Raw genomic sequence first — 113,557 nt, 5'->3', positions numbered from 1 at the left:
AATACCAGCACCCCCGAAAACAGATGCACCTGATTCATGGAACCTGATTTATGTTAGACGTATGCTGATGTAATATCTCAAACTGTCTTTGTGAAATGGTGTTTTTATTCTGGCTGCATCAACATCCAGAGGCCGTATATTATGCATTGCTGGCCTGCTGTTGCTGCTGACACTATATCCATACCGCTGTGTGCAAATGCAAGCATGTTTTCTGTAAACTCAAACTTTAACAGCGGTCCGCACAGTGAAGAAGGATCCCAGCTCGTAATCGGTCTTTTTCTTAGTCAAGCCTACTCAAAAGGTACAGACACAAGGCTCACGGGTGCGTGCGTGTGCACAGTGCACCGACACTCGAGAAGTGAAACTGATGGCTGTGTATCTCTGAAAAATGGGGTCCCCATTTTAAGCTGGGTGCACAACCATTGTAGTATATGTGTGGCTAAACCTCAGGCTAAACTGAAGTAGTGATTGGGACTGGGTGATGTTTCTCAAACTGCACAAAGACTTGAGCCAATTCCTTCCTATTTTGCCTCCAAGCAGCCAGACTTTCTTGTAGCCTTTTAAAAATGATCTTGAGCACTACTTCTTTAGGTTCTCTGAAGGTCATTTTCAGCCCACTCCTTGTACCTCGCCATTTTCAGTGGGATGTGTTTTATTTTACCATAAACTATTTAACACCAGACTTTTGCATCATTCAAGCATAAAAAAAGACACCTAACCGGTTTTGTGTACACACACACAACAGACAACATTGTGTGTTTCTGCACTTAATCACAAACAGCCTGTCACAAAGACGATTTGTTCCCATTTATTCGGCTGCATCTTTGAAAAATATCGGAGAAAACACAGTTTGACAGAGAGAAAATTGTATTTTCGCACCCACAAGGTGATTCCAAAAAGAGCTATTAGCTGAAATGCTTCTCATATCTCAGCATGGATTGCAGTGTGTCCTTAATAGTTGAGGAAACTGGAGAACAAAAGAAGAAGCATCAGGCCTAAAGAAAGAGGAAAAAATCCAGCAAAGCCCTGACACAGGAGCTGAGAGATGCATCTGGACCTTCAGCTGATCCATCTGCTGTTGGCCCAAGCCTCATCAGAAATGGGCTCCATGGAAGAGTGGCTGTCAGGAAGCCGTTCTTAAGGAAGGGAAACAGGGAGAAAAGGCTGAGCTATGCCGAATGACACAAGAAGTGGGCTGAAAATCAGTGGCAACAGGTCTGATGGAGGGATGAATCCTCCCCAGAGCCCGGAGCTCAACATTACTGAAGCAGGGTGGGATCATGTTGGGAGAGAACGGAACAAAAGGCAGCCACAGAAGAGCTTTGAAATGTCCTTTAAGAAGCCTGGAGAACTATTCCTGAAGAATTGAATTCCAATTGGCTTGAATTGGACTTTATTATCTAAGTGCCTTGAGATGACATTTTGTTGTATTTGGCGCTATATAAATAAAATGAATTGAATTGAATTGAAGACTCCTTACAGAAATGACAAGAAAACCTGACATAACTAAACGCTGTTCTTTCTTATTTACTGTATTTACGTTTGTATTTCTGTTTCCACGTGTATCAATAAACAAATTTCCCATTTTTTCTTCAAATATATAAGAAATCGGGGGTGACTCCAGACTTTTGCGCACTACTTTTTATAGTGAAATATCGCAAGATGACCAAATCTTGGGATCTACATAGTACTCAAAAAGACATTGAACATTCAAGGTGCGTCTTTCTTGAGGAAATTATTTTTGCATGAGTCTTAAGTTCACTTTTGCAATCCTGCTACAAGGCTGATGACAGCGTGCACCCCCATGCGATGTGTCCATGTGCATCACCGTCTATAACAGTTGGTCTGGTTTGTGTGACCTCAGCAGGCCACGCTCACAATACCCCCGCAGATCCTTCTGGCTCTTTGGCGCTCAGAGGGGGGAGGAGGTGCACCGGGCAGCTGTTGGGGACGGCCATCCTGCCGGATTCCATTTGGGCGTCACGTCTGCCACAAATAGATATTCTAGTCCTTTCCAAAACATTTTGGGGGTGTGATCTGGTGGGGCTTGAATCAGAGGGGAGGGGTGTGTTGACAGGGGTGGTGACAGAGTGTATAAAAGCGCTCTGCTGAGCGGCGTTCAGCACTTTGAAAGAAGAGTTTTAGAGAGCCCAGGTCTTCCACCGCCTAAACACAGGTTCCATGGCTGAGAGGCGTATTCCGTTCACCATGCTCCGCAGCCCGAGCTGGGACCCATTCCGTGAATGGCACCAGGCCAGCCGCATCTTTGACCAGGGCTTCGGCATGCCTCCCCTGCCTGAAGACTTTCCCACATTCCCAAGCAGCCACTGGCCGGGCTACATGAGGCCATCCGTCCTGGGCCCGGACATGGCAGCCATAATGCCCCACTCCCCCATCATGTACCCCAGCCACGCGATGGCCCACCAAGCTCGGGCCCTGTCCCGCCAGATGAGCAGCGGGGTGTCAGAGATCAAGCAGACGCAGGACAACTGGAAGGTGTCTCTGGATGTCAGCCATTTCTCACCCGAGGAGCTGGTGGTCAAGACCAAGGACGGCGTGTTGGAAATCACAGGTGAGCACTGTTCCATACAGCACTGTAGCCTCCTGCGTGCTGGTTTAAAAGTTAGTTTTATCAGTCTCACAGACCTGGGATGTGAGGCCAATCTTTAATGGCCAATCTAACGATAATACACCAAATGTGGCTTGATACGATAGAGATACGCGCACAGAAAGTCCTTAAAATGTCTCATGTACGGTTCTCAAGTGCCTCTTGTTTCTTTGGCAAAACAAAACCTGCAACAAAAGGGACAAAATGGAGTTCAAAGATGGGAAACTAGGTGGAGTGCAAGGAGGATGCATGCCTGCAGAGTTACTTCACGCTTTGAGATAATGATCTGATTCCAGGACATGGGAGGGGAAGGTTGGCCGAAAGCCTGCTAGATGCAAAACAAACGCACAGCTCCACCTACACGGAGCAGCTTTCACAGCAGCTCATGAGCAGTTTGATTTATTGCTATGAAACGTTTTCACTGGAAATATGGAGTACTGAAGCTGCCATAATCAAAATGAATTGTTTATTATTTTAAAAAGTATCTAAAAGGCTCATTAAACAAGTTAAAATGTCAATAAGTGCTACTTAAACCAAGTTAAAGCTGTATTTCTTTAATTTACAGTAAATTCCCTTATTTATTAACTTTTTAAGTCCAATTTTCAATGTAAATTATGGATTTTAGTCATTTATCGACATAGTTATACTATAAATTGCCGTATTTACTTCCCCATTGTTTGTTTCTTTGCACTTTTTTCCTCTATATTTCCCTAAAAGTATTTATTTATGTATCTTGTTGTCCCAATACGATGTTTTTTTTTTTTTTTTAATAAATCAAACACGCCAAACTAAATGCACTTGGTGAAATGAATAGGGGGAGAAACTGCAAAGAGGAAAGAATAAAGCAATCCACTTTTGGACATGATTGATTGAATAAATGATCATTTATTTTATGCTTGCAGCACATTTTTGACATTTCAAAAATTCATTGCCTCTTTTATATGCATTTATTTTTGCTTATAGCAGTTTGAAGCCTCCACAGAAAAGGGCCAAGGCAATTTTACATAAAAGCGTCTGGTCCTTTAATAGCTTTGCTCTCTGATTCTCAGTGCTCCCTTTCTCAATATCTCTGTCACTCAAAAAGAATCACTCTCTTATAGCAGGGACTCAGTTTGCTTTTACTCAGTCACTGTACGTGCTACTTTAAAAGGACTGCTGGATATTGTCCAGCTTCAGTCCTGACTATGGCATGTATCCCTCTGCTGAGTAACTGGACCTGGTGAGGAGTACAGAGATAAACAAAGCATGTGATTCAGCCCAAGGGGAATTTGCCACCTCATTTTTAAAGATGACATCCCCGGCTTAATTAGGAATTTCGTATACAGACCAAAGTACAATGTGCCCAGTTGTTTTAAAGCTCGCTCAGGACTAATGGCCCTCCATGCAGAAGCTGGAAGAACGCCTGCGTGGCACAGCCGGACACACTTAGTAGTTCCTGTGAAAAGATGGCAACATTTATCGGCCCGTTGTCACAGCAAACACATCTGTGTATCTGCAGTTTGAGTGAAGGGCCGTGTTTCAACGTCACGTCATCTGAGAGATGAGAGGATGACTGATAAAGCCCAGTGAGGATATCATGTTGATCCAATGGCCTCGTGAATAAGAGCCGATTAAGTTATAAATACCACCACAAAAGCCTGCACAAACAACATGTATATGGCCATTGCACTGTGCACAGTGTTGAGGATTACTGTTACACTTACAGAGTCGTTATATTTTGGGGAAATACTCTGCTTTAATGGCGAAATGTCTCCACGTTTAAGCAACCTTTAGCTAATGGCTCATCTAAATTAGCATAAGAACTGATGAAGGTTAGGCTAAATACACCTATCAACTCTGAGAATCATTAAATATTAATCTATAAATAAAAAATGAAGTATTTTTGAGCTAGACTGACTGAATGTTCTTTAAAAAGACTGGTTATTGTAGTGTTGTGTGGTAGAGTTGTAGTGTAATTGGACTCTCACTAAGAAAGCAGATGAATAAATTTACCAGAATGTTATTATATGTTCAGGGTTTTAACTCTACTGTTTGTCTAAGAGGAAATTTCGAGAAACTACAGTCACCAGGAGCTTGTTTAGCCTAGCAATAACAGGGAAAACAGCTAAACCAGCTCTGATGATGGCAAAGAGCAGCAACAATAACTTCCACTTGTTGTTTTTATACTTGAATTTTTGGACAAATTAGGGAGAAATGACATGTTAAGTAACTTTAAGAGCTTCTATTGGGTTTTGTCGTATTCTGCAGTTTCTGTGATGAGCTAAATCAGCGGTAGCTTAGACTCCCATCTGGAGAAGTTCATCTGTACCTCTGTTAATTCTGTTAACAGTCGCTTTAATCTCTTTCATGTCTTTGGGAGCAGGCATGTTCACTATGCCTATGCAGCTATTGATTATGTTTATGAGTGATGCATTGGCTTTTTTCCTGCAGCAGCTTGAGCGCTAAATTAACTGAGCAATTATTAATTATACGCCCATGTTTTCAAGTACCATTGAGCATCAAATGTTATGAATCCCCCAAATTCCATTGGATGATTTAGTTTCTTAATTTCAAGTTGAGCTTGATTCTAAATTGTTTGTTAATATTTTCACACAACTTTCACAGTTTTAGTCCATCAGACACAATAAGACTGATTTATAGGTGGAGCATCGTACGTATGTTGTATCTGAAACTGAAAGAATGAATTTTGTTTGTTTCCATAGGAAAACATGAAGAGAGGAAGGATGAGCATGGTTTTGTGTCCAGATGCTTCACCAGGAAATACACGTAAGTAGTTAACAATCAAAGAATAAGACTGTTCTTCATCCCTTTTTATTACTTTGTGGTTTAGTTAGTGAAAGAATTATACTGATTGTGCAATAGGTCAACAACTGACTTCAAAACTTTCCTGATTTACCAAAAATGGGCTTTTATAGTGGAAATGCATTGTTTAGTTTGGTCATTAGTTTATTCCCATCATGGCTCTGCTGCTGTGCAGCTTATTAGCTTTAGGCTGGCCCAGTTTGTAAAGGACTGACTGCTGCAAATGGATCAAGCTCTGAGAAGGAACAGCAGCAGCCTCCTAGTGGTCATTCCTTTTATATTTGGATGTTTTGTTCTGAAGAGCTTTGCTGCCATCCAGGGGCCATAGAAAAAAATACTGAACGAGCACAGTGAGCGTCTCCTGGATCTGATTTTATTCTCTCAAGTGCGCTTAAATCTTTGGCTATTCAGTCAGTAGTTGCAATGTTACCTTTTCAACATGCATGTTTGATTGTGTGTTATTGCTCCCCTCCAGGCTGCCTTCTTCTGCTACCATCGATAAGGTGAGCTCATCCCTGTCTCCTGAGGGGATCCTGACTGTCGAGGCTCCTGTGGTCAGACCGGCCATCCAGTCCGCAGAGACCACTATTCCTGTGAATGTGGAGTGCGCCGTGGCGAAGAAGTAGTCGTGTACACAAACTATGCATCCACTGAAACGACAAATAAAGAATACAGAACCCACTGCGTCTTCTCTTTTGTTACAAATATGGCTTCTTCTTCTTCTTTTTTTTTATTTTTTATTTTTTTATTAGCGTAATGATACTGTGTTAGCTGTGTCCCACCTCATGGAGGTGGCTTGATGAAGCAAACAGAGCTTTGTTGTGTTTATTATCCGTCTGAAAACGAGGATAATCATTTAACAGAGAAGTCAAGCTTCTTGATGTAGTTTCTTATGCTAAATTATTCATCTGTTGGTCATCCATGCAAATAAGAGCAGGTAAACTATGTCAGTCCATGTGAGTGATGCAAGTAGCTCATCCTTAACTATGTGCTTCATCTCTTTAACATTTAACAACAGTGCTCCCGTCAGACTGTCTCATCCCCAGATAGTTGTAAAGTTTGACCAGCTTACATTAAAATCAGGACAATACACTGACAAGAGGATTAAAATTGTAATACTGCTGACCCCGGAGTTCTTATATATTTAGTTCACCGCTGGTAGACTCATAGGGGGGTTGCTGGGTAGGTCAATAACTTATGAGATGGAGAAAAGCTGATAATGCAGTTGATAAGATATGACTGTCACTTGTTCTAAAAAACGGCTGCATTCAGTGCATTGACACTGAAAAGTTTCAAATGAATAATTAATAACAAGACAGATAAATAATTGAATAATCTTCTCTTAACTGAGCAGGGTGGTTAAAAACTATTGCAGCAGGTATGAATGCCACTTGGTCAATGAAAATAAACCGTCTGAAGAACTAACAGACACATTTTATATCAGATTTAGTATGGACACTTAAAATTTCTGGAGGACTTGGTTGACTGACTTTTTCATTTTGGTGACTTTGGCAGAGCACAGACCTTTGTGGTTGGCCCATATGTTTTTAAGTACCAGTATATTCCCTCCTCACAGGATGAAGCCGTTAGGCTCAATCAGCAATCTGCTGATTTCTTCATCTGGTGCCCCCAGCAGGTCAAAGTGTTTGTGTTTCTTGTGAAACATCCCAACTTCTATTGAACAGATTGGCAGAAATTACTAGAGACAATCAAGATCCCTGACTTGAGGTAAACTTGTGGTTTTGTTGCAAAATGTCTTCTCTCAGGACTAAATATATTATTTTTGGTGACCGCTTGAAGGCAGATCAAGCACAATATTCTTTTAAAAAAAGAGACTTGTGTAAAAGTAATCCCTCTCAAACCTCTTTTCTGACCCTCTAAAAGAGTGCAGTGGTGCATTTCTTTGCAGATCCAGTGCTCTTTGCCTACATTTCCCCCCAGTTTTCTTCTTATTTTGTTGTATAAGGGCCATTTTCATCTTGCAGTGTCATGACCTGTGCGTTTTGTGTTTTGAATTCCTGCTTTATTTTGTAGCTTCCTCCATGTTATTTCTGTGGAGTCTTAGTTCCTTTCCTGCGTCACACCTGCTTTTTTATCAATGATTGTCTCAGCTGCTCTTGGTTTGTAAATGACTCCCCCTGTATAGTTACCCCTGGCTACACTACATATGCTATTGGATTACTTTTGAATTGATACTTATAACTTAATTCAGTTTACAGCCATTGTCTAATATACTTGAATGGTGATATACAGATTTATGTGTATGTACATATATATAGGCTAACCAGGCCAGAGGAAGCCACCAATCCCTGTACAACAATCAATACGATGTACAGCTGCCCGTGTGAAACCAGTTGTGCATGACATTTTAAACATGGCCATCTCCTTTTAAATTAATTTTTTTTTAATTAAATCGGCTGCTGCACAGTTGATGACGTCCTAAGATGTTGGTCGTCTCCATCACTTCTTTTTCTTCCTCCCCGTCAACTTGCAGCCATCCGTGTTGCGTGCCAGCCCACTAATGCACATACTAACTCCATTCTTGACTCCAAAGCTGCAGGGGATATCTATTTATAGAGTGCTCTGCTATGCACTGAGCCTCCAGCATGTTGTATGGTGGGGTGGACGGCAGGTTTATTTCTATGGCTCTTGACCTGTGGTGACTAATTAGTTGCTTTTCAGCAATCACTAGGTGCATTTCAGTTTTTCGACAACATTCGACTGTATGAGCTAAAGAAGATGTCTATTTGTTGAGCATCATATTATATAATATATAATGTATACACTTAAGACAAGGCAGGAGTCTCTAAACCACTTAGTGTTTCAACTTTTCCTCTTCCATGAGTCACCATTTCCTTCCACTTTAATGTGGGCCTAAATTATTCATGCCAATCCCCATCAATCCAGGAGCTATCCAGGCCTTAAGCTTTGAGAGTGTTCCGTGTAAAGAGCAGTTGGCTACAAGGCACTTTGTGCAATTCGGCCAACAGTAAAGGCTCTTACATAGATGTTCTTGTGTGATCTTAAAGAATATCGAGAACAGACAATTTAGGAAATATTCAGTAAAAACGAATTGCTTGGAGCAGAGAGAATATTCAGTGTATTCCTTGGCAAAAACTGTTATCAGTGCAGTGTATGCATTTATTCCAGAGAGAAATGAAAAGGAAAGTTTCTGTTTGTGAAAATCTTTTATTGACTGAAACTGAAGAAGCTGGGGATCAAAGCACAAACTGTCTGTCTGACTAGCAGACAATCTGCTTCATCCCCTGTTACAGCCACCTAACTGTGGGCCATCCATTTATTCTCTATACCCACTATCCTGTTCTCAGTGTTTGGCAGAGCCTGAGCCTTTCTCAGCTGCCGTTGGTGGACTGAACAGCTTACACAAGGCTGACACACCCCCACAAACTAACTCAATTTAGAATCACAAGGCAACCTGCATGACTGGGAAGAGACCAGTACAGGAACAGGGAGAACATGCAAACTCCACACCCAACCATTGTATGAACCAGGAACCTTCTTGCCCTGACATGGGGGGTAGCTACCAATGTGCCAGCTGGGACACTGTGTGAAACATAAACAAAGTTGCTAATCACTGCAGTTAATTTGTAGTCGATGTTCAACTGAAAATGATACAAACAATTATTAAGTTTCTTTCTTTTCTTGGAAAAACATATTTTCTTGTTGAAGTTAATGTCTCTGTGCACACTTATTGTTAAAGTCAGCCTCATAGCAAAACGGAAGCATCCATTTTCTTTTGACTTTGGCTTCATGTATGGGGAGCTATCATGTTATCTATGCTTGCGTGCAGTTATTGATTAAGACCTGTAACTCACACCTGCCTTATTCTTAGCACTCTGGGTTCTCCAGCAGGTAGGGATAGTGATACGTGATCAACTCAGGTTAACGCTAAGACAAGTTAATTTGTTTTGAGATCCACCAATTAGCACTTTTATCTTATCTTTAGGAGGTCATTCCTACCTACAGCAGGGATGTTTTACAATGAATCTCTGTGCCAGGAGAAAGGACTCCTTAAGGATACAACTGATAATCTACCTTTTGGTCTGTTTTTTTTTTCATTCTGTAAATAACAGATTTTTTTTTTTACATAGATAGAGAGGTAACATGCTGAAAGGTAGCATTGTGTTTGATCTTTGATCCTTTACATCTTTATTGTGTTGATGCAGAACTCTTTGTTAAATGATAAGGCCTGAGTGCTGATATCATAGTGCTGTATGTTGCCCAAAGTCCAACAGTGATAAGGCTGAAACAGCAGACAAACGTATGAGCAGGTTGCAAAGCAGGGCTTGGTTGTAACTAATGAATCACACAAAGTTTGATATATTCACCAGGCGGTACTAACAGCAAGTATCATGATAGATTACTTATCAACCTTTCATGTTAAGATTTGTTCTTGACAGTGGTGTATTTGCCCTGTCACTGGTGGATAACTCAGGCTAAGCCTTCTTAAATTTCTAAAAAAGTAAGTGAGCCAAACTTCATCTGTTCATTTCAACAAACTAAAAGGAGTACATACTTTTGTATGCTGATGCAGTCTTACACCAGACTGAAGTTCGTGTCTATACATCATTTATTTAGGACAATAAGACAATGAGTCTTGCTCTGACCCTACAGTAATTAATTAAATTTAAAGCTCCACATCTAATAACCCTCTCTGCAGAAAACTATATGCCGACTCAGTGACTCATCAAACTAATCTTTCTCATCATAAAAGATAAACTGAATTTACCAAAGGAGTGGTATCTTCACTGGGTGTGAACACCTCTGCGGGGCTCTGATTAAAAACAGGTGGTGTTTTTTTTCTCTCCTTAGCAACAACTGTGGGTGTTGATTGCCCTGTGACCAATTAGGGCTCACCAGCTGTTTCCAGTATTTACCTCTCCCTCTGTGACTGAAGATATTAATCTGACAAATGACTGTTCCTGACTGATATCATGTTCAAGTGTCTCCAGTGCAGTCATTCTTGGTTTTATCAGATGTGTGTATTGTACTCTCAGAATATTTTTAGCTGACTTACCTGTGCTGACATTAAAGCAGCAATTAAAAGAAATCTTTCATTTAGGGTGCAACTGCTGATTTATACTCATTCCCAGATTGATGATAGTAGGGCTGCCCATGTCACATCAGTCATATATAAATGATGCAAACATCAGATGGACTGAGTCAGGAATATTATGCAAAACTATCATTAAATACGTATTCATTCATCTTGATATGACCAAAATTTAGAGGAGACTGGCAAAAAAAATGCACTCTGAAAACAGGTGTTGCTTATCCTTTAAATGATTTCTGCAGTCATTTCTATTAGAACAAAACAAAAAAAATGGCAGGATCAATTTACTGGTTTGTTTTGCCACTTATCTACTGTTTTCCAGACTAACTAAATTCAGCTATTAATGAGTGTGCCGACATGGCATGTAACAATTAATTTGATCGAATTGTAGGCCAAAACAAACAAAAATAAAACAAATACTTAGCATATTTTAACATCTAACAGTCCAAATGACATAAACACTTGTCAATATACTAAACTGCACCCCTTTCCAGTCTAAACATGCAGGCTTCTCATGAAATGTAAACTCAGATTAACAAAAACACAGACATTATACTGTGGAACAAAAACCAAGCCAAAATGTAGAAGCCGTGTGTGAAAAACTAAAACTCATACTATGTTGTATGTTGGGACTTAAGGGCTGCTCTCACATTACCTCAGTTCAAGTAGTTGTAGTAGTTCAAGTAAGTTGGTTAGATCTTGTTTTGTTTGGCTAAAAATGGTCAATTCTAGTGGAGAAGAGAAGATATGGAAGAAGAAACAAGAACAGAGAAGACTAACCATACTGAAAATAACTGAATCACACAACTGAAGGTGAGATCTGCTGATTTAGAGGCCATTATTTTGCCGACATCTGATCCCTTACGCAATCCGAATCGCTTCTTTTTTCAAGTAAACAAATTATATTACATTCAGTGATGGGATAATTCTATGGTATCTAGTGTGGTGGATTTTATGAGTCACTATATTGATAAAAAAATAAATAAATAGATGAGTCTTTATAAAACTCATCAAAAAAGTGCTTTTTTCTACTTGCACATAGGTTTAACATTTGGTTATGAGGATTAGAAATCGACAAAGATATTATTTTAGAGTCCGATACTACGGTTTGTGTGTAGAAAAACTATCCTGAAGTTAGAGTTTAGGGTCTGTGCATAAAAAAAGACAATTCAATATGGTGTCCAAACAGATCAAAGCCTTCTCACTTTCTACAATGCACAACTCACATGCAGCAGGCAACTAAATATTGTCCACACAGAGCAATATTGGTCAATATTGCTATGCTGATGATACTCAGCTATACGTATCCATGAGGCCAGATGAAAGCAATGTTTACACTACACGCATGTCTCAAAGTCATAATGACCTGAATGAGTGAATTCTCTGCTTCAATACTAAAATTGTGGTGTCGGGGCACACTTTTCTCCTATTGTTTAAGAAGAAAACTGTGGTGAGTCCAGAACTCATAAATGGTTATGGCGCTACGTTGACGTCTCGCTTCACCCACACAATAATCACTGCAGCAAGTATAATCACAGCTTCACCCCACCTTTCCAAGCATGTAGGAAAAAATACTTGTATTGGTTTGTTCCTTTTGGGCTACTGTAGTAATATTCCAAAGAGGTAAGATAAGGAACACACAGTGTCTTTGGATGTAAATGGCTCGTTATAAAGTTACCGTGTGGAACTTTTGTATGCTTCCTCTGGCAGTAAGAGCAGTAAGACCTGTGCTTATGATGTGACTAATCCAGCCTAAATACCAATTTATATACCACAGCTGTTTTGGGGGGTTATGAGTATTCTGAATATTCAAAGAGATGTAACAGTCCGTATTTGTCCCAAACTACTGGATGATGATATCCGGTTCAGTAACGTTACATTACACTGACCCTCGAGGGCCCACTGTTCACAAACAGTTACGAAAAAAATACCAAGTATGTCCGCAGTTAAACGAATAAATCATTGTGATGATATTGAAATATAGTTATTATGACTATTTTAGTTCTACCTACCTGTCGAAGAGCCGTAAAGCAAGAAGGTGTCCGTCCTTAGTCCCTTCTGTCAGAGCTCCCTAACAAGGAAAACCCTCAACAATGACAAATTGTGTTTGTTAGTTTTTAAAATGAAATCTTTTACATGAATGATCTCCATATCAAAAGTTCTTCACCTCGTCTGTCCTGGCTGACATAAATCGCATCACTTTGCACCAGCACGGGAACGTCCACTGGTGTAAAAATAAAGGATTCTGAAAAATATAGAAAGATTCACCTCCTGCTAAAAGACTTAATCAGCATTATGTGCATTTCCTTTGGAAAAAGGCTGGAATGTTAGCAGATGTTCATCAAAATGTAAAAGGAACAAACTATCTTTAAGGCGAATGAGTCTATATTATGGAAAACAGTTATGAACTGTAGACAATCCTAAAAGTTACAGTGGGATTCCTGTTTAGTGTATATATTAGGTGGAGAGTGGACGAATACTTTTGTAATGTATTCCATAATACCGCACTTGGTCCTGCTTACCATAATCCCTGATTTCGGTGATACTAATGAACCATGCCACCGAGCGGAGGTAGGAAAAATTCTCTTTCTGTGTGCAGAAATTTGACCCATCAAAGTTTCAGTGTGCATGTGTTATACCTAATTTTAGTCAGTATACCATCACTGAAGGACTAGTTTCGTTCAGTTGAGCTTAACTCTCCTGAGATTTGAGAACAGGTGCCAGTTCAAATTCCTACCAGACAACAAGATCTGATGAGCTAACTTCAGTGTAATATTGTGCCACAGTAGATTTCCAGTGACACGTCTACTAAGAGGATTACTGAGAATATAAACTGAAAGTATGTTTTAGCAGTTTGCCACGACTCCAAACAATGCCTCCATCACACTTGTCTTTGTGTGCTATATTTCTCTTTTAAGGAACTCTTGGATTCCCAGACAGTTTGCCCTCTTTAGTGCCGAGTCATTTGTGGCATTCATACACCAACAACATCTCGAAAATGTACTTAAGAATATTAATAAGTCTCCCGCTGTACCACATCAAAAAGTGTGGTGTCAGTGTAAACTATTTGTGTCCCATTGAGAATTTCTGAGTAAAATAACACTAAAAGAGCAACGGTAAGCTCCTAATATCTGCTGAAAATGATTTTACTTTAACATATACTTTTGTTTCAGGTGAATTCTAAATGGAGGACTTTGAGGTGTTATATTGTGCGTCTGGAGGATGAAATGTTCCAGCTCTGTTGGCTGAAAACTGACTGAAAAATGCCAGGTGGAAAAGGGTTTTACATATCAGAACATAGTAAAAAAAATCATCTGGTCTCCACCAGGTCTACAAATGTGCTAAATGCAAACTCAGACAGACAACAGCAGTTTACACATTACACTATGTCACCATTTAACAAGAGCTGAGCCAAATTGTGAAAGCAGTGGGTGAAAAACCAAGTACACACTTACTAATTTAAGGAATTAAGATTGATCATCACTAAGTGTGAGCATCTCTATGGGAGCAGAAGTTTAGTCGGTTTGCTGGTCTGGAGAATTCAGGTGTGTGTTAACACAATGCCAAGGAGGAAAGACATCAAAAATAATCTTAGAGAGGCAAGTGTTGCTGCCCATCAATCTGGGAAGGAATTTCCAAACTATTTGGAGTCCATCGTTCTACAGAGAAAAAGATTATTCACAAGTGGAAAACATTCAAGACAGCTGTCAATCTTCCAAATAAGTTCACACCAAGGTCAAACTGTACAATGCTCAGAGAAACTGCAAAAACCCCAAGAGCTACAACTCAGACTCTACAGGCCTCAGTTAGCAGGTTAAATGTTAAAGTTCACATCAGTACAATTAGAAAAAGACTGACCAAATGGCTTGTTTGGAAGGGTTGCTGGAGAAAGCCTCTTCTCTCTAAAGAGAACATGGCAGCACAGCTTAGGTTTGTAAAGTTAAAGCTGAACAAACCACAAGACATCTGCAACAATGTCCTTTGGACAGACCAGACCAAAGTGGAGATGTTTGCTCATAATCCACAGCAGCATGTTTGGAGAAAAGCAAACACAGCATATCAGCTCAAAGACCTCACACCAACTGTCAAGCACAGTGGTGGAGGGCTGATGATTTGGGCTTGTTCTGCAGTCACAGGACCTGGGCACCTTGCAGTCATTGAGTCCACCTTGAACTCCTCTGTATACCAAAGTATTCTAGAGTCAAATGTGAGGCCGTCTGTCTGACAGCTAAAGCTTGGCTGAAACTGGATCATCAACAGGACAATGATCCCAAACACAGCAGCAAATCTACAACAGAATGTCTGAAGAAGAAAAAAAATCAATGTGTTGCAATGGTCCAGTCAAAGTCCAGACCTCAGCCTGACTGAAATGCTGTGGTGGGACCTTCAGAGAGCTGTGCATAAACCAATGCTGCAAACCCCAATGAGCTGAAGCAATAATGTGAATGACTGATCAAGTCATACAGAAAACTATGACTTAAAGCTAAGGCTGTTGATTCATGGGGTGTACTTAGTTTCTGTTACACACGAACAATGACATGGTTGAATATGTCGTTATCCATCTGTGCTTGCATTGTCCTAATTTCAATACCGGAGAAGGACCAGGTGAACTTTGCCCTGATATGTAAAACCCCAGAATCTAATCAAGGCGAACCTTCTTTTTCACATGACTCCCGTCTGCCAGCCAATGACGTGCAGCCTAGTTGAAATGTTCCTTCGTGGCATTTGGGTAAGCAATGCAAACCAATCTTCACTTTCAGTCCCCCTTATCAAGAAATGCATGTCACCATACCAAAGTCCGTAACAGATCAATTTATTGTTAACAATCACTGTTTTGGTATAGTGTACTTCAGCAAATGGAGTAAAGAAAACACAGATTAAAATAAGGTCTAGCTAACAATTGCAATAAAAAGAAAATAAATAGAAAATAATCTGATTAAGGTCTAATAATTCCATGTTCATATGAATACATAACATCTACAGTATAAGTTAATAAATCGAAGCTACTGTATAAATACATCACCAGCATGCACAATATTGTATTATGGAGAATATTGGAGCAGTTATCATCTTACACTGAAGAGACAGTATAATAGGCAAGTGCATTTTCTTGACCAAGAATAAACTGAAGACAAAGTAAATCCACAAACCTCAAATCTGCTTGTACAGCTTCCACTTTAACAATGCATGTGCTCTGTTAACAAATTATTCGTAGCTTATTGTTTGGGTCTGTGGTTACAGGTGCCTCTGCAGAGAGCCCGCTGATTCGTTGTAAAGATAGCCGTTACCTTGGAGAATGGATTTAATCAATTGAATTTTGCCATCCTAATCAAATTGATCCCCCACAAACGTAAGGAGCCAATAGGGGTCGTTACAGTAATGACAATACTGACAATACGAATTAGGTGTCCAAAAACAGTTAATTTATTCAAGAAAGCACATCGGCACATGAGAGGGACAAGCTGCACTAAGTTTACTTTATGAGTTTGCATTTTAAGTTACAGTATGACTGACTGTGTGACTGAGCCGGACACACACCTGACACAAAGCAAACAAAAACTTCTTTTTTTTCCCCCCGTGTTATCTTCAACCGCGGAGACAACCTGCTTTTCACTCGACGATCATGTGTGCGGTGCAACTAAAGATGCCGGTACGTTTAAAGTTTACGCGATGGAAGTTCTACACCTCTCCGAGCCCGCCTTTCACCTCAGGAACCCGTCTGTTCTCACTCTCGTCCGTCTTTCTCACGAAGCAAAGGCCATGACATTCAAGCTTACGCTAATTTTCTTGCCGCTCAAGCATCGGCACTCAATTTTTGAATGCTGCTCCCCTCGCTGGATACACTAAAGACAGCTCAGCTTCATTTGCGCGATAAGACCAGTCTCTGCCAGTGTGAAGGTAACCGTTACCCCGATATTCCCGCTGCAACGAGCGGCGCGCTTCTTCCTACTAAAGTCGTATTTTGGCAAATGCTGCGGAGGCTGTCAAGGAGGGGGGTTCCAATGTTTTTTTTTGTTGTTGTTTTTTTTTTTTAATCATAGCTTATTTCTCAAACTAAACCTGCCTTCCCTCCTCCTACATTTTTTTTTTTTCACTTTTAATTTGTGGAAAAATAAAGAACAGCAGCCGCATCAGTAGCATCGGCTAAACTGGCCGCCGATGTTCCATCGCCCACTCCCCCGTCCCCGTTTTTTTTTTGTTTTTAATTAAGAACTTTTTAACCTATTGTTATTATTTTGTCGTCATTTGTGAGCGCGCGTGTTGTGTTGTTTTGGCAGAATGAGGTTTCGGGGCTCTTTAGTTGTTGCCCTCTCCTCCCTCGTCGTCCTGCTGGTCGCTCGTCCACAGCGTCAAGTTGTCTCGTAGCAGCTGCATGATGAGAGTGGAGTCTTTGTAGGAGTCCTCGTTGAGGGTGTCCAGCTCGGCGATGGCGTCGTCAAAGGCGGTCTTTGCCAGGTGGCACGCCTGCTCGGGGGCGTTCTGGATCTCGTAGTAGAAGACGGAGTAGTTGAGGGCCAGGCCAAGGCGGATGGGGTGGGTGGGCTGCATGTGCTCCTTGCTGATCTCGTGGGCCTCGCTGTACGACTTCTCGGAGGACTCCACCACCGCGGCTCTCTTCTCCCCCGTGGCCACCTCAGCCAGGTAGCGGTAGTAGTCGCCCTTCATCTTCAGATAGAACACCTTGCTCTCGTGCTGCGTCTCGTTGCAGTTCTTGATCAGGAAGTTATCGAGGAGGTTGAGAACGTCCTGGCAGACGGCCTCCAGCTCCTTCTCGATCTTTTCCCGGTAAGCCCGCACCATCTCGATCTTCTTCTCATTGCCGTCGGCCGACGTCTTCTGCTCAATACTGGAGATGACGCGCCAAGATGAGCGCCTCGCCCCGACCACGTTTTTGTAGGCCACCGAGAGAAGGTTCCTCTCCTCATTGGATAGCGCTTCGTTCAGCTCTGTGACCTAAACAAAAGGGGAGAAGAGAAGAATATGCTTATCGGTTCTATTTGAAAATATGTCTTTGTAATATTCAAAGGCGGACAGTTTTCATCCAGCAAAAGAAAAGAAGGGGTGCATTCATCCATTTGTCAAGGTAAAGCAATCACAGCTTAAATGCAGCCCCGAGACAACCACCAAGACAACAGTCCCTGCATCCAGAGAAGCGAGCTGCACTTCAGGACACTGACGTCATCCTGAGGTGGCTGCTGATTGGCCGTCCGCAGCTCTGAAAGCTGGTTTTGTTTGGACAGGCCTCTGTCTGTCTGAAGGATTTAATCCTTTTTACCCCACTGGGACTGTGCAGCAGGGGCATCTTTACAGATCTTTTCTGAGGATAAAGCCTGTTGTTACTTTCCATTTGAACACAGAACTCAGTTCCATGCACACAGCAGAGCAGGGGGGCCCCCACGCACCATCACGTGGAACAGCTCCATACAATGCGTCAACAATGCTGTACGCTGTCCACCATGAAAATATATAAAAACTGAAAAGATTGTGCTGCAATTATTTACATATAAAGATAAAGACTCAAGGAGTTTTTTTAGGGTTTAAATATCTATGATGCTGGACATTATAGGAACGTATTTTGGGTATTTGATTGTAAACTGAAGTATTGGACACAATGAGAACTCTTGGTCGTGTTCAGGGAAACCCTAAATGTGCGTGTGCAAAGTTTTACAACGAGCCACGTCATAGTGGTGGAAACGCTTCCGATTCAACCAAATGTCTGCAGTATGTTAAAGTTGTTACATTTAAGAGGATTAGTACTTACACATTATTACAATCACATGCTGCTCTGACTAAAATATCAATCAGGGGATCACTGAATTTAGACTGATTCATTCTTTGGGGACCATGAATATCTGCCCAAACGTTTAAGATATTTCATGCAACAGTGAGCGTGTTCGCTTGTCGACCCTGTGTTGGACAGGCGACCTGGTGCACCCCATCTGTCGACTGATGCCAGCTGGGATAGGCTCCAGGTCTCCTGCCACCCTGAAATGGATGAGGCGGGTATGAAAAATAGATGGATGGCTGCCAGAATAATTCACAAAAACTACAAAATCTCCCCTTTGCTATCAAAAATCTTATCGTCGATTCAATTATCGATCAAACTCCAGGGGTTTTATCCTCTGCCCGTTATGAATCTCTATGGAAGATTTTGGGCAAATAAGCACTTTTTTTTATCATTTTCATATTTCAGTCTTAACCAATGTGGTGGACTGACCCACCAACTGAAAATATCGTACCGCCTAAAAGTGCGCATGCAGCATCTGTAACACATGTGGGAACTTTGCTTGAGTGTCTTATTCAGTCAGTGACATGGTGTAAACGCAGTAAGTTTGCCTGATTCGACTCCAAAGGTGTACAGTAGCTGCTAATCCCCGTTTGGAAGTTATAAACCCAGTTGTTCCAGTCTGTATTAATGCAAAATATACCTTATTATGTCTAATTTCATTATGCTTCTGCACTCGTCTATCAGTACAACTCTGAGCTCTGTCATGTATTACGCAGAAGTCAGTTTTGATATATACTTTAACAGGAGAAGGGAGGGATGCAATCTCCAGTTTCCATGGCAACTGCAAAATCTGCTTTGTTTGTGAGAGCCTCTCTATCTCTGTTGGAGATGCAGGCCACAAGCTGCTCAAAGCGAGCACAAGGCTGACGACGTGGAGAGTGAGGATAGGATGAAGAAGAAAGCAGAAAAACCACAACCTCTTCCCCTCGATCGCTGCCCTGCAGTATCATGTAAGGGCCTCAAAGGCGGCGATTAGTCTTTCCGACCAGTTTGCATCACTGGCTGGCCACGGTTAGATCAAATAAATGGTTGTTTGATCACGTGACTCAGTCCCTCAATCAAGTCCGCTTTTCTCATATTTCTATCAGAAGGGCAGAGGCATTAGTTGTCCCCAAAAAATGGCCAACAGACTCTGTTTGGCCAAAATGGTAACATTTATCCCCCCAAAAAGAAATATTTTAGGAAAATGCAATTAAATTTGGGTGCAGAAAGTCGTTCTCCCAAAATAATTGTAATCATTTATTGGAATTGTAAAATTGAAATATTTTCACGATTTATTGCAAAATACCCAAAAGACGAATCGTATTCTTACCAACCAAATTCCAAATTAGCAAATGGTGGCATGCCAACGTTAGACAGTCAGGCTGTTGTTTTGCAAAAAAATCTTTGGCCTGCTCACAGAGATGCTCACATACTTTAGAACTCTTGGTCTTGTAGGTGGATACTCATGTTCACCAGATGATGGACCCCAGTTCTGCGTTTGACACAAGACAGTTCTGCTGTAAGAGCAGGGAGGAAGAAAACTGCTTGAGAACCACAGAAGAAGAGCAGGTATGAGACGGAGCCAGGAGGTTCTTGCATGGAGTGGTTAGGTCTATAATAAAAAAAAAGGAGAGGTTTCCCTTGAAAATAGCACAGGGTCGAGAAGTGACCATTCTTTGTACGTTCATAAAAACCAACAATCCAATCTTCATTCTCCCTGTACGGCATGGCCGATCAAGTCAGATAGCAGCGTTTCACTTTGGAGGCAAACAGTCCTATGTGCCACTATCGATGTATCCTGGGAGAGATTGTCTGAAAATGTGTGTTGTTGCCCCGTGACGAATGACTTTAACTTGCTCTCAGAGAGCATCACAAAGCCTTCCGTTGGACTCTCATGTCACGTGGAGGAAGCAAAAGCTTTTATTTGGGTATCTTACATCCTCTTCTGTTGGGCCACCCTGAGCTTAAACCTAAAATTGTAAAACAATCACTATGCCTCGCCCTCCTTCAGTTAGTCAGCAATGCAGGCTCGGGTTTTATTCTTGTTTATTACAGACTGTTTCTTCACAAGATCTTGTAAAAGATTCTCTGTCATAAATTAAATGACCTCTGTACTGGAGGTATGAAGACAAGCAAACAATAGGAAGGCATCCATTGCGTAACAATCCTGCATAAAAGGATGCAGGATTGCATCATGGGCCCTCCTCCCAAGCCAAGTTATCTCAGTCTATTAAATTACAATCAGAGTACACGACCTACAGGAGTTGTAACCAGCAAGAGGAGGTCAGGGCTGGAGCAGCAGAGGTCAGAAAAACAGGGCCTAAACAACTCCTCTGTACAAACATGGCTGCCTTTGTTTCTGAACTGCTGCAGGGCGGGCAGAAAGCCCCGGCGGAAGCTGCGGAGCGGGGATGACAATGGAGCTCTGTATACCCATAAAGCTCATCAATCGCGCCTGTGCTCTGTTGTGACTCATCCGTTCACAAGGCAGTCAAACTTCCAAACGACTGCGTGTTAATACAAACACAGGCCAGCCAGGACGATCAATAAGTCGCTCTATAACAACTTACACATACATAGCTATGTGTGGCTGTTCGAATACAGCGTTAATACGTTACAGTCCACATTATGAAGCGTGCCACAGTCCCACGGCTTTTCTCTGCATTCCACACTTTCCCTCTGTCTTTTCTTGCTCATTTGCTCACGCATCCCCTTCTCTCCTAACCTGATGTGACTAACCCCCCCCCCGCCAACCCTCTTTCAGGCAGAAGAGCACAAAGGCGCCCTGGATGACCTGACGTCAGTAGTGGCGTGAGCGGGGTTAGCTGAATGTGCCACAAAGAGCCCCAGTGGTGAGAGGAAAGAGAGGAAAGAGAAGCAAGGCAGCGTATGTGCTCCTCGTTGAAGATGCTGACAAGCAGGCTTCAAGCAGCCCTTGTTGCTACGTTTCCAAACATGACCGTAGTTTTTGCTGTGATTCCAACTAATGTCAGCTACTACAACCTCACATGAACCGGATTTTCTTTCAAATTCCTCACTTTCGCATCAGTTGTGAGTCATAGGAGACTCGTGATGTGTTGATGAATAGCATCACTGGTAATAATGATGCTGACTTGTGTAATTGCATTACTAGTAATCTGTCACAGACTGCCGGGAACAGAAGCTGACGCTGCACACTTCAAGGTCTGCAATAAACTCGTTAGCTTATTCAAGGGAATAAAATCCCCACCAAATAACCTCCTGCAAGGTGCCAAAGTAATACAGCAACAGCTTTTCTTCTACAGGCACAAAACACGGCGACAAACCCCTGGCCAAAAATCCCCTCGTGTGCCTCTGAGTTCTCACCGATCGTTGGAGTTTCACCAACAAAGCATTACCATGCTGTGGCAAACCTGTCACTGTCGCTCTGAGCGGCATTGAAAGGTGATTGCGGCCCCATATAGAAGGATTTTAATATTAATATACCATCTGTGAAGGGTGGATATGACCAGAAACTGCTGCCACATCTTGCCCTCTCGTTTTCTTATTAATGAATCTATGAATAGAAGCTCATCTGAGTGCTGAATTGGGAGATTGTCATCTTTGAAGTAAGAGAGCCTGCGAACCGCTAACTGCTTTCTAGTGTCAGACTGTGTTCAAACGCCACTCGGTCCACTGAGGGTAAAACATCCAAGAGCAGTAACGACCATAAAAGTGATGGGTTTTTTGGGCTTTTTAAGGGGCAGAGGGTTTAAAGTGAAAAACAAGAGGATGTGCTGTTGCTGAAAGAAGTAACGAGATGATGAGCGGTAGTAAGATTGGTGAGAGAAGTTAACAGACTAAAGAGTGTATAAAAAACACTGTTTTCTATGTTTGAAAAAAGTCAGGATTTTACTGTGTAGCATTAAAATATATCTAGAGCTTAAGCTTCTACTGATATTATCACTCACACATATCATATCGGAGTAATTATCCAAAATATAGATATTGTTCAATATGCAACAAAATCAAAGCTTTATTTTTAATTCAACTGAACTTATTTTGGATAAGATGCTCGAGGTCCAACAGAGTGACTCCTTTTCCATTGGTTACATTAGACAACGCAACTCTGAAGTCTTAACATGATGAATTTTGGGTAATTTGGGGTCAAAGTTTGCTAACTCGGCCCCAAGATTTTAGCAACTCTCTATTATGAAAAATGCAACGGATAAAAACCCAATCCAGCCAATAGCTCCATGCTGTTTATTTAGCACAGGGATTCATTTAGTATCGTTAAAGTCCTCTTTCTCCATCTGCTTCTTCTTCATCAGATTCGACTGTTTCGACCAACTTTTTAGCCAAAGACGACTAAAACTAACCAGGTAACATTTGTAGAAGGCACCAGTGATGGAGGGTGTTACCAACAAGATGACATCAGAGTGACATACCGTCACCTTTTCTGCGCTCTCTGCACTGAAAGCAGATGAAGCTGGGAAGTTTAACATTTTGGCTCTCTAATATAACCCAAACACACTGTAAGTGTTTATTGGGATTTGGGACATCAGATTAATACAAAAAAAAACATCCGTCAGGCTCAGGCATCCCACTCTTATTTACAAAAAACTGGTTGCAATTCTGGTAACAAGCCTTTCAAAGTGTTACCTCTATCAAAGCACTATCACAGTTAGAATGTATAGTTTCTCTGTCTTTGTCACTGTGTTCCTGCTGCTGGAGACGGCCTGCTCTGGTAAGAACTTTGTGATACCTTTACACTTCCCTAGGACATTCAAAATGTTTGATCGTTTGGTGAATAACACTAAATGCGCTACACTGCTCTAACTGAACAGTTTACAGAGTAACTCCACAGGGTAACTGAGCTGGATTTGGTCACAGTCCGTGCTCCAAAAACCTCCATGTAGGTAAGTGGAATGGCACCTAACTCGTACAAATGCAGCATTGTTTGGCATGAGAATGTACATTTTCTAAAATGCAGGCATCAGTCTGCCCGTTTACACTTATCTAAAGCTGCCCTTTCTTCACTACTCTACAGCTGAGGGTTTGGGTGGAGACGCCTCTTCGTACTGCCAGCGTTAATGTCCCCGCACTTGGTGGCAGCGAGTTGAAAGTTGACATTCAGATAATAAGCTGCTGGTGAGCTGCTGCAAATGTACGCAGGGCTGTTAGATGCTGTGAGATGAACCGGGTGGTGGTGCGTGTGGGTGGGGACGGTTGGCGTTTTTCGTAGAACTTTTGTGACTCACAACTGAGTCAAACTCATTTCAAGCCCTCCTGAAACTTTCTCAGATGACATTGGACTGAGGCTTATGTTCTCCCAAAGAAATAAAGACATCGGAGTCTGATGCGTCTTTGCTGTCATAGCCCCGGAATTATGGACTCAAATGCTGCTGGAGGTAGAGCCGGATTCAACCTTTTCTGTTGTTAAGCCTTGCCTTAAAACACTTTTTCACTCCTTGGCTTTTTATTCAGTCTGAGAGTTCAAGTTTCTCTTTTTTTTTGTATTAATGCTATAGTCTTTCATCTAAATATCTGTGCTGCCTTGTTTTCTTTTGGTTACATGTGCAGCACTTTGGTCGAGAGTAGGTGTTTTAAATGTGCTTTGTCCATAAACTTGAACTTGAAGCTCAGATAAGCGTAAGGGTTACAATAAGAAACCTAAATCTACTGTTGCTACCGTACCATGGGAAAATATAAAGTGATATATTAGATACATGAAAGTTTTAAACAACATTATTAACAACACGAACAATGCCTGAACTATCAAACCAAGATTAGTACTTCCCCCTGATGTCATCGAAAAAAACACCGGCTCCGGCGGTTCTCTGCGCACATGCCGGTAACGTGGGCTGTGTGTGCAAACGCAGGCTGGAAAGTGGTTCCAGTCAGGGCACCGGTGGAATTAAACCAGCAGGGTCCACAACACAAACATTCATTGGTTATCATCAGTTTGTGGTGGTGTACACTTTTTGCAGTTACAATAGAGAGACATTCGTAGTCTAACAACAACCGGTAATAGTTTCATATCTCATACTATAATTCTGCAATCATTCCACAGTGATTACTGCTGACCACTCAGGCCCACATATTTAGCATTCATAATATTTTTATAGAGTATAAAGGACCTGTTATGAAACTGTTATCTATGATTAGCTTATACGTGTGTAAGAAACTGTTTATGTGAATAAGTAAACATCTATTCTTACTGCTTTGCAGCCTAATTTAGTTGGATAGTTAACTGTTGTATTATGCAGGCATTGCTGCCTTTATGTGCATCATAATATCTTTATTGAAGAGCAGAAATTCGTACAGCCATAACATATCAAATGTTCCATATATAGCGGCGGCAGTAGCGGCGCAATAAATCTGCTAATGCATTCAGCAAACTTCCATGTAGGAATAATGCATTCGGCTCATTAAGTACGATGGAAGCCTTGGCTATCTGTGCCATGAACTCCCTTAGACCAAGATGTTAACTCCCCAACGGGGTGTGTGTGTGTGTGTGTGTGTGTGCGTGTGTGTGTGTGTGTGTGTGTGTGTGTGTGAGAGAGCACAAGAGTGTGTGAACGATAAATCAGACTAATGGAGTCAAATCAGCAGATCGTACAGTAGTGTCTACGGCAGCTTGGTTAAATGAGAGTGTGTGAATGTGCAAGAGCTCTTTAGATCCTAACAGTAGAAAATCCTAACCCTAGTTCTTTGTATAGATGTTTGCTTGAAAACTGAAATCTATACAAAAGGTAAAAGTGTCCCTTTATGAGTCAGGGTCAAACCTGATTTGGATGCAGCAAAACCCACCATGCTCTGGTTTGCTGCATTTGCTTTTGCTGCTCTACAACTTTGAAAGAATAAACAGGCTCCAGAGATCAGTATGCTTCAAAACGAACTGCGTCTTTTTCACAAAAGCTCCCCCAAAGTAAAAAAAAAAAAAAGATTACCACTAAAACATACATGAAACACACATCACGCAAAAAAAACCCAGCAACATTCCTCTGGAAGTATGAAAGCATTTTTCACATCGAGCTGCTCAGTCAGGCCTTTAAGAAGCAGTCATTACAACATCTAAGGGCTGCCGCTCTGCACCCACGTGGATAACGTTATGTAATACCTTCATTAGATATGCACACTGTAGTACTGATCTTCCAATATGAATATTCACCATTCGCTGTCAAAATGTACCCGGCGATGATGAACTTTAATGTTTGTACAGCGCTGGAGCAGACGTTCTGTCATATCTGCAATATTTTTTATAACAGCAGCACCGTGATTATCATGAGCCACAAACTAGTGGAGCCCATCTCGTGTTGATGAGTGGTCCTTTTAACATTTCGACCATCAACAGAGTCGAACAGTTGTGTGGCAGCTGCCTGATCATTCTGCTGCTATGTATTTTGAGAGTGGGGTGTTTGAAATGCTAAATGATGGAGAAGAGTCAAAACATACCAAAATGAAACATGGGTAGTTTTCTTGTGAATTCATTCTGCTTACTAGACCTGAATGCTGCTGTCATATCTGTGATGCCTTTCCGCTCTTTAAAGCGGATTTGGACAAAACGGAGGCATCAGATTATGAATTTCTCTCGGGATATGCTTGTTGGACAAGTAAACCTGCCTCACACACTTGCTTTTCGACCTCTAGCTCTCCTCCTCCTCCCTGTCATTGAAAAGATTGTCCCCAACTGACGAGAGTAACTTCTATCTATTCCAGTAAAGCTGACTCTTTTCTTCTTTATGCTGATCCCATCAAAACTGACAGTGGCCGGGCCTGATTCCTCAGTGTTAAGCTGGTAGGGCGGGTGCAGTGCTGCGGGCTGCCATCGTGGTCCATCGGATCCGTTGCCACCGGGGCGATTGCCATGTCTGCAGTGGCAAGGGATTCCCCTAAAATGATGGGCGAGGCAGCAGACACACCCCGCTGCCCGGCTCTGCAGAGCGGCCGGCTGGGTGAGGGGCAGCTCTGTCTCTCTGACTCGGCACAAATGGGAAGGGGTGGAGCCGGGCCCCTGCTGGCCATTGCCACTACAGGCAGGTCCTGGAGAGCAGTGTGCAACGTGGTCTTTAAACACGCTGACAGCTTACTTGTTGACTCTTGGAGCTGAGGCTGATACATACTGTGTGGCTTTCTCTACTACCAATAAAAGCAAACAGATTTGACTCTGCTATGTCTTTTAATCTGGAAAATTTGCACAAATGTAGAATAAAACTTAGCCAACACTACTTGTCATATCAAAGTAAAATAAAACGGATAGCTTCCATCAGCTTGACATTCTTACTTATAATAAAAACGTCACTACTTGTGAGAAGAGCCAGTATAGCAGAAGATACAGTCTTTTTAATAAGGGAGCATGCACACAGATTTGAATTACTTTAACTGGGAATCTATCCAGTCCCAAATCGCCCCACTGTCCACACACTCATGACAAAGTGAGATGGAGCCTTTGTGAAGCTGTGATAAAGCCCTGCATGTGAAATGGTGCACTACGGGTGGGCCTGTGCTGCAGCTTGGCAGATGCTGCGGCACGCCTCTGTGTGGGAACCTGCTGTAAGAGGTCGAGGACGCAGGGATGCGGTTGCTACACGGCATCGATTAACACAAGCGCTTCGTCATGCTCTGATTTAAAAAAAAAAAAAAGAAGTACAAGAAGAAGGGGGCCATTTGCTGCAATATGACATCTACGGCGATTCTTCTGGAAAGCTGTCCGTCCACAAACACACCCACGTCTGAGATGTTTGTGTTTTGTGCGCTCCTTCTGCGCAAATCGATTGCGATCAACCTTCAGCCAACATTGCCCCTCTCTTAATGCGCCAAATGTGCGGCAGCGAGAGGCAGCAACGCCTGGATGCTTCCCCCAGCATCCAGCCCCCACCAACCCCCCTCCAAAAAAAAATATATATATATATTTTTTTAAATTACCATTTTGACGCTAAATGGATGGCTCATTATGTCGGGTAAAACCGGAACACGGTCCGTGAGCGCAGCCTACGATGTCACCCGCATCACCATGGTACCACCTAGCTCGCCCTCTGCTCCAACAGTATGCGCATCTTTCGGCGGGGTCCCTGTGATACTCCTTCACCGTTAGGAAAAATCTGGCCAAGACGGACAAAGACTGCCACCTCCAATCGTTATTATGTGCTTATTCTTTCCCCTCGGTTCTGTTCAATTAAAGCAGCCTGGCCGTGTGTGAAGGAGTCCGGCGAAAGGCACCGCCCCAAGATCAAACAGTCCGCATTCAGACAACCGAAGCACACCGCCGATTAAAACCCCCCAGATTTACTGCAAATCAGAGATTTCCACAGAACCCCATTCAGATTTCACTGAAACCTCTTTTTCCCCCTTTTTTCTTTCGCATGGAAACTAGTGAAATGTGAGCATAGGCTGTGAGGGCCTTACAGCCCTGTTCAGATGATGTTGCCCAAATCTTATCATCGCAGTCCCTCACCACACTCACGGCTATGCCTTTCCCATGAAGGTGGTCTTTAATCATAAGTTTCATACACCAGTTTTGAATGGCTTATCCGCTTAAGTCAAAATGTGCCCTCACCCAGGGGCACCGTCCCTTGTCTGCTTATTGCTGCCCCGACGCTTGGCGAGCGAGTTTTTACGCATTCCTTACAGAGACACGCGCGGGTTGACGTGTTAATTGTCACAGAAAATGAGTAAGAAAAGAGAAAGGTCATTACAGATGAAGGCTACTTACCGATTTCATGGCAGCTGCCATATCATCATACCTCTCCGCCTGCTCGGCCAGCCTGGCTTTCTGCACCAGTTGCTCGCGGTCTACCATTTTAGTGGTGGTTTGTTTTCTTGCCTCGCGTGTTTCAGAGCTAAAAGTCGTAGTATGAATGTTTTAATGTGGAGTAACGGTGCCGGGTCCTGTCGCCGCAGCTGCTGCCTGCTGTCTGTGTGCCTGCCGACGGGATACCCCTCCCCCTCCAAGCGCTCTCCCTGGGTTGTGTCACCACCCTAAAAAGGCGTGTCCTCTCAGAGTGATGTAACGACACAGGCAGCCGGAGAAACTGACAGCACAGCCCTCACGAGCCACAGAAGTCAGACTCACATTTGCTTTTCCAAGGAGCAGATTTTAAAAGTCGCAAATGTTCCAGTGAATCCATCTGAAAAAAAACTCTCTAAGAGGAAGGTTGGTGTGGAAGTCATTTTTGCCCCCTACATGCAACATATTGGGGAACAACGTGGCTTTCACAACCCCAATTCCAAAACAGTTGGGACATTGTGTGGAAATCTAAAATATAAGCAGAATTACAATGATTTACAACTCTCATAAACTATTTGCAGCAGAGAATACAAAACATCAAATGTCGATAGTGAGACACTTTGCTATATCAAGATATATATCAGCTCATCTTGAATTTAATGGCAGAAACACACCTCAAAAAGTTGGGATGGGGGCAACAAAAGGATGGAAAAATAAGAATTAGGTTGTAACTGATTAGTTTCACTGGCAATTAACATAAATGGGTATGAAAAAGAGCACCTTAGAGCAACAGAGTCTCTCAGAAGTAGATGGGCAAAGGTTCAGGAGGCTCTTCGTTAAAAGCAGACCTGATTATGTCCTGGAAACCACTGCATGGACTCAGGAACACTTCCAGAAATCATCGTCTGTGAACACAGTTTTCTCTGCCATCCACAAATCCAGGTTAAAACTCTATCATGGAAAGAAGAAGCCATATGTGAACATGATCCAGAAACACTGCCTTCTTCTCTGGGCCAAAGCTCATTTAAAATGGACTGAGACAAAGTGGAATAGCTGCTCTGAGGTCAGACAAATCAAAATCTGAAATTCTCTTTGGAAAATGATGTATAGCTTGCCCTCAACATGATAAAGGAGAAGAACCATCCAGCTTCTTATCAGCTCTCAGTTCCAAAGACTGCCTCTCTGATGGTATGGGGGGTGCAATAGTGGATATGGAACTGGAAACATAAACATCTGGAAAGGCTCCATCAGTGCTGAAAGGTATATGGTTTTAGAGCAACATCTGCTCCCATCCAGATGAAGCCTTTTTCGGGGGAAGGTCTTCCATATTTCAGCAAGACAATGCTAAACCGCACACTGCATCTGTTCCAACAGCATGGTTTCATAGTAGAAGAGTCCAGGTGCTGGACTGACCTGCCAAAGAAGACCCAGGACTGTTGAGCAGCTGGAATCCTTCATCAGACAAGAATGGGACAACATTCCTCCTCCAAAGGTCCAACAACCGGTCTCCTCAGTTCCCAGATGTTTACAGACTCATGTAAGAAGAAGAGGGGGATGCCACACAGTGGTGAACACGGCTCTGTACCAGTTTCTTTTAAAACATGTGGCTGCCAACAATTTGAAGATATTTTCATGAAATAGTAAAAAAAATATATTTTTTATGCTCTGTCGTGAATGAAAATATCCATTTATGAGATTTGCAAATCATTTCAGTCCATTTTTAATTACATTCAACACAGCGTTTCAGCTTTTTCTGAACGGGGTTGCAATGAAGTAAAAGTAATCCAATACAAGATCAGAGTACAAACAATACGACTTACAATGAAGGTGTGCAACGTGACACAACTCATTCAAACAGTTTTAACACAAACATTTGTGTCCTCAGACTGCGAGAAAAAAAAACAACCAAGACATCCATAGAGAATAACCGTAATAGTTTGGTAATAACTTTGCTCTATTTTATGTCATTGCTGTTCTAGAATATGATACTTGTCCCCGACACAGTTATTATCACATTTAACTAATTCTGAGTCTTTCCAGTCTAACCCGCTGTAACTTCCTGGAGTCTTTTGGATTCTACTGTCAGCTAACCTGAGCTCGAATATAGACCTGGGAGTTCTTGACTAATGACTTTTGGGGCAAGGGCCCAAGTTTCAGGGCTTTTGTGACCTGGAATTCAGCTAACTGGTCAAGACTTATTGTTCAGTTCAGTTATTAATGAATACAGGTACATTTAATAGAGCAATTTCTTTTCTTCCTCTTTTTTTTACATAGTATTCCGGCCAACACTGATATTTACCCTGATGCATGCAAAGCCCACTTAGACATGATTGATTCATGTTATTTGGACCAAAAATAGAAACCTGCTCTGGATACCATAATAGTCATCACCGCCTACAGATTCTTCAATTAGTTTTTGATATCCTGTTGCCGACAACCACATGATAAATTTTCAGTTTTGTTAAAACTATGTTTAGATAAGAATAAAGTGCTGTGCAAAAGTCTTGAGCCAGCCATCCCTTTCTTCTTTATATGTTGACAGGTAAACAGGAATTAGATGCAGCAGTTTACTGAAACATGTGCAAACATAAACGAAAATACAGTTAATAAGACAAAAAGAGGAGGATTCATCCCTCCATCAGACATGTTGCCACTTTTTTTCAGTCCACTTCTTGTGTCATTTGGCACAGCTCAGCCTTTTCTCCCCTTTTCCCTTCCTTAAGAATGGCTTCTTGACAGCCACCCTTCCATGGAGACCATTTCTGATGAGGCTTGGGCCAACAGCAGATGGATCAGCTGAAGGTCCAGATGCAGGTCCTGTCAGGTCTTTCTCAAAGACATCACTTTCAGATATTGTTCATCTGCTGTAAATCACATTGCACACCATGCCAAGCTTTGTCAAGTTTTCAACTAATAGATCTTTGATAACCACCTCGTAGAAGTAAAAATTATATTACATATCTGTTATCTTTGATATTTTTTGTAGATGCAACTAAAGAAACTGTAACAAAATATGTGCCCTTGACAGACTGCAAGTAACAAAGTGGCTGAAGATACAATTTGAAATGGTTTATTTGCTAAGCTGTCTGTTATGAACAGACCCAACACTGTTTCAACCCTCGAGTTAGGTGCGTTTTATATACTTGAATGAATCGTAGATCAATGTTAAGTCACTTAAACAGAAAACACATTCCTCTTAAAATGGTCAGATACAAGGACTGGACCAAAATTCAGGTAAAAAGCAGCCGATATCCAAAGAAAAACTTTGAAAGACCTTCAGAAAGCCCGGAGAACTGTAGATCTTTGCCAGGTACTGTGCATGTTTCCTGAGCGTAGCTGGTTGTCTGACTGACTGACTGACTGTCTGGGTCACTATCTTAGCCTGTGTAACCATCAAAGCAGACTAAGAAACTACACACCTGTGACCACAGAGTGTTTCATATCATGTTTGACCCGACTATGGCATTGTAGTTGTGTATAATAGAAGCACAGCAACAAGCCTTTTATTACTTGCTTTTTCTTTCTAGTTTTATGATAAATAACATGATCAGAATACAATGTGTTTGATTCCATAGCCACCTTATGTAGACATTCTGTATCCCAATATATCTGCAGATTGTGGCAAGCTTTATGATGCAGGCTCAACGCAAATATGCTGAGTCATTTTATCACTACTCATCAAACATACCCTTTTACAGTGCCTACTGGACATTTTCTCAAATGGATCAATCAGCTCCTGCTCCAGGAAAATAATAGAACTTTGTTTTGCAAACTACATTTCTGTAGTTTGTGTATGAGTGGAAAAGGTATGCAAAATATTCTGTCCTCAGTGTGTCTGAGGCCAACCAAAATGTGTGTCCTCATTTCCTTCATCCTGATTTCTATGACCTCATCACCAAATCCTCCCAGACTTAATTTATGTCACAGCCGTAGTGTTTTGGTATACTTGCAATGGTCTAGTAGCCAGTTTCAGCAGCCGGAGCCCATCCCAGCTGTATGTGGGTGAGAGGCAGGGCACACCGAGGACAGATTGCCAGTCGGATGGATGGTATACGATGAGGGCTGGTGCTTCGTAGCACATGTTGCCCTGCACAAGGCCACACGTTTTGTAATATTTGATATTTGTCCTTCAGGACTTCATCTTTTGTGTAAATGAATCGCTCCCTCTTTGTGACATTTAGAGATTAAAACATTTTTACAAACAAAAAGTCACAAAAGCCATGAAAATAATAAATCCTGTGCAGAACAAAGAGCTTTTTTGGCAACTAATGAGTCGATATTGTGAGACGGTCCTGAGCCCTTCTTCACTTAGCTGGAACGTGATTCAGATTCAAGTCTGTTAAGTGGGGATTTTGGGATTTTGTCATTGTCCCTGAATGAGTCACTCAGGTCAGAGTCATCTCTGACGTCCCGGCTGTATCACTAAATAACATCAGACAATTTCGGTCCATACACACGTTTCCTAAATCTCCAGCTCCAACAAAATACAGATGTATATAAACTGTTTAATTAGTAACTAAAGATGTCAGATAAATGTATTAAAGGCTAGATATTCCCTATTGAGATGCGGTGGAAAACATTTCATAGAATAACAAGTCCTCAAATTAGTTTAGGACACTACTTAAATAAATGTTCTTAGATAAATTTCCAACTCTTATGCTTTAGATTAACAGATGATATGGCATCATGTATTGCCTGGGAAGCATCTGTTTCTCTTCAGATGTTTGGCTGATACAGAAGAATAAAAAATCTAACTGATCCATACGTGTCAACTGATCTTAACATGTCTGTTTTTACACCAAAAATGTATACCAAAAATAAGAACATTTATTTTGTCACATATATATGATTATTAGTTACATTTATTTATGTGGGGGTTTACAGAACACAAGGATCACATAATATATTTCATATATTCACAATACATAACACATTTTCATGGATCCTTCTCTTTCCTTGCCTCCTTAGAGTTTATTGCATACAGTATCATTTTTCTCATTTATGTTTCAGTTTGCTTTATCTTACCTATTTGTGAACTTTTAATTCTCTTTTAAGAAAACCTTTACTTTACCCATATACTTAAATGACGGACCTCCCTTTGGATCATTCTTAATCATCAAAGTATAGCATGTACAGTAAATATTCAAACAAACAAAGAAAGTTAGACAATTCAAAGCTTTGCTTTTCTCAGTTTATCAAATAAAAATGTGTACATTATTTTTTTATATAATATATTTATAAAGTGCTTAATAGATATAGATAGTTATAGTATGAATCATATATTGTCACATTAGTTATTTCGTATGTTGTTGACGGGGGAGTATTCCCTCAGCAATGTGAGAGCTGTTATTTACACGATGTATACAAGTCCTAGCTTGGTACACCCACTTCCTAACCCAAAGTGGCGATGGGAGTGGTGTCCCGCTGAAATCACGACAGTGAGCAGGTAACACCAGCATCTTCAGAGTGGTCACAGTTGTGCACATCCCAGGGTATATGGGAGCAGTCCCGCAGGGAGGCCTCAGCACCGTTGCACTTGAGATTGTCCAGCAGGATTGCTCCTGTGCCAGGTCCGAAGTATGCTTCTCCCCGAGCCGCTGTTGCCTCTCCGCAGCCCACTTGATGACACACAACCTGGGCGTCAGGAAGGTCCCAGGCATCATCACACACTGTGCCCCATCCGAAGTTTAAGTATATCTCTACTCGACCCTCACATTGGTGCTGGCCACCCACCAGTCTCAAAAGTCCTACAAGAAAACAAAAAAAAAAGTTGTAAATTCAGAGTCATAACTGCTCTTGAGACCCAGTCTGTTAGCAAAATGACAAGGGTTGATTGTGAGCTAGTTGAAGATATATGTGACCTACCTTCAGGGGGTTGTGTGGTAGTGGTGGTGGCTGCTGTTTTCTCCGTTACTCTGAAGTCACGTCCATTTGGGATGAAGAAAAATTGAGGGTCAAAAGCTATGAGAATCGGAAGAAAGCAGAGAAAACAGAGTGATACTCCTACGCTCTGGGCATACACAGGAAATATCAAGTCACAAAAGCATTAGCGAGGCGCGCTCCTCTAATTACTACACTGATCAATATAGGAAGCCTATTTGCCTCTTGGGTTCTTCAAAGGAAATACCAAAACACACTTGGGTGATGTAATTTCACTGTAAAGATGTGTTTTTATAATGATTTTGATGCATACGACACTTACTGTCATGTAAATAATACCTCATTTGTCTTCCTTAATGATTGACTGAAGGAAGAATTAATCAAGACATGTGATCATAATCTGTCAGCTTTTTAAAACATAGGTGTAATCAAATTTTTTCCATTGATTTGAAACCAAGAAACGGCTATATGTTAAAGGGGGGTGTGCGTGCTTTTGATGTAGCCTTAAAGAAGGGAAGTTTGGCCCGCAGGCATTCTGTGAGGCTGATTTGCCTTGACTCATCCACTTTATTTTTTATGCTCTATGGGTTGTCTCCTCCTCAGAGAACTACAGTCATGCATTGCAATAGGACAGCTCAACAGGGCGGGCACAGATGACTGGATGCATGGGAAGAATGAGCTTTCAATGGAAAGGATTACTTAAGCTAGGTGTTATAGGAAAACAGAGACAGAAACTCCCTAGTTTGACCACGGAATATCAGCATGTTATGAATATGGGGCTACTGTAGCCATGTTAAGCGTCAAATGACGCCAAGTGAAGCCTTACGTGCACAGATAACTCCGGCGTCCTCGTGATGGCCGCAGTTGTGCTGCCCCCAGCCCAGGTGGAAGCACTGGGACAGCTCCCCTTCGGATCCACTACACTCCACATTGTCCAGCAGGATGGGGCCAGAACCGTAGCCGAAGTAGGCTTGGGTCTTTGCCGCAATAGCTGGGCCACAGCCAAGCTGCCTGCACACCACGTTGGCATTGGGCATGTCCCAGTCGTCATCACACACCGTTCCCCACACATTTCTGTAGAGGACCTCTACGCGTCCCTGGCAGCTGCTGTTACCATTCATCACACGGAGAGCTGGGTTGCCTGCACATGAATAAAACAGACGGGTGCATCACATCTTTTCTTATATCATTCATATGGCTGAGATCTACATGATACTGTATTTGTGTTCATGAAGCTGAAAGCAGTTTGATATTGTTACCTTTAGTGCTTCTTGTCTGGGCAGTCGTGGTAACAGTAGTTGTACGTGTGGACTCTGTGACTGGAATTCTTTTTGTTGCTGCAATTTAAAAAAAAAAAAAACATCAATCAATAAACCAGCATAAAAACAAGGTGTTTTCTCTTTTTTGCTAAGAAAGGTTTCCAACTATGTCAAAATGCCCTGGAACCACAATGGAAGCTGGTCAAGTTTTCACAATGCAAAGGAATAAGTAAAGAAAATGGACGAAATTTAAATAGATTTTGCCCTCCCATAACATTCAAGTATTCTTCAGCAATTTTAGTCATTTTCAATTTTTTTAAGAAAGGGGTGAGTCTACAGAACCATTCTCAATGTGACAACAATACACTTTGCATTTCACTCTCTTATCTTTCATTGACTTCAAAACTGCTTTCCATAAAAAAGAAAAACAAGTTTTAGATAAAAGCTATGTGGTAATCGTCTCTGCTGATTCTTCTGCCACTCGCTCATGACCCAGTTAAAGAGTTCAACCCTTCTCTTCACCGTGTTACTGTGCCTGTGGTGCAGCAAAATCAAAGCCAAGGGGAGAAATGGCCCCCTCTGTCTGTCATTTGTGAAAAGTGCATGCTCGACTTCGACTGGGATTCATCTCGTGAGACCTGCTGTTGCAAAAGGGGTAAAAATCTGCTGGTGCTTGTTTGCTCGCAGATAAACTTAATCTGTAGTTTATAGTATGTTTTCACCTTTGGTGTCCATTGTTCCCCAGAATCCTCTCTGGATTTCTGTTGCAACAGGTGGCACAGTCGTGGATGCTGAAGAAGGGAGAAAATAGAAATCAAATTATATTATACACAAAAAATACATGTTCTATTACAAGTTTAGTGGAACAAAAATGTTATTCAAGGATTTTATCTCACCTAACTAGGTCATTAACACTCAAACTACATATTTTCGCCACTGCTATCAATAAACAGCAGCATTACTGAGGTGGAACCAAAACTGATTTTGACATCTATTTCTGTATAAATGTACATGATCTAAATGAGAGGAGTATACCAGTGCAGGTGACCCCAGCGTCCTCGTGGTGGCCGCAGTTGTGTTTGCTCCAGCCCAGACTTTTGCATTTACTCAGCTCCTGTTCAGTGCCGTGGCAGTTGACGTTGTCCAGCAGGATCAGGCCGGTTCCGTAGCCAAAGTAGGAGTTGGTGTGCGCAGAGACGGCGCTACCACAGCCTATCTGTTGGCACACTACCATGGCGTTGTTGAGGAACCAGTCATCGTCGCACACTGTCCCCCAGTTTCCCTGGTAGTAAATCTCAACTCGGCCCTGGCAGGAGTCTTTCCCATTCACCAAGCGGATGGTGCCATCTCCTAAACCAAGAGGGATTTAGAAGGACTGATTCTCTCTACTGAACATATTTTTAAACAGTCTCTATTAATCTTAGTCAGAAGGGGATCAAAAGAGACACTAACTTTGAAGACGGAGGAAATGATGAGACACTGATATAGAGAAAGAAGAAAGAAGGGACACAACACACAGTAACAGCCAGGGCGAAAAAAAAAGGAAAGCTCAAGTGTTTGCTGAACATCTCCTATTGCACCGAGCACAGAAATCGTCACCTTATGCTCTTTCCCAGACAAAAACACAGAGACAATAGACAATCTCATGTGTCCACCAGGTAGGAGAGTCATGAATCTGGTTGACCTTCCTACATCTGGTTTCATGACAGTCACTGGAGAATCAGCTTAACACGTCACTGATTAACCGAGTGAAGATTCATCTTTGGTCTTTCATGATCCTCTCAGGAAATAAAAAAAAAATCAACAGGATGACCACAACAAAGCAAACAAAAAGAAACTGTCTGGGATTCTAGAGGTCTCTGGGGTGTGTTCAACAGCTTTCACAAAGATTTCCAAAGGGTATTGTCCACTAAACCAACAACACTTTGGTGTTGTCTAAACATCACTAAACTGAAATGGTAATATATCACTCAAGCTTGTGTTTTGAAAGAAAATCTTGAAAAGAAATCTGATGATTTTCATGAGGATTTCTTCATTTTGCAACCCACACAATGACAAAATAAGCCGTCGTTCAGTATCTAATGAAACCTGCCTTTGCATTATCAGATAACATCTGGCATGCCATCTGATTTGTTTATTTTCCATTAATATCCCAGAGCATAAAAACCCACCAATCAGACAAACGGAGAAGCTGTCCGGGACTTTAATCCCAGTCAACGTATCACATAATTTCTGGGATATTTTGAAATAAATAATTTGAAATTGTACTGGAATAAGTAGACCACTTATTTAGAAGATAAATGGTGCAACATCTGCCTTTAATGCGTCACATAAATATGAATGATAAAGGCTGACAAATTTCCTCAGATGTGTTCACTGAGGATTATTATTACCAAACACAAATGTGGTTTGTATCTCAAAGTCAGGGGCTGAGACCTGCAATAACAAATGTGTTTGGCCATATATGAGCTCTAGAAACAGGCTAAGATAATAAGACACATCCAACATAAATGTCCCAGCTTCTGTAGTTAAGTGTGCCTCTGGCCACCTGATGAACGACGTCCTGTATTTGTTGGGTAAATGATCAGATACTATATTTTAGAGACTGAGAGAGAGAAATAGTCTCAATTTGACAAAAGCAGAGGACACTTACGTAAACCAGAGTTGACTCGGGATGGCGTTGTGCGCTCCTCAAAGCCTCTTGACCCCACCAGGGTGGGTTCTAGTACCAGATGAAAATTTCAGTCATATTCTTTATTCATCAGTGTTTAATCAGGATTGTAAATAAAAAAGTGTATTAAGGCTTTACCTCTGCAGGTCACACCCACATCCTCATAGTGGTAACAGTTGTGGACACCCCATCCCAGACTATGGCACTGGCTGAGGTCTGTTTCACTTCCCCTGCAGTCCACGTTATCCAGCATGATGAGCCCTGACCCTTGTCCAAACTGAGAGCTGCTTCCCACGGCCACAGCCACTCCACATCTCAGCTGCCGACACACCACGTTGGCATCCACCATGTCCCAGTCGTCGTCGCACACTGTGCCCCACGAGTCGTTGTAGCGCACCTCCACTCTACCCTCACACCTGTTTCGGCCACTCACCAGTTGAACTTTGGGGAGATGAGCAGAGCATACCTGTCAAGGTTTGTCCTTTTCAGATTTATTTCCCTGGCACTGTGAAATCACCATTGTCTGTCTCCGACTGATGTGAGGACAGGTCGTTAGGTTACAGTTTTTGCCATCAAAGTGAAAAATCAGACTTAAACATGTTCGGTTCACGAGAACATTTTCAGCGCACGTTTATGTTTAAAATGAAAAGGGGACAGAATGGCATGGCTTTGGCGTGATAAGAGCTAATAAGAAAAATAAGCTCTTTCTAGAATCAGTTTAATCTTACCCACTTAAGAAACACAATAAGCCACATGACTCCTTGAGGTGGATGCAAGAGGGTGGAAGGTTACATAGGAAATAAGTAGGGATTAGGGAAATGGAGAGCTGAGAAAGATATCTGGTTTAAAAAGCCCCTGGTACTGCTCTGATTCCTGTTCTCTCTTTCACTGACACAGCCAGACACAGATAGATTTTCATGGCATGACTTGGAAATCAAATGTTTTTTAAGCGAACATGAATATTTAGGCAGGTGAGGCGGATGGTAATCTTACCTTGGTACTGCGTCCTCTCTGAGCTTTGCATGTTATTGACTGAAACAGCTGAGAGGAGGGAAGAGAAAAGAAAGAGAGTACGGACAAATTATTTGTTGACAGGCGGTTCTTGGCCTTCCATAGTTACTGTACTCTATATCTACTATATCTATTTTCCTGTAACACTAGACGCAGACTGAAACCACAACAAGAGGCCTGTTCAGAATGGACCAGCTGCAACAGAAATATGCTAACCTAATTATTTAACTGATTTTTAGCCATGTTAGCTACATGGGACATGGGGGAAAATCAGTAATCGTTAAGATAAATATTTGGCCAAGACGTTTTTTTCTAATGTTACCGTGAAGCTGACATTTGTGGTTAAATCTGCACATCTGGCCTTTGAATCTGAAAAGTTAAACCAAAGTTGGGGTGCCTTACACATGAAGTCTTTGGATTGGGCAGCAGTGGGAGAGTGCGAAAAAGAGATTGATAAAAAAAAAGGTGTGAAAGAAAAGGATCCTGTCACTAACTGGTCTGAACTGCTGCCCAATGTGAGTCACACAACTGATTTAGTGTTATACTAAGTGCCCCCGGGAGGATTAATTCAATGTGCAACATGTGCAAGTTCCATTGGGAAATTATTCAAATCAAGAACAACCCCAATTCCAAAAAAAGTTGGGACAAAATGTCAACTGTAGATAAAAACATAATCAAATGATTTCGCTGCTCAACAGCCCTGGGTCTCCTTTGTTGAGTTTTGTGTTTAATGAAGCTCCAAATGTTTTAGCTGGTGAAAGGTCTGAACTGCAGGCAGTTAACTCTAACCCACAGACTCTTCTACAACAAAGTCATGCTGTTGTATTAGGTGCAGTGTGTGGTTTAACATTATCTAACTGAAATATGTAAGAACTTCCTTGAAAAATAAGCAATCTGGATGGGAGCATATGTTGCTCTAAGACCTGTATACACCCTACAGCACTGATGTCCAGGACAGCTTTTCCCTGTTTGATTAGATGGGTTTTATGCTCGGGGATAAAAAAGGAAAACACTAATCTAGCAGACAGGTGGCATACCAGATGTTACCTCAAAACTGGCAAGTAGCCAGTGCCACAGGCACTAACGCACCCCAATACCATCAGAGATGCAGACGTTTGAACTGAGCGCAGACAACAAGCCGAATGGTCCTTGTCTTTAGTCTGGAGGACGCAGATTTCCAAACGGAATTTCCAAATTTGATTAAACTAACCACAGCACCGTTTTCCACTTTGTCTCAGTCTATTTTATGTTGACTTTGGCCCAGGAAAGGCAGCAGTATCTCTGAATAATGTTCACATATGTCTTCTTTTTTGCATGACAGAGCTTTAACCTGCATTTATGGGTGGTACAGTGAGCTGTGTTCACAGACAATGATTTCTGGAAGTGTTCCTGAGCCCATGCAGTGATTTCCAGTCCAGAATCATGTCTGTTTATTTTTTTTAATGCTGTGGTGCTTGAGGGCCTGAAAATCACTGGCATCCATTATTGATTGATAATGTACTACAGAAGATGGAGTATTTGTAATCTTTACAATTTTGTGTTATTTTGAAATTGCTCAACAATTTAGTGTTGAACCTCTGCTCATCTTAACTTCTGAGAGGCTCAGCATCTCAATTGTGGTCTTTTTATACCCATTTATGTCACTGACCTGTTGCCCATTTAAACCTAATTAGTTATAACATAATGTTCCAGCTGTTTCTTTTTTAGCACAACCTACTATTCTAGCCGTTTGTTGCTCCATTCCTAACTTTTTTCTGGTTTTTAGATGTGTTGCTGCCAACAAATTCAAGATGGGCTGATATTACTTTTCATTAAACAATATAATAAATATATATAATAATAATATATAATAATATACGATATTTTCATTTTTTTCATTGCATTTTCATTTATTTCTATTGTACACAATGTCCTAACTTTTTTTGGGAATTGGGGATGGAGACCCTATTTCTAACAGTGATCACCTCGGCAGATATTTTCCAGATACATATATCGTCTAACTCGTCTCAAGTCTTTTCTTAATGCATCATGTATTATGTGGTAAATTATGGTCAAATTAAGGGTATGCTTGAGGGTGGTTTTCACACCTCTAAATCAGATCATTCTCTTGCTTGTCGCCCCCTTTAAAAAAAAAAAAAGAAATTTAGAAGATGAAGAAGATGCCGACAACCAGAATGCATCAATCAAGGATCAAAAACAGAAAAACACAAACTGATGGTTTATGGCTAATTTTACAGTCTATGGTTCACAATTTTACATCCTTCAAACTCTCTCAAAAGGAATTGCAACTTTGGATTTGTCCCGTGTATTTTTGACAAAATACCAGCTAAATAAGCTATTTTTTCAATAGCCTCAGCTGCACATTGTTTTGTATTGTGAACTGATTATCACAATAGCATGCTGTTATATCAAACTGAAAAGCCAAAGATTACAATGGAAATGAAAATCTGAGCTTTATTACTATCAGCATTTCCTCTTATTTCTGCCCGTGTGCTCCTTCGCAGAGCTGCTACCATGGTTTCTGACTCTTAATTGTATTAATTTGAGGGAAGGACAGACGCATTGAACTTGCATGCATGAAATTGTAGTACCCTTAACTTTGATGTGAGCCAGTTTAAACACTTGAGAGATGTTTTCATGCAGAACACAGTTGGTCCATGAGCATTTCTGAAATATGAATGTTTTGATGCAACATGTTCTCGAGTTCACGCTGTAGGATGGAGGACATTCTAATGCTTAAATACTATTAGATCATCTATCTAACAGAAGACTATCAGATTTCAACAACTTACAAAAACACCAAAGTGACCATTTTTTTTAACCATTCCATCCAATCTAGGTCAATTCACAGGCTTCTTACATTTGTCTGTGGTGCTGAAACATGAACAGCATATGTATATACCCAAAATGCCATAGGGGCTTTAAATACATTGTTTTTGGTGACACTTTGTCTTTTTGGAGAGGTAATTATTTATAGTCAAAGGATGATCAAGAGAAGTAAATCGCAATGAACTTGAATGATACTTACTGGATACAGCTCGTTTGTTTATCTTCATGTCTCCTGTAATAAGAAACCAAAAAAGAAAAAAGACTCATTTTGACATCTGTTTGCTCTTCCAAGCGAAAAAAACAATAAGCTGCTGTCAGCACACTTAGATAAATTGCTCCCTGTGCATGTGTTGATCCAGAAAGTGGAATTGATCCTGGGTCCCTATAAACAACTGCAGGGCAGTCAGCCAGCTTCAAAAGAGAAACACAGGACAGAGAGTAAACATGCACACAATAGCGCCCATCTACAGGGAGTTCACTTGCAGGTACACCTGGTCCTAAAGCATTATTAGCACCTCAGCTATGTGTTTCAGCACAGACACACAAGAAATCATCTCATGTGTCGCATTCTGCTTCAGTTTCTGGCCTTTATTCTTTGATTATGCAGAATCTCAAAGTGATTATTGTCTATCTGACAGACTGTTAAAAGCCTTTTATTCTAAAAGACACTGATCAAAAGAGCCTTTATATTTAAGAGTTGAAGGGTATGTTTTACATTGCTGTATTGTATAAAACAGCTATATAAAGCATGGGAATCAGTTCAGGTTTTATACAGCTTGATTAATGTTTCATAAATGTCCCTGTATGACATTCTATTCTTTGACATGCTGATTTATTTATAGGTAGTTACCAATATCCAAAAATGAGAGTAACAGGCTTTAAGGCCTATTACTTTTCCACATATGTTTCATGTTGTTTTCTTTTATGCAATTATCAGTTAGTGACTGTCAATTTGATATCTAAAAATATGGAATGAGAATTTAATTCAACAGTTTTAAACAGCATTTCAGACTTAGGTTTCTCTGGTTACTCTTAGAGTGTCTTAACCGAAGTGCCGCATGTCAGAATTCTGTCAAAAAACTGATACCTAATCCTCACATGCAACATTATGCATGCATTTATTCAAGTAGCTTGAGGGCAGTGACCTTGAGTTGTTTTTCCTCTCAAGATTATCCCAGCGTGTATCTCATCCCCCACCCCCACGCACTCACCAAGCCGCAACAGCACGCTCACGGCCACCAAGACGAGGGACCCCAGCAGGGACACCAAGAGCCAGACAGCCGGGTTCCAGCACCTGCACTCGCTTTCCACCACACGCTGGCCTCGCATGGCTGCCTGACTGACCATCAGCCTGCAACACACACACACGATCACACTCTCTCAGTCCCTCTTATAAGGCTTCCCAAAGTCCTTAGCCGTACGTCTCACTCAATGTAACAGGCAACAGCGTAGTAGACAGTTTTTACTACTAAAAAAAAAAAATCACTATTTTTTGTCCTAGTTCAGAGAAGCCTAATTATAGTATTGGATTGTTTTCTCTGACAGAGCCTGCAGCTGTTGTTACAGGCCTGTAGTAGGATATTGATGGTAGTCTGAGGTCAGAAGGCACTGGCTTTGCAGCCCAAAGAGAAATCGTTTCCAAAGTTCACATGATGCACATCGCTCCCCGTGAATTTAATAGAGCTCTTATGAAGTTCTTGAGTGCCACAAAATTTGTGATTTTTGTGAGCACAAAATGGCTGCTGTGCACAGCCTTGGCAGCAGGGTGAGGTCTTCTGTGCTGATGGATGAAGAGGGAAAGTTAGGTTTTTGAGCAACATCAGCAGGAGAAGGTTTGGGTTACAGTACAGGCAGAGGACGGCACCTGTGTCACTGTTTTCAAGGGGATTTTCCTTCAGACGGAGAATATTGGGATTAACCGACGATCACTCAGTAATCAGAAGTAGATAGTAAAAAGGCCAGACACCAAATACTCCACATTCTTCTGAACTTCAAGAAGATGCTACAAGATAGGTTTCAGTCCGTGGATGCAAGTGAAAAACATGGCATACGCTGCCTAAAGACATGCATTACAGTGTAAAAATTCCATGCACTATAAAGGACAACTCAGTTTAACATCCTTTAAATTTGGTAATTCATTCAACACAGGCTCTCTGAGTATCCATTTCAGCATCTACATCCATTATGTGAAAAGCCTGTTATTGTTAACACTTTAGTTTGTGGAGTTTATTCTTAAATAACAGGAAAAACTTCAAATTTCCGAATTTTTCGTATTCTGTCAAAATCAAATGTCCAGAAAACTTTTCAGGACTGCTTTCAGATTCATGTTTTCATTTTAGAAACTGCCGTGTGGCTCAGACCTGGGTTATTTGTCTTCTTGCTCATTCAGAATTTCCCCCTGACCTTACACAGGAATGTGTATTAGGGGATGATGAGGGGTGAATTTGATATTGGCCCCTCGAGATAGTGGACATTCCGGGCCCAGGGGGCACAAAAAGACATTTCTGCTTTCTGTGGTCCCCTTCGTCAGGCATAAACGCTGCTTCCTGCAATCTGTCACTAAAACCCTCCAAAACGCTTAGGCACCTGATGACACTGCAGGGGCGCCTCTCATCTCCTTGGAGAACAAGAGGCAAAGACAGAAAGGAAGGGGCATGTTAAGATGTTAAGCCACGGTACTGTATACATGCAGTCATCATCAGCTTGTGCGGGCAAAGTGAACGCACAATCTATATGGGCCCAGTAGTAACAAGAAAAGACTTAACAGGAGCCACAGAAACAGCAATGCCCAGTTACATTTTCATCTAGGTCCGTTCCATTTGTATAATCTCAAAACATGAGGAGCATTAGGCCAGAGGCCCACAGATAAGTGGTTGTATATCCATTTGGGAGGTGGGGATTTTAACACCAGCACAGCACTCAAGAACCATGGTCGGCTCATTTGCAGACTGCACCAACAAACCACTTGAAACTCTGGGACAAATAGCTCAGTTATAAGGGATGAAAAATAATCTAGTCCCCAATGTTATGTTTTTCAATACTCCATTCATGGTAGGATGTAGCGCAGATCCGCTGGGGAATAATGTTGTCTTTTGTGTCGGCCCTGCTTCCCCTCCCTTCTCACTTCCCTGTGCTGAGAAATAGCTGAAAGATCTCGGCCCCACAAAAATACCCCTTAATGTCTGAGATAAACCAGAGAATAACACCATCAGTTGCTTTAACGCAGGGAATTTAGAGTAATTTAGAATTTAGAAGTAATAGAGAATCAGTGCATTTGTCAACATATTCTTCATTTGCCCCATAATCTGTTTGTTTTTTTGTGACAAAACAGAAAAGAAGAAAGATGTCATGGAAATATTGTCCAGTAACAGACATGATATTTTAAATAGGAGATGATCATTTTCAAGACTGTATGGTCTCAACTGTTTACAGCACTGCATGGCATTGTTATAGATACATTTCACACCTGAAAAGAAACCCACTTTAGTAAAACAGAAAAATTGAAGATTTAAAGATTTTAGCATCCACTGCTTTGGCACGGGGTCAAATTTTTCATGTTAAAAATTATCACGTTAATCAAATAGAGCACTTAAGTCAAGCAAAGAGACAGTATTTCACTGAAAATAATACATACCTGGTGTAAACGTATTTATCTTAACCCACAATAAAAAGTAAATAAAAAGAGAATAGGTTTCCTCCCCCCAAAAATCTAAAAGAAAAAAAAAGTAATCAAAGTTCAAATAGCAGGCAGCGTAATTCCGCAAGTCATGCAGAAAATATAGAAACTCTGCGCAGAAATGGAGCAAGAAAACTCAGAGTATCCAGCACTACGTGTTTTAGGTCTTTCATCCCCTTAACCCGGCTTGACTATAAGTATAAGGTCTCAGTGACAGAGATTACGTAAAACAATAAATACCACAGCATTGTATGTTAATATTCTAACGCCCTGTACCTGTCTATGCTTAAAAGAAGCAGGAGGGGCATAAGAAAAAAGACAAAGACAATGAAAGCTAACCCTTTACTGGTACCCCTGCATCTCCAGTTTCAGGTGGCGCTCTCTGAAGGTGCGGTCCTGCTCATCCCTGCACACACTCACCGAGAGAGACGAGGCTGTGGCTTAAGTTCTGTGTGCTTGTGTGTGTGTTTGTGCATGGGACTCTCCCACAGAGAGGTGCTCTGAAGTAAAAGACTATACGATTATGAGGCAATGAGTTCCACAGAAGTCTGATGACTGACTGGCAACTGACTGACATGTTTATCTGCAAGAATAATAATCTATGTGGATCATGCTGCACTTGAAATTCCTACAGAGCTTAAAACTTTCATTATCTTCAGAGGCTGGATAAACAGCAGCATGTTTACTTGAGGATTGCTCTAATTTTCATTTTCCCCCTGATCACTGTGTGCTTCACAGACCAAAAGGAAAAGTCCAGAGCTACTATGAATCCTGCAGCAGAGTCATACTAATTGCTTCCAAAGACTGATTCTTTCTGATCCGCAGAGAAACACACAGGCTGTTCCTGGCCATTGTCAAGACGTTAAAGGAACATTTCAAGCCTCATATCTGGCGTGTCACATTAGTCAGCGGACTTAACCAAGATATAGTGATTCTGTTACACTACGCTCATTAGCTAAGCCTCCAGAACATGATTGAGAAAACACATCACACACGTACGACTGATGTTACCTTAAAAATTTTGCTTTGCTTTTTGTCTTTGCTCTTACTTACACAAGTCAATAGTGAACAGGTTTCATTTTAAAGAGGGGAGCCAAATGACAACTTCAGAAATAACTAAAGCATTCAGTACAGCATTTATGCAATTGTATGATTTTAGTATTAGTGACAACACTTACACGGAGCCATTAGCATTAGCTGCTTACAATATTTCAGTAATTTTGAAATTAATAAGTTGTATTGTTTCCAAATTGTTAGCAAAGTTTTCGTTCATCATTTGTATGATGAATATTCTTTGTCTCCACGATGATTATTTAAATTTAAACCATTGATCTTTTTTGTCTCTACAAAGCATACGATTGAAAATGTCAGACAAATGACAAAAGTGAAACAATTAGGCCTAAAAACTATCAGATGAACAGTATCTGAAAGTGATGTCATTCATGAATGTAATAAATCCAGCAAAGATCTGACACAGAGAACCATATCTGGACCTTCAATTGATCCATCTGCTGTTGGCCCAAGCCTCATCAGAAATGGTCTCCATGGAAGGGTGGCTGTCAAGAAGCCATTCCTAAGGAAGGGAAACAGGGAGAAAAGGCTGAGCTGTGCCAAATGACACAAGACTGAAAATCAGTGGCAACATGTCTGATGGAGGGATGAATCCTCCCCAGAACCTCAACATTACTGAAGCAGTGTGGGATCATCTTGGCAGAGAACAGAACAAAAGGCAGCCGACATCCACAGAAGAGCTTTGAAATGTCCTTTAAGAAGCCTGGAGAACTATTCCTGAAGACTACTTACAGAAATGACAGAAAGTTTGCCTGAGAGGGTAAAGAATAAAGGTGCTCAGAACAATTGTACAAACTCTAGTTTTGCCTCATCTGCTGTATTTTCATTCGTGTTGACACACGTTTAAATAAATCTCTGTAGCTTTCTCATGCTTTCAATATATAAAGAGATGAGGAATGGCTCAAGACTTTTGTACAGTTTTTAATATTGAAATAATGTTTTAAAAAAAAACAGTCTGCTGCTGTAAACACATTGAACAACCCATAATTGATAATGACCCACACTCAAACCAGTAAGAGAGCTTTATCAAAATAAAGAAGACACAACCAAAAATGTGAGGGGAAATGATCTAGTGTACCCTTTGATGGCCCCAGGTTATAGATAAATCTGTACACAAAGAAACTAAATTATATCAAGGCTAACGACTTTTCTCATTACCAATTTGGTGTCAATTGTTATAACATTTGTAATGATATTGATATTTTTCCAACAAAACCCACATTTTTCATTTCCTTTAATTTCATCTATGGGGGAATTCCCTTTCCCAGCATGTGTTAGCAGGTTCCAACAGAACTAGTTTGTTCCAAAGGCGGAGAGGGAGAAGGTCAGCAGTGATTCGTTGTAGTTCAGACCTGACTTTGCCCAAATACCCCCTCAAAAATCCCCTCGGCTTTTCATTTACTTTGAAATTCTCTTTGTCAGCCAGGTGAATGCATCGTTTTCTCAAAACTGGTGTTTCCTCCTTATATTGTTCGCGGCCCAGTTGCAGTTTTTGTAGGTTCAGCTTTTGTTGGCTTCATTGGCAGACAACTTCAAAAATAAAAAAAAGTCCCACAGCTTTACCTGTGGCTCAGTACTCCGCTCGAACCTGATTCATTCATTATCACAACTGGTTCAGATGTTAGTGATGGTCTATGCTACACTTAACAGAGCTAGGGCAAGAAAAGGTAACAAAGGTCCAGCAGACAAAAGGCCTGAAGGAAGAAAAGGTTAGAGGAAGAATGTTCTCCTCATTTCCCTGCTGAGTTTCTGAGCAGAGACATACAATGTGAGCAAATGGGCCACTCTCAGTTGGCAGTAATACTGTTTCTGAAAAAAATGCTGCACCAAATGATTTGGTGAGGTCACTTATTGTAAGTGGTTCCTGCGCCTTCTTTACATAACACTGATGGTGCATCTTACTTTAGGAGCAGCATATTGAAAGCTCAACCATAGAATTACATCATCATGATGTATAGTTTTCACAAAGATTTGGGTTATCTAAGTGTTTTTGTTTTTACTCCAGCTATGAAGGTCTTGAATATGAAGTTGACGCATATACAGTGAGTATATGTCCATGTACAGTAAAACATCCTGACACCTTTGTCATGGACAATCATTCGAAGTGGGTCATGAAGACAGGTAGTGTTCTATGCCCTGCAGGTGGTGAAAAGTGGGACACACTTTAACAGGGTCATCCATAGGCAAAGATGAAGAATAAATTCCATTAATTCCATTATAATGTCTTTGTTTAGAAATGAATGACAACTGCAAGCCTTTTTTAAGGCATGTAGGACCAGTAACAAGCTTGTAACCATCTTTGTTTAAAAGATTCAGGCAACAAAATGTTGTCTGCAAATTATGTCACCTTCAGGGTGTTATGTTTATCATAAATGGCATGGGAGCGCCAGCTTATCCTTGAAGGACTACCCCCAATGCACACAATGCAACAAAGTGCCAGTACCGAACAGGAAGGTTCCCAATAAACAAAAAATAATCACAAGAATATAAAATGTCCTGGAGATAAAAGAGTGTAAGGCAGCACTATACCAGCCTCTGGTCATTTGTGAAAGTAAAACTATTCACATGGTTTTACTTGATCTGTTGTTTCAGTTTGAATTACAGAAAGTCACAAATAATGTAGATCAATGGGTTATATGGAAAAAACAAACTGACATAACAGAAATTATGCGGTAAAACTTCTTTGCCACATCATCAGAATTATAATGTGAATTTATGTTGTATATTTAGATCTACAATGAGCTCTGGCACAATAGAAAGTTATACACAACTAAGCCAATGGGGGCTAATAGTGCTTGCAGATGGCACTGAAATGTATTTAAAAATACAGATGTGGTACAGAATGTAGTGTATATGAAATAATTTGAAAATAAACACACAGAAATATCATGTAATGCGCACATCTTCAGATTAGAGCAACAGAAACAAGGCTGATGCAAAAAGTGTGGACAGAAGTGTTCTTGGCAGGGATGTCTTCAGGACTATCGCAGGTGTAATATTCAGGTGGAAGAAGGATATTTCAGCAGAAGCAGCAGCAGGAATTTGGACTATTGTAGAAGATTTGCTGTCCCTCTCTGTCAATTTGGGGTTTTCCCAACAGCCTGCCACATGTGAAGCATACAGAGATGGGAGTGAGAGCTGCCCCAAGGGCACCCTGATAACGCTGAGTGGCATACTGAGGCTCTCTTTTGTTTCTATCTCTGCATCTTTCACCGTCACTGCAAACACAAACCGTTCGTGATGCTCATAGCTGTTGCTCTTGCATCAGTTGAAAAGACAAAGTACGACAAAAAAATATACAGATTAGTGTCCTGCTGATAAAAATGCACCTAGAAAGTACCTCTTTCTAACAGTTGGTTGGTGGCAGTAGCGAGATGATATTAATAATATTGTCAATCACATACTTTCGTCAAGATTACATTATTGATTTTTTTTCTCCTTAAAATACAAGGTACCCGATCAGCTAATTCAGTACAATGACTGTGAAATAAGGGATATTAGGAATAAAAAGTTAGAGATTTGTATTCTGTCTTCTTTTGCTGACATCTATGGGTATTTTCTATCTGCACAGGCTTTGTTTGTACTGGAACGGTCGCATACTGGGCCCCACTTTGGTGCAGCAATTAGGAACTGAGAAAATAAAGATGTGGACAAAATCTGGCACATGAAGACAAATACGGCTAAAGATCTCAGTTTGTGAACTGACTCGACTAGATTGTTTGCTTTCACATAAAACATTATAACAATATTTTAAAGCTTGGGTGTTACTAATAGTATCAACAATGACTCTGTCATCCTATACCTGAATGCGGAAATTGAAAATGTTGAATGGAATTCAGTAATGCTCATTTTCATCAGCAGTCCCTTTACTCGATGTTATCAAGCATCCAAAATTACAAAAAACAAAATAAAACCTCAAGACAGGAATTAAAAGACTCTACCTCAGATAGAAAAGTAATCCATTCCAGATAAAACTTACTAATTATTTAATGACATTTCTTTACATTGCAAAGTTTTTACACCTGTCCTGGCATATCAAAGTGTCCTCTTTGTCTCTTCCTGTGGAGGAATCACTGGACGTGACCTGCTGATGGTACGCTCTAAAACAAATCAGGTAATTCTTGCCGATTGTATATTGTCCTAAACCTAACTTGACCATCAATTAGTGTTTAAACCTTTTGGAGCATTGGATGAATCATTTTTAATAACAGCTTCAGAGAAAATAGAAAATGATTCAATGAAATAATGCTCTGTCAAAAGAAAAAATAAATTTAATCAAATACAGTACAATAAAATGAACCTACCAAAGCAGCATTAGCACAGTGCAGCCACTAGTGGTCATTCATGTCCCGTAATGGACCACGGACTGAGAGCTGTGACAATGATGTATTCAAGGACTTTCGGTAATACTGGAGTTCATACTGGAACTCCTCAAATCCCTTAGCGCAGCCAAAATAAGACGCTTCCTTCTATTAAAAATAGTGAGCTACAATGATAAATAAAAAGGAATGGTATGGATTACAGTGGTAACATCAACCTAAGAGATAAGCACCAAAAAATTGGTAAATTCTGGAACCATCCTACATACACCAGCTGATTTTGTTCCACGATAATACAAACTTATCTATATCTAAGTAGTGATCTATATATTTACTCTTAGGTTATTTCTTAAGAATAATTTTCAATTGTAAAGAGAGTTATTCAAATAAACGTCAAGACATGAAGGATTGAAAGTGTCTTTAAATTGTGAGACAGTGTAGAAGTACACATGAAGGCAGCACCCCTGTTGACCAGGCGGCTGGATGACGTCACGCTGGACAGGGACCGTGTGTGACACCGCGGTGTGGCAGATAAACAAACCCCTTTTTGCATGACTCTATGGACCTTTAACTACTAACTTTTCCAGTCTGAGTGGCGCTTCACATCTTGTTTTCATGTCGAGGAGAGAGCCGTGATTGAAAGAAGATATCCCCGCTGACAAAAAGTTAAATATAACAGTAGAGTCCGCTTAGAGGTGAGTTTGATACAAGTTGTAGCTAGAAAAACTTAACGGTAAGCTAACAGTGGCTAACAAGACGCATTAGCTACTAGCGGTAACTTCTACAATCTCCAATATACCACACACTTCATGTCATTTCATAAGGTATCATTTTAGCACCACCAATTTGAACACAAATCAATGTTTGATGGGTCGATATTATGCTAATTAACTAGATTCCCATCCTCTCTGTAATTTAACACGTTTCCCAGCGTCCATAGGAGCGCCACTAAGTTGAGTTGGTGATGGGTAAAACTGAGCTAACGATGCCGGGCTATTTGCTGGGAGTTCACCTGCTCACTTGTTGCATCTTCAGGTTGACGTTTGACTCCTTCTTTTAAAAAGTAGGCCAGTAAAGCGGATTTCGTGGTCATTAAGCCACGTTTAAGTAAAATATATGGAAAAATGTCACATTTGAACATTCTCAAGGGATGAGGAGCAAATAATTAGTTGCAGATTAACAGACAAGATTTGATGTCTGTGCATGCTTCTCTCACGTTTTTACTAAATCTTCCTTTGAACAAAGAGAACCTGTGCTTTCCTGATGTTAGATACTTTTAATGTATTATTTCTAAAGTAATGGCCATCATTTCTGACATCTCTCACATCCTCCACTCTCATCTCATTTCTCCAGTGGTCCAGTGTAATAATTGCATGCTGCATGTCTGCTAACCACCCACAATCGACTCCCCCTGCGTTTCCTCTCAGCTCTGATGCATGACCCCTCTCTAAATGGATGCTACTCAAACCCTTCTTGCATGTTGTGCTGTGAGTGAGTCACCATGAGGGAAGACAGGGATAACCCTCTGGCACTGTCATCCAAGAAATCATGCCAGGACCAGACGGAGTATGGACAAGAGCTAGAGAGGCTGCGTGCTGACTTGGAGGCGGAGAAGACCCAAACGCTGCGGGCCTGGGCGCAGCTCGGCGTGGAGCTCAGGCACCTACGAGAGGAAGCAGAGAAGGAACACGAGCGGGTTTTGAGGGAGGTGGCAGCCAGACGAGGATGCCAAAAGGGCAGAAATAGACGCAAATATCTCCTGGGAAAAGAAGTGAAGATTAAAGACAGCGGGCAACACCGTAACGTTGAGTCCACAGGTGAAAAGGCTGTTTGCTTTTGCAGCGGACAAACAAAACTGGAGCAGTTGCTGCTGACGCTGTATGACAAGATAAATGATGACCATGCTGCTTATAAATTGCCCCACAGGCAGGAATTTGAGTTAGAAAAAGCCATCTTCCTCTGCCACCTTCTCGAGGCCCAGGGAAGACTGTTACAGGGTACTCAGAGGGTCGGACCCACCGGCTTCGTATTGAAAAACCTCTCAAGGAATCCAACTCAGGAAAACAGCAGTGACCCCTGTCAGACTGCGCCCCTCCTAACCTCTCTCAGGAAGAAATCCAAACAAGATCAGTGGAAGCATCCTTCAGACAAAGCTCCATGCGTCGCTGCTGCAGTAACGGACGCCTGTCAGAGCAGCTCTCTGAAAGTTTTTCACCCTCACATCTCTCTCCATGCGCATCGGGAGAAAAAGTCATCCGCCTGGACTGAGTCCTCTGGGTCAGATAAATCATCGTCCTCCAAATGCATGCAGAGAAACATGGAGGTGAGCTGCTTTATTTTTTGTAATGCAGAGTTCTTGGGTCTATATATTGGCAGGACTTTGGTGTGTAGAGGCTCTTACTCTTTGGTAGTTTCTGTCACACTCATGAAACACAAAATAAACTGGGTCAATGCAATATTTTATTATTTTTCAGTTTTTTAAACTATACAGAGGAGAAATCCTTTAGGCCAAACTGAGATGGCATATTACACCACAACCTGTCCATTTACCTTTTAATTTTAATTTAAAAGGCTGTATTCTTTGCCATTTTGTTCTCTAAGCAGGTGTGAGGGATACGTGACCTTTGTGGGCTAAATAAGTGATAGCCCTTTTAGACACTTCAGCTTTGCTTCTGTAACAAAACAAAAGTTATTTTTACATGCAGCCCCACTCACTACAGTGAATTGCTAGTGTTTATTTGAATGTCAAATATAAAAACCTTTGTTTTGCTGTATTGTGTACATCTTTGCAGACCTCTTCGTGGCCTTTATTTGGGTGTTTGCCTGAACTTCACTTGTGGATTCATGACGTAGTGTGATTGGCAGGGATGTGCATCATCATAGTAACAGAGGCTAACCTGCTAGTGATTCTCAAATACTAGTAACAAATATTTCCATTACAAGCAGCTGTCTGATATTGTGTAAGCTCCTCCCTGAGTCTTCAGGGCATGGATTTGGGACTTTTCAGGGTGTCTTGAGGTTTTTGGTTTTGGGATATTGGCTTTGGATCCTTTGGACCCTGCGGGTTGGACTCGGTGCTGCGCGTCCCAAGGATATTTGAGCATTTTGGTATCTAGGGACTCATGAGGCAGAGTCGACAAGCTCTTTATTGTGTTCCTTGAGCAGTGAATGTATAATTTCTTTGTGTTGTTGTGAATCCCATTCTCCTTCTGAGGAAAGCTGCTACCATCAGGAAGTGCACTTTTCATGGAGGGTTCGTGCTTGATGTGCTGAAATGTTTGGGTGTGTGGTGTCAAAATGAGCAGTTTCAGTTGATATATCCCTGGTTCTTCTACTATTCTTCACTTACACACACTTTAGTTAGTTAGTTATTTATTTGTTTATTTTCCTCTTTTTATTAAACCTTCTTTTAAAAAATCAGCCAACTGTTTAGTTTTCCTGGAGCATTACACATCTGTTCATTGGAGAATTTGACAGGATGTGTGCAGTGAAGAAGGAGATGGATTGATGTGTTTATGTCTCTTAATGGAGGGGCAGAAGTAGGTCAGTGATCTTCTGTCTCTTAAATTTTGGATCAGGTTTGGATACAGGAAATTGAATAATTAATCAAAGCTTGAACTGTCTCTATCCACATACCCGGTTTTGTGCTTTTTTTCTCTCCATATATTTTTCACAACACTCCTCCAGTATCACCCTGGTGATGTCAAACTGTAAAGACGTTCAGATGCTGCTGCAGTTTAAAACAACACATGCTGGTATTGTATTTTGCTCCCATATTAACTATAGCATTCTTAAAGGGATAATCCGGAGTAAAGAGCACTTTAGATCAATTTACGGGATGTTGGGAGTACATAGTTTGAGTTGACATCAAAATCATGTCATTCGGATGTGTTTTGAGAATTTCGATTTGACCGTTTTTAGCCAAAAGTCGTTGGATATTCGACAGATATTCACAATAAGGAAATAAGGTCTTTTTTTTCAAACCAATATCAATATCGGGACACTTCGGTTTGGCTTTAGGGACCCTCTACTCACTACCACGTAAGTGTTATGTTGTTTGGAGCTGTAGAAGATGTATAAAAATAGCGTTTTGTAACGGTGATACGATATGCCCTCATCACTTCCAGGCTAACGACTTTTGGCTAAAAACGGTCAAATCGAAATTCTCAAAACACATCCGAATGACATGATTTTGATGTCAACTCAACGTATGTACTCCCAACATCCCGTAAATTGATCTAAAGTACATTTTACTCCGGATTATCCCTTTAACCCATTGAGGCCGGGAAAGCATTGCTGCATTTCTACCTTTAAAGCCGGGGGCGCTGTTGCGTTATTCTACCATTAAGGCCGGGAAAGCGTACACGTCTTTTTTCCTGTATAAGGTTGTTTTGCACCAATTATTGACCTCTGCGCCAATTAAATGCATTATAATAGAGATGTGAGAGTGTCGTCATGTTCCTCGTGTCATTGTTTTGAATTTAAGTTACATCGAACAAGCATGGAGGACTTTCAGTGGGAAGACATTTCAGACGGTAGCGATTTTGAAGAGTTTCTTGGCTTTGATGATGCTGATGAACGTGCTGACCCAATTGATCGAGATTTATAGCTAGCACATATGTTTGAAGATGATGATAACGGCGAGGATGATTTTGAAGGGTTTGAATGGGAGTGGAAGACTGACAATTACCACCGTAATCGACGGAGAGATTTCAACCGCACACCAGGGGTGAAAGTGGATTTACCTGCAGATGCCACACCGTTGCAGGCATTTAATCATATTTTTACTGAGGAGCTTTGGGCGCATCTCGTTTCCGAGACGAATAGATACAGTGACCAGGTACTTCAGACTCCAGCTCGAGCAAAGATGGCAAGGTGGTCACACGTAACTGTGCCGGAGATGAAAAAATTTATTGGAATGTGTATGGGCTCCTTGTGCTGCCAGTACGAAGAGACTGGCGATAAAATAAATAGATAAATAAATAATTTAAATATAAAATAAAATAAAGTAAAATTTTATAACTGTTTTCTAATTGAAATTAGCGCTGTTCCTGCACTTTACTTTTTACATTTTCTATTTTCGTGTAGGTGTATGTAAATAAACTCAATTTCCAAAGAAAGTCACAGGTGTAAGCTCTCAAATACTTTTTGAATTTTGTTTCTATCTGCTACAGAGGCTGAGAAATCAATCATTTAGTAGGCGTTGACACAATTTCTGAATTTCCAGAAAAACTTCAGGTTTTAGGGGGTCTTTCTGAAATCGCCCATAGGTTTTACAGGCATTCTTTTCCAGGCGTTTTAGGCCTAAATGGGTTAATATGCTATAGTTAATATGGGAGCAAATATTTTGGTCTCTGAAGTTACTGCCAACTTAAAAACTCCTTTATTTGAGTATTTGAAAATACTTTTGAAAAACGAACACCCCTGATTCAGATGAAATGGAGCTCTTCAAAAGATTGTGAAGTTCTGCACAAGCCTGCTAATGATGCGCTGGTCTGAATCAGGTGTGCTGAAGCTGGTAAACATCTAAACCCTGCAGGACAGCGGCCCTCAAGGACCGGATGTGGACATCCCTGCTTTAAGGCATTATGCAATATTTTTCTTTCAAGACTTTTGCCACTGTGCCGAACTTTTGGAAAGTGTGTTGCTGGCATTGAATTCAAAATGATTATTTTCCAAGACCAGCTTGACCTGCTGCAGATGACTTAAGAACTCTTTAGATGAGAAGAGACGTTTCAGATAAATATCTACATTTTCCTGCATAGAACAGCCTGATGAGATGAAAACATCTAATTTAAGCCAAAACTAGCTCTATTTGTTTACTGTACCATAAGATAAAATGAAAGTAAGTGGATTGCTTGGACTCGTGGTGATTGCTGTATCAGCAGAGTTGTTGCTGCCTATATAAACTACAGAATACCATCATCACAGTGGCAGATCCAGTGTTCATTAAACCCTTTCAAATGCACAATATTTCAACTTAAAAAAGGGTGAGTTGAGGTTGCGTTTTTTTTAATAATTTTTAGCTTTACTTTCCTCCTCATGCTGTTTTTCATGCACAACATAAGGAATCGACGCAGTAATTGGGGATAATTGTGGTGTTTTATTCTTCCAAACATCTGATAAGTTTTCAAAGTTGAGTGCAAACTCCTCTGCTGGCCTGCATGGAGACAGTTTTTGGGAAAAATTTAAGAAGCTGCCATGCTCCTCTGATTTCACTCAGGTGGAGTAACTGAAGGGACCTCCTAGAAGGGCTAAATAGCATCTTGATTAGTAAACTGGCTCAGTTTTATCTGTTGCCGTACCAGACCTACTGCTTTACAAACATTTCTTTTTCATGCCGTGTCGTAGGCTAAATTATGTGTTAAATATGACGTACATCCCCATCTTCAGAAATCTTCTTTGTCACTCTTATGCACAACTACAGTAAAATATAAGAATTGGTCTGGTTGGGGCACACTTGTTCCTTTGCCTGCCTCCTGCAGCCTCCCCCTGTTGCAGTGTCCACGGCCTCTTGAACAATCAATAGGCAGCCAACATCATTCCAGCGTCATCTCCATGGAAACGAGCTCTAGACACTCTAATGATTGGGTCCTGTCTCAAAGCCTGCCTTTTTGTGATAGGACGAGGGAAGCAGTCCTCCCTGCCCCCTCCTCTCAGTGAAACTCGCCGTCTTACACACACATTCACACACACACATATTTTTCCCCTTCATCCCCGTTCTTCACCTTTATGGCGCTGCAAGCAAGATGGGATTAAGCAGCCCTGTCGAGTCTTGTTGCATCTGGATGAAACGCTTTTTGACACGGCTGCATCAATGAAGAGAGGCCCGCAGCTGAGGAGTCTCATCATGCCACCCACATCTCAGCCTCGCTGAGAGAACGGAGACCGGAGTGGAGACCTGTTAGTTAGACCGTCTTCGGTTATTTTCCTCCATCACACATTTCTTTTTGTTTGGGTTTTTTGGGCCTACATGAGCCGCTCGAACGCTACGTCGTGTCAGAAGTGGACCTGTGTGTCTTCTTTTTGGGGGTTTTAACAAACCTCCCCCCCACCCACGTACGACAGAGCGGCAAGGAAAGAAGAAACGGGCTATGGTTGTGCAGCGAGCACCTCTGAATGCCACAATGTGATAAATGCTATCAACAATATGCGTGAGAATGCTACAGTGTGATGACATTCATTGAATTGCCGTCGCAAGCCGAGGCTGAAAATATGTACGGTCCCTTTGGAGTTGATTGTCCTCATTTCGGAGAAACGTCACCGCGTAGAGAGAGTGGAAGCACCTCACAGCCCCTGGTTCGTCTGTAACTGCCTCTAATCAACAACCTGCACTGTTGCTGCTTTTGTTTACATTCATTAACAGTTTTATGAGACTCTGACAGCCATGGCAGCACGTGTACTATGGTTGGTTTTAGAAACTTCACCTTAGTTCTGCATGTGAACCATTGGAGAAAGAGGACAGCGACATCTCTTACTGTTTTTAGGTTATCCTGCAACAGCTGATCTCCAGCCAATGTGAGCATGCATGCTGTGGCTTGGCCTTGGCTGGGCGCCTCATTCGGTCACACAGATCCACTCTGCTCCGTTTGAATTTGACAAAGAGCGATGTATGACCTGTGCACTCGGCCTGAGCAGCCCGAACCTGCACCGGCACACACAGAGATGGAGAACCGCGACAAAGCGGAAGCTCTCGGGCAACAACAGCAGGAGCCGAGGGGGACGGGGGAGCCTGATCATAAGCAACACGGGCTCTTGGACAAGGAGGTCCCAAACGCTGCTAATTTCACCGCAACGTCATTGTTAGGAAAGAGACACCACTCGCTTTACGCGAACCTCGGCGGTTTTGAAGTGGAGGGGATACGAAAGGTAAGTGTGCAATGTTTGTTGTTGCGTCTTTTAGCACCATCCCTGATGGTTGACTGAATGTAGATTTGTGGGACTGAGGGAGGGGCTTCTTAACAGCCAAGTGACTGTGGAATCACAGGTAAAAAACTGTTTCAAATTATTCGATGGATGGAGTTTAAACACGTTATGCAGATGATTTTTGCACGACAACATGTGAAGCAGTTGTTAATAATCTTAATCTTAAAAATCAGACAGAGCTGAGTAACTAAAAGTTGCTGGAAGTGTAAAGCATTTGTACAGGCTGACAACATCAGGGGAGTAGATTTATTTGAACTTGCAGTGACCTGGTAAATGTTTTCACTCTTTTGTGTGTACTCCTTGTTAACATAAGGTCTACTGGATGTTAAGACCAATTGAAAATGAGTATGGAACTCATGAGATTTTCATGTAACTGGTGTGTGCTGGCTAAAATGAAGGAACGCTGGACATAATCATTAACACACAGATGCATTATCATCCTGAAAATGACTTCAGCATCACCAAACCTCCTTTTGATTGATGGAATGAGAAAAGTATCCAAAATATCCGTGTCCACCTGTACGTTTACTGTAGAGGTAATGTAAGCCACCAACCCTGGTCCTTTACCCGACATCAGTTTAATTTCATCCAATCCTCCACAGTCGATCACTGCATCTCTTCAGCTCTCTCTAACCTTGTTTACGGTACTTCTCTTTAGGTGTTATTGATGGTCTTTGTTTGGTTTTCTGGATGTAAATCCCATTTCCTTCAGCTGGTTTCTGACAGTTCAGTCACAAACATCCTCCTTTGTTATACATTTCTTTAGTCTGGCTTTTAACCCAGCATGAGACTCTGTTTCTGTTTCTGTTATTGTTTTATTGTTTTTATTATTTTAATATTGTTATTGTTTATTATTGTTTTTTACATTGTTCTTATGTTTTATGCCCTATGTGTTGATTCTCATGTACAGCACTTTGTTTCAGCCACGGCTGTGTTAAAGGGCTTTATAAATAAAGTTGAGTTGAGTTGAGTCTTTTCTATTTTTAGACATATTGCTTTGAGTTTTCTGTCCTGTCACTTTAACATCTTCATCGTCGACATGCATGTTTCCCTTTTTAGACACAGCTGACTGGGAACAACCAACATCTTTTGCCACATTTGAGTAGAATTACCCCCTTGAAGAAGTTGTTTTTCATTCTTTCCATTGTTTTAACTCACAGATCTCTTGTTTGGCCCATGTTTCCTGCCCATTAAACAGCCTTTTGAAATCTGTAAGCACTCTCGGTACTTAAACTTCTTTTGTGAATTTTAGTTCATCATGATCAGAGTCTCTTGGCCACATTTTAACATTTTATTTTTCCTTTATTTGATGCTTTCAATGTATCCTTAATTCTGACAGGATTTCATCTACACTAGTAATCTGAGTGTATTATTCCCTTCTGGGTTCCCGTTCCCAGCCCCTTTATTACCCAGTCATTACTCTTTAGCAACAACCTACTTAATGACCTCCCCGCACACAACCGTGGAGAAGACCTGTGGCCACAGGTGTTGAAAAGGAGCAATAAATGCTGCATTAGAAAGAATTATTTGGCCATCCCACTGCGAGGGTTCAGAAGTGGTGTTGCTGTCTACAGGAGGCTGTCGCTTTAAGATTACCCTTTGTAATTTGCCGGGGAGTTTTCTTCCTACCAATTCTGCCTTTAATTGATGATTTTGTCAGGTGTAGGTGGGTGTTTGTTTGGCAGTATGCACTGTGATTAGACGAACAATGTAAGAGAAAGAGCTTTTGAAAGCGGCTTAATCTGGACGCTGGAAAATGACGTCATGTCCTTGAGAACGGATTTCCTTTTTTTTTTCCTGCTCTGGTAGTTCTTGATGCCAATTACCAATAAACACATCAATGTGCATGAATGTTATTTGGAGCCAGTACAGAAAGGGCATTTTTCTTTAAGCACAAATTTACAAAGCAGTTGTCGATGTCGGCCTTTCCACTTGATGGAATAAAGACACATGATTCCACTGAAGGCTAACAGGCTTTTTGACTATGTGCTCCTCTGTCCACTTTCTTTAAAGCCGGTCTTGACTTTTGGGTTTACAAAGTGGGGCTTTTGAATCCAGAAATCAGATGTAAAATGCTTGTTGTTTGATTCATCTGCCATAAACGGATGATTTTACTGAACTGCCAATAATTGGACACTTTGATTAGAAAACTAAAATCGTCTGACAGTCTGAGTTCCTTTGAACATGGTCCTCAGTTCATTGTTGCATGAGTAAAGAATGTAGATTTACTACTGTGATGATTGTCTGCATTGACTTTGAATCTAGATACCGTTGCTACTCAAACTGACTGAGAAATGTTTGAATGGGTTGCTCATGCTCACACAGAAGTTACCTATTTTAATCCAGTTATTGGGTGTACTTCCTGCTTTGTAACTAGTTCAAATGTAAGCATACATGTCACTCAGTTTCTTGTCAGCAGTGGCTCCTAGGCTGGTTAATATAGCTTTTACTGTGTCAACATGTTCTTTTTTCCTGCCGTGGCTGAAAGGACACAAGTTACGCTCAGCAAAAAAATCCGGTATCGGCTCTTTAACTAGAGCAGCAGGGTAAATGTCTGTATTAAGGCCATATTTTCTAGTTCTTTTATCATTTCTGTAATGAGTCATGGGTTTTATAAAAGTATTGTCACTTCACCTTATTCAACTTGCAGAACGTGCATAGAGTGATAAGAACATATCGATTGACCTCGATCTTTATATAGAACTTGATTATGCTGTCAATGTCTATATGTAACAACATAGTTTTTAGCTGTATCCAAACATGTTTACAGTTATTTTCATATTTCCATTACACATCATTACATAAGCATGGTAACACCTTCATTTTTCCTGTCTCACTCACATTAACGTCCTCACCAGCTTCCAGGCTGCTGCACTAACTGTAGAGACTGCAGTTAAGTCTTGTACTTGGTCAAATTGGCTCCATATTTGAAAGTACACCGTAATAGCATGAGCTCTTCCCTCTTCTGGCCTGCAGCGTGACGTTGCGGTGTGGTTTCTTTAGAAAAAGTTGTTTAAATGTATGATGTCGCCTGAGTGTGTGGGCTGCGGCCAAAGACAAATAAAGAGGGCCTGAATAGAGTCGCTCACAGCTCGATATTAAAAGAAGATGTTGCTATTTTGGATGGTAAATAATGACAAATGAATCAGTTAATTCAAGAGTTTGGGAGGATGACGCAAGTTCACTCTCAGTCTCAGTCTCTCCCTACTTTCGCCACTCCCGTCCAGTCCAGTCTTTCTCCCCCCACATGCCTTCAGTCCTCTTCCCCACAGGTAGCTCAAACAATGTTTGGCAGTGATAAATTTGTGTGTATTTTGACTTGATAGCCAGACACGGTTTGTGACAGGCCGTTTGGTGAGTCAGTGGATTGAATGAAATCCTGGAACGAATAGCACAGAGATGGACATGAATTAGATTTTTGATCTAACTTTGAGATTGTTTTATCACTCAGGCCTAATGGCCATAAATGACTGTTGCGTCTGTCGGTGAGAGATCTCAGTTTGATTGGCTGTTCAGTCCAGCGAATGAGTGCATAAGAAGTGAGACGGTAGTGATGACACACTGTCTCCTCTCACCTTCAGAACAAGCAACACTTTCACAACAACGTGGCTGTGTGGAGTGAAGAAACTTAAGACCAACTGATAATCAAGACTCAAGGGAAAGCAGCTCTGGTGGCTTTACCAGAAGGCACAAATTACACACCGCAGTGTTTCCTTTTTTAAATCTTTGCTGCTTTCGTTTACTATATAATGTATGTACTACCACCCCCTTCTGAGTTGGCAAGCTATGTTTGCTTGCCAGCAGTTGGAAGTCAACCTCATGATGTGTTCAAGTGCTGTTTTGTTTGTTCTGATACTGGCGACTCGTTGCCCTTGGTTCTTCTTGTCGGTTTGGTGTATAAAACCCCCTTAATGGGGTGTAATGTCAGTTTATTATTAGAGCTACAGCCTTGTCCCCTGAGAGTTATTGTTGATTCTGGACAGGGTCTGAATACATTTTTGCCCCAATCAATAATTTAAAAAAGGATTTAAGCAGCTTGTTTTTACATTTTAGAAACCTGTTTAAATTGGTGGAAAAATGAAAAGATTAATCATTTTGTGGTTATTGTGGATATTTTCAGTCTTTTCCTTACCCAGACTGAGAATGAAATAGATGTAGAGTGCATGTGGTACAGACTGTCAAGCCCCAGGAATAAAGTTATTGATAATGATGTCAGATTAATGTGCTTATATGACAGAGAAAAGTAGCATTCTCCTACGGATGGACTCTTGATTTGCAAAATATTAGCTGATCAGTTTTCATCCCAGTCCAGAAAACATTAGCTTCTATGTAAGCTCTATTGCTGCTGCTGTTGTTTCCACCATGGTCCTATTCATATGTGTGCATACATGTGTGTTTCATTGGCCAGCCTTGTTGGGCCTTTTGAATAATTGATAAGGGAGCACGAGAGTAATCTCTAGAGTACCAGTCCCTCGTCGTACACCAGCTGAAACATAACTGTGTCTGGCTGCGGTGACACACAAGTCTTTGTGAAACGGAGGTGAAACGATGCTCTGCTGTCGCTTTCACTGACACTGTGGACTCCCTGGAGTGGGTGTCACTTCCACGCCATGCACCATGATTTGGATGTGCAGAATAGGCTCGCGATCAAACCATTTGACATTTACTCCAGTCATAGCTAAAGCATGTCATGGAACAAAACTGAATTGGAAAAAGAAAAGAAAACACCATCTTTTATGCAATATTCTTTGGCGCTGCCTTGGAGGACGACACATCCATCTCTCCATCTTCACACGGCAATAATGTGGTACCATTTTTATTCTTCCATTGTGAGAAATACTGCAGTGGTTGCCCCTTTAAATGCTCCAGCTTATTATCAATTATTCACACCCATACTAAATTTGGATTTAGATAAACAAGCGACCTAAGTTTTAGTGCTATATAAATTACATTTTAAAATTGTTTTTGTACCTTTACAAAAGATATGAATGAAATGATTCAGATTAGCCTCACTCGCCATTACATTGAAATAAACAGTTTGAGTAATAATATATATTTTTTTTTAATTTTCTCCAGGGCTTTTAGTGCGGAGGACTTTCTTGCTTGCTTTTCTTTTCACCTTGAAGATTTTCACTGACTTCTAGTGTAAGGATTATTTGGGAGCATTAAAATCTTGGGTCCTTTGCCTTGCAAGATGTTGCGCTGCTGTCTGCTCGGTTTGATGTCGGAACAGGACCAGCCTCCCCGTGGTTTACACGACTTTGTTAATTTTTTTTAGGTATTTCCCGGCTACATTGAGTAACGGTGGTGTCACGGTGTGTTATTGAGTACACTGCTACATAAAGCAACCAAATGGACCTAAAGTTTTTGAGACAACTTTGAGAACGAGATGGTTTTCGTGATGTCCAGGACATCACTGTTGGATTTAACTGAGCTGTTTCCATCATGTCTGGCCACAGTTGGATACCGAAAGTCTTCTTCTTTATCTTCAAGGTCAACTGAAATTTTGCCTGTGTTGAGGATTTTGATCCATCTGGTTGACACCAATGTACACCAGTGTTGCGCCGTATCAAAAGTTCCTACCGGGAAATGCTTCTTTCCAGGATTGCTGAGATTTATCAGGATGGCCTCGGTCATGATCTTGTGACTTCAGATAATCGTCGGAAAGGGATGGAAGTAGGTATGAATAATTTTGTGCATGGCACAAAGGATATCTGACTTTCCTTTCTCCCACATGTAATGGCCTATTCAAATTTGGCATACTTTCCTGCCTGCGACATCTGGACGTCATTCCGGCCTCCTCTCAAACGGCTGCCAAGATTGAACCGATGATGACCTCTCTTCGCCCCTCTCAATTGAAAATGCCTCTTACCTGGATGATGAAAGGAAGGCTCACTTTTGTTGGCCAAGTGGATGTCAGAGAAGCCTTTTGACTCGGGCCTTTTATTTTATTAATTTATCGGGCCTTATACATGCGATTTAAGACTAACTTTCACAGGTTTCTAGTGGAGCGTTACGTTAGTATTTGGACACTCCAGTGTGTTTATGTGTTTTAACTGTGTTGACTATCTGCTGTCCTGTCCTAGACGGTATGTTTAGTGATAGTTTGTCATTTGGAAACTCACCTGCCCGTCTGTTCAGCTTAATTTTCTTTGACGTTGTGTTATATAGATATCTATAGATTTCGTTTGGCTCGGGGTGGTGAGATGCTGGCTATGTAAAGCTGCCGTGACGACAGTGATGGAGTAGGTAGAATTATTATTTGTATTTTTTTTAGCAACTTCAAGTGTTGAGACAAGGTCCCTTTGGGGCTGCTTGGAAGCATTTTGTAATCACATTTATGCATTTCCATTTCTGGCTGAGTGCACTGCAGCTCGTGGGGGTCAGGGCAATCTGTGGAATGAAACCAGCTGAATGATGTGCCCATTTTTTTGTTATTTGCTCCCTTTGGCTGGTTGCATTAAATAGCCTGTTAACAAAGACCATTTAATCTCAGTCACATATGTATTTTTAAGAGGAACACAAGTCCAAATGCAGCTCCATTCTTTGATTTGTAGCGTTGTCAAAGTGGGAACCGACGCAGATCACCAAGTTTGTGTTTTTGCAGAAACGCACTTTAACACACTTGGATTTAATGTAAATGAAGCCATAGATGTGTATTAGCAGATGAGGTATGACTTACAGGCACACAAACACGTCTCATTCACACTTTTATTGCTCCTCTTCCTTATTGAGATGACCGATGCAATGTGGTTTTAAATATTTAGGTGAATCCAGTAAGGCCATTTCTGTAAATCTTCGCAAATTCAGTTGTTGCTGGTGTGATAGCAGGGGGTCGGCGGGCGCTTATGCATATGCAATTTTCTTTGACAAGATGAAGGGTTATTTCCTTTTGAAGCTCTCTGTTTGGAGCCTGTGGAGGGTCGGGGATAGAAACAAATCATCTCCAGTACATTGTGCGTCTCCTTTACCCATTTTCTGCTGACGCCGCACTAAACGTAATAATTCGATGACCCTTCCTTCTGTTCATCCTTTGCCTCTTTAAAAGGCCAGACATTCTCTGCATGTCTGACACTTCATTAAGCCCTCGATAGCTCAGGGGGTTGTTACATTTTTATTTGTAGACTGTGAGACGATGAGGCAGCCATGCCTGTATGGACTTTGATTACTGTGTCGGGAGTGGGAGGTGGGGCGTTGTTACGGCTTTGTAGAAAGAAGCCGAAGGCCGCCCCAAAGCCAGAGCAAAAACAACGGTGTTATACCCACCACGAAATACGGATGTTAAAACATTAACCCCCTTTCCATGCTGATTTTTCTTTAGCGTGAAATCATTTCTGGCATAAATGAATCAGCCGATTCCTTTGAGAGTGTTCATCATGACACGACTTTCAGTAAATTCCCCAAATCTAAACTTGACAGTTCATACCATATAAAGGTTGACTTCAAATGACTTTGCCAGATGACCTTTGTTGGAGGAGGTGGTAGAATTAGATTGCAGAATGCCTGGGGGAAGTAATGGGGTGTTTTGTGTTGGCTCTTTGTTCTAGCCATATGAGAAACCCCCTAATCTGTCACCGTCAGGTACCCCGGAGAGAGGAGTTGTGATGAATACATGAGGGGATTTGAGAAGACACTTAAGAGGCCTTCTTCATTACTTATATATGAGTACAGGGAGGGAGCTGCTGTTAATGAAACGAGTCATAGACAGCTTTGTGGGTGTTTCTTATAAGGAGATTCTCTGCTTAGGTGAGCTGCTTTTTTTGTACTGTTTTTTCCTGACTGTAGCTAACTTTTGCAATGCAGTCTGTCAAATTTGGATCTCGAGTTAGATATTGATGCCTTGATCAAAGCATCATAACAAAGCTTGGAGAAGTTGTTAGATAAAAACATTTCCAAACATTTTTCGCCTGGCGGATGTAACCGTATTCAAGGGTCAAGTCTTTGACCCTGGGGCGTTTTTTTTCCCTTTTCCATGTTGCTGTGAACACAAAAGCCTCCTGAATAGATTAATTAACTGACAAATTTAGCAGACGGTATCCTTTGTGGCTCTGAATGAAACCCAGCAGAACGTGATTGGTTGAAGAGGAACCATCACCTGACTGCAGCATCTTTTAGTTATTTTACTTGGGTAACTGTTTACAGATTATGAATTCTTCTGTATCACTCACAGGAGCTGCCAGCAGTGGTGCACAGTCATGCCAATTAAAACTTATTACCACAGCAATTTCTTTAAATGATTCAGCGCTCTGTTACTGTTTTATTTGATAATACATAGCTCCTGTTTATTATATTACTTCTGGTTTTCTTCCAAACTTGGTCAGCAGTAAGCTTTATTGACGTGTATCGACTGCACTTGGTGTGATGTTCATGAAGTATTCTTCTTCTACATGGATTTCTGTGATGTTATACAGTACAATCACAAATTATAGCTTCTTTTATTCCTGCCTCAGCTATCATGTCCAACAAAGAAACACATGGCCATGCATGAGCGCCCATTTGCCCGTCTTTGTCTTGTTCTCAGTCTCCTCAGAGGCTTATAGTGGGGGGATTTCTAGCTGTCAGCTAAAAATGCTGATGTTGTAGATTCTATGTAACCAGACATTTCCATACGCCTTACAAAAGCTTGCAATGGATCCCAAACAAAAGAATAATCTGTCAGTGCGACCTTATGAATATGTAAGAACAAATCTCTAAAATTTTAATAATCTCATCCAGCGTTTGTCGCTCAGGTCGCTAAGTCTCCCCCTAAATCCTTTATTTTCTCAAATATCCTGTTCAAACGACATATTTTTATCAACAAATAATCTTACTCTGTTTTATAGCTCCTCTATACTTTAACTTTCACATTTAATATAAATGTGTCTGCAGCCCACAAGATCAGAATCATCTATATTCTTTAATCCAATTTTTATATGAATTATGATGGAAATACTGAGAGAAGTGAAATGAATATCAAGATTTGTCATATTGTCGTGTCTATATGTTTATTTTTTTTATTTTTGTCTCTCCTGTATTGCCCTCCAGACAATGAAATTGACAAGAATGCTGACATGAAACCAAACAAACTCAGACTCAACACTGCCCAACACCGCACACCCTCTATATAACATGATATTTAAACAACAGTGTGTTCAGTCAGAGGCTTCTTCAGCGCCACTGTAATAGAGAACATCACAGGAGGTCGTCCCTGCCCACAGCAATAACTCCACTCAGTCAGGGGTTACATGGCACTGAAAGGATCGGATTATTGGCTGAATTACAATAAGACTGAGATGCTCCTTATTTGAGCAAGGCTAATTCCATCCATCCATCCATCATCTTCCGCTGGTCCGGGGATCGGGTCGCGGGGGCAGCAGCTTGAGCAAAGAGACCCAGACGTCCCTGTCCCCGGCCACTTCCTCCAGCTCTTCTGGGGGGACCCCGAGGCGTTCCCAGGCCAGCCGAGAAACATAGTCTCTCCAACGTGTCCTGGGTCTTCCCCGGGGCCTCCTCCCAGTGGGACGGGCCCGGAACACCTCACCAGGGAGGCGTCCAGGAGGCATCCTAACCAGATGCCCGAGCCACCTCATCTGACTCCTCTCGATGCGGAGGAGCAGCGGTTCTACTCCGAGCCCCTCCCGGATGACCGAGCTTCTCACCCTATCTCTAAGGGAGAGCCCAGACACCCTGCGGAGGAAACTCATTTCGGCCGCTTGTATTCGCGATCTTGTTCTTTCGGTCACTACCCACAGCTCGTGACCATAGGTGAGGGTGGGAACATAGATTGACCGGTAACTCCTCCAAGGCTAATTATCCTTGGATATATGGCAGTGAATGAATCGAATCATAGGCACAAAGCATGTCATACTCCGATACGATAGGTGGCGCTGTACCCATTTCAACTATTGCCACTTCCGGTTGACCGCTTCACCACCACCAACATCAACAACAAACTCAGGTACAGTGGAAACCGCTTATAGTGGTCACGGATATAGTAATCAACCGCTTATATAGATCAAAAGGCTTGGGACGGAATCATTTCTATACAAATGCTGTTTAAATAATTTGTTTATAGTAATCAAGAAATCTGCTTATAATGTTCATTTTTGGCCATTTTATGAATGTAAACATGTGCGAAAATAATTTTAAAACTACGTGTAGCTATTTTGTTTTTTACTTCCTTGATTCCTTTCTGGACGTCTGCTTCTGCCTCGCTAGCTAACATAATGAGTTGACACCGGGCAGCAAGCGCGCGAATCATGGCTGGAAAAAGGAAGTCATGGAGGATCATGTGTCCGAGGATGGGTGCTGGAGAGCGGATTGAATGCGCGTGCGACCGCTGGAAGCTCCAGGCTGGTTCTTGTAAGATGGGAGGCCGGTGTTCATTTGATTTCTCCTACTTGTCGAGAATTGCTACGTTGTGGTTTTGCGCATGCGCCGAGCCGATTTTCTAAGTTTCGTTTTCACGCCAAGTAGCACAAATCGACAGAACACCGGCACGGAGGAGCATAGATCCGAGCAGGGGTGCTGAAAGGCGGCACAGCAGAGAATAAGTAACGTACTGTATTTGAGTTAGCCTACAGTATGTCTGCGCACTGCGCAGTACTGTAATTAAACTTGCATGATAATAAAATTCAGTAAATGCTGAAGCTATCCGTTTCATTTCATTTTTCTCATTGAAAAACGATACAAATGGCATTTAGATTGAATTGAATTGTTTATTGATCCACATCAGCTATCACATCCACAGACGAGCGCTGTTCTACCTGTGGTCAAGATGATATTCTCCATAAAAAAATAAGTGAAATACCTGTACTGTAATACAAATTCGGTTTTAGTAATCAACCGCTTATAGTGTTCAAATTGGCTCTGGACCAACGTGATCACTATAAGCGGTTTCCACTGTATTCGAGAAAATGGCGAACGAAGAGCAAGATGAAGCTACGTCCCTCTACATTTCGTTTGTGATGAGCTGCTTATTGCAAAAACGCGATGCACAACGGAGCATTCTCCATTGCGTTGTTTGTTTCTTTCCGACGGCGGCAACGACAACAGTAATATCGTCTCTTCCAACTTCCGGTTCATGACCCCGGGAAAAAATCTCGAGCATGCGCAGAACGCAAAGTCTAATTCACCACATGCTTCACCGTCTACAAGCACGTTTATTTTGACTTTCAACCGAGTTATCTTGGGGTCTTAATCCAATCGCAAGTAATCCAATCCGATACAATTTCTTGTCAGATTAAGGTGTCTACATGAACTTAATAAATCAGTCTTTTTGTTTAAATTAGCCAATAATCTGATCCTTTCAGTGCCATGTAACCCCACTGAGTGACTTAAATTATCTTTATTCCGCTCAATTCAATCCTCAGGAAAGTGAGGCATTCCAGAAAATCCCAAACTATTTTGATCGAGGACCTTTTGAACACCAACCAACCCATATAGTCAGAAGGCAATTGGGCTGCTCTTATAGCAAAGCTTTGTCTTTTAACTGTCACTTTGTCAGTACTAAAAACCAGTGTGAGCATATACATTTTAAATGCCTTCTTGGAAAGCTTATTCTTCACTGTTTCTTAAGGGCAGTGTAGGCAGAGTGATTTACCCGCTGATCACAAGGTTGGAGCTCCTCCTGTCCACATGTCACAATGTCCTTGGGCAAGAAACTGAACACCAAATGGCTCCTGGTGGTCAGACCGACACCATTTGTGGAATTATGCTGCTATTGTTTGTGTGCTAATGGAGGACTTTTTTTTCCTGTCATTAAAAGAGGTTGTTTTGTGACAAATGACTTTGTTAAAGTACCTTCTACTCACAAGGTCAGTAGCATATGTTACTGCTGAAACCTGCTGTGTTGCCAAACTGCGATGGCTGTCTGATGTGGAGTTTGTCCTTCTGTGGCCATACTTATGGTACAGCTTTAAAGCGCGAGATGACTCACTGACTCAACCCACTGCTGGGTTCACATCATCTAGATTAGAAGGTATTTTTTTTTATCTTCTTCATACACGCATCCACAAATACACAGCTATAATAGCTGCTGTTTCTGTACCATTTTCTGTATTTGTCATTCAAGTTAGTGTATGTATGTTTGCATGAAGGACGTTTCTGTCCGAATCATTATTTCACAATCCTGATGGTGTATTTCTCTGTAAACGGCTCTTCATTTTCATCAGAAAATATGTTGATTAAAAGTATTAAATAATGGAGTTTAGATTAATTCTTTTCTAATAAGTTGTGAGTGTGGAACAGAAAAACTGCATTTTCCTGATATTTTCTCGTTAAAGTTATTAAATGTTGAGAACTCACATCTCTGGCACAGTTTGTCGGCGGTATCGGTGTCAGTCGGGCGTGAATGTGTTGTTTATAATCTCGTCTCCCTTCAGTTATCACTTGTAGCCTCGGTTATGACCATCAGATTCAAACAGAGCAGAGGGGACACTTTATTTCTTGCCCACTGCTCAAGCTCTCCCGACAGACGTTTGTGGGGAGACCCCTGCCCTCCTGCTACTGAGTTGCATCTGCCCTGCTTTACGGAGCCAGGTCCATATCAAAACAGCACTGCTGTGACAGAGGAGAACTGGCTGAGTGGTAATATGCACACTGGCCTCGGGTTGACCTCACCACCTGCAGCCCTTTTCTGTGGCGGAGAGGGAAGCAGGAGCTGTAAGAAACCAGCAATGCCTCATGCCTCAGGAAAAGCCCCCAGTGTAATTCAGTGCGACTCCCAGGGAACAATTAATTGACATGGATGGACTCCAAGATCATTAGAATGAGAATGGAGGCAGGGGAGGATGAGTTCACTGTGGCTGGCCTTCCTCTGAGGTGATTGATTGCACTTGAGTATCCTGAGAGGAAGAGCGGGGCGCAGGGACCGGCTGACTCCTCGTACAGTCGTAGAATAAGTCACTCACAGTTTCATCTGTAAACTTTGCTTGAGTTTTAACGGGTGTTTGTTGTGCACAGTGCAGAGGGTTCCACTTGGTGGCCTGCCTCTTTATGGGCTAAAACAGATGGGTTTTGAAGTACTTCGTGGATTCAGTGAGTGTCGGCTTTATTTAGGAAGCTGATCAGGAGCGAACGAGCAAACTTCAAACTTGACCAGCGATCCTCTGTTTTGATCTAACTGATTTATAAATCTATCTACTTTCTTTAAAGCCCTTGTTCTGTGCTTAGGATCACCAACATGAGTGTTTTTGTATTTATAAAACCTTTCAACAATGACATCACACAAAAAAAGCTTTCATATCAGCTTGTGAAGTTGCTGTTACCAGAGACTGAAATTAAACATTTATGTCCGTTATTGCTTGAAAATGTTCACATGAAGCTTTTCTCTGACTGATTAATTTGTGCATTTGAACTTTCATCTATCCGATACCTTGAAAAGCAAAACATGGTCTTTTGCTTCTCTCTGCACAGCATCAAGGTTATTACAGATTTATTATCATTATGGAGAGAAGTTTTTCACCTGAATTACACTTCAATGAAACTGTTAGAAAGCAGGCTGGGAAAAACTTACCTTATGCTAATGCTAACTTACGAATATTGAAATAATATCTCTTACTAATATCTGTTTTGCTCGGTGGACTCATCTGGTCGTTCTTGATGCCGTACAGTATTATTAAACCTTTTTTTATTTTTTATGCAACCACGCTATTGTAGCATTAACAAAAAATCACCATTCAGCGGGTAAGCCCCAAAATGAGTTAGTAACTGATGTGACGACATGTATGCTTGCTTTGCAAATCTCTGGTAAGTAACAGCGTTGATAAGGTTGTCACAACCATCCCCGGTTGTTGCGGACCCAGGGGATTTCCTTTGTTTCATCATTTGGTCCTGCTTTTTTAATGATTTTTGTTTGGTTTTGTTGGATTTTTTTCCTACAGAACTTGGTCAAACGAGCCTGATTGGTTCACAAGTCATAATTAATTGGTAGACAGACTCCGCACAAAGCATTATGGAACGGCTGGTGGACGGCTAACATCAATATCACAGTTTTCATGACAGAAAAACAAGTGACCGCATCATACTTGTTTCCACTTGCTCAAACGGTAATGTCCACGTCAGGATAGAACTGTTTGATTAAAAATTGGTCTACATCACTGTTTCTATATCGTCAGCAGATCAGCTCAAAATGTTTGGAGGAAGGAAGCAGCCACCACACAAAACCGGCAGGTGAAGATCTGTCTGCAACACCTCTTTAAAGCAATACTATGTAACATTTCTACCTTAAAATAACAGCTTGAAAAAATTTGTGTGGCTAGAATGAGTTTTAATATTACGATTGGCCTGTCTCCTATGCCCTTCGGGGGTCTGAGTTGGAAAAACTGCGCTATGTAACTTTGCTGGAGCGCCCGGGAGCTGAGCGGAAGTATTTCGACTTGCTTTCTGGCACACCTACCGCAAAAACAAATAGACCCCTCTCACGCTCCCAGGTACATTTGATTACTCTTACCTTCTCGATTGACATTGCTTGCACCTTCTGACTCCTCGCCGGTTCGTCAACAAACGTGAAAAGTGAAAGTGAAAGGGTGTTGTATTTACGACAGTGTAACCGTACATTGCCTCCAAGCCTGTAGGGGGAGCTCCAGAGTGGGCTTTTTGAGAAGTTACATTGTATCACTTTAAAGCAGCATTATTCCTTCTCATACTGGCTCTGTAGAGCACGACGGTCGTCCCAGTTGTGAGCAGATTGATCGTAATGAGACACATTTGGCTCAAACTATTTATTTGATATTTTAAAGGCTTTGATAAACATGTCCCGCTCTGCCTCTCGGGTATTCTGGATAATGCCTGCCCTAAATACCCTTTACATTTTGCATTTAAGTATGACGTAATCAAATTTTAATGAGAGTTTAAGAGTTTGAATATGCAATCCTGAGCACGACAGGCTAAGAGATAAACCGACTCAGCTCAGTTGTATAAGCTTGGTCCCCGTGTCCCTGGAAAAGGCATCAAGCAGCAAAATGCTCTGATAATGAAGTGCCGCTTTTGGTTTTTATGGCAAATTATACGCTTTTGTATGCAGTTTCTCTCTGTGCATCGATATGTAATCTAACAAGAAGGTAAAGGGGGATTCTAACCCTGTGGTGTTAATAACCACAGTTATTTTCTGCCTGGACAATAGCTCCTGACAAGAAAGTGTACAGCGAGCATTGGCGGATTTATCACAGGAGCTACTTGTGCCGCACAAATAACAGCAAAGCATGTTTTAATCTCTGAGGCATTCGTTTCCGCAGCTCTTAGATTGAGTAGAAAGACGAGAAAAACCCTTTAAACCAAGGCGTTTTGTTTTTATTTGATCAACTAGATGGATCAACTGAGCGTCCAGATGCATCTCTCAGGTCCTGTGTAAAATGAGGATGAAGAAATGAGAGGTGGCTGCTGACTTTTGCGCCACAATATGCTTTTTAATATGAAGTGCTATATGGGCCTCAGCAACTTGAGGTGCTTTCAAGCTTCGCCAGAATGATGACTTTGAAACTTTGTCTTCTATTATCCGAGCTCTCTGCTCTCACCCTGAAAATCTAGCCACTGTATCACACGTTTGGCACGTACTAACTACATGTTCGTACATGTTGTCAAGAGCAGCTGCTTTAGTAAATCAACATCAGTGTTGAAAGCGTAACAAACACTGAAAAGCCTCATGGGAGCCACCAGATAGCCCATCCTCCTCAGTTATCATCACGATCCGAGTCACATGACCTTTCAAACACTGAGGAAGTTTGATCTGGTGCTCTTTCAAATATGTTGTTGTGGCCCTGGGTAGTTTTATGTTAGTATTAAGCTCCCAACCAGAACAGGTCTGCTGGTGTTTCTTATGTAGAGAAATCTGCTTGAGCTTTTAGTCAACCACTGTTGAGACACTCCTTTTTTTCGGCTGTTGGTAGGTTGCAGTAGCTGTGTGTTTGGACATGAAGATTGATGTGTCCGCAAATGAAATCGGCCAAAAGTCTGTATAGGTGTCTATGTGTTTTTCTTTGTGGATAAACCCTCCACCTTGTGTCCACTTTGTCTGTCTTGTCTGTATGTGTAGTGGGGGTTTTGTCAAACCTTTTCCTCTGAGCGTCAGGGCTCATTATAGAACCCCTGACACTGACGCCGAGTGGCCATCTTTCCATTTAGATAGATGACAAATCCGAGGCTTTATCCACGTGGCTGGTTGAAAGAAAAAAAAAAAAAAAAAAACAATTTCAGTGTTGATTACCACATGGATGATCTGCTACACTGACTGCTGCTCTGTGGGGCTCAGATAACATGCTCGTCTGTGTAAAAGCAAGGTCCGTTTCACAATTTAAACCTCAGTTGTGCCTATTTTAGCCCAAGACAACTGTCTACCTGTCTTTTAATGAAGACTAGCTCTGAGAATTATCTTTGAGAAATAGTTGTTCCCCTTTCCCTAATCAATCCATTGCTATTAAAGTCAGTAGCTTTAAGTTGCAGCTGCCACGAGACGGACTTAAAGCCTGAAAGAGATTCACAGATTTCTTGAAAGAGATCACATCAAATCAGTGTCCTGGTTTAACATGTGGAGTATGTACAAGGAATAAGCTATGCCAGCAGGGGAGACATGATATGCTTTCACAAGATGAACACATTCATAAATTAAGTGCATCTGACAAAAATGGTAAACAGTAAAGCTGTTTGAATTGTTTATCTGATGTCTGATCCCCTTATGTTTCTGCTCTCCTTCCTCTTATGCTGACTTGATATATTATAAAAGGTGCTCAGTGGCATTTGTAGACTGAATGAATAGCTCGAATGAAAAGCTTACTCAGAGGGCTATCATCTGTCAGCCACCATTAGGCAGCACTATGTAAACACTGGCTGACGGCAGAGAACGTTTTCTGTAACGGAAATCGAACAGGCGGTTTTGTGGAATTGACAATTAATCCCACGCTTGAAATAAACAGTGATCCTCTTGGGGTTTTCTGGTGTTTGATGAAAACCACGTAGCTGGTAAACTGAGACCCTTTTCTTTCTTTCTTTCTTTCCTTACAGAATGGTACAGACTATGGGTTCCTGGTGCGTCAGAACTCAGAACTCTTGCGAGCCCTCGACGAGCTGGAGAAGACTTGCACCACACTGAGGGAGGAGAATGGCCTGCTGGTAAGACTAAAAATAACTGTGTTGCACCCTTGATGAAAAGCTTTGTAGAAAATAGGCCAAGTGCACAGAACACTGAACAGAAAGATGTTAAAACTCCACTTCAGTGGCATTTATTCACTTTATTCCTCATATATCTTCTTGATGTTAGGTGATTGCACAGGCAGCTCACTTCTGAATCCCTGCTCAGACTATTAATATCCTCTATTGAATAATTGTGTCCGTAACCTTTTATTTTTTTTTTTGGCATTGCTGTGTTAACATTTGCTGCAGGCATTGTCTGATGATGATAATCATATTCCATGTGTTTAGCGGAAGAGCAGCGCTCCAGAGACTGAGGAGAAGGTCAGGCGGTTGAGGAGAAAGAACACAGAGCTGGCTGTTCTTGCCAAGAGGCTGGAAGAGAGGGCTCGGAAACTCCAGGAGGCCAACCTCAGAGTGGTATACCTCAGAAATAAAGCATCTCAAAGCAAATTCTCTTCTGTAAAAGTGTGTTTGACTGAGCAAATTGCTGCAAATGACAAACCAGCACATTTGAACTATGTCTAATCATAAACTGGGAATTGAGTAGTAAACTATGACGAATGGGATCCTTGTAGAAAAGTACCAACAGTCTTCAGAACAATTAAAGGCATCAGGATAAAAAAAACAAATCACTTCAAATACATTTTAGGAAGCAATATGGCATGATAGCATGAATCAAACACTGAAACTCAAACATAAAACGTAAAACTCTGGGTTCCACCATACGCCCAGAACAAAGAGAAACTCCTTCGAAGGGTTGCTATGCTGTACAGTGCTCTTTGTTTTCATGCTACGACATCACCCATTTCAACTTTGGCACTCATTTGTCACAGAATAAGACGTGACGCAGCACGCAGAAGTGAATATGGATGCTACACAAGTCGGCGTGTGTGTATCAACTCTCAAGGGATTATTTTATGATATAAAATTATGATTTTAGTCCAAAAGGTTGTTGTTACTCCTGACTGATCTCTGATTGAAACGACTGTCCTCATTCTGACAGCGCTGGTAGATCAGTGTGGAACAGCTCAGCTTTGCAGTGCTGATACTAACAGTGGACTCCTGCAGTTAGCAGGAACTACAGTTGTTTTTTACGAGCATCAGTCATGGAAATTTTTTTAAATATTCTGTAGAATCGAAGGCATTTTTAAGATTATTTGTCATGTTAACCTTTTTGTTGCACTTCATGTGTCAGAACAGTGTATTGAAGACCTCTTTTTTGAAATCCTCTCTAAACTATTTCTCCTTTTGTAGGCGAATTCCCCGTCACCGTTGAGACCTGGGTCTGTGGAACAGTACAAAAGAGCATTTGCCCGTCAACGAGCTCGTGATCTTGCTCAGCATGCTGATACACTGCTGTCTAAGGACAAGGAGATTGCTGCCCTGCAGCAGGAGTGCAGGGAGCTGGAGGCACGGCAGGGCAACGCTAAGGTAATTTAAGCCCACTCCTTAGTAACCAAAGTAAATTCTCTCAGACTAGATTGACCTGGAGCAATTGGTTCACTGGAGCTCATTGTTGACTGAAAGACCAGTGTTCTTAACCCAGTGCTCCATCTCTGCCACAGCCTCATAACGCCACAAGCTTGCTCTCTGCTGGACAACTTGGGTACTGCTCATCCCAAACTCCTCCTAAGCCTGTATTACAAAGGTTGCGTCACTGCTGATGTCTGGATAGATGACACTGCAGGAATAGGCTGTCTTTCTCAGTGCCTATTTTTAATTACCAGTGACTCAAGAGCTGATTCTCCTGACTGTGAACATCTGTTGGGTTTGAAAATAAAGGGTTCGAGGGGGGGTGAGCTGTCACTGATGAATATCGCAAACACGCAAAGCCAGATAACACGTCTTTGAAGTTTTTGATGTCCTTAAAATAGAAACAGTGTCACTGAATGTCTTTGCTTTAAGTTATGCAGTGTTAACCTTCACCTTTATGTTATATGTTACACCATGTTTATGTTTATCAACCTGCAGTTGATATTATTGCACAGATAATCTTTTTAGTATTTAGTTTATAGATTGAAATTTTGATAAATGACACTGAGGTTGAAATAACGTGCTGAATTTCTGACATTATTGTGATGTGCCTGCGCAGGGCCTCCCCGTTAAGCCTGGCAGAGCCGAATTCGAGAACCTTCTCAGGGAGTCTCAGAAGGAGGTGCTGCGGCTCCAGAGGCAGCTGTCGGTCACTTCGTCCAGGCAGCAGCACAACCACGGCCCTGACCACGTGGGCACGGAGAAGTGTGAGAAGGTAAACCAACCCCCTCGTTTGCAAGCAAAATCAAACTCCTCACTGACCTGTGTTGCTCTGAGAACCTCAGAGAGAATCTTCGGTAGAGGCAGGTAAGCTGTACGTGTGCACGGTAAATTTGCCCTTCAGATCGGCTGTAATGTAAACAGTATTTAGAGTTATGTACGTGATTACACACAGACCAGCTGGTGCACATTAACACATTTGAACATTTGTGGTGTTGGCACCACAACATATTTGGGATTAAACATTTTTTGGTAATGTAGAATACAGCCCTAGAGTATGTTTACGTTGGCATGGATGCCGTTTACAGTGTTATGTAATGGCTTGTCGTTGGACTCGATACTAATCTGCCACAAGCCATAATGAGGCGATTCCCTGTCTTTAACTTATGCCTGATCAAAGCCAGCAAAGTCATACATTCTGATCCTCTCTGCATTTAATGCTGATCTTCCAGTCTGCTCTGCTTCTCTCCCTAATATGGCTCTCAGAAGAGTTTGAACAAACGTGCTTCTGAAATCAGTTGATTTGTTTGCATAAGCAGTGTGGCTCCTATTTATAAATGTATAATGTCACGTATCGGAGGCCGTTGACATCTGCAGTGAGAGAAAAATCAGATTTTCTGGTCTCCTTTTAAGAGATGTATTCACACAACATTTAAGGCGTAGATATTACGCGTGGACGCGTGTTTTTTTTTATAATATTCTCCACTGACCGTGAAGTAAATTCTCTGCCTATGAAGCTCAAATGAGAATGCCGATTGTGGTAATCTCTCATCTGTGGGACGCACACACGCACTCCCAGTGCCACGCGCACACCCAGAAAGGGGCCATGTTGTGTGAACTCTAATCCCCTCTAACAACAGAATGGTACAGTCCAGTAATCCGCTCTCTGTTGCTGTAGCAGCGGTGAGAGGGTTTTGGGTGGTAGGTAAGACTACAGCCGCGGTAAAGACTTTTCTATCTCGCCCTGCTCTGGATAACTAGCAGGCCAAGGGAAGCCTTGACGTTGCCACAGATCACACAAAAGGGGTAGGTTTTGTTATGTTGTGTGTTGGTCGCAGCTACTCAGTGTGCCTCTCTTTGGCTAACCCCATATGTGTCTGTTTGGTGTGAAAGTGCAACCGTGCAGGACTGAAAATTGCAGAAATAATCAGTGTCATGTCGAATCAGGAGTGTGAGAGAACTGGCTCAAGGTAGTGGATGTTGCATTTGTGTTTGAGATGAAAATCACCAGCTTAGTCTTGAAGATTATTAAAATATTACATGCACCGGCATTTTGGCATCATAGTATGACTTGCAGCTAAAGGGATTTTTCTTTTATGTCTCATGTTGTTTTTTAATATTACTTTCAGTAAATCCTGTGGTAAATCCCACCTGTGGTATATGATGGACTGCCACTTTCCTATAATTTAAAAAGACGGGACAAGCATGAGGCCTAGTCAAGGGCAGCCTGTCAGAAACCCGGTTTTGTAACTGTCATATTTCAGAGCTTCCAGAATTTAGACTGGCTGAATTAATGACAACGTGGTGGAGCGTCTCATCGGTGGGCATCGATATGCTCCGCATTAAAAAAGACAATCAACGGCCAGGCCAATCCATTAAGGTGCTTTTAAAAGAAGTGATCCAGTTACCCGTTTCAGTAGTCTGTAGGGATTACACCAATGTGCTTATGGCATTCAGGGCCTGCTGAATGGGATCTGGCACTGCTTTAGTACGCATGGGCCCAGGGTGTACTAGATCCTTTAGTGTCCATGGAGCAAATCAATGCGAAGAGAGCACAGTTGCACCTCATTGTGTGAAGCAGTGTGCAAACAGGTGAGAACCTCATGTGTAGCTTGTGGCACCTGATGTGGTGTCACCGTGAGGACGGACTGTAGGTGTGACTGCATTCTTCATCCAATCTTTTATTGATTGAGCATTGACTTTATATTTACCTTTAATACATTCCTTCATACCTTGCATGCAGGCTTGCTGTGGCCCTTCCTTCAGTCCCACGTGATGTAATAGTTCTCGACTGTGAATGTAAAAGTTCATTAGCATTTACGACGTGTAGATTTTATGGATTTTTTTCCAGGTTTTTTTGAATAAGCGTCGGAGATTTTAGCGTTTAAACCCTTGTGCTGTATTCAACTGCTTGATCGGAGTCCTTTTCGTATATTTCTGTTTTTATACAGAAGAATTCCATAACTTGGAATTCACTAAAGTTTCAGATTAATAAAAGGTCAGAAATCCAGTTGAATTCTGTAGTTTTAGAAGACAGAAACACTCACAACCTCACCTGCTGTTTGCCTTTTTGACCAGTTAAAAGGTGGCGTGTTCACTCTGAGTGACAACAGAAGCTCCCTCCAGTGTTGTAAAGCGTTATTTGTTGGATGGTGCTCACTTAGCAAGGGAGTTTTATTTATGTGTCATAAATAGAAAAAACGCTTACGCATATATTTCAGGGTGTAGAAATCGCCACACTTTGAAACCCATTCGAAATGTTGGTTTGGGCATTTTTTGTTGAATTTGACTAGCATGAAGTCGGTTCCAACCAAAGCATCTTTACATGAGACCACTTACTCGCCCAGAGATTTAAAACCCCGACAATTAACTGGCTTGGCTGATAAACGGGCAAATTAACACAAAAAATCAAACGAATCAGTGTGCAATGCAGCTACGATGCTGGATTTTAGGATGTTGTCTGGACCATATATATGTCTTATAAAACACCCAGCAAAGTGTCAACAAAGCTCCTTTTGAGAAATAACTTCTTTCTGCATTCAGTTACTGACTTTCCCTTCCTCACTGGAGGTTATTCTTTATTCTTAAAGTAGCTGTGTTTCACCAAGAGGCTTCATCTCAGTGCAGCTATACCTTATTATGTCATTTTCTATTCACTGAAAATCACTGATCAACAGTGAAGACTTTGTGTAAATAACACAACACTCTGGGGGATTTTTTCCAAGTGCTGCTCGAAGCACAGTGAAGCATTTCAGCATCTTTTAAGGGATTTATTGGAAATAATTAAAGCTGGCCAATCCCTTCCTACACTGGTTCATGTAGACATGATGCTCTGAAAGAGGATTTTGTCCTTTACTGTTGCCCACTTAAGGGTCTACTCAGTCTAGTCAATCTAGAGTAAAATCCACCTCTCGAACACGAGTAAGAAACAATAGCGCTTCCATCGGTGGCTTGAATATGTTTCTCGGTCCTGTAAAGTGGGAATAGGAAGGCCACGTGCACCCATTCAGTAGCTGTTGTCACAAGCGGTGTTACTTTACTTCGGTACCCTCACCCTGAGAGTGTTGCAGACGATGCAGAAAGGAACTTTTTGGCTTCTTCATTTAATAAAGTTTTGCTGATGCTGATGTGACAGAGTGTGACTTCTGCCATTTTTGTTTGAGCTTTAAAACTGGTCATAGAAGGTTTTTTTGTTTTTTTTTTCCTAGTTGCCCACATGAGAAAAAAAGAAAGAAAATTAAACTTGCAGCTGTGTCCACTCACAATCTCTGAAAAACTGCGCAGCTTGTTAGGTCACAGTAGGTTTTGTGAGGTCAATGACTTTGGCACATAAACCTTTGAAAAGATTTATAATAGCTTCAGCTTTGGTCCGATGTTCTCTGTGACAGTCCCTTATTCCTCACAACATTGTATAAAAGAGACATTACGTAATATTCCACCCTCTGGGTCCATTTGTCAAAACCATGTCAGACTTATATCACATGCTGCCTGAACCCTGATTAGATCTGCTGTGATCTCATCATTCTGAGCTTTAACACACCCTTTAGAAAAGCGACTGCTCTTTTAAGGAATTTGTGTTGTAAATGAAGTGCTGATTATTGTGTGTTTTAAAAGTACGCTGCACGAAAATACCTCGGCTGCTCCAAAGAAATGGAAACAGAAAGACTTATTTGGCTGAGGGACACGTATAATTCAGCAGCTCTTTGCATTTTCATTCAAAGTTCAGGTGTGCTTCTTTTGCTGCTAATGTGTGCTCCCACTTCAGTGCACGGCCTCCAGATTGAAGCAGTAAAATCCACAAACACTTAAGCCAGCCCACTCAATGTGTACAGTATGAAGTGCTACAAGCTAATTACGAATCACTTGAGGATTGACTGGTTTAACCGTGTCCGACCAAATACAAAGATGGGAATTATGCCAGGGTGCAGGGATCACCTGGCATGTCTGCACTTGTGATGTGACAGGATCAGTAATGACCGCTAAAAGGACTTGGGTGTGGGTGAAAACAAACAAATAAATAAATAAATGAATGAAAATAAAAATACGCAGCTAGTTGTTAAAAGCCTTCATTCGTGTGCAATGATCTTGTCCAGTATCCAAAGGAATTACCGTTGTGCCTCCTGCTAGCCTTTCGTCAGCACCTCTACCATCTGGTCTCGCATCCAAAAGATAAACCTGGGACAGCCTTGCTTAACTTCACAGAACGGCTCACTGATTTGATGCTGAACAGTTGCATTGAGTTCATCCTGACTGATGAAAGTAGCTACATGTGTGAAAAGACAAAAACACGTCGGTCACCAAAAAGGCTTTCGATGCATGCCTCCAGTACACTTGTGTATTATCTTTAAGTTGCATTCATGTAAATTCATGTTTTGATGTGTCGTATGAAATAATTCCCAAGAGAACATTTTGTCTGTGAGCGGCAGGTTTTTCTTAGTGTTTTTCTAAAAGTCTTGTCATACATTGTTTGTTGGACAGAGACTAAAGTGGGATGTTCAGGCTCTTAGTGGCCGATGATTTTCAGTTGCATGTTTGATGTTCCTTATGAGATAAAGCTGCTGTGTGAGGGAACGACCCTCGGGTCACGTGAACAAGGATCCCTACTGTAGATGATAAGATAAATTTCTCCATGCTGCGTTCTGATGATCCCCAGAGAAATCACCAAGGATAAACTACGCCTGAGGCTCAGAGAGACATTTCGGTACGAAACAAAGGAGAGCGTAAAGGATAGATCCCACTTGCCGCACGTGGCAGGGCGCCTTTGATCCTGTTATTGGGTCACGGCCTCGGCTGCACTAGCACAGTTTTACTCCGAGTATTAGTAGGTTTGCTCTAAAATTAGATACTGATTCCCGATTCTTAACCCTTAACCAATATCAGCTTGCCCCCCACCTGCACCTCAGCTAACAAGACCATGTAGTTTCTAAAGATGAATCTTAGGCAGTAATTGTTTAAGCCATGACACCTACTGTGAAATATCCAGCCTAATTAGGGAGGACAGTGTTCCTGCCAATGTGTTCCGGTCATGTTGGAGGCTCGAGGGATTCCCCCTGGATTATTCTTTGATTGTAGTTGGGCCTCTTCGAAGGAGGTCCACTTCTAATCCCTTCTTTTCAGATCGGGGTGCAGTGTTAAGAGTGTCTGTGCACTAGAACAATTCTGCATTTGCTCTGTTTTCCAGCTCAGAACTTGATTTTTTTGGGGGGGGGTTCTGTATCACCTGAGGATTCTATAACCGATCGTTCTAACCCCTGTCAGGTTGTAGGAGAAACCCCGTGTGTGGCATTAGATGAAGCTCCCACCAGGTGTGAGAAGACTCCCGCAGAGGAGGAGGAGTCGTGGCTGCGAGTGACGCCCCCACCGGGCCTTAGCCCGACCACCTCCCATCAGGAGGAGCACGCAGAGGAGCAGCGCCTACAGTTTCTGGTAAGAGCATTCTCGTGATAAACGCAGCTTCAGGAGGATCTTTCATACAACCAGGATGCAGGCTTTCTCTCAAGGAAACTTTTCTAAAAGAAAGTATCAAAAGCAGCTTTGATAATAACAAAACACCTCATACAAGTAGTTTAATCTGAAAGTCAAGACCAGTTCCTGTTGAGCTGCTATAGAAAAAGATGTAGATCCACACTAAAACATTCACCCGAGTCTCATCACAATCAGCTTGGTAGTTTTTCATCATTTTTGGCTGAAAAACAGCAGTTACACATCACATCACTTCCTCAGAATTAACAAAAGGTGTGAATGAATCAGAGCTGCTGCTTGTTAACATTAGAGGGCTCACAATGCTCAGGTTTACAAAACAACTGCTGTGGCTTTCAAATGAGTCCATTCCACCAGACTCACTCACACTCAGCGGCATTAACTGCAGGGAGCTGGCTTTGCAGTCCTCTTTGCTTTTATTGTGAAGCTGAAGGTTGAATATCAGTACATTAACTGAGCTGGCTGCCTCTGACAGAAAAACGACAGTCACATTTGTTATGTAATGCTGGGCTGAGCTTCTCTCTTGGATACAGACGGGCAGCACATCACCCTCACTGACTCTACCACCAGCTTTCGTGCCTGTAACCCGTTACGACCTGCAACTTATTTCTCCTTTTCCCCATTTTACAGACACAGCAACATTATGTTATATTTTCTAAAAAGACAATCAGGGGAGCGTCGGTCATTTACAAAAAAAAAAGAAAAAGCTATTTTTCAGATGTTTTTATTTCTTCAGAGAAGGAAAATAAAAGGTTAAAACGGAAAGTTTGCCATTTTCAAGTAAATGGGTAAAAAGCCATATTTACTTAAAGCTATTTGCTAACTTTCTTTGTTGGGACACTTTTCTTCACACAAGAATTAAAATAGATGGCTGCGATTATGTTGAGTTGAAGCTGCAGTTAGTAGTATGAGTTAGTCGAGCTGCAAGCCGTGTACACATTATTATGTTCTGAAAGATTTCTGCCCATCAGCAGAAGCGATCGCCAGCTTTTATAGCTCAATTCTGAGTTTGACAGAAGAACGTGGTGATGCTCTGATGTGTTGAATCTGACCTTTCATAACACATGACAGATGGAAAGAGGGCTCACAAACTGATGTGTAACCTCCTCCAGAAACTAAGCTCAGAGAGCCTGCGGGTGTTTTATTTATGACAACGGTTAGTCCAACACTTTGGTCCAGACTGGAATATCTCAACAGCAGTGAGATGGGTGATTATGGATTTTAGTGTCTAGAAAAACTAGACGCCCTTAGTGAAATGTTTTATTTTGTGAGTGTATTGGCATGCCGACTTTAGCCCAGTGCCCTGTTATGTGCAGCTTCAGTGTCACAGATCTGCCTGCATGGCTGAAAATAATTTTCTTTCCTGGGATTTCAGAGAATAACTTTAAATAATGTGCAACATTGATATGTTAAAGAAGCATCTTAAGATGGATTCAGTTCATTTTTATTCCATAATGAGAAACAAAACCTGTTTTTTGTGAGTTGATTAAACAAAAAAATCTATTATCTCATTAACAGAGGTTGCCAGCCTCATTGCTTTTACTTGGATAATACGACCTAAGAACTTGTTTTTCCGCATCCTATTTTCTTTCTTTAATGACTCATGTCTCGGCTCCCGTTGGGGCCCGTTGGGGCATCAGGTCAACGGTCAGCTGTCACGTCTATGAGCTTCTGTGATTGGCTGCTTGGGGTTCACATGAGCTCTAAGAGACCATTTAATATTTAATGTTGTGTTTAATATTAATATTTAATATTTAATGTGTTAATTGTTTTTTGATGGGTTCATTTAGATTTAAAAAAAAAAAAAAGAAGAAGGTATTTGAGAATTTAAATGCATTCAAACATTCCTAGTGGAATTCTAACTATGTGGGAACAAAGCAGTAATGAAGTGACTTTATACAAACACAGCTTTGTATACATTTCTATTCTCAGTTTTCTAATTTTCCTTATTGAATTTAACAAACAGTTTTATCTACTTGTCAGTTGGACGTTGTGGCTTCTTTAAGTGCTGCTTTTTATAAGGACATAAGGAAACGGAGAAAAACATCTCCACATAATGATGCTGCCATCACCGTGTTTGACTGTAAGGATGTTGTGAATGAAGTGAGGCAGTTGGAAACTGAGGCCGTGTACTTGAAGCTTCGCTTCTTCAGACCATGTTGCTTTGGCCACTTTACCTGAAGGGCCTGATGGATGGAGTTTGGCACCCATATTTATCCTACTGTAGGATCCCCCATAAAGGAATTCGTAGTGACCATCAAGTTCCTGGTTAGTTCCAAACACATGCCACTCTGAATGTGTTGGGCTTTTAATGCTGCTGAAATGTTCTTGTATCCTTCACCAGATTTATACCCACAGCTTAGTTCTGATGACTTTGTGGCTTGATTTCCACTCTAACACACATCTGGTGGGAGATTCTCTGTAGATTTATATGTCATCTTTCTTATGATGGTGAGCAAGTGGACAAACTATGGAAGCATCTGGAAAACTCAGGAGTCTGAAAAGTTCCTGTATGCACTGTTTACACAGTATTTTGGTCAAATGATGGATTTAATCCATGTGCAGCAGGTCAATCAGAAAAGGAAGAAAGCTTTGTGAAGAGTCGCAGTGACTGAGCATGTCGGGGAAAAATGTGCTTTTGCAAAATGTTTCAATGGACAGTTTGGTACCTTAAATTCACAGTCATGATGCAACTAAATAACAGGACATCCTCAATAGATGCTCATTATTCTGGCCATCATCCCACAGATGCAGTTTAATTATCTTTATTGTTTTGCTTTGCCTGGTGAGAGTACACCATCTCTTCCAGTTCAGTTCAGCTGCTGGTGGTCTGCAATTAGCCAGTCTGCTCTGTAGCCTCCCTCCACACGGTCACTGTGGTAATACTTTATTAAGGTCCCGTGGTCATGCTGAAATAAGCTGATTTCTCTTGTGCTGCTCCTGCATGTAAGCTGCATTTAGAATAATTAGTGGATGCTAAGCTTTGTAATGCCTCAACACTGTTGTGTCAGAGGTCAATATGAAAACTAAGTGTTCTGTTTTGCAGAGTGTAAATAAAAACCGAGTGCTGCCAATATATGACGTATTGCTTAACACGACCTTGCCGTCAACTGTGTCCCGCATGCTCAGTTTGAGAGTTTGCTTTGTTTAAAGACGTTTAAATTGAACTGTCTTTGTCGTTCCAGGAATGTGAGCTGAGTAAGAAGAGAAAAGAATGTGAAAATCTTGAGCATGAAGTAAAGAAGCGACAGAAGAGATGTCTGGATTTGGTAAGTGATCAGGGGCTCCCTGAAATTCTGGAGTCTGGTGTTGGATCTGGAGATTGACGCATATGTTTATAAACAGGAGAGCCAGCTTAAGGATGAGCGAGGGAAAAATGAGCAACTAAAGGAGGAGGCAGATCTCCTCAGGAGGAAGGCACAGCTGCTCGACCAGGTCAGTGTCCCCCCACGACGAGATTTTTCATCCTTTTCATACTCTTAGCCACCGTCGTTGTTAGTAAAAGGAGCCAGAAAGATCCGCTCAGTTAATTTGCTGTTGTTTTTCTCAGACTCGGGCTGAGAATGAGGAGCTGAGGGAAGATCTCTCTGAAGTGACCGCTCAGCACAATTCAGTTCTCGAGGAGAACCAGAGACTCCGTGCCAAACTGGAGAACCTAGAGCAGGTCCTAAAGGTACCTAAAGGTGGAGTCTAATACTTCTCGTGTTGTTTTTTTTCGAATCCTCACCGAGCCTCACTACTTTTCCTGTCCCATTTTTTTCCTCTCTGGACAGCATATGCGAGAGGTCGCCGAGCGAAGGCAGCAGCTGGAATTGGAACATGAGCAGGCACTGGCTATCCTTAAGTTCAAACAGGATGAAATCAAGCGGTTACAGCGGGTAAGAAACACAGAAATGTTTCTTGGTGTGCTTTGTCCAGCAGGAGGCAACCTTTGGGCACCAGAAAAGTTGTGTCAGCAGAGCTCAATGTGCTCTGAGTTACATTTTTATGAGCAAACAATGGAAATTACAATGGCTTTTTAATGTCTTTTTAATCATTAGGCTCAGTTATTCGCCAAGAGGGAGCATGAAGGAGTGGTTCAGATGCTGGAGGTGAGTTTTTATGACTGTGACGAGAAAAGCAAATAAATGATTTTATGCAATGCGGTGCTTTCATTATCAGAGTGATAATCCCTGACACGTTCATGAAAATGTAAAATGTCTCAAAGAAATAAAAAGGAAAGCTGCCAGACTTTAGTATTAAGTCTAAAGTCACACACTAGAGAAATGAGACTTCCTTAATGTCTCTCTGAAGTGCTTCATTATGGAAAACCTTTCCATCTCCTAACGCCAAACAGAGAGAGTGTAAATGTTCGATTTCTCTCCCTGTTCTCATTAGGCAAAGGATATTCTGCTGCAGCTGATGTTTGTTGTTCCTCTTTGTGCCAGTAGGCTCTCTGTTTTCACCTGAACACCTGGCAGAGAAGCCAAGCACTACTTGGTCTGAAAAACCGTTTGAACAGATGGCTTCTCTGCTGCTTTGTGACTTTCATTCTTGCTCTCAGTGCGAGCCTAAAGCACTTTGAATTCAAAGTGAATCCCCGTGGCCGACGAGAGTTGAAATCCCCATCTGTCTTATTGGCTACCGATTTTTGAAAAAAGACCAAAAGGGGAAAAAAAGATCAAAAACACTTTAGTGCCCTCAGCAAAACCCAGAAAAATGTCCTCATTCTCACTGGATGACTATATATGTCTGTCCTCGGTTTGAATTTCCCATTGTAAATTTTTGTCACGAGAGTCTGTTCCTTTAACAAGTATGTATTTTATTTTAGGAGTTGACTCAGCTTGTGTTGCAGAGGGAGCTGGTATAGTATAGTTAAAAAACGTCTCGTTTCCTTCCTCTTGGCTTCGTTTCTGTCGCTTTCTGTCTCCCTTTTTAAACCCGAAGCGTCACAGGAGAAAGTCTCTTTCCCTCCTGAGAGCCTAAGCTTTGTTGCAACACAGACCTTTGTCATTGTTTCAAAGATAGATTTTTGGACGATTAGGATGAATGTGTGTGTTCATTGAAAAGGCAGGCGTTGGCTGCCGAGGGCCAAGAGACATTCTAGTGATTCTGGCTTCTAAACTGGATTCGGACTACTGCTTTTCTACTATATTAAAGTATTCAGTCTCTCCCAAAGTCTTTATTTCACAAGCATGTTTTCATTTGTCTTTTGTGTTATCTTTTTGCTAACCAGAGTACACTGGACTGCATGCAGGTACTTCATAACTCCCTAGTAATCCACCTTTCAGTCACCAAACATCCCCTAGTTCCTGTGGACAGAAACACCAGACCCTTAGCCTCTTTAATTCCTCCACACTGAACACACAACTGCTTTAATGTCTTGCTTTATAACATGTAGGAGTAACAACCCCCACAGTGTTAGATTCCCAAAGTGTGTAAATCAGGTCATTCCCATGAGGCAAAATAACACATCTGTGACAAGGTTATCATGCTGCATATCATATTTTTTAATCTAGTTTCATGTACTCAACTCATCACTAGGTCAAGTGAATTCTCTGTGCTTTAGATAACGAGTGACTGTGCTCGGCTTTACGTAGGTGAGCGCTGACAGGAAATGTTGTTCAGACAGTTTCATGCAGAGACTTCTGTCAGACCAGCCTGCCAGGAAACTCCCACCACAGCCGGAAGTTAAATCAGCCACATATAGAAACTGAGCAGAGCTGCGACAAACCTCTGCAGAGTTTGGGCAAATAACACTGCTGTTTGAGAGTGTAAAACAGGAGCAACACGCTGTGTGACAGCTGAGAAGCTATGAAGAGTCGCCTCACAAATATCTCACTTGTTTTTCCCCAGTATGTCCCATCCCCTTTTATCTGACCTCTCATTTTTTCCCCCACTGAAACCTATTTGTTTGTCTTTTGTGTTTGGAGCTAACGTCAAATGTTTCGCTGACAGTTTATATATGGAGTCTTGCAGAAACCTTACCCTAAGTTTCCATTTGTCTATTTACCAAAACTCTTACAGGTTTGTGGGAGGATTTGTGAAATTTGATGTCAAAGCTATTAAAATTGACGGTAGAAAGAGTTTTAAAGCATTAAAGGTTTCTGCATGGCACTGACGGATATGAAGGCAGCTACTTTTGCTTACTTTTACAGAGTTAGATCCCTCACATGATTGATTTAAGGAAAAATCCACCTTAAAACACACCGCCCCCCCCTTTGTTCTGGTAAAATTCATCTTAAGCAAAAAGTAGCTCACTTGTTTGTGTATTTACAAAACAAGCGTTTGCAAATAAACAGGAATCATAACGGCACATAAGGCGGTCACCATACAGATTTCCTCATGATCATAAATTGATGGGTTTTGGTGTTGAAAGGTGGACTTTTTCTGTCAGAATCGCTGTCTTTGCTGTCTTTTTTTTAAAGTCTCCTTTCCATGTTCGATATCACTCACTTGTAGTCAAAAGTACATGAACTGGAGGAGAAATGTCGCAGCCAGAGTGAACAGTTCGGCTTGCTGTCCCAAGAGTTGGAAAAGTTTCGACTGCAGGCCTCGAAAGTTGACCTTGCCAGCTCCGGCCTCCTCAACAATCCCAGCCTCTCTGTACTGACCAACGGTGTGGGCCTGACGACAGACCGAGGTAAGCTGCTGAGAGCTTTTAGCCGGTAAAACAGCAACGTAACGGCAATTCGATGAGGATTTCTATTCAGTTTGATACATGTGTTGTAGAATCCATTGAGGATCGAGATGATATTTGGTTTTTAAGTTTTTATGCCTTAAATGTGCTTTGCTAATTGCACATTTTTAAATACCCAGTGGTGCCTAGAGCCTCCTTTTTCATTTCAAGTGAAAGTTTCAACTGTTGAACTAAAATATGAAATTCTAAGATTTCTGACCGTCTTTTATCCTGGTAAAAAACCACTAACAGTTGGCGGTTAACGCCTGCTAACATCTGACTTGTGAGTGTACTGTGAAAGTGTTTGTTTTGCATTCAGCCCTGCATCAAATGACTCTGCAGTAGTCACTGGTATTTACCAGCGGGTACCAGCGTTGGTGGGAACCAGCCGCGGCTATTCAGAGACAACACGGGAAGCCGGACAACCTCTCCCATTCTCTGGCGAAATTGCTACATCTTCAATGTTAAATTGACGATAAAACAGTTATTCACAAAACACAAGATATGCCCAATACTGCATTTACTTTCATAACTACAACATGTTGTCCTGTAGCTTAATGAAGTGATTTGTTCTGAAATCGCCGCCGTTCACTGAGGAAATCATGTTATGAAGCCGCCACTAACAGCCCGGCTTCGAGGAGGGGGCGGGAGAGTCAAGTTTTTTTCTACAATTCTAGGTCAGCATTGGCTAAATCGACAAAAACTCATCACTTCCGAGGCTTCTCGGCGTCTCTGCGGGTAGATTAGACGTGGGCGTGTCAATATGAGGGGCTGTGTCGTGATGATTGGAGTTAGTGTTTGTCCATCATGAGAGAGAAAAAATGCTCCACAGATTCTGATCCAGCCACAGATCCAGCCATTTACAGGCCTTAGATTCGATCATACTTCATTTTGGCCTTGCTGTGTGAATTTTCAAAGTCTATACCTTCTTTCTGTGTATTTGCTGGGCATACTTGTCATACTAGACACAGCTATGTTATAACTAATTCTTTTTAATTTTGCTGTCTTCTGCTTTGGGATGGCATGAGTCACTACAACCCTGAACGCGTAATATGGGCTTCCCCTGTTTTAAAAGTCAGCAGCCACCACTGGTGGGAACACCACATCCAGGTGGATGCGCTAATTTTCACTGCTGCACTCGGCTACAAGAGTGGGCACAGCTCAGATTTACAGAGATGCACGTTAACGGACTGGAAAGTGTCCCGTGGAGGCTCTGACACTGACAGCAACAACTGGTAGACACAAAGAAGAGATTGATCTGTTTCACCTGACTGCGAAACAGCAAGCAGCTCACTCTGTCCTGGGGCCCGGTCGATTAGTCTATTTTAGGAATCTTCCTGACTAAGTGAAATGACCTGGAAGTATCTAAGTACTGCTACTTAGATACTTCCAGGTCATTTCTGCAGCCAATGATGCAGCCGGTTCAAATTTTCCACTTGATAATGAAGAAACATTCTGAATTATCCTGTATGTTTATGACATGACCTTTATGTAGCAATGTGATAAGACTTTTTGCAAAGTATTTCATGGAGATTTGTAGTTTGAGAGCTCCATCACAGCTTTGTATAAGTGTGGTCGGATTCTCAATGCGGCACTGTTGTCTTTTCCATAAGTTCTTAATAATTTCTCCTGCCATCTTTCCTTAACCCTGTGACATTTTCCATCAAGGTCAAGGAAAAACACCTCAGTATTTGACCGGAGCCCTGCTGTGAGGGCCTGATGCCCATGGTCCAGCCCGAAATAATAAGCTAGTGTAATTGTCACAGAAATTCGTGGATGTCAGAATCTCGCGCTAATGGAGAGTAATACCATTTGTTCATGTTGTCGAAGTTACAGGCTTGTCCTCTTGGAGGTAGTTTCAAGGCTTTTCTCGCTCAGAGCACTGAGGGTAAACACACTGCTACTGGAAATGGGAAAGGGCTGAAAAGATTTCTGTAAATGTATCTTTAAAAACACATTGAAACACCCTACTTTTGGCCTAAAAGGGACATAAGGGAAGTGTTGACCTGTAACACAGGGCATGGCTTGGCTTCAGACTTCAGAATCCAAAGTTATTTACTCTTAAGTTGGGTTTAAAATGGTAAGGAGACATACGATGATGTCGAATATTATATCCATACCAGTTTATCTTCTTTGCATATCAGTGTAAACTCACCATAATCTCCTTTTTATCTGAGTGTGTATATATAAAGTCATGTTTGTTGGACATTTTCAACCACTTTAAATGCAAGAACAATGCGAATCTTCTCCACATCTCTCAGCTCAATCCATGTCACAGATATGCCCAACTTCTTTCTCTTACGCCCCTCATGTGTTTTAGACTGCACAGGTGGAACATTGGATATGGGTGAAATAGCCTTCTGGAGTCTCGAGGGAGGTGACACTGTCTCCTGCCCTGAGGGTAACGATCCGCTCGGCACGCTCAGTGTCTGTTACTCGTGATATGTGTTGGGCACAAAAGCACGGCATGTTCTGACCCGTCATCTCACCTGCACCGTCATTGTAACAGTCCAGCACCATAACAGAGCTCGTTTGTAAATCTCATCATCACACTTCATCCCACTCATGAGATGAAGTGCAAAATACCTGTTGAGCGTGGAACCAGTTAAGCCCCTTAGCAGAGCTGGTGTGTCACACGTTGACACTAGGTAGTGTGACCTCTGACCTCAGACAGATGGACTCAGGATTTTTTTTTTTTTTTTTTTGTCCTTCACTGTTTTAATCGGCCATGTTCAACCTTGAGCCGCCTGCATGTCAAACGGCGATCTCGCACTCCTAGCACGTCACCCGGAACCAGGTTAACCAGTGAAAGAGCTCGGTTGTTCGCCAAGGGCGCAGATTATCCTCTTCTTCTCTGTCCTGCTAGATGTGGCCACTGCGCTGCGCTTGGGGGCCACTCCCCACGCCGCTGGACTGTCCAGGGTGGAGCGCTCGCCTGTCACCAAGCATCGAGAGCTGCCCACCATCAGCGTCAGCAAGTCATGCTCCTCCTCCATCAAGTCGGAGACGGCACACCTCAGCCCCAAGTCCGACACGCACCTCAGTCCGCACAAATCGAGCCCCACGCATGAGGTACTCTTCCCTCTCTGTTCTTTTTTTCCTCTTTTGGAGCCGCTACAAGGGGGGAAATAATTATTTGATCCCCTGCTGAATTTGTAAGTTTGCTCACTTCCAAAGAAATGAACAGTCTCTAATTCTTATGGATCAAATAATTATTTCCCCCTACTGTATTAACACAGTCAGCACAGACTGAAAGGTTGGTGGTCTTTTTTATCCAGTGACTCGTCTTCCCCTGGGTCAACAAAGCTCATATTTAGTGAGATAATCCACTCTGCACCGTGGATTATGAGGGTTGTACAGTAGTAGTTGTGGGTGATTATCTTTAAAAAGGTTTTCCCAGGGAACTATAAATATCTCTCTTATTGTGCTGCAAGCAGCTGTTTGAATTAAAACTCCTCATCAGGAATGTTTAGAGATTCATTCATATTAATCAGAATCTTTCTGAAACAATGAGTTGGAGGTCCGGTGAGTTCACTGTCCTGCTGTCCTCAGGTGGACACTGCCAGTGAGGTGGACGAGTTGGACGTCGACGTGGCCCCGGCACCTTACACAGCCAGCAGGGGAGCAGCTAAACTTCAGGTTTTCATTGCGAGATACAGGCAAGTGTTACTCTAACACCAGATTTGACACGTATTTTCCGCAGATTGTTCATGTGGGAGGGAACAATAATTTGATGGTAAATTGAATTCAAACAGCTATAATCCTTATGACGGCCCCAATGACAATCCTGAGGTGGAGCTGCCACTCACGGCTGGAGAATACATCTATGTATATGGAGACATGGATGATGACGGCTTCTATGAAGGTAAGTCTGGCATATTCTTCCTTTCGTATGTTGGCAGCTCCGGGCTCCTGTCTGTTCATGATGCCGTGTGTTTTGTTTTGGCTCCTTTCAGGCGAGTTGATGGACGGACGGAGAGGGCTGGTCCCCTCCAACTTTGTGGAACGTGTATCCGACGACGATGTAATGAGCATTCATCATCCAGAGACAGTGGACATGTCCCATAACTCCCTGCTCGACAGCAGCCTGCACAGTGCCAGCCACCAGCATCACCTCCACTTGGGCGCCAGCGCCTCAGAAAGGACAGAGGCCTCTGCTGCCTCTGGCCCTGCCTCAGCCCTCTCAGATTCTGCATCGGCCTTGTCTGTCCCAGCCCCCCTCACCAACGGCCTGGACTTGGATTTGGAGGAGGTGGGAGTGGACATTGTGCCTTACCCACGTAAACTCACCCTCATCAAGCAGCTTGCCAAGAGCATCATCATTGGCTGGGACCCTCCGTTGGTGCCGGCTGGGTGGGGCAATGTGTGGAGCTATAATGTGTATGTGGACCAGGAGCTGCGGCTTAATGTTCCCTTCGGTGCCCAGACCAAAGCGGTGCTGGAGCGGCTAGACATAAACCTCAAAGCCTACCGTGTGTCAGTGCAAAGCCTGACGGAGAAGGGCCACTCGGATCAGCTCCGCTGCAGCATGCTGGTCGGTCGGGATGTTTGTGTGGCGCCCACACAGCTGCGTGTGGAGCGGGTTACCGCCACCTCTGCCAACCTGACCTGGCTGCCCAGCAACAGTAACTATGTACACATTGTGTCCTTGAACGATGAGGAGTGTGAGCTGGTGAAGGCTGGCTGCTACTCGCTGTGCCTCAATAACCTCTCGCCCAGCCTGCAGTACACAGTCAAAGTGGAGGCGCGGCCGCACCGCACGCCATGGGAGCTACCCGTGGAGCGGCGTGAACACAGAAGCGCTACGATCACCTTCACCACACTGATGGCAGGTCAGGACTACTATTCTAACTCCGCTCTCTCGTTGGTTTTTCCGTTCAACATTAAATCCTGTCAAACATTTAAGTTGAGTAAGATCAGAACACAGATGTTCGAGGGTTTTGACGGCTTTTTGAGCCAATGTAAAGCAGTGAGGTCATTCAGGACACACAGAACTCTGGTGCGCTTCCAAGCTTTTGATATAACTCTATAAATAAATGAAATAATAAAATAAAAGCTGTCTGATCATGAATCAAAGAGATCAAATCAATCCAGAAGCTTACCAAGGCTTTGTAAGGGTATTACTCTCAGGCATTTGTGGCCGTGGTGTCAGCGACAGTAGCACTGTGGAAACTCTTCCTGAGCCAAACACAGCTGGTTCGGTCCAACATAATGTCTCTGAACTGTGAAGCAGCAGTTCTCTAAGCATTAGACACAGTTAACCAATCCAAAGGACAGTTACACTTTGTACTCAGCCGTGTTGTTATTCATGAGAAGACGCCTTTTATGAACTTCTTTGGATTCTCATCTCATCATTCTCAAGTCGACCTGTTTTATATTTTAGTGCCTATGAGGGTGGAAAAACGATTCCCGTGTAAATAAGTCCAAATTGTATTTGAACTGAATTCTGAAGCTTTAAATCCTGGATTTAATTTGATATCAGTTTTCTTCCATTACATAATGTGTTACAGTAAAGTACGGTTGGACTCGGTGTGGCTTTTCCATTCCCGGTTTTCCATCACAGACGGTATCCGCTCTGTGTGTGCGACAGAAACGAGACGCGCTGCTTCGCTGTGTGTGTGTGATCGTTACATTAAACTGCTTTAATCGACGCTTTTATCCAAAGTGACTTGCAGGTTTGGAGTAAAAGATAGTTATTGCAGTTTCTGCTAGGCTTTTAGTTCAGAAAGGTTCGAATAACTTTTTTGGTGCCATTGGTGCTGATTCTGTCTGACCAATCAACACGCTGCAGTGCTTAACGTCATGATGCAGTAGCGCTTCGCCTCTACTAAGGTCCCACCAAAAAGTATCAGTTATGGATTACTACATACCAAGTAAAGCCCAAAACAAAGCAAGTCAAGCCATACCAAACCAAACCGTACTGTACTGTGTGATGGAAAAGAACCTCTGGAGCTATATTTGCAATCTTCTCCCAGTCTACATTACTTGTAACAGTTTGAGTTATATTTCTCTAGATAGTAACTCAATCATTCACATTTGTTTAAGTTCCATGCTCCCAGTCTGGGATCTCAGGTATATGGTTTCTCAATCTTCTTAATGCCCCTTTTAGATTCGTAGTTAGAAACTGTCTTTGTAGAGCCTGGTGTTTTTCTCCACAAGCACAATATTTTCAATGTGAGCAAATGACCCAATCCTGTGTTAGTGTAGAAACTCTATGTTTCTCTATGTTTTGCCTGCCGCTGTCTGTGGTGTAATGCCTTTACTCGCCACAGGTCCCCCTGATGCTCCTCTGCATGTACAGCTGGAGCACGGTCCCTCTCCAGGGATCGCTCTCATCAGCTGGCTGCCAGTCACCATAGATGCTGCAGGGACCTCAAACGGAGTCCGTGTCACTGGATACACTATTTATATTGACAAGAAAAGGGCAAGGACTTCTTTAAGGACTTTATTGTTGTATAATTGTCCATAAATAAAGCAGAAATGCACATATATACTTCATTTTTAGTGTTTGTGACATGGGGATTCTATTTGCTTTCCAAGGTGCTGGAGGTCTCTTCCCCCACAGCAGGCAATGCCCTGTTGGGCCCCTCTCAGATCCAATCCCTCCAGGCAGCTCAGGAGCTCACTGTCCGCACCATGTCCGCTCATGGGGAGTCCTGTGACTCTATGCCAGTTAATGTGCCCTCCAAGCTGGCTGCTATCTTGGCAGGACCAGTTATCGCCGCCCCAGTTGTGCCACCGCTGCCCTGCACCCCGGTAGCTGCCAGTAACTTGCCACCGCCATCGTCGTATGGAAACTCTGCTGCCAAAGTCTCTGTGCTGCCCAGCACTTTGACATCAGACGCAAGCGTCTCTGGCCTCACATTTGAGGTTGCTGCCAACCCTCCTTATGTTCTTCACTCAGAAGCTCTTCTCTCATCTGCCTCGTACGTGAAGGCCTGGGCCAACCCCTCATCTGCTGCTGCCTTGGCTGTGTGTGAGACCACATTACCAGTAGCCTCCTCCATTCCCCCAGTGGTAATCCTCACTCTCCCATCCCTCTCATATATAAGAACCCACAACACATTTATTATTTTGGATCATAAGATTTCAAAGTCTTAGGTGGGCCTCTGCAGGGAAAACCTGCATGAATTGGGAGTGATTTGCATGCTAATGTAGAGCTGGAAGACAGCAAGTGTGACACACAGTGTAATGAGTCAAATACTATGCTGCAAAACTCTAAAACATACTAAAAATGCATCTGACTAGATAAATATACTGGGAACTTGCCTGAGTTTTTCCAAGTTGAGATGCATAGATAAGTAAAGTGCTGAAAGGTTCTGCAGTTCTCTGTTAGTTCAATGGTGAAAACCAGTCCTCCAGAAATATACGTGTTCTCAAACTGCTGTCTTTCTCATCCCCAGGTTAATGTTACCTCTCCCATCAACACAGCACCTCAGCCATCTCCAGTAGCAGCACCAGTGTTGGAGCAGCACAGAGACACCGACAGCCCTGGAACAATACGTCCTTTCCCATCTATCACAGAGTTCATCGAGGACCCCCGTGCCAAGCTTGGGACCCCTGAGCGCATCCCTACCCCACCCAAAGCTCCAATAACAGACCTCCTAAACCCTCAGAGCACAAACCTCCACCGACCTCCTAGCTCTCCACCACTGGAGTCAGAGCTGGAGGAGGAGCAGGAGAATACCCGCCTGGTGTCCATCGAGGAGTTCTTAAGACAGGACCAAGAACCAGCTTACAGTATGAGACAGCAGGTCAGCCCAGGTTTTCTGACACTCATTAATGATCCCCTAATCTTCTGTTAAAATAGGAATCCAGATGTATTGAAAGTGAGGCTGAGTCACACTGCAGTCAAGGCTCAGATGGTGTTGGTTACATATGAAGTAGATGCACTCTACACATAAAAGCCTTTCACAGTTCATCCTTTGCTTTTTTAATCTTAAGTCATTGACAAGCTACTTACTTGAGGGGATGACAGAGTTTCTGTTTTAAGTTGGGCTAATGTAGCCTGGTCAGCTTCCCTCTTTCCAACTCCAAAATACAGCCCACCTCTTTATTCATTCATGTGTTTGTTTTTCCTTTTCAAATTTCAATCAAACTGTAGCCGTCACAAAACAGTCACAATTGTCTCAGCGAATTCGGACTTGCTGAGAAAAATTCTGCTGCAGGAGTTTCAAGTTTGTAGATGAGGAATATTTGTGTAATTGCAACTGTTGGAGAGGGTTCGAATGAACTGACTGGAAGTCATTCTCTCTAACTGGAGTCTGTGCTCTTAATCTGTCAATGCAGGGACGTAATTATTAGCAGAACAATACGTTTTTGGGTGGGCATATCCGAGCATTACAAAGAGAGAAATCTAGGCTTTTGGAGAAATTCAGAAAATATCAAACTTTTAACAACTTAACAGTTTGTGGTTGTTCAGAGGGTTAGTGCTCAGTTTCCTGTCTTTATAGATATCCAAAGTTCAGGTAAATTGGTTCAAACTTTGTAGAGCTGTCAGCATCTCACAATACACACAGTGTTTGATTATTAGTGGATCATGACCGCTGTAGTATGATGGGCGTGTGATTTCATTATTGACAAGCAGTTTGGTTCAATAAGTTGCCTGCATTTCTGTGTCTGTGACTCCCGAACTTGCTCGTTCGGTCAGTTTCCTGATCTCCAACCATCTCGTTTGGATTTGCAGATGTACAATATTCCTTGTTGATATGAGCCCAACTGTATTTCCTCCACGTTCACCGCAGTAAACATTTTAGAAGACGTAACTGTTGTGTTTGTGGAAGAGGAAAGCTTCTACAAATTCAAATTCCTTCCTTTGTCACAAGTCGGCATTTCTTTTGCGCCTTTTTCTCTCTTTCTCGCTCATAAATGAACTTTTACACAGTGCAAGCCATTTTTATGTATTAAATGTTTTGCTAATTTTAAAAAAAAAAAAAACTTCTATCAATACATTTGCATCACATTTCAGACCAGTAAGCTCTCAATGAAGCTGCCTCTGAAAGGTTAAATGCATGAAGGCAGCACAAAGCATTGCTGAATGTGTTTATTATTTGCTCAGTATATAAAGGAAATGACAAAGCTCTAAATTGCTATATTCACAGTAGATATGTTGCTGTATCATTTCCCAGAGTTATGACAGGGGGCTTGTGGAGCCTCCCAGTGACTACAATGCAGACAACAGCCGCTCAGACCTGTCTGACATCCTGGAGGAGGAGGAGGAGGACCTTTACTCGGACCACCATGGAGATGTACAGGGCAGGGGATACACAGTTGGGGCACACAGGGTAAAGGAATTTGTGCAATCCAACATATTTAGCCTCCCTACTTGTCTATATCTGCACCATCACTGCAGCTTTTGCTTTATGGATGAGATGGGCTTCTTTTAGTTTGTTCTTTTTTTGAGGCTTTGTGTCTTTTTTTAATTCTTCATGTTTGTGATTGTTTTCTTTTCTGCTTACTTTTCTTCCTTTCCTTTCTCTTTGCATGACGGGATTGTCACCTGTTTTTCCTCCATGTTGTTTTTCCTGAACAAAATATGATTTCATCCAACCTTCACCGATCCGTTCTCGCGTGCTCGAACTGTGACCCTCGCAGTCGCGCAAGTTGGAGACGCCAGACAGCGATGAGGAGGTTCTTGAAAGGATCCTTAAGTTACCTCCTCAAGTCCGGCACAACAGGCAGCTGTTCAGCGTTGCCGAGGTGACAGAAGAGGAAGACAGCAGTCAAGAAGAGCCTTTATCCTACCGTGGCCAGCCTCAGCCCAGGCCCAGACACCTTCACCCCAGAGACCCTGAGCACCTCCATCACGCCGCCCAGCATCAGTCCAACCCACAGCCACATAACTCCCCTCACCATCACCACTTCAACAGGGATCCCAGATCTCTAATCAAAGAGCCTTCACTCAAACATGAACCCTTACAGGTCAAACCTAAGACACAGCACAGGGTGCACTATGCTGACACAGTGGACACCGTTACTTATCCTGAAGATGAAAACGCAAGTTTATACGAGGGTCCCACCAGCAGGCAGGTCTCAGCCCGCTGTCCTTCCAAGCTGACTCCCAACAGCAAAGTGTTGCTAAAAGGGCTGGGGGATCGCCTTAGGAGGGAGGCCATGCTCAGGAGTCAGATGGCTGTTGCCGGGCAGACTAACCCCGACCATGGCCAACCGAGACCAGTGCCAAGACCCTACCCAGTTAGCAAAACGGTACGGACTCTGAAGTCACCTGTTGGGCGTGGGATGGAGATCGATGTGGAGTACGGAACAGACAACGAAGAGCATATGGAATACAGTGGCGGGGAGGTGGTGGTGGAGCAGATGAGCTCTGAGTGGTGGGTAGAAGGAGCTCAAGTGGAGCACTGCAGACCTCCTCATCGCCGTGGGCCGCAAGCTGAACCAATGGTAAACCTCACTGCTGATCAGCTGGAATGGGTGTGTTGTCTCAGCTTCCTTCTATCCCCTGCTGTGTGGATGTACCCCTCTGAGTCTTTTAACTCCATCACTCAGTAGACAGAAACTCACTTTCCCATTATAACCACTGCTGTGGATAGAGGGAGGTCAGGTAGTGCACTTTGCAACATATTTGGCTGCTGTTAAAAAAGCAAGCAAATCTGCTTTCTGATTCGCCTGCACGTTGGAAAACAGCCAAATTTTGCCCTAAACTAGTAAGCAGTACCTTGTTCTATCTAGTTGATGTGCTCCAGTTTGTCTGTCAACTAATACCGCTGCAGTCTCAAAAACAACCGTGTTTATGATGAAACGGAGGAAACACCCAGAGTGTATTACATTTTCACTAGCAATTCAAACATGAGCATAGATTATTAGGTGTTGCTTTTTTTTTTTGTTTTTTTTAAAAGAAAGGAACAGCTGCATTTATTGTTCCTTTTCCCATCCTCCTCAGTAGCTCCTAGCTGTCCGTGTTGATGATTTTCATTGATTGTCTTTATATGTGTTTCATTTCTCAGCAGGAGCCCAGCCAAATCCCTCCAGCTGTGGCGGGTCCATCATGGGGAGGCCAGGCGGATAAACCAGGGAACTCTCAGGCGAGGCAACTCAAAGGTCAGGGGCCTTTTTTTTTTCCTCCTTTGTCTTCATCTTTTCTCTTTCCTGTTGCCTCCCCTTTTCTAAACTAAAAGCTGCAGTGAGGGATGTATGAGGAGATGCTGACACACTTGTGGTTTCTGTCAGCAAGCCTCCCCTCTGCCCACCCCCCCCGTTCTCACATGAAGGTAGTCAGATTAGCACCTTGTGCATTCAGGGAGGGGTGGGGGTCAGGGAGAAGGAGGTGCTGTAGCTGCAGTGGAGAAGTGGGAGAGAGCCTGCTAAGCTGAGAACCGGCTTAACCCAAAGTGGCTTGTCATGACAGGAGGAAGTGGCAGACATTAAAATAGTAACCTCGATTAGCCAGCGAAGAAACAGCCTGTATCACAAGCCCCTCGGGGTTTTTTGGGTTTTTTTCTGCCCTCCACATCTCTTCAACTCTCTGCTTCTCTTCTTGACTTAATCCCACAGCTGCAGATAAACCTTTCTGTTCCAGATGCACAGTTGACTACACAGTACATAAGTGTACGCGTGCACAGATAGAGGAAGGGAGCAGGGAGAAGTTTCTATCCTATCTACTACAGAATCAGTGAGGATGTGAAAGTGTGCGAGTCGTCTGCCCGTGACTCTTGTCACAGATGGGCTGAGTCTCCCTAATGAGATAAAGACTGCGCCTCTTGAGTTCAGCTTAAATCCTCACTACAGCTCTTCAAATGTGTCTCTCGCTGTCATATAGGCCTCAGCTGCGATGCTTTTAGTCCCACTGATGTCATGCTTCATGTTCACAGTGCTACAGACCGAATGTACAGGCTGCTTCTTTATCCCACATGTGGCACGCGGCCCATTAAAAGCACCTCTCGCCGCGTTCGTTTCTTTTTAAGTTTTGATGTGGCCTCGTCGCGAATAAACATCCTCGGGGTTTAGTTTCGAGTGCGGGTGAAACGCCTTTTCCACTGGTGCTCGGCTGCAGATCACGAACGAGTGCACGTTTGTCAAACAGCTCATGCAGCTTAGGATCAGTGGTTTAGCTTGATTACCTCTTTTAAGGACAGGTGCTGGGCAAACACTGCTCATAGCAGCGCTGCAGTTGGTGGGCGGTGGGGGAGGTGCGAGCAGGCAACACTGCAGAGTTCTCTGCAAGCTAAGCATTGCCTCTCTGCAAGCTCTCTTCTGTTTAAATAATAATCAGTGTTACAATATTAATAGTAATGAATTGTATTAAATGATATGAAGTGAATTGATGTGTCGACAACCTGAGAATTCTTAAATTCAAAGAGAATGACTATGTTTACGTGACTCTCTGAAAAATATGAATTGTTATGTTGGTCCAACCAAAACCGGACTTTTAAAATGTATGTCAACATGTTAGTTTAACTGAAATCAAAGCTCTGAAAGCTGGACTAACACATTAAGATACTGCAGTCTGGATTGAACCCCTCCTGCATGTCTACGCTCAGATACACTCAAATGGACGTTGGCACTCTGCTCCACACTTCCATCTTTTTGCATCTTTTTGTAAAAATGATAAAGTTTAAATGTATATTAAGTCAACTGAATTCCAAATAAAGCTGCTTTCAGTTGCATGTTTTTCTCTTTCTTTTATCAGACGGCTAAAAGCATCAGAAGCTGTGAAAACCAGCCTATTAAGACTACGTGTCAACTCACTTAAAGCATTTCCAGACGGTCGCTCTGCTCTAATAAAATCCTGATTTAATTATATTTCATTCAAGTAACTTAAAGGCAACATCTGTGCTGTGAATTCATCTGTACTTATAAGCACGATGCTCTCCTACAGAAAGACTCAGGAGCAGCAAAATGTCTTGAATGTTTTCTTACACAGTCCACAGCATTGTGGCCTTGAACAATATCTCGAGTCCATTCTTGTGGATGTATGCTGGGTCAAAGACGGTGGTCCAATGATCTAGTTTGTGAGCGATGATATTTGTCAATTTGAGTCGCCGTGAGCTTTCATAACACCTATTCTCTTACCAATGGTTGTTCTTAATCGGTCATTCTGACCGTTTGTGTCTACAGGAGAACCACCGAAGATGAAAGGAGACGGCGACATACGCATCTTTGTGGCCCTTTTCCCGTACGATCCCGCCAGCATGTCACCCAATCCTGATGCTGCTGAGGAGGAGCTGCCCTTCAGTGAAGGACAGATCATTAAAGTAAACCCTTGTCGGGGTTCATACGCAGTATTAAACAGTACACAACTTAATTATTTCCAGTTGGATTAGTATTGAAATGAGAAAAGGGAGTGTGGAAAAACATCTATGTTACCAGGCTGTCGCCTTCATTCTGTTCTTTAAAAGATAAAAAACAGCTAGTCAAATTGACACCATGTAGAACTAGACACATAGTCATGTCAAATCTAGGTTTTCCTGCTATTTGAAGCCGTACATTTAGCATTTGAACCATTTCCATCTTGGTGTTTGACACCACTTGTTACTGACACAGTGGGGCAACCAAAATGCCGTTTAATATGTCAAGGCTCGCACCAGCTAATTTACTTCCACTTTGGGCAGAGATGCTCCTGCTTTTTTGTGTTGCTCACGCTTCCACTTTGCAGCTTGACTTAAATAGATTACACTGGATTTGTGTTGAATTAAATCTGGAAGCGACAGTGACTCGAATAACAATCTTCTTGCACATATTTGGCGATAAACGGCAAACATCGAATGTGTTTACGCTCGGGTTTTAAAACCGTATATTAGACATCAAGATGTTTACACTCAGATGCCTGGAATAGCATTTAACAAAAATCAACTCAGAAATGAGGAAATTTGAGTTTCCACCTATCAAACTCCGCCGTACTTCTGTCCAGGTTTACGGAGATAAAGACGCAGACGGGTTCTACCGCGGGGAGTCGGGGGGGCGTCTGGGCTACGTGCCATGTAACATGGTTTCTGAGATCCAGGTGGAGGATGAGGAGACCCGGCAACAGCTTCTGCAGCAGGGTTTCTTGTCCACAGCTGCCTCCATGGAGAAGATCGGTAAGTGAAGCGGCCCAATCTTTGCCAGGTGCATTATGTCGTCAGTTCAGATTTTTTGTATCGTGTAAACTGTAACGTGTTACCCATTAAATCACTGCTTTTCATGTTGAAGTGGTAAGTGAAAATAGCAGCACAGGTGTTTAAGAGTGCTGAAATGAATTAAAAGTAAAAAGATTGATTATTCTTCATCATTTTCTGGACAGACGTTGGCATATTGTTGCCGATATGTTATTGGAGGATTAAAAGAAAAGCAAAAGCTGTTCTCTTGATGAGAATTGTAGAAGAGTTCAGTTAATCTTTATTAATGTTGGAAAAACAATCATAACCATCTTCCAACTTGTAGTCACAAACTGCATTTTCATGCAGGTGTCTGGTAAAAGTTACTTCGTGTTTGTCTGTGGTAAATGCTATCAGGCCAGCCGGCAAAACAAAGCTAACAGTTTGCTTCTGTTTCTTGCATTTTACCCAGAGCGCTACTCGCAGATGGTTTAACCTTTTCACTTCCACTTGTTCTCACTGCTGTGTCTGCTGCTCACCGGTTGTCATCTTTTTAAATTGCTCCTCGCTGGCTTGTCATTGTCGACTTTGTCTGGTCTGCTTCTCTCACGAATTACACCTGTCTTTCTTTTTGGTTTGATTTTTTTTCTTCTGTTATTATTATTATTATTATTATTATTATTATTATTTTTGGTCTCTAAAACTCCATTAAGGCACTCGCACTCATGCACAGCTTCCACGTCGCCCTGTTCCACCGCCGAAACCGAGACGATCCAAGAAAGGTGTGTCTCGCTGCAGATTGCGGCTTCCCACCTCTCCTTTCTTCTCATCTCTGGTTTGCTTCTTTTTCTGTCTCTCTCAAAGTTCGATTCAACTCCTTCAGTCTCTGCTTCTTACTCAGCAGCCGGGGTGGGGGTGGGAGGGGGTTTTAAACCAACTAATCTAGTAATGAAATCACACAGCTTCCCAGCATTATAGGCAAATATCAAAATATGAATATGGTCAGTGGTGGTTTCATATGCTATAAGTAAAGCCTTGTGACACATTTTCTGGATTTTTTTTTTTTTTTCCAAAGGTTAACTTTCTATCAGTAGTACCTGTGCAATAGCTTCATAAGTGTAAAAAAGACACATACATGAGTCCTGCCATTGGCTACTCATGTAATACATTGCAGATAAAGCAGCAGGACGTGGTGGCATGTTGCTGATCAGGTGATCAACTTAAAAATGAGTAAATTTTTGTCCACTCTCCTGCTTCTCTGTCACAAATGAATTACATGACCACCAAAAGCTCACCTGTTGACACATCCGTCCTCTCTGATCTCCGCCTGTGACTTTGTGTACTTTGCAGTATCGTGACTCAAACTTCAGGCAGGATTACTGTCTGACAAACTCTCATATTGTTGCTTATGCTCTTCCTCCTCACCTCATCTCTTCCAGTTGAGTCTTCAGCACTCTTGGAGGAGAGCGTAGACTCCTCCAGTCAAGGTTTGTAGTTGCCCCTCGGAGGCGCTCCTCTTTGCATGATCTGATGAACAGTTTCAGTTTGGACCGGAGGACCGCATGAGTTCACCTACAGTGTTATTCATTTTGCTTATTTTCATTCTACGCCACCTTTTTATTTTCTCTGATTGTAAACCTGAGTGTCCTTGCAGCTGAAAATGCATGCACGCACTTATTTTTCGGGGTATAAGTGAAGAGTGTGCACATTTTTTTTTTTTTAAATCCTCTCTAAAGGAAAGCATGTTGAAAATCGGTTTTAAATGTCAAGCAGTCCCCTTATCGTGTTTCAGTTCAGTCATTAATCATCTAATAATTTCCATTTGTCTCCGTTCTTTTGCAAACAGCTTTGAAGAGTTGGGCGCTCTCCTCATCCCCTGTCAAACGTTTGCTCTGACTTTATAACAGCAGCTCGGCTCAGGCTGCTGTGACCCCTTTTGTGGTTCTAAAAATGCTAACTCTCATCACTAATCTCCTGTTTTTTTGTTTTTTTTTCATTTAGATTTTTAATGGGGGTGACTTTCCCTCAGCTTAGCATGACGCTGACTGAGTCCAGCATGCGCACGCACAAAGAGCTGCATGTTGACGAGCCGACAGACCTCTCACCCTTCTACATTTTGATGGCAGACCTGATTTCACAGTTTGTGCTTCTCTGTTTGACCTGCAGATCCAAGTCAGACTGCTGCGCCCGCAGCTGGGGGGAAACCGGCCGCAGGGGCTCGCAGGATGGTCGCCATCTTTGATTATGATCCACGAGAAAGCTCTCCCAATACTGACATAGAGGTCCGATTTGCACGTGAATTGTTGCCTCCTGTGGCATGTGCAGTTACTGTTCTCTGACACTTGACCCTTTTTGGCTTGACCCCGTTTAGGCTGAGCTGACGTTCAGCGCAGGTGACATCATACATGTGTTTGGTGACATGGACGAAGACGGTTTCTTCTACGTAAGTGTCAGAAGCACTCTGCGTCTTCAAGTGGTCTTACAGTTACTGGCTTTCCTTTCTGTGAATTCCTGCTCTTTGAGTATTTGAAACCTGTTAAATGAACATCACGAATAAATGATGCAGTATCTAAGAGAACTGAGTGTTTATGCAAAAGAAAGGGTGTTGCGGTTGCTCTCCAGCTGCAGTAATAAGTGTAACATTTCATGTTTCTGAAGGGTAGGAATGAATAAAAGAGGCATGACGGTGTGTTGCATAAAGCAGTGTTTTATATGCTGCATATGGGATGTGAAAAAAAGAACCTTTTTCAATTCTTAGATTTTGTTTGTTTAGACATTAGATCCTAAAATGACGTAAGTACAACCTCAGATGAACAGCAGAGCGTGACATATTACACTGTGACACTTTTTATTCAGCAAAAACTAAAACAGAATGCAGAAACGGTGTGTGAAAAAGTAAGTACACCTCAAAGCTCAACAGTTTGTAGAACCACATTCAGCAGCAATAACTTGAACTAATTGTTTTCTGTATGATGTTATCAGTCTGTCACATTCTTCTTCACAACTTTGCTTCAGCTCATGGAGGTTTGCAGCATTGGTTTATGCACAGCTCTCTGAAGGTCCCACCACAGCATTTCAGTCAGGCTGAGGTCTGGACTCTGACTGGACCATTGCAACACCTCGATTCTTTTCTTCTTCACACATTCTGTTGTAGATCTGCTTGCTGTGTTTGGGATCATTGTCCTGTTGATGACCCAGTTGCAAGGTGTCTAGGTCCAAGATTTGAGCTGGTATGCTGTGTTTGCTTTTCTCCAAACGTGCTGCTGTGCATTATGAGCAAACATGTCCACTTTGGTCTGGTCTGTCCAAAGGACATTGTTCCAGAAGTCTTGTGGTTTGTTCAGCTTTAACTTTACAAACCTGAGCTGTGCTGCCATGTTCTCTTTAGAGAGAAGAGGCTTTCTCCTGCAACCCTTCCAAACAAGCCATTTGTTCAGTCTGTTTCTAACTGTGCTGACTGTGCTGATTTAACCTGCTAACTGAGGCCTGTAGAGTCTGAGATGTAGCTCTCACAGTTTCTCTGAGCATTGCACTGTCTGACTTTGGGACATAGACTCCTGGACAGATTAACAGCTGTCCTGTGAATAATCTTTCTCTCTGTAGAATGATGGACTCCATCATTTTCGGCCTTATAACCCTTCCCAGATTGATGGGCAGCAACAGTTACTTCTCTAAGATCACTCTTGATGTCTTTCCTCCTTTACATTGTGTTAACACACACCTGACAAACTGCCAAAACTTCTGCTTCTATAGAGGTGCTCACACTTACTGATGATCAATTCATCAGGTGTATCTGATTGGCCGCACCTGGCCGCTACCTTCTTAATTCCTATGGAAGTGTTAATAATGTACTTACTTAAATTATGTTAAATTTAGAATAATGACATGGTTTAATATGCCATGTGTTGTTGATTATCTGAGGTTGAGGTTGCATTTACCAGATTTTAAGACCTGGCAAGAAGCAGGTGTCTTATTTCCTGATGCATAGAATTGAAAGAGGGTGAGCTTTTCTTTTCACACACATTCTATGGCTCTAAAAAAACAACGTTATGAAATTGCGGTGTCATTTTACAGTGGAACATTGGACTTAAACTTGAAGACTGTCGCTGTTGTAAATATAAATATAGTAGTTGTAGATGATGTGTTTCATTGAATTAGAGCCTTATTGTTTCTTTCAGGGAGACTTGAATGGACACAGAGGCTTAGTACCCTCCAACTTCCTGCAGGCCTTTCCAGATGAAGCTCAGGCAGAACCGGTCTGTCCTCAACCTGCACCAGAACCCAAGAAAGAGTCACAGGTAGCTTCACCTTTCTGTCTATTTAAACATGCACGTCTGTATTTGAACTTCCTGACCTGCTTTTTGTTCCACAATGTGTCACTTTCTAACGATTCGCTGACATCAGAAAGTTCTGTTTGTCTTTATTTTTTCCCCATTTAAAAATGCATGGTTGTAGCTTTTTTTTTAATTGTGTCGTGTTGCATCTTCTCTGTCTCCTTTGTTTCCTGCATGGACTTTTACAGAAGCAAAAACGATCTGTGCACTTTGAGACTTGATCGTAAGTGTTGCGTAGGTAATCAGCGCTGTTTACAACCTCCTCCTTCACCCTTACTTTGCTCCGTTCTAGTTCCACGGTACTTCTTTGCACCTACCAATGGTTTTACCTTGTCCAACCACATGAAACGTGGAAATCTCCTTTTTCAAATCTCCCTTTTTAAACTTTAGCGTCTCCAACAGTGCATACAGTAAAAACATAGACTTTCCCTACTAAACTTCAGATTTTAACACGATGTGTGCAGTATATTTCTCAGGTCCTTACTGAAACCTGTACTTTCCTCCTCTAGGACTCTTGGACGTCCTCTACGGAGCCACAAGCTTCGGGGCCCTCAACACGAGAAGAGGCTTTGCGCCCTCGGAGTGAACCTCCTCACCCTGACGGGCGCACAGACTTGCGACCACAGCCTGAACCCACTGCAAGTTCGGCGTCAGACCCGGACCCTCCCCGAGGTCCAGCCGCTGTGGAGGTCTGCAGCCCCCCTCCTTTAGACAGCCCAGCACCGACGGACTGCTCTGTGCAAGTAAAGAAGAAGAAGGGCTTTTTCTCAAAAGGCAAGAAGCTGTTCAAAAAACTGGGATCCAGCAAGAAAGAATGAGTCAGCAAGTCTGACTCGGAACGCTTGCGTCTCATTGAAAGCACTTTTTCCTGTCTGTGCTGTTCGTTTCACCTGGTAGTCTACGCGGTTAGCAGCTATCAGATCTAATAACTGATACGTATACGCTTGCCTTATAGTACTGCTACACCAGCTGTTAAACACGGAGTATTTTGAAAGGTCAGAGTTCAGCTTACAGCATCGCAAGAGCATGTAGAAGTGCATGTGGAACTGAGCAAACTTACAAATGTGAACACTTCCTAATTATCAGCTCATCAGAGGCTTGAAGCACGCTGTAATAACCCTCCAACACATTCGATTTATTTAGAACACTGTAATGCAGTCGAACAGCAGACCAGGTGTCATCTCAACACAGACAGCGGAGTTATTATTAGCTTTAATGCTCATGTACTTGTGCCACCTTATTTATTTGAAGCAAACAAAAGAAGCAGCAGTCTATCTCTTCCTCTGCGTGACTATTAAGAATGCACTATCCATCCTGAATGGATGTATTTCTAATATGGCTGTTTCCCTCGTGTGTTTCTTGTCCTCTAAGAGTATTTTTTACAAGGCTTTGTACAGAATGTGTTATTTATTTATATTAGGCTTCAGCCCTGTTCGTTATCAGATTGCGTGTCGTGATATCAGGGCGAGGTGTGAGTCATTTAGAGGCTTCGAGAGACGCTGAGGCCCTGCTTTTACATGTGGATTTCAGGGCTAATTCATCCGTTGGTTTGAGGTTAACGGTCCTTTTTGTTGAGGGTGAAAGAATGCGAAGGCATGTGTGAGGTGTTTTACTGTGTTTGTGGGGTCAAAACAACGAAGCTGACAGTACTTCTTGGTTCCAGCCGCTTTGTGGGGTCGTGTTTCTTTTGTGTTAGGGTTAGAATTAGGTTCAAGTTAGGGTGTGTAATGCTCTATGTCAAGGGTTTATGTATGTGAGTGTGTATATCATACATACATACATACATGTATATATGTATGTGTGTGTGTGTTTATGGAGTCCACAGCTGAGACCTTTTTCAGTCATCACGTGAAATCTTGATGACCTACATGTTTTCTGCGTGAGTTTGTAGAGACCTGCAGTGTGTGCAGAAATGAGTATTATCTGGGGCTCAGCAGGGTGCTCGGTTTGCAACTAACGATTACTCTGTCCATCATTCTTCAGTCATTATTCAGTTAGTCAGTTGATGGCAAAGAAAACCTCACAAATATTAACAGTAAATTCTTACATTTGTGAACCTAAAACCCATCAAATATCTGATGATACCCTTGAATGATTAATCAGTTATCAAAATAGTTAGATTTTTCCCTAATTCAGGGATATCAAAGTCAGACAAATTGCAGAAAGTTGTGCATGTGAATGCACAGAGGACGGTGTCAGTGTTCCTGGAATATAAGAATCATATATTCAGAAACTTATGGAATCTTATCACCTTTTTTCCCCTCTCGTTCGCCCCACTTATGAGCAATTTAAACAGGAATTAGGAACCTGGAACCAGTGTTCTTTTCCATTTTGGTAAATGTCATCATTCTAAATATGCCAAATGAACTGTTAGCGGTTACAGCCTGCGGCGCACTCATGAAAACACAGACGACTACCGCCGGATTAGTTTGATGCTGGAAAAATGTTAAAGATGCAGTAATTCCCAAGCAAGTTCTGCCGTGCTTTTGTAAAACGGCTCTCAAATGGTTTGTGCATTGGAGGAAATTCTATCCGCCTGAAGGTTTAGGTCACATTGAATCTGAAAGTCAGGTCTTCACGACTGGTCTTGAATGTTTTTTGGGAACACTGACACTCAGTCGGTCCTCACCTCACGCCGTGTGTTTAGCTCTCGTTTGTCATCACAGCTCAAACACTTCAAGATTAATCGACCCATGATTAGTGCCTCAGAATCTCTGGAAAATTCTACTCTGAGTTCCTTTTCAGATAAGGTGGAAGCGGCGTCCTCCTTGCTGCTAAACGTCCGGTCTCTCTCACTCATTAAGGTTTGAATGTCGCATGTCAGGTGTTTTTTTCGAAAGAAGACGAATCACAGGAACATCACTTCCTGGAACTGCGTTTTAACTGAGCAGTTTTCAGTCATTGCACTGGTGGTTTGTGGCACTACTGTACTGTGATAGGCTTAGTAATGTGTCTTTTCTTTGGCCTCTGTGTTCGGAGCATAATGAAGTTCAGCTTGCAGTGTAAATATCGCGGCTGATAGTGTTACAGTATACATCTTTATTAACGCATGCAGTGTCGTGATTAGTTTCTCCGTCCACATATTTGCTCCATGACACTACAAAGGACAACTTTAGCAATACTTTACGCTGCGTTTTAGAGTAATTTCACCAGAATAGAACCATTTTCTAGGATTGAGTCATTTGTGAGAGTAGGAGCAAATGCGTGGAGCAGACCTTAGTATTCAGTTTCAGTGTGAACACGTGCAGTGGTTGTTCACTCGTTTTTTTTTTTCTAGTTTATCTGTGCGACGCGGGGCTGTTGGGTAACTTCTCAGGTTTTCACTCACAGTTTCTTTTCAGTGCTCAGCCACTTGTCGACTCTGGCTGTCAAAAAGCAGCAGAAAATGCCAAAATGTTAGGTGCTTTGCTCGTTACCGTAGCTATGAGAGACCGAGCTTTCCCAGCAGGATGGGAGATATTCAGTAGACTCGTCATGGGGTTTCTTTTCTTTTCTTTATGTTGTCGGAGTGTAACTTCAGGTTTTCTTGTGAATGTTTTATTTTGTCAGTGATGCATAAAGGGAGCACGATGATGCCAAGAATAAAAGGGAAGGCGTATCGTCGGACACTTTAGATGCGAAATAGCCGGGATAGAGGCAAGACGGAGGCAGTACCATATGGTTTTTTTTATTTTGTTTTTTAACAAGGGGTGGACTCTCAAAAGTTGCCGAAATGCACAGCGAATATTTGTAATGATCTTGTATTTGACGGCCTTTAATGCACAAGTAGTCCTCTACCTGCTACGTAGCAACTTAGGAAGCTCCTCTGTTGACTGAATAGGACCTAGGCCCCTGTAGATAGTATTTTAGCTCAGCTTATCATATTTAGCCTTACACAAAGACCTTGTTTAGTCTTAATATGTTGTTTACAGGATGTTTATTGACTGCATGCAGACCAATGTTATACCCATGTTCGGCCTTATTTATTTTTCTGACACATTTCAGTTTTTTTTAGGCAGACTTTGTCTACAATATTTGAGTTGTAGATTGTCAACGCAGTGGAAAAGAAGCTGTAGGTCCAGGGTGTATATACTGTAATGAACAGTGTTATTTTCATACAGTGCAGAACACTTTTCTTTCTTTTCTTTTTTGTCTTTCCTTATCTGCATTCATCGTTTGAACCCAGTGTAAAATTAATCTTTTTATATAATATATGAATGTTTTTATTACCCTTTTTGGAAGCTCATCTGTATATATTTTTGTTAATATTGTTTTTCAGACTTTATTTTGTTGTTTTTTTTGCATGTCTGAGCAGCGTTGATGGAGGACTAGTGTATAAAGATGTAGTGCGCAGAGGACTCCTTGAGTTAAATTGTGACGGTTTCTTTCACTATGGATCTTTTTACAGGAATAAAGTATGTATATTTTCACAGAAAACACGGAGTTTGTCTTATGTGTTGCTCCTAGAAGACAGCAGGTTGAGACGAGATGCTTTTTTTTTTTTTATTACATCTTTATTGCGTATCATTGAGGTCATACATCTTATACTGGGTGCATGCACACGGGTGAAACAGAAACAGGTTATAAGACAGAAAAAGAGTCGCGTGCTCGGCTCAGCGCCACACTCTGCCCATGTGAAATTACTTTTTCAACACTCTGGGTAACGTGTGGCCTTATGAGACAAAGCAACTTCCTCTTTTTTGACTTCCTGCGCGGGCGCCATGTCGAGGCCTCTGCTCTCCCTGAAGCCAACAGTACACTCATCCATAAAGTAGGAAACACTACACTGTGGCAAGGAGTTTAGTAGTGCTTTCTACTTTATGGATGACTGCACTGTACATCCATCGTTCCTCTTCGGTGTTCTCCCACTTCTCTCTTCTTCTGCACCTGCAGCAGAACACGTACACCA

At 42.1% G+C, this 113,557-nt stretch overlaps 4 protein-coding genes across 6 annotated transcripts; 2 read left to right on the top strand and 2 right to left on the bottom strand.

Moving 5' to 3' along the window:
* The first annotated feature begins 2,114 nt into the window (after positions 1–2,114).
* hspb1 (heat shock protein, alpha-crystallin-related, 1) lies at positions 2,115–6,091 on the top strand. The gene is made up of 3 exons (XM_075486411.1): positions 2,115–2,572; positions 5,311–5,374; positions 5,886–6,091. Exons 1-3 carry the CDS (start codon positions 2,182–2,184, stop codon positions 6,034–6,036), a joined length of 606 nt encoding a protein of 201 aa, XP_075342526.1. The 5' UTR covers positions 2,115–2,181; the 3' UTR covers positions 6,037–6,091.
* A 9,189-nt stretch (positions 6,092–15,280) lies between these two features.
* Positions 15,281–28,174, bottom strand: ywhag1 (3-monooxygenase/tryptophan 5-monooxygenase activation protein, gamma polypeptide 1). Its single transcript, XM_075486410.1, has 2 exons — positions 27,929–28,174; positions 15,281–17,438 (listed from the first exon to the last, which is right to left on the bottom strand). The coding sequence occupies exons 1-2, from the start codon at positions 28,013–28,015 to the stop codon at positions 16,782–16,784; spliced, it is 744 nt and encodes a 247-aa protein (XP_075342525.1). The 5' UTR covers positions 28,016–28,174; the 3' UTR covers positions 15,281–16,781.
* Positions 28,175–32,820: 4,646 nt separating this feature from the next.
* LOC142401942 (scavenger receptor cysteine-rich domain-containing group B protein) lies at positions 32,821–42,940 on the bottom strand. Its single transcript, XM_075487392.1, has 11 exons — positions 42,805–42,940; positions 41,793–41,825; positions 38,747–38,785; positions 37,892–38,194; positions 37,736–37,804; positions 36,118–36,432; positions 35,805–35,873; positions 35,083–35,160; positions 34,650–34,964; positions 33,809–33,904; positions 32,821–33,690 (listed from the first exon to the last, which is right to left on the bottom strand). The coding sequence occupies exons 1-11, from the start codon at positions 42,938–42,940 to the stop codon at positions 33,374–33,376; spliced, it is 1,770 nt and encodes a 589-aa protein (XP_075343507.1). The 3' UTR covers positions 32,821–33,373.
* An 8,219-nt stretch (positions 42,941–51,159) lies between these two features.
* tspoap1 (TSPO associated protein 1) lies at positions 51,160–113,085 on the top strand. 3 transcript variants are annotated; one of them, XM_075486408.1, is made up of 33 exons: positions 51,160–51,354; positions 52,013–52,982; positions 75,563–75,670; positions 75,980–76,108; positions 76,946–77,122; positions 77,784–77,939; positions 83,423–83,590; positions 86,830–86,913; positions 86,990–87,079; positions 87,195–87,317; positions 87,418–87,522; positions 87,685–87,735; positions 88,455–88,487; positions 90,086–90,266; positions 92,623–92,703; positions 93,169–93,374; positions 93,855–93,961; positions 94,058–94,167; positions 94,259–95,134; positions 96,575–96,726; positions 96,843–97,319; positions 97,706–98,056; positions 99,431–99,586; positions 99,897–100,703; positions 101,267–101,360; positions 103,377–103,513; positions 104,170–104,338; positions 105,049–105,117; positions 105,775–105,822; positions 106,502–106,617; positions 106,707–106,778; positions 108,514–108,633; positions 109,179–113,085. In XM_075486408.1, the coding sequence occupies exons 2-33, from the start codon at positions 52,161–52,163 to the stop codon at positions 109,485–109,487; spliced, it is 6,684 nt and encodes a 2,227-aa protein (XP_075342523.1). In that variant the 5' UTR covers positions 51,160–51,354; positions 52,013–52,160; the 3' UTR covers positions 109,488–113,085. The 3 variants fall into 3 exon arrangements, with proteins under 3 accessions (XP_075342523.1, XP_075342522.1, XP_075342524.1); XM_075486407.1 differs by lacking the exon at positions 51,160–51,354 and having other exon boundaries at positions 51,367–52,982; XM_075486409.1 differs by lacking the exons at positions 51,160–51,354; positions 52,013–52,982 and adding an exon at positions 57,219–58,528.
* The last annotated feature ends 472 nt before the right edge of the window (positions 113,086–113,557 follow it).

This window comes from Odontesthes bonariensis, chromosome 16 (genome assembly GCF_027942865.1).
Source record: "Odontesthes bonariensis isolate fOdoBon6 chromosome 16, fOdoBon6.hap1, whole genome shotgun sequence".
Lineage (NCBI taxonomy): Eukaryota > Metazoa > Chordata > Actinopteri > Atheriniformes > Atherinopsidae > Odontesthes > Odontesthes bonariensis.
Note: the sequence above shows the minus strand (reverse complement) of the source record. Positions and strands in the feature narration are given on the sequence as shown.

What these genes read in the sequence shown, in the direction of transcription:
- hspb1 (XM_075486411.1), top strand. Translation starts at nt 2,182, where the DNA reads ATGGCTGAGAGGCGTATTCCGTTCACCATGCTCCGCAGCCCGAGCTGG. An exon ending in CGGCGTGTTGGAAATCACAG is followed by an intron (nt 2,573 to 5,310) that starts GTGAGCACTGTT and finishes TTGTTTCCATAG; the next exon opens with GAAAACATGAAGAGAGGAAG. An exon ending in TGCTTCACCAGGAAATACAC is followed by an intron (nt 5,375 to 5,885) that starts GTAAGTAGTTAA and finishes GCTCCCCTCCAG; the next exon opens with GCTGCCTTCTTCTGCTACCA.
- ywhag1 (XM_075486410.1), bottom strand. Translation starts at nt 28,015, where the DNA reads ATGGTAGACCGCGAGCAACTGGTGCAGAAAGCCAGGCTGGCCGAGCAG. An exon ending in TGGCAGCTGCCATGAAATCG is followed by an intron (nt 17,439 to 27,928) that starts GTAAGTAGCCTT and finishes CCTTTTGTTTAG; the next exon opens with GTCACAGAGCTGAACGAAGC.
- LOC142401942 (XM_075487392.1), bottom strand. Translation starts at nt 42,940, where the DNA reads ATGGTCAGTCAGGCAGCCATGCGAGGCCAGCGTGTGGTGGAAAGCGAG. An exon ending in AGAGAGGACGCAGTACCAAG is followed by an intron (nt 38,195 to 38,746) that starts GTAAGATTACCA and finishes ATCTCCCCAAAG; the next exon opens with TTCAACTGGTGAGTGGCCGA. An exon ending in TACCACACAACCCCCTGAAG is followed by an intron (nt 33,691 to 33,808) that starts GTAGGTCACATA and finishes GTTTTCTTGTAG; the next exon opens with GACTTTTGAGACTGGTGGGT.
- tspoap1 (XM_075486408.1), top strand. Translation starts at nt 52,161, where the DNA reads ATGAGGGAAGACAGGGATAACCCTCTGGCACTGTCATCCAAGAAATCA. An exon ending in GGGCCTGACGACAGACCGAG is followed by an intron (nt 90,267 to 92,622) that starts GTAAGCTGCTGA and finishes CATGTGTTTTAG; the next exon opens with ACTGCACAGGTGGAACATTG. An exon ending in TCAGGCGAGGCAACTCAAAG is followed by an intron (nt 101,361 to 103,376) that starts GTCAGGGGCCTT and finishes TTGTGTCTACAG; the next exon opens with GAGAACCACCGAAGATGAAA.